The following is a 144,179-nucleotide window of genomic DNA, read 5'->3' as shown; positions in this document are numbered from 1 at the left end:
ATCCACATAATTTTTCATCCTCATGATGCCATCTATTTTGTGAAGTGCACCAGTCCCTCCTGCAGCAAAGCACCCCCACAACATGATGCTGCTACCCCCGTGCTTCACGGTTGGGATGGTGTTCTTTGGCTTGCAAGCCTCCCCCTTTTTCCTCCAAACATAACGATTGTTATTATGGTCAAACAGTTCTATTTTTGTTTCATCAGACCAGAGGACATTTCTCCAAAAAGTACGATCTTTGTCCCCATGTGCAGTTGCAAGCCATAGTCTGGCTTTTTTATGGCGGTTTTTGAGCAGTGGCTTCTTCCTTGCTGAGCGGTCTTTCAGGTTATGTTGATATGGGACTCATTTTACTGTGGATATAGATACTTTTGTACCTGTTTCCTCTAGCATCTTCACAAGGTCCTTTGCTGTTGTTCTGGGATTGATTTGCACTTTTCGCACCAAAGTACGTTCATCTCTAGGAGACAGAACGCGTCTCCTTCCTGAGCGGTATGATGGCTGTGTGGTCCCATGGTGTTTATACTTGCGTACTATTGTTTGTACAGATGAACGTGGTACCTTCAGGCATTTAGAAATTGCTCCCAAGGATGAACCAGACTTGTAGAGGTCTAAATTTTTTTGTGAGGTCTTGGCTGATTTTTTTTTTATTTTCCCATGATGTCAAGCAAAGAGGCATTGAGTTTGAAGTTTGGCCTTGAAATACATCCAGAGGTACACCTCCAATTGACTCAAATTATGTCAATTAGCCTATCAGAAGCTTCTAAAGCCATGACATCATTTTCTGGAATTTTCCAAGCTGTTTAATGGCACAGTCAACTTTATGTATGTTAACTTCTGACCCACTGGAATTGTGATACAGTAAATTATAAGTGAAATAATCTGTCTGTAAACACATGTTGGTAAAATGACTTGTCATGCTCAAAGAAGATGTCCTAACCGACTTGCCGAAACTATAATTTGTTAATTAACAATACATTTGTGGAGTGGTTGAAAAACAAGTTTTAATGACTCCAACCTAAGTGTTTGTAAACTTCCGACTTCAACTGTATATCTTTCAACTATGCTTTATGTCCAAACTTTTGACTGGTACTGTAAAAAGTAAACACCAGAAGTGGGTCAATTTCTGTCACAACTAAAAGCGTTGAAGCGCGAAGCTTAACTTCTCTGCAGTTTTGGTCTCTTCACTGCCATGTTTTAGCAGCATGAAGCGAACCGGTTTTACATGCGGAGATACTTTGTGTGACTGTGAAAGTGCAAAGTCTTGCATCACAATCATCGAAATATCTGCAGTGCTGCTCATGGCAACTTCATAACACTGAGTCGGCAAGTGATGTACTGTATCGTCTTTTGTCATAATGTTACCTAGGAGGGAGAATGGCAGAGCGGTAACTATGTTGGCCAAAAGAAGGAGGTATCAGAAGAAAACGGAGCAAGGTATTATGTGACCAGAACATGAAATATATACGTGTCCTGATTCTCTACCCTTCCCCCAGAAGTGTGCACATGTTCACTCCCCGTCATGCATTTGAAAAGTGTTGGATTGTCGCAAGAATATCTCAAGGAATTTTCCACCATTTTCCTTACACCACTCCATTCCTTTTAAATTCATAAGGTGGAGTATATGAGTGTACAGCTCAGGAGAAGGGTAGAGAATCGGAAAGCAACCTCTGTCTCAGTATTCAATACTGTGTCGTTGTAAATTAGTGGTGTGGTACCCTTGGTTGTGATTGCAAAGATTTTGAAGTTGTTATTGTGAGATGCTCTTGCTCCTCAGATCAAAATACATCCTCTTTCCAAAAGTTTTTAAATGTACTTGAGTCAACTACTCTGCAGTTATACACTGCAGTGCCAGCTAACTAGCTGTAGCTTATGCTTTTAGTACTAGATTTATTCTCTGATAATTTGATTGGGTGGAAAACATGTCAGTTCATGCTGCAAGAGCTCTGATAGGTTGGAGGACTTCCTCCGGAAGTTGTCATAATTACTGTGTAAGTCTATGGAAGGGGATGATACCCACGATCATCCTAGGTTTGGTATTGAAGTCAATGTACCCAGAGAAGGACGGAAACTAGCTGTCCTCCGGCTACACCAAGGTGCTACCCTACAGAATGCTGTTTAGGCTACTGTAGACATTCATTGCAAAACAGTGTGTTTTAATAAATTATTTGGTGATGTGAATATATTTAGTATAGTTTTATCTAAAAAGGATAACCTTTTTTAATGTTTCACTATTTTTACGAAAATCCCCTTCCTCACCTGAGCCTCCACTGTCATGTACATCAGCTTATATGTGGATAGTGCGTGATATTAATCTTCTAAATTCCATGTCAGTTTACAGCAAATAAGAGACTACAGCTAATACTATGATGAGACATATTAATCATTTGCTTTGATATTATGCCACTGATTGTAGCGTCTGTGGTGAGACAGGGGACTTACCAATTGAGGAATTTTCCAAAATCAGAGAGAGAAAGGTTAGCAGTTTAGGGGGGTAAATTGTTTTATATACAATGCAATATCCTTTGTTGTCCATTTACATGGAAATTGATTTAATGAAGTCAGCATACAAATACACAAACACAACACACTATAATATATGCAGTATGTATGTTCACTCCCAGTCATGCATCTGAAAAGTGTTGGATTGTCGCAAGAATATCTCAAGGAATTTTCCACCATTTTCCTTACACCACTCCATTCATTTTAAATCGCGTACAAATGGAAAGATAGTACACAAGTCACACATATTTAAAGTCTCTGCAGCCTACTGTCCGACCATGTATTTGTACATGGCTGTACTTTTAAAGAACTGCAAAGGAGTAAATGGATCTACAAAATTGTCCCTGACAAGGATTATTCTCATTACCTTTACATGGACAGTATTTAGTCAGTGATGTCAAAGTTGCAGGGCCATCAATGAGTTGCAGGCTCAATGCACTTATTTTCTGATTTGGTCAAAAACTGATGATCAATAATTACATTTTCAAATTGTACTTCTTACCCTCTGTCAAAGGGCCTCCAAGGGGGTACTAGGACATTGGACTAGCAAATTAACCTTCTTAGGAAACGTGGACATTTCTGAATGTCATATCCAATAACCTTTGCCCAATTGCAAAGTTTTCTTTTTTTTAAGTGGAAAGGTATTGCACCCAACATGGCGGCTACAGAGCAGCATCAAGTTTCCAGTTGAAAATGTGTGCTCTTTTGTCTGTTTCATGTATTGTTCTTGATTACAAAAGATAAACTTCAAATTGATGCTATAAATTATTCTGTAGTGACTGGAAAGTGTACATTGATGACAAATATCCATTGTTCTCACAAGTTACTACTTTGTACATCTGGACCATTGTCAATAGCTCACTACTGAAAAGCATATTCTACTGGTTAAGGCTGGTTTATACTTTGTCTATCGACATGTCTGTAGACAATTAGAATGCGACAAGTGTCGCTGGTCAAAATGCCATTTTCATTTATACTCCGGTGGATTTTCTGTAGACCGTCGCTGCCACTGTGGGTTTCCTTGTGGCAGACAGATGGAACATTTTTTAACTTTGACCCTGTCACTGCGTCCATTGTCATGATTACCTGACTGAGACAGCAATGAGACAGTGCACAAGTTCTAAAATTCTCCAGTAGAATGCCCTGCTTTTATTTTGTCACGATCACACCCGTAAGCAATGTTCTGTAATTATCTTGCCATTAACTTGTAAATGGGGCGGCAGGTGGTTAGTGGTTAGAGCGTTGGGCCAGTAAACAAAGGGTTGCTGGATCGAATCCCCGAGCTGACGAGGTAAAAATCTGTTGTTCTGCCCCTGAACAAGGCAGTTGATCCACTGTTTAGTTTATTAATTCGACAATTTAAAAAAACAAGCACACATAAAACTTTAAAAAGCCATACATGCACATGAATAAAATCATCGAGGATAACACACAAAGTCTGGGACTTATTTCCATTGTGGTCCTCTTGAGACAAGATGGCTAGACAAGATCGAACACAGTATGGCAGTGAAATAAAACGAAAACATGAAATAAAACAAAAACAGTATGACGGTAGGCTGTCATAGGCCGTCGTTGTAAATGCGAATTTGTTGTTAACTGACTTGCCTAGTTAAATAATCAAAGACCAACTAACTGTATTGTTTTGAATACAATGAAACTGACTTTTAAAATTGCTGTTGAAAAGTCATAATGAAGTAAGAGAGAAATGAGTTATTATCTGCCAAGCCTATACATGCCTGTAGTCTATAGCCTTGGAGACTGGCAGTCATGAACACAGACCAATGTTATTTAACCTTCTGGAAGCTACCAAAGGCTAGTTCACAGCCGATGCACACTGACACTGCGTCAGCATCAGCTTGACAGGGAGCTAATACCACTCTCCCTCTATTTCTGGTGGAGGTCCCATATCACAGAGCCTGCCTCTTCTTGTAAAGTCTGTCTTCCTGTCTGTCCGCTATCCACCATTACACTGTCTCAGCCAGCCTGCCTATGCTTCTGTCTGTGTCCTCTCCCCTGTGGCACTGGCGTAACAACATACTGACTCGTGACTTTTACATGCAAGCTCTGTTTTTTCCGACTGGCTCATTAGCCTATTCTGTCACACCCTGATCTGTTTCACATGTCTTTGTGATTGTCTCCACCCCCTCCATACAGTAAATTTATCTGAGTACATTTTACTCGAATAGAATACAATTATACTCTACAAAAGATAACATTTGGTCCCAGTCTAAATAGTGTAAAAATTACTCTTGCTGCAGAGATCAATTTTCAGAGTTATTTATACTCTATTCAGTGTTTATATTTAACTTTACAAACTGTAATTTACTCTATTTAGAGTAACATAGAAACAACTCTACTGCCAATTCACTCAATATAGAATTGAATATTATCAGTCAAGAGTTGCATTTGTACAACATCAATAAATCAGAAGTCAGTATTTAACAAATCACTTTATTCTTAAATGTAAGACATTTGCAATACATACATCAACATACTGATAAAATACAAATGTGGACTAAAATGAAATGTTGGCCTCTGTTCACTTTAATACATGTAGATAAAAAGGCTCAATATTGCAATTCAATCATTTAACAATGACATGGAGGATTTTATGAAACTGGCATCTCATATCAAAAACACTGATGATAAAATTGTGGCCTCTGTAAAATTACATTTTGATATCTGTCCCACCTTTATTAGAAGTAAATAAAAAAGCCAATATTGCAATACAATACATCTTGGTTTTAAAGAGCTTACTGTGCAGTTTTTAGAGTCACAGGAAACAGTATGGGACAATAAACAAACTTGAATCATAACTGTAAGACATCTGTATATCAAATGCTTTGAGACAGAAAAGCTCTTTAACATCAACTACATAAGATCCCTCTGTTGTACACCCAACTCTATATGCATTAAAATGCTCATCAATATATATTGTTTGTAGGGCAAAAGTAAACAGTAACAACATGGTGGATTTTCTGAAAAACTGGCATCTCACAATGACTTTAAGACAAACTAAACGATACATATTTCCATGGTGTTTGGCCCATTTAACATTTAAAACCATGGTGTCAATTGGTACCTGAAGAATCTCAGCCATCTTACAGCCCCAGTCCACCATATTTAAAGATAGCATTTTACCCGGACCGATCATTACTCTGTTGGTGTTAAATGTCTGCCATTGCATGAAGTGCTCGAGTTGGCATAACTATCTAGGGTGAATCTTCATCAAATTCAGTCTGAAAGTCCTCTTTCTCAGCAAGGCAAAAGAGGCAACAATATCTGGCACTGAATGATTCAACAAAAACAAATAAACAGTGAAGACCAAGGTTGTCACCTGTAACTTGGACAATAGTTCCATACACTGGTTGATCATACAAGGGGACCATAATTCCATCCCTCTCAAGTACTTTAATATCCTGCACAATTGGATCAAGTATTTTAGAAAAGCCATATGTTTAAACGTATTGGGCATGAAATAAAGCAACCAAATGAATATTAAGCAGAAATGACTTGAACTTTGGAGGAAAATTCCGTAAGGTGAAACTTATGTATTCCCTGTTTTGATCCAAGAGGATTTGCAGTTTCAAAATCATAGAAAAGCTGTATCTGAATTGCATGCTTCTGTTTTGAAAATAGAGCATGGCTCTTGAACAGATCTCCATCACATAAGTCAAAGTTTTCTTGAACTGGAATCAGGTCTGCATCATCTCCTTTTTATTAGGGTGTTTGAAAATAAACTGTAATGTTTTCAAAATTGGCATGTAAACAAATGTATTAGAAACAACAAAATGGATCATAGCCTCCAGTAGTCCGATTGCGTTGAGTATCAGATCTTGTACCAAGAACGTATTCACTGGGTCTACCCTTCCCCACTTTTCTATAAAATACTGCCTTCTCTTACTTTCAGAATTTAATACACCAAAAGGATTTTCAATTTTTTGAAAACACTGATCAATTTTACACTCAATGTCACTTTTAATAGGCTCCTGTATAGACACACTTCTTCACAGATTCTTTAGCTTGACTATGAATATCATCAATTATCTCTTGCATGGAAATTACCAAAGAGTTACTGGTTGTTTCACCTACACCTGGCACTTTAAATTCAGCTATGGTTGCAGCGCAAGACTCTTATTGACAAGGACTGAGTCAGAAGGGGAACTTGTTGATGGCAAGTCATCAAAATGACTGCTATATTCAGCTGTAGAGGGGCCTTCATGATCAGAACAAGGTTCATGTGCTTTATAAGATGCTTTCTGAACCCAGAAAAAGTGCCATAAACTTGTGAACAACCAGCCTAACCGCATTTAAGACGAAATGTCTTTCCTGGACAAAGTCTGTGGACAAAGTGTTTTGTCAAGGAATTAGCATTTGCCTGGGGGCTTTTGCAAGCAAAATACAACATTTTAGATGAATGATATGAAAAGGTTTGTGTGAAATGAAAAAGGTTATTTCCTATGCTGCGTTTTAACCCTTTGCAACTTCAAAACTTTTAGTAACTCAATGCAGCATCCGAGCCCTCAACTCTGCAACCATAGGATTAACCTTAGTGGTATCAACATCAATTTCATAAATTGTGGTTTGCAAGAAGTTGTACACATTAACCAGATCCTGGTTGTATGAGGTAACAAAGACAAAATTAGCTCATCAAAACAGGCAAGAGGGTCTGGTGACTTACAAGGTATTGCATGTTTGTCAATCACAATGAAGTACTTGTGAATCCCACTCCTCTGGGTCCCCACAGCAAGCTGATAGGGTTGAAGGCTTTCCATGACGCTTTCCAGATGCCCCTGGATGCTGGTCCCAGTCTGTGCCACAAGAACTTCATTAGTGTGCTATTAAAATGAATCAAGGTTCGCAAACAGTTTGTGAAAATGTAAATTACAGCTACACATGATCTTACCATGATTTGTCCATAATCTTAAAAGTAGTTATTAGGATTAGGAATGGGAACAGAACAGTCAACTGTAACCTCACCTTGATAAACTTCACAATGTGGTCACTGGCATGTCTGGCTGAGATTTTTCCTGGTGTCTTGCGGCCATGAGGTGACGGTGGCAGAAGGTGGACAAAGACCAAAGTGGGGGACATGTCACTGTCCCATCCTGAAAGTACACATTTTCACTGAAAGTTACATCATTCCCTTTTGCTTTCAGAAACAATGCTCCCTTCCATTAGTATAATCATTTTATTCCAGCATACCATTTTCCACTTCTGTTGTGGATTCAGCATTTTGAACCAGGTCTTGCAGGTCATCTGTCTATGTAAAGCCCCGGCTTTGGTCAATGACTTTCTGCTTGTAGAGAGTAGGCCACTTCTCCAGGAACTTTGCAGAGGTTGCATCACCAAACATCAGACTAAAATCTTGCTCAATCTGCAGACAAGATGGAATAAGTCAAGACAGAACAGTAAACATTATGGTATGGCACTATCGTCATGTAATATATCACAGCCCTAATCAGACTGTTGTAGAACAGAAAACAATTGTCCTGACAGTTTCAAGGCAAGGCAGTCGAAGATCCACATACCATTCCTGCTATGTCTTGGAACAGCTGTGAATATTTCAGAGGACTTCACCGGGTCATGAACCATCTTTTGGCGATAGGCGAACGTCTGCTTCATCTTCTCCTTTACAATTGCTTCACCAGCTGTATTCTTCAGTGCAATGGCCTCACAACACAGGCTTTCTGTTGTTGGACAGTTTTCCTCTCTGAAGGGGTCTCTATCAGCTTTTGGACCACCTGTAACACGGTGAAACTTTTACAGATTACTGGGTTTGTCTGCTCTATACAAGTATACAATATTGCGTCATAAGATATAAAAAACAAGGTTCGGAAACTCTGCAAGGATGACCATGCATGCAGTTATGTCACCAGATGAAAAGTAGGATTTATTTGACTCAGAAACATAATTAATACTAAGAAATACTGAAAGAGTAAAAGAGACTAAGAAACACTTGCTTATACAATTGTTCACGTACAATTATTCTCTGGTCATGTGTCATGAATGAGACTAACTACAATCAAATGGTCTTCTGTCGTCCCTCTGATTTCAGTCTCCATGCTAGATATCCACTCCCATCTTCTGCATTGTAATAATGCTCCTAAAGTAAAGTATAATTCAGTTTGAGTGAGCAGGTTAAAATATCTTCAAATTCATTTTTATCCTTAAAACTACAGATGCGCCCATAGATGAAGATTTGCTCATTCAACAGGTCTGACCCTCGCAGTGCAAAAGTTAACTGGGCTTTTATACCACCAGAGTTGAGCTTAGGATAGATGGCAGAGATGGTGGGCATACAGACATGTTAACAGATCTATAGTTTAAATAAAAACATCACCCAACAGTAAAACAACAATTTAAATATTGACATTCTGGAAAAATTGTCATTCTGGAAAAATTGTAAGGTGTAAGAGTCCCAGAGAGTTAAAAAGGTTAGACTTCGTTTTAATGTACTTACATAACCAAACTTGCTCCTAGGATCGGCCAGGTATGGGAACAAGGCAATGATGCCCTTTGCGTAGTCCTCTTTAACATGCCTTGAAGGACTTGTCCTAGACACACACACACACACTTTACTGTTTGAGATCCAAACAAAAGTATTGATGTGTAAATCACAACTTCTGCAAAAAAATTGTGTTAGGTGGTAAGGTATGTAATGAGTATATAACATATACCCATGTTCACTTGTCATTTGTGCAACCAATATCTTGACCATATCACGTCTTCTGCTATCTGTTAGGATTTTTGTCCGAGCATACTCATTCATGATCCTCTCTCCTCCAGGTTTGTTCTTCAGAATGTCTTCAATCATCTAAGTTGGAGTAATTTAAAAAAGGAACACACTAACACTTTTAAAACAGCAATGAAATAGCAAGTATAATAAAACACACCATGTTCACCCTTTCACAACTTTCATTGATGTCCTTTATCACTCAATCTTCAAGTGTGGCATTTGTTTAAACTGGAAATTTGCAGTACTTACATGAGATAGACAATTATCCTCAGCTGTCTTTCTTGTAGCAGGACTCGGCTGCAATATAATGGTGTCATTGGAGTCCCCCTCATTGTCTCTACTGTATTTTGATAAGGAGCTGATTGCAGAGGAGCTCAACGAATCTAGCAATCATGTTAACATTTAACTGGTGTGATTAACACTGTAATTATAACACAATTAAGTGGAAACATCCATTATCATGATTAGAGGACTTTTGTTAATGACAAGCGGAATGCAAAAATGTAACATTTTGAATTGATTGGGCCCACTACTGTCCTAAAAGGGGTGGGAGAGGTGAGCACAGAAACAAAGATCATTTTAAAATATTAAAATGAGAAAAGAAATCAGCAGATATATCTGCTTGTCTCACATATTCAGAACATGTGTTAGGCTAGCCTGGACTGTATGGGGGAAGTGAAGCTCTAAGCTAATAAGCAACTCACCATCAGGATTTGTGTCTTGGGGTAAACAAATCTCCCAGCACACCAAGGTCTTGTTTCTCAAACACCTCATCAACTTCAGTCTTCGATTCATCATAGACTTTTAAGTCCAAGGTTGGAATGTCAAATTTATTGGCAACTGTGAAGACAAAATAAGATTGCACAACCTTATTGATTAAATATGTTGTGTATTTTTTTGAGAAAAACCAGAACAGAAGACAGAAATCAAGAGGTCATCTTTACGTGAAAATCGTAACCCCAAAATGAACTTAGTGCTCCTTTCCACGTCAATTCCAATGATATGCAGTCTACAGCCTGTCAACTACTGCCACGTACTGAATTATTATAACAGCAGTCTGAGTATTACAGCATTACACCACAGATAGCTATCAACACTGAGATTGTAGCGGCATACAAATGTTAGTATCACTTATTCTTTAAAACCATTAATGACCGGCAAAGACAATGAGCGCAGCTACAGATGAGCATAATTAGGCAACTCCCAAAACATAAACCAATCTTTGACTGATCTGTGATTTGGGGAGGCGCAAGTTTGCTTTGTATTCATTATCAGCATGGAAATCAAAAATCAATTTGACAGTAAATATAAAGTAAGTATATTTAAAGTGTGTCAGTATAAGTATGTTGTTCCATAGGATATTGTATGAAATTGGAAACTTTTCACTCACCATAATCCAAAAAGGATTTGAAGGTCAGTTGCCCCTCATAACAAATGTACTTCTGACAATCCCTGTATTTCACGTGTACAGCCTGCATCCTTGATGACAAGAAAAAGTTAATTTAAATCACATTAACACAAATATTCACAAATTACAAGAGAGCAGTGCTCTGTTTAGAGTAAAACACGTGTTGTATCGATCTGCCTGCCACTAAATACTGTCTACTAACAGCTCTCTTTTCAGAGTAAAACGCATACGTCTTACCGACCAAACAGCACCTAAAAATTGTCTCGCTCTAAAGTTCAGAGTAAAACGCAGGTGTTGCACTGACCAAACTGCAGCTAAAAACTGTCTAATAGCTCAAAACTTGAGTGAAACACACATGTAGCACAGACCAACTGCCACTAACTGTCTGCTAACAGCTCTCTTTTCAGAGTAAAACGCATGCGTCTTACCGATCAAACAGCAGCTAAAAATTGTCAAGCTCTGAAGTTCAGAGTAAAACGCACGTGTTGCACCGACCAAACTGCGCTAAAACTGTCCATCAGCTCTGTTCAGAGTAAAATGCCCATGTCGCACCGACCAAACTGCAGCTAAAAACTGTCTAATAGCTCTAAACTTGAGTGAAACACACATGTAGCACAGACCAACTGCCGCTAACTGTCTGCTAACAGCTCGCTTTTCAGAGTAAAATATATGTTGCACTGACTAACCTGCTGGCAGTAGTCAGTAAAGTCCGTTAGCTACTGATAATAGCTAATACTGCTCGGTTGAAAATGTAAAACAGGCGATGCACCGATCTACCGGGCGTACATACTGTCCATAAACCACTAAAAGTGGTAAAACGTAATATTACTGTAGCTAGCTAGCTAATTAGCTCTAGCTAGGTGCTCACATTAGCATCTGACTAAGCAAATTGTGCAGTAACAGTACGCCAACACTGCAATGCTAGCTAGCTGTAATGTTGTGCAACAGTTCTAATTTGAACACAAAGTTAACCCATAACAGTGAACTTACCTTGAATTCTAATTAAGTCTATAAAATGTTCCGACAAGATAGAACTGCCAAAGGGGGTGGAGTTGCAATGTACTGCAGAGATAGCCTGCAGAGTTCTGTCATACTATCCAGGTCTGTGCCCAAACAATTCAAGCTTCTACTTTTAAAAATCCACCTTTCCAGAAACAAGTCTCTCACTGTTGCTGTTTGTTATAGACCCCCCGCAGCCCCCAGCTGTGCACTGGACACCATATGTGAATTGATTGCCCCCCCCATCCATCTTCAGAGTTCGTACTGTTAGGTGACCTAAACTGGGACATGCTTAACACCCCGGCCGTCCTACAATCTAAGCTAGATGCCCTCAATCTCACACAAATTATCAAGGAACCTACCAGGTACAACCCTAAATCCGTAACCATGGGCACACTCTTAGATATCATCCTGACCAACTTGCCCTCTAAATACACCTCTGCTGTCTTCAACCAGGATCTCAGCGATCACTGCCTTATTGCCTCCGTGCATAATGGATCCGCGGTCAAACGGCCACCCCTAATCACTGTCAAACGTTCCCGAAAACACTTCAGCGAGCAGGCCTTTCTAATCGACTTGGCCCCGGGTATCCTGGAAGGATATTGACCTCATCCCGTCAGTAGAGGATGCCTGGTTGCTCTTCAAAAGTGCTTTCCTCACCATCTTAAATAAGCATGCCCCGTTCCAAAAATGTAGAACTAATGTAATGAGGTGCGTACTGGCAGCACAGAAGTCAGGCGCAGGAGAGCGAAAACAGATTTACAAAGGTGTCGTTTAATAAACATAAACCACCGTCAACAGAACAATACATGAAATGGGTCAAACAAAACCCGGTAAACCAGCATACCGTGCACAAGCACTACAAGAAACAATTACGGACAAGGACATGGGGAGGGGGGGGGGGGGGGGGCAGAGGGTTAAATACACATGTAATTGATGGAATTGGAACCAGGTGTGATGGAAGACAAGACAAAACAAATGGAAAATGAAAAGTGGCGTCCTGCATTATCATTGAATAGCCCCCGCGCCATGCAACTTTTCAGGAAAGTCAGGAACCAATATCAGTTAGGAAAGCTAAGGCTTGCTTTTTCAAACAGAAATTTGCATCCTGTAGCACTAATTCCAAGAAGTTTTGGGACACTGTAAAGTCCATGGATAATAAGAGCACCTCCTCCCAGCTGCCCACTGCACTGAGGATAGGAAACACTGTCACCACCGACAAATATATGATAACCGATAGTTTCAATAAGCATTTTTCTACGGCTGGCCATGCTTTCCACCTGGCTACCTCTACCCCGGCCAACATCTCAGCACCCCCTGCAGCAATTTGCCCAAGCCCCCCCCCCCCCCCCCACTTCTCCTTCACCCAAATACAAACAGCTGATGTTCTGAAAGAGCTGCAAAATCTGGATCCCTACAAATCAGCTGGGCTAGACAATCTGGACCCTCTCTTTCTAAAATTATCCACCAAAATTGTTGCAACCACTATTACTAGCCTGTTCACCTCTCTTTCATATCGTCTGAGATCCCCAAATATTGGAAAGCTGCTGCGTTTATCCCCCTCTTCAAAGGGGGAGACACTCTAGACCCAAACTGTTATAGACCTATATCCATCCTGCCCTGCCTTTCTAAAATCTTTGAAAGCCAAGTTAACAAACAGATCACCGACCATTTTGAATCCCACCGTACCTTCTCCACTATGCAATCTGGTTTCTGAGCTGGTCATGGGTGCACCTCAGCCACGCTCAAGGTCCTAAACGATATCATAACCGCCATCGATAAAAGACAGTACTGTGCAGCCATCTTCATCGACCTGGCCAAGGCTTTCGACTCTGTCAATCACCGCATTCTTATCGGCAGACTCAATAGCCTTGGCTTCTCAAATGACTGCCTCGCCTGTTTCACCAACTACTTCTCAGACAGAGTTCAGTGTGTCAAATCGGAGGGCCTGTTGTCCGGACCTCTGGCAGTCTCTATGGGTGTGCCACAGGGTTCAATTCTCAGGCCGACTCTTTTCTCTGTATATATCAATGATGTCGCTCTTGCTGCTGGTGATTCTCTGATCCACCTCTACGCAGACAACACCATTCTGTATACATCTTGTCCTTCTTTGGACACTGTGCTAACAAACCTCCAAACGAGCTTCAATGCCATACAACCCTCTTTCCGTGGCCTCCAACTGCTTTTAAATGCTATTAAAACTAAGTGCATGCTCTTCAACTGATTGCTGCCCACACCCTCCCGTCTGACTAGCATCACTACTCTGGACGGTTCTGACTTAGAATATGTGGACGACTGTAAACTCTCCTTCCAGACTCACATTAAGCATCTCCAATCCAAAATTAAATCTAGAATCGGCTTCCTATGTCGCAACAAAGCCTCCTTCACTCATGCTGCCAAACATACCCTTGTAAAACTGACTATCCAACTGATCTTTGACTTTGGTGATATCATTTACAAAATAGCCTCCAACACTCTACTCAGCAAACTGGATGTAGTCTATCACATTGCCATCCGTTTTGTCACCAAAGCCTCATATACTACCCACCACTGCGACCTGTATGCTCTCGTTGGCTGGCCCTCAATACATATTCGTCGCCAAACCCACTGGCTCCAGGTCATCTATAAGTGTTTGCTAGGTAAAGCCCCGCCTTATCTTAGCTCACTGGTCACCATAGCAACACCCACCCGTAGCACGCGCTCCAGCAGGTATATTTCACTGGTCATCCCCAAATCCCAAACTTCCTCTCTGCTACCAATGACTGGAACGAATTGCAAAACAAACAAAAAAAATCACTGAAGCCTTATATCTCCTCGGAGCAGCTTACCGATCACTGTACACAGCCAATCTGTAAATAGCACACCCAACTACATCATCCCCATATTATTACTTACCCTATTGCTCTTTTCCACCCCAGTATCTCTACTTGCACATCATCATCTGCACATCTATCACTCCAGTATTAATGCTAAATTGTAATTATTTCACCTCTATGGCCTATTTATTGCCTTACCTCCCTACTCTTCTACATTTGCACACTATTGTGTTATTGACTGTGCGTTTGTTTATGTGTAACTCTGTGTTGTTTTTGTCGCACTGCTTTGCTTTATCTTGGCCAGGTCGCAGTTGTAAATGAGAACTTGTTCTCAACTGGCCTACCTGGTTAAATAACGGTTAAATAAATAATTTAATAAAAAATATGAAATTATCTTTATGATCTTTCTTACCACTATTACTTTGTGGTTCTAATCCCCCTCTTTCAAAATCCATACTGTGAACAAATCTTTAACATTCATGATCCTTCACTATATTTATCCCTAAACCTCCCACAATAACTATTGTCTATTGTTATTCTCAAATGACCTTACTGCCAATATGAAAGTTTTATACATAGCTATATACAATGTTGGAGACAATTTTCATGTCTTTGGTTTATTAGATTATATTTCGTATTAAAAATGTTTTAATTCTATATGGGTCATGCCTTGCTTTGGTCATGTGTTCTCTCAAGGGTCAATGATTTTAATTACAATATAGAAATTATGTTCTTGGCTCAATTACTTAGAAGTGCATGTGGTCCCACCCTTCCCATGTGTGCCCAGGTGCATATTTGGTAGCCCATATACATTCAGGATGTAAGCCTTACTAGTTATGGCAAATGTTAGGAAGACATGGTTGTTGTAACAAAAAAACAACAAGGAAAAAACAGTAAAGCTTTATTTTGACCACATCTTTTCACATACGTTTTATTTGGGTCTTTTTAATTTACCATGTTGATTGGCTCCAGCCATTGGAAGCTCGGTGCATGTACGAGCAAGGAGGCCTACAAACCTGACTCAGTTACACCAGCTCTGTGAGGAGGAATGGGCCAAAATTCACCCAACTTAGTGTAGGAAGCTTGTGGAAGGCTACCTGAAACATTTGACCCAAGTTAAACAATTTGAAGGCGATGCTACCAAATACTAATTGAGTGTATGTAATCTTCTGACCCACTGGGAATGTGATGAAAGAAATAAAAGCTGAAATAAATCATTCTCTCTACTATTATTCTGAAATTTCACATTCTTAAATTAAAGTGGTGATCCTAACTGACTTAAGGCAAGGAATTTTTACTAAGATTAAATGTCAGGAATTGTGAAAAACTGAGTTTAAATGTATTTGGCTAAGGTGTATGTAAACTTCTGACTTCAACTGTAGCTGGCCATAGTTTCTAATCATACTTTCCAATCATAGTTTCTAGTCGGAGAGGTTTTGATATAATAAGAGGCTCAAATAGAATCTAAGAGGGTAGAAGCTATTGTCTGCAAACAGTGTGAACAAAAACAATGGCTACTGCTCAATGGATAAATAGCCTTAATTTTTAATACATATCATTCTTAAATAATATCTATATACACACACACACACCATATAGAATTTTCAACTCACCTTCAAAATGTTCCATGAGGAAGAATGGATTCCTAGATTATCTTTAAGATGTTCTGTCTTCATGCTTTTCTGGGCTGATGGCTGTTGGAGAGGGGAGGGGCAGTTGAGTGAGCTGGGGCCTTTTTATGGCCCTGCCTCTGGGAGCCTGTCAGCTTGTGAGATGAGAGTGTGAAATAAGGCCTACCTGTAAGATATTTTGTGCTACAAACATACTTCTATTTGAAGAGGTTTTTGACCATTCAGGACCTAATCTCAAACACTCATGAAAAACATTATTGTCTACACTAAAGAATGTGAATTTGGTCCAAAAAATATGCATAAAAATAAAGATGCTTAAAATGTGACATTTTGTAAAGATTTTTGGACAGAATAGGGGCCTCCTAGGCCTTGTTCTGGATAAATGTCTATAAAGATAGTTTGGTATATCTGCTCCATTTTTGGGGCCCATGTTGACATGATTTTGGGGAATCACTGGAGGGGAATATTGACCAACTGAGCATCTTAGTGAACATCTCAATAAACACAATATGTGTTTTGTTACATTTCAGTCTTCTGTGAAGTATTTAAAGTGTCATATTGTGATGAAAACTCAAAAATGAATAATTTAAACTATATATGACATGTTACTGTTGTCTTCTTTTTTAAGCCCCTGAACATTTGTGTGAGGTGTATACTTTTGTTTCACAATATATTTGGTTTAGACCATCAAGAAACACTGTGTGCCCCTGATTTAACCCACTGCAGTAAAAGGTTATTCAGGGGATCTGTTTAGGTCAGCATTGAAATGGGCCCATCTTTAAAAATAATAATACAATAACCATTTCAAAGAGGAGGGTGTGATTGACAGAGACATACAAAGTACATTCCATTCTTGGACACCCCGGACATCCGCAACGGACATCCTCAGGGGAAAAAAACAAGTTATTTGGGGGTACCCTTATGTACATAACCTACTGTGTAAGGGCCAACCTGCTGTGGTGAGAGACAGAGATCTGGACGCCCCGGATGGTCACAACTGTTTGGGGGGCCGGAGGTCCGGACATCCTCGGAGGTCCCCTGGACAGTTGTTTTGAAAGACACACACATCCCTACGAACTACTTTCTCCTGTGTAGAGAGAAACAGATCGGGAAGACAGACAAAGATTTAATTCTATGAAGGTAAATACATTTTTAAACCCCTTAATTGAATTCTAAATATTTAGTACAGACCTTTAAACATATACATATTATTAAAAGTTTACTATACAATATTAAACTATACCTCTGTTTTTTTTTACAAAAAATGTATATAAATCATAGATATTATTATATGTATAGTCATTTTGTTGTAGGAAAGACTGGTATTATGTATTCATTGAAAATAAGGCTTTTGCTCCTTGATCAGGGTTCTCTCTCTCTCTGTGTCAACCCACAGCTCGTAACTTGACACCTACCATGCAGCCAGAGGGCCCGAGGACAAGAGACAGAAGGCCAGAGGAAGAGATATATAATTCCATGAATGTAAATACATGCTTCTTTTTAAAACCCTTTATTTTTTCCTTCAAAATATTACGACGAAAGTCCTTGAGTATTTTCCTCTGTGTGTAAACCCATAGCTTGTGACCTAACACCTTGCCTCACGCACGCACGCACGCACGCACGCACGCACGCACGCACACACACACAACCTTGGGGAGAGACAGAGAGAGCCTGATATTTCATTGAAGGTAAATACAATTTTCTTTTTAAAACCCTTTTATTTTCGTCTAAAATGTTAATACATAAATGCCTACATGTTACAATTATCAAAAAGTGTACTATGCATTATGAAACTATACCTTATCCTGTTAGGGCTAGGGGGCAGTATTGACACGGCCGGATAAAAAACGTACCCGATTTAATCTGGTTACTACTCCTGCCCAGAAACTAGAATATGCATATAATTATTGGCTTTGGATAGAAAACACCCTAAAGATTCTAAAACTGTTTGAATGGTGTCTGTGAGTATAACAGAACTCATATGGCAGGCCAAAACCTGAGAAGATTCCATGCAGGAAGTGGCCTGTCTGACAAATTGTCTTTCATCTTGGCTCTTTTTATTGAAGACTGAGGATCTTTGCAATAACGTGACACTTCCTACGGCTCCCATAGGCTCTCAGAGCCCGGGAAAAAGCTGAACGATATCGAGGCAGGCTCTGGCAGAAACACATTATCGCTTTTGGCAAGTGGCCGATCAGAGTACTATCAGCTTAGGCGCGTGCCTGAGTCGACCGAATGCTTTATTTTCTTTCGTCTGTTTACCTAAATGCAGATTCCCGGTCGGAATATTATCGCTTTTTTATGAGAAAAATGGCATAAAAATTGATTTTAAACAGCGGTTGACATGCTTCGAAGTACGGTAATGGAATATTTAGATTTTTTTTGTCACGAATTGCACCATGCTCGTCACCCTTATTTACCGTTTCGGATAGTGTCTTGAACGCACGAACAAAACGCCGCTGTTTGGATATAACTATGGATTATTTTGAACCAAACCAACATTTGTTATTGAAGTAGAAGTCCTGGGAGTGCATTCTGACGAAGACAGCAAAGGTAATAACATTTTTCTTATAGTAAATCTGACTTTGATGAGTGCTAAACTTGCTGGGTGTCTAAATAGCTAGCCCTGTGATGCCGGGCTATCTACTGAGAATATTGCAAAATGTGCTTTCACCGAAAAGCTATTTTAAAATCGGACATATCGAGTGCATAGAGGAGTTCTGTATCTATAATTCTTAAAATAATTGTTATGCTTTTTGTGAACGTTTATCGTGAGTAATTTAGTAAATTCACCGGCAGTGTTCGGTGGGAATGCTAGTCACATGCTAGTCACATGCTAATGTAAAAAGCTGGTTTTTGATATAAATATGAACTTGATTGAACAAAACATTAATGTATTGTATAACATAATGTCCTAGGGTTGTCATCTGATGAAGATCATCAAAGGTTAGTGCTACATTTAGCTGTGGTTTGGGTTTATGTGACATTATATGCTAGCTTGAAAAATGGGTGTCTGATTATTTCTGGCTGGGTACTCTGCTGACATAATCTAATGTTTTGCTTTCGTTGTAAAGCCTTTTTGAAATCGGACAGTGTGGTTAGATTAACGAGAGTCTTATCTTTAAAATGGTGTAAAAAATCATATGTTTGAAAAATTGAAGTTTTTGCATTTTTGAGGAATTTGAATAACGCGCCATGGGATTACACTGGCTGTTGAGTAGCGTCCCACCTAGCCCATAGAGGTTAAGTTTATTTTTTAAATTATTATTCTTTAATTCCTTTCTTAAAGAAAAAGGCCTTGGGAAGGATCTATTGTAAACCAACACCCCCATCAGTCTATAAATCCCCATCTACAAGCTGTCAGTGAGTCAGACAATGTCTCTTCCACGCTGGATCTCCAGGGCTTTCCAGGTTTCGCATGTTTTCTTTTCCTTCTTGCCTTTAAACCCAAGTTATGTCTTGAGGACAGAAGAGCCCATCGTTGTAAATGTTCACGATGGTGGAAAAACTGCTGTACTTGTTTCATCATATCAAGCACTTTAAAATAATCTACCCTCCTAAAGCTAAAGACAGGCACAAAATAGTTGACCTCAGTTCGTTTGTATTTTCCAAAGCATGCACAAACAGTTTTGGTTGCATTTGAGCTATTGAATTTGGCACAACCTAAAATTGTCACTTTGGAGTCTGGACTATATACCACTGAAGAAATTCTTATGGCTTTCAAATCATCTCGCCCACAGACTTCCTCTTCCAATGTGTACCCAGGCAGGGATGTTCCACTCAGGGCAAGTCTTATCTTAAGCCAAGCGAAACGCAGGAGAAAATGGCTTAAGATGGTTTTGTCATTGTGTCCCAGACATGAAGGACACCATACACCTAGAATTGGTCTAGGATACAGGTCTTCTGTAGTTTATCTGTGTTAGACATGGCACAGGACAGGTAAGATGAATTATACTCACGCAGATCTAACCCGGAAATTACATTTTCATATACAAGCTCCCTAAACAGCAGATCCATAAGTTCAGTACACCATTTCCCAACTGTTTCACATTTTATTTCAGTTCAACAAGGTCACTACACATAATCACCAGGACATTTTTATTGCAAACATTTGCTTTGCCCAAAAGCACTCACTCGATAGCGTGAGAACATCCAGACAGGATGTCCATAAAAGGGCATAAACATGTGACACAAAAAATAGATAATCAATCACTTTTGGACAAATGCCATATACTGTATTCTTTTGTTGATAGTATGACCATCTGTAGAGCATTTACTGATGGAAAATCGGGACTATCTAAATAAAGTGTGACCGAAGAGGAGAGCACAGCCAAGAAACACTGGCTGAGATCTGTCATGGAGTTGCCTTTGGACCAGCATAAAAGGCTTGGAGTGTGGCAAGCACTGCTCAAGCCTATTAACTTCTATGGGCTAGGTGGGACGCTTGCGTCCCACCCTAGTCAACAGCCAGTGGAATCGCGTGGCGCGAAATACAAATACCTCAAAAATGCTATAACTTCAATTTCTCAAACATATGACTATTTTACACCATTTTAAAGACAAGACTCTCGTTAATCTAACCACATTGTCTGATTTCAAAAAGGCTTTACAGCGAAAGCAAAACATTAGATTATGTCAGGAGAGTACCCTGCCAAAAATAATCACACAGCCATTTTCAAAGCAAGCATATATGTCACAAAAACCAAAACCACTGCTAAATGCAGCACTAACCTTTGATGATCTTCATCAGATGACACTCCTAGGACATTGTTATACAATACATGCATGTTTTGTTCAATCAAGTTCATATTTATATCAAAAAACAGCTTTTACATTAGCATGTGATGTTCAGAACTAGCATACCCAAGGCAAACTTCCGGTGAATTTACTAAATTACTCACGATAAACGTGACAATTATTTTAAGAATTATAGATACAGAACTCCTTTATGCAATTGCGGTGTCAGATTTTAAAATAGCTTTTCGGCGAAAGAAAGACATTTTGCTATATTCTGAGTAGATAGCTCGGCCATCACGGCTAGCTAATTTGACACCCACCAAGTTTGGTGCTCACTAAACTCAGAATTTATATTAGAAAAATTGGATTACCTTTGCTGTTCTTCGTCAGAATGCACTCCCAGGACTTCTACTTCAACAACAAATGTTGTTTTGGTTCCAAATAATCCATAGTTTATATTCAAATAGCTCCGTTTTGTTCGTGCGTTCAGGTCACTATCCGAAGGGTGACGCGCAAGCGCATTTCGTGACAAAAAATGTCGAAATATTCTATTACTGTACTTCGAAGCATGTCAAACGGTGTTTAAAATCTATTTTTATGCTATTTTTCTCATAAAATAGCGATAATATTCCAACCGGGTGACGTTGTATTCATTCAAAGGCTGAAAAAAAAAGAGAATTCTCATGAACGCGCATCTCCAGTGTCACTGTCCCCAGCCTGACCACTCAGAAGGTAGTGACTCCAGACATTCATGGATTACAAAGGGAAAACCAGCCACGTCGCGTACACTGAAGCTTGTCTGGGAGCAAGACGTAACACCTTCTTTGCCCGCTTTGAGGATAACACAGTGCAAAAGTCACTGGCCACTCCCAAGGACTGTGAGCTCTCGTTATCCATGGCCGACGTGAGTTAGACATTTAAGCGTGTTAACCCTCGCAAAGCTGCCATCCCAGACGGCATCCTTAGCCACGTCCTCAGAGCATGCGCAAACCAGCTGGCCGGAGTGTTTACAAACATATTCAATCTCTCCCTATCCCAGTCTGCTGTCCCCACTTGCTTCAAATGTCCACCATTGTTCCTGTACCCAAGAAAGCGAAGGTAACTGAACTAAATGACTATCGCCCCGTAGCACTCACTTCTGTCATCATTAAGTGCTTTGAGGATCGTTAAGGATCATATTTACACATGTATAAACTCCAGACTCCTACACTGCTCGTCCCAAAATGTATATATTTCTTAATTCCAGTCTTTTACTTTTAGATTTGTGTGTATTGTTGTGTATTGTTAGATATTACTGCACTGTTGGAGCTAGGAACACAAGCATTTAGCTACACCCACAATAACCTCTGCAAAATATGTGTATGCGACCAATAAACATGTATATGATTTGATTTTGGTCGTGTTCCCCTGGTAATGGTGCTTTCAAGACAACTGGGAACTTGGGGAAAAAACAAGTTCAAATCATGACGTTAGTGATCTTCAGGTTGGAAAATTTGAGCGCTAGAAAGATGCCAGAGTTTCCAACTTAGAATTTAGAGTTGGATGCCCATTCAAAATTTTCTCAGTCGGATCTCGTATTTTCTCGGAGTTCCCAGTTGTCTTGAGCGCATCAGACATTGCATGCATCAACCAATCGATGTGTGCCACGTCATTGACTGTGCCACCAACTGACAGATTGCTATAACATATGACGTGGCTAGCTGATAGGTAAAATACATACTCAGGCGTCAGCAACGCTTGGGCAGAGGAACGCGTCCAGTGTCTCGCCCCCATTTGCTGCAGATGAAATGTTAGTTGAAAAATAACATTGCCTACCTTCAGCAATCACTCACACTTCATCAACGAAATAATTGACACAGGATTATTGAATTGATTATTGCATTATGATCATTCTTTTATTATTCTGACCTCAAAATGACCCATAACATCATATTGAAAAAACTATATGCTGCAAATTTGGAAATCTTAGTATTATTATTATTAGGGGGAAAATAATAATCCTATGTAATAAGTAAACCTGACACGATTCACTCTAGACAAAAAATTTTCATATGAACGTTCTGTAACGTTGTCCCCTCCTGAACAGGTCCCGGTCCCAGGTCAGTCATTTACAGAACAATTATGTACATTTAATGTGACTGTCTGTTAGCAGCAGTAGATCCTGTTTTAATTTGTTTGTATTACAATTAGAGTAAACAAATGGCACTTGTGCATGTAACCAAAGCAACATTAAGACGGAGAACGTTCAACAGGCACTTTGAACAGACACCTCTGTGCTGTCTCAGTGTTTGGCATTTCGATTATGTCTTTAGCTGTGTTCGAATACTCATACTAACTGCACTATTTGTGACGTGAATTGAGTATATCGTATGCTTATTGGTCATAGTATGGATATAGTTAGTATGCCAAAGGTTCCCGGATGTCATTCTAAATTCACCAAAATATGAAGTATACAAGCAGTGGAAACTAATTCCGTTCTTTTTAGGTCCCATAATGCAATTCTTCAGAAAATGGGTGTGGCTTCAAAGTTCTCAGATTTGAAGAAAATGGCGGAAAATTTGCAGCCGAAGTCCGACGAGAGCGGATACAAATTCATTGCTTTAACTAATTATGACAAATGTTAAGAAAATGTTGAGCAATGTAATAAAATAATGACTTTTCAAATAAGTTACCTTACACGTTATGTTGGCTGACATTTTGTTGGCTACGCTATCCTTACGAACAGCATAGCATTACAGCATTATGTACCAGTATGTTAGCTAGTTACCTAACGTTAACTGACTACTAATACATCGAACTTGGTGCAACATTGTGCAGCCGCTTCAATTCACCGTTTCCCCCCCAATTAACAATTACCCCAAACAGATCAATTATCTTACAATAAGTTTTGGTGATTCAATAGTTAATCATTTTAAGTCAACACTATTTGTTTCGCTCAGAGTCTGACAGCAACTATATCAGGCAGAGGATCTACTCTTTCGGCTGCTGCTGATTAAATGTTTTCATATAATGACAATCTTGAAACTATACAGGTATTCTTTTGTTAATTATTAAATATGTTTATGCTATAACTAAGCAATAAGGCACGAGGGGGTGTGGTATATTGGCCATATACTACAAATCCCAAGTACCCTATTGCTCTTATAAACTGGTTACCAATATAATTATTATACCATTATTTTATTATAGTTCCGGAACTCCAATTTGAGCAGCAGCAGCTGAAAAATGAGCTCCTACAAATATTGAAATTTACATGGTTTTTAGAGTGAAGTACATCGGAAAAAAGCTAAAGAAAACTGCAAGACTGAATAGGAGAAAAAACAAGCAACAAACAAAGAAGATAGGCTTTTGAAAAATAACTATTTTTCATAAAATTGTAGTTATCTTAGCTAGCTGAATTGTTTACCAGTTGCTAAGCAGTTGCTAGGGACTCTTTTGGAAGAAGCTAGCTAGCTAACGAAGAACAACAAAGAATATCTAGTTAACAGAAGAAAAGAAAGAGAAAATCAGGACAGAAGAAAAAGGATATCAAAGTGAAACAGTTGTCTAAAGACACAGGAGACAATAATACAAGAAACAACACTTCTGTAGCTTGTCAACTATGTGTCTGTCTATCCCTGTTCTCTCCTCTCTGCACAGGCCACACAAACGCTTCACACCGCGTGGCCGCTGCCACTCCAACCTGGTGGTCCCAGCGCGCACGACCCACGTGGAGTTCCAGGTCTCCGGCAGCCTCTGGAACTGCCGGTCTGCAGCCAACAAGGCTGAGTTCATCTCAGCCTATGCTACCCTCCAGTCCCTAGACTTCCTGGCGCTGACGGAAACATAGATTACCACAGATAACACTGCTACTCCTACTGCTCTCTCTTCGTCTGCCCACGTGTTCTCGCATACCCCTAGAGCATCGAGCCAGCGGGGTGGTGGCACTGGAATCCTCATCTCTCCCAAGTGGACATTCTCTCTTTCTCCCCTGACCCATCTGTCTATCTCCTCATTTGAATTCCATGCTGTCACAGTTACCAGCCCTTTCAAGCTTAACATCCTTATCATTTATCGCCCTCCAGGTTCCCTTGGAGAGTTCATCAATGAGCTTGACGCCTTGATAAGTTCCTTTCCTGAGAATGGCTCACCTCTCACAGTTCTGGGTGACTTTAACCTCCCCACGTCTACCTTTGACTCATTCCTCTCTGCCTCCTTCTTTCCACTCCTCTCCTCTTTTGACCTCACCCTCTCACCTTCCCCCCCTACTCACAAGGCAGGCAAATCGTTTGACCTCATCTTTACTAGATGCTGTTCTTCCACTAATCTCATTGCAACTCCCCTCCAAATCTCCGACCACTACCTTGTATCCTTTTCCCTCTTGCTCTCATCCAACACTTCTCACTCTGCCCCTACTCGGATGGTATTGCGCCGTCCCAACCTTCGCTCTCTCTCTCCCGCTACTCTCTCCTCTTCCATCCTATCATCTCTTCCCTCTGCTCAAACCTTCTCCAACCTATCTCCTGATTCTGCCTCCTCAACCCTCCTCTCCTCCCTTTCTGCATCCTTTGATTTTCTCTGTCCCCTATCCTCCAGGCCGGCTCGGTCCTCCCCTCCTGCTCCTTGGCTCGACGACTCACTACGAGCTCACAGAACAGGGCTCCGGGCAGCCGAGCGGAAATGGAGGAAAACTCGCCTCCCTGCGGACCTGGCATCCTTTCACTCACTCCTCTCTACATTCTCCTCTTCTGTCTCTGCTGCTAAAGCCACTTTCTACCACTCTAAATTCCAAGCATCTGCCTCTAACCCTAGGAAGCTCTTTGCTACCTTCTCCTCCCTCCTGAATCCTCCTCCCCCCCCTCCCTCTCTGCGGATGACTTCGTCAACCATTTTGAAAAGAAGGTTGACGATATCCGATCCTCGTTTGCTAAGTCAAACGACACCGCTGGTCCTGCTCACACTGCCCTACCCTGTGCTTTGACCTCTTTCTCCCCTCTCTCTCCAGATGAAATCTCGCGTCTTGTGACGGCCGGCCACCCAACAACCTGCCCACTTGACCCTATCCCCTCCTCTCTTCTCCAGACCATTTCCGGAGACCTTCTCCCCTTCCTCACCTCGCTCATCAACTCATCCTTGACCGCTGGCTACGTCCCTTCTGTCTTCAAGAGAGCGAGAGTTGCACCCCTTCTGAAAAAACCTACACTCGATCCCTCCGATGTCAACAACTACAGACCAGTATCCCTTCTTTCTTTTCTCTCCAAAACTCTTGAACGTGCCGTCCTTGGCCAGCTCTCCTGCTATCGCTCTCAGAATGACCTTCTTGATCCTAATCAGTCAGGTTTCAAGACTGGGCATTCAACTGAGACTGCTCTTCTCTGTGTCACGGAGGCTCTCTGCACTGCTAAAGCTAACTCTCTCTCCTCTGCTCTCATACTTCTAGACCTATCTGCTGCCTTTGATACTGTGAACCATCAGATCCTCCTCTCCACCCTCTCCGAGTTGGGCATCTCCGGCGCGGCCCACGCTTGGATTGCGTCCTACCTGACAGGTCGCTCCTACCAGGTGGCGTGGCGAGAATCTGTCTCCGCACCATGCGCTCTCACCACTGGTGTCCCCCAGGGCTCTGTTCTAGGCCCTCTCCTATTCTCGCTATACACCAAGTCACTTGGCTCTGTCATATCCTCACATGGTCTCTCCTATCATTGCTATGCAGACGACACACAATTAATCTTCTCCTTTCCCCCTTCTGATAACCAGGCGGCGAATCGCATCTCTGCATGTCTGTCAGACATATCAGTGTGGATGACGGATCACCAGCTCAAGCTGAACCTCGGCAAGACGGAGCTGCTCTTCCTCCCAGGGAAGGACTGCCCGTTCCATGATCTCGCCATCACGGTTGACAACTCCCTTGTGTCCTCCTCCCAGAGTGCTAAGAACCTTGGCGTGATCCTGGACAACACCCTGTCGTTCTCCACTAACATCAAGGCGGTGACCCGATCCTGTAGGTTCATGCTCTACAACATTCGCAGAGTACGACCCTGCCTCACACAGGAAGCGGCGCAGGTCCTAATCCAGGCACTTGTCATCTCCCGTCTGGATTACTGCAACTCGCTGTTGGCTGGGCTCCCTGCCTGTGCCATTAAACCCCTACAACTCATCCAGAACGCCGCAGCCCGTCTGGTGTTCAACCTTCCCAAGTTCTCTCACGTCACCCCGCTCCTCCGCTCTCTCCACTGGCTTCCAGTTGAAGCTCGCATCCGCTACAAGACCATGGTGATTGCCTACGGAGCTGTGAAGGGAACGGCACCTCCATACCTTCAGGCTCTGATCAGGCCCTACACCCAAACAAGGGCACTGCGTTCATCCACCACTGGCCTGCTGGCCCCCCTACCTCTGAGGAAGCACAGTTCCCGCTCAGCCCAGTCAAAACTGTTCGCTGCTCTGGCACCCCAATGGTGGAACAAGCTCCCTCACGACACCAGGACAGCGGAGTCAATCACCACCTTCCGGAGACACCTGAAACCCCACCTCTTTAAGGAATACCTAGGATAGGATAAAGTAATCCTTCTAACCCCCCCCTTAAAATATTTAGATGCACTATTGTAAATTGGTTGTTCCACTGGATATCATAAGGTGAATGCACCATTTTGTAAGTCGCTCTGGATAAGAGCGTCTGCTAAATGACTTAAATGTAAATGTAAATAATTAGAACAGTAAAAATACATTTTTGTTCATACTCATGGCATATGGTCTGATATACCACGGCTTTCAGCCAATCAGCACTCAAGGCTTGAACCACCCGGTTTATAGTATGCTATAAATATTATTTTGTAGTAGTAGCAATAATTAATGAATGGCACCATATAGGGTTCGATATGGATCCAATTTTGGTTAATTGAAGAACACCTGGGGTTCTATATTTAGTTCAGTAAAAGTCTACACATTTTAATGGATTCATTCTGTCAATAAAATGTGGCAACGCAAATACATTACTTTGGTAAACACCATAGACAAATGCTTGTTGATTCATATCCATCACATTGATAATACTTTTTACTCTGGTACAGTGGGGGAAAAAAATATTTGATCCCCTGCTGATTTTGTATGTTTGCCCACTGATAAAGAAAGGATCAGTCTATAATTTTAATGGAAGGTTTATTTGAACAGTGAGAGACAGAATAACAACAAAAATATCCAGAAAAACTCATGTTAAAAATGTTATAAATTCATCTGCATTTTAATGAGGGAAATAAGTATTTGACCCCCTCTCAATCAGAAAGATTTCTGGCTCCCAGGTGTCTTTTATACAGGCAACGAGCTGCGATTAGGTACACACTCTTAAAGGGAGTGCTCCTAACCGCAGCTTGTTACCTGTAAAAAAGACACCTGTCCGCAGAAGCAATCAATCAATCAGATTCCAAACTCTCCACCATAGCCAAGACCAAAGAGCTCTCCAAGGATGTCAGGGACAAGATTGTAGACCTACACAAGGCTGGAATGGGCTACAAGACCATCGCCAAGCAGCTTGGTGAGAAGGTGACAACATTTGGTGCGATGATTCGCAAATGGAAGAAACACAAAAGAACTGTCAAAATCCCTCGGCCTGGGGCTCCATGCAAGATCTCACCTCATGGGGTTGCAATGATCATGAGAACGGTGAGGAATCAGCCCAGAACTACACAGGAGGATCTTGTCAATGATCTCAAGGCAGCTGGTACCATAGTCACCAAGAAAACAATTGGTCACACACTACGCCGTGAAGGACTGAAACCCTGCAGCACCCGCAAGGTCCCCCTGCTCAAGAATTCATATACATGCCCGTCTGAAGTTTGCCAATGAACATCTGAATGATTCAGAGGACAACTGGTGAAAGTGTTGTGGTCAGATGAGACCAAAATGGAGCTCTTTGGCATCAACTCAACTTGCCGTGTTTGGAGGAGGAGGAATGCTGCCTATGACCCCAAGAACACCATCTCCACCGTCAAACATGGAGGTGGAAACATTATGCTTTGGGGGTGTTTTTCTGCTAAGGGGACAGGACAACTTCACCGCATCATTTGACGGGGCCATGTACTGTCAAATCTTGGGTGAGAACCTCCTTTCCTCAGCCAGGGCATTGAAAATGGGTCGTGGATGGGTATTCCAGCATGACAATGACCCAAAACACACGGCCAAGGCAACAAAGGAGTGGCTCAGGAAGAAGCACATTAAGTTCCTGGAGTGGCCTAGCCAGTCTCCAGACCTGAATCCCATAGAAAATCTGTGGAGAGAGCTGAAGGTTCGAGTTGTCAAACGTCAGCCTCGAAACCTTAATGACTTGGAGAAGATCTGCAAAGAGGAGTGGGACAAAATCCCTCCTGAAATGTGTGCAAACCTGGTGGCCAACTACAAGAAACGTCTGACCTCTGTGATTGCCAACAAGGGTTTTTCCACCAAGTACTAAGTCATGTTTTGCAGAGGGGTCAAATACTTATTTCCCTCATTAAAATGCAGATAATTTTATAACATTTTTGACAGGCGGTTTTCTGGATTTTTTTGTTGTTATTCTATCTCTCACTGTTCAAATAAACATACCATTCAAATTATAGACTGATCATTTCTTTGTAAGTGGGCAAACGTACAAAATCAGCAGGGGATCAAATACTTTTTCCCCCCACTGTACATCCAAAGTGAAAAACATAACCAACCAGACACATTAGTTGTTGAGACATTGTCATGACCTGACTATCATTAATGTGATGACTGCTATTCATTGAATAAATATCTCCTACATTTAATTATTTTACATTTACATTTACGTCATTTAGAAGACGCTCTTATCCAGAGCGACTTACAAATTGGTGCATTCACCTTATGATATCCAGTGGAACAACCACTTTACAATAGTACATTTATATCTTTTTTGGGGGGGGAGGGTAGGGGGGGAGGGTTAGAAGGATTACTTTATCCTATCCCAGGTATTCCTTAAAGAGGTGGGGTTTCAGGTGTCTCCGGCAGGTGGTGATTGACTCCGCTGTCCTGACGTCGTGAGGGAGCTTGTTCCACCATTGGGGTGCCAGAGCAGCGAACAGTTTTGACTGGGCTGAGCGGGAACTGTGCTTCCGCAGAGGTAGGGAGGCGAGCAGGCCAGAGGTGGATGAACGCAGTGCTCTTCTTTGGGTGTTGGGACTGATAAGAGCCTGAAGATACGGAGGTGCCGTTCCCCTCACTGCTCCATAGGCAAGCACCATGGTCTTGTAGCAGATGCGAGCTTCAACTGGAAGCCAGTGGAGTGTGCGGAGGAGCGGGGTGACGTGAGAGAACTTGGGAAGGTTGAACACCAGACGGGCTGCGGCGTTCTGGATGAGTTGTAGGGGTTTAATGACACAGGCAGGGAGCCCCGCCAACAGCGAGTTGGCGGGGCTCCCAGATAGGAGAGCAAGAGGGAAAAGGATGCAAGGTAGTGGTCGGAGACTTGGAGGGGAGTTGCAGTGAGATTAGTAGAAGAACAGCATCTAGTAAAGATGAGGTCAAGCGTATTGCCTGCCTTGTGAGTAGGGGGGGACGGTGAGGGGGTGAGGTCAAAAGAGGAGAGGAGTGGAAAGAAGGAGGCAGAGAGAAATGAGTCAAAAGGTGGACGTAGGGAGGTTACAGTCACCCAGAATTGTGAGGGGTGAGCCATCCTCAGGAAAGGAACTTATCATGGTGTCAAGCTCATTGATGAACTCTCCAAGGGAACCTGGAGGGTGATAAATGATAAGGATGTTAAGCTTGAATTGGCTAGTGACTGTGACAGCATGGAATTCAAAGGAGGAGATAGACAGATGGGTCAGGGGAGAAAGAGAGAATGTCCACTTGGGAGAGATGAGGATTCCAGTGCCACCACCCCGCTGACTAGATGCTCTCGGGGTATGCGAGAACACGTGGTCAGATGAGGAGAGAGCAGTAGGAGTAGCAGTGTTTTCTGTGGTAATCCATGTTTCCGGCAGCGCCAAGAAGTCGAGGGACTGGAGGGTAGCATAGACTGAGATGAACTCTGCCTTGTTGGCCGCAGACCGGCAGTTCCAGAGGCTGCCGGAGACCTGGAACTCCACGTGGGTCGTGCGCGCTGGGACCACCAGGTTAGAGTGGCAGCGGCCATGCGGTGTGAAGCGTTTGTGTGGCCTGTGCAGAGAGGATTATTATTACTCAATGAAATTAATTATGTAACAATTAATTCATTAGTAATTTGGGGCATCACAGGAAAAGTTTATTAATGAGTTACCGTTTCCCGAATTAACGCAAGAATTTATCGATATCATACCAGTGATCAATCAATAATTTCCTCATACCGGTCTTATTCAGAAACGTCGCATAATCCTTGGATATCTGCACGAACCCTAGCCTAAGTGATGAATCAGCGATACACAAATTGGTTTAATTGTTTATTTACTAACTAAATAATCACACAGAATTACATAAACACACGGTATAGGTTATATTGATTACTAATATAATGCAATGAAAATCCCCTGGTGGACTAACCCGATATGACGGCTTGTTACACAATGGAAAGGGGGTGGGGAAAGATAAAGAGCGGGAGAGACAAAGAGAGTGGACTTATCGTACATACATGGAAAGCTATGCTCATGGGAATATGAATACTTTGCAGATGAACGACCACTCATTGGAAAATATTTGCAATGTATATATTTACGCGTGGATGTCTTTGTCTCTCTGTTGAACTCGATCCGTCTATGGGATCTGGTTCGATGTAGGTCTCTGGTTGTGTAAGTCTCTGGTTGTCCACCAGAGGTCATAATGTCCTTCTTAGTTGTAGGATTCTTTTGTTCTGGTGTGTTCATTAGAATGTATACATCAGGGGTGTACCACGCTGTGTCCTTAGGGATCTGTATTTCCCTATGTTCGTTAGAACAGGTACTTCAGAGGAATCTTTGATGGTGAGAGGAATGTTTCCTTCCCTCTCGTCTTGGTCAATTGTCCTAGACCACGTTACATGCAGAGCTGCAGGTGGTGCATGTTTTAGTCTAGTTTTCACCGTTATCACTCGTCGAGAGTTTCAGAGGGTCTTACCATTTTCTGGTCTTGTAGTTTTAACCATTTCCAGCCGTGTAGCCACCGCTCCACGCGGACTGGTCTGATGTACATTTCGTTATGAGTCCTTTTAAGCACATCATGTTGACACGAACTCTGAGCTCACTTGGGTGTGGCTACTGACTGGCACAAGTTTTGCAAGAAAACCAATTCTCATTTAAAAGGATAAAATCACATTGCTATCTTTTCACAAATAGTTTCATATTTAATCATACAAGTTTTACAAAATGTAGATGTAAATGGGTTAATTAGGACGTGTACACTTATCTTGTCATACAGTCTTTCTGATAATTTTAATAACATCACAAATAGACATACATTTTCCATATCTGTCATAATTCTCAACATTTGGATAGTGAAATATATTTTCCCAATGTTCATTGTTTGAAGTTTAGGCAAAGTCTCTCTCTGTTGTAACAAAGGGATTTTTAACTTCTCCATACTGCAGTGCAAGAGAGAGAAAGTTTATGACTGGTTGTTAAGTCATAAAACTGGCCCAACTCCCCCTCTCCTCTGGGAGAGAGGGGGTTTGGGCTATCTGTTGTCCTGTGATCCTCACCAAGGAGAGAGTGATAACATTCATTTGATAAATGTTATTTACAATTACAGTATAAAGACCTTGAAATCCAAACATTTTTCCATGACAAAGACAAGGAAGAACAGTCTGATCATTTAAATAAACATTAATGAGCAATGTGGTAAGGTCTACATTCAAGCTTTCTCATACCAAGAAAAGCTTGATTTTGTTTGAGGTTAAACAGAAACTCTCCCCACATTGGCTCCAGACAGCACCCTCCAGATTGATTGTCACCTTGAAAGTCAGCAGTTGAGGGAGATTGGAGAATGGTACTGCACGCCTCTTCAGGTTATTCAGTTTTATTGATGCCCTGATTTTGTTATTAAGTTTCAAGATATGCCTTGACAACCTTGTCGCCATTGCTTGACCCCTGAAATGAAAAACAAAACAGTGTTACAGTTAGTTACTCTTGCTAGAGCTGGCCACCCGGCCAAACAGAGCAATACGGGGAGAAGGGCCTTGGTCAGGGAGGTGAGGTGAGCAAGAACCCGATGGTCACTCTGACAGAGCTCCAGAGTTCCTCTGTTGAGATGGGAGAACCTTCCAGAACAGGCATGGGCAAAGGCTGGCCCGGAGGCAGTATGCAGCCCACGACCTGATTCAATATGGCCCGTGGAATCATGCTCAGATCACATAAAGAACTCATGATAAAACTTTGAAAAACGTGTTTGTTATTCAAGTTAAAAGCCCAATGAATACTTGCCTTTGTGTAATGACTTAACTCCCACTGCTTGAGCAACATTTATTTTGAAGGGACGTATAAATAACAACTGCACGAGGACAGACAATGACTGACAGGCTGACACACGTCACAGTCACAAATAGTAGCTAGCTAGAAATTGCGCAAAAATACATTTTTCAAAGAAAAGTAGACAACGAATATAGGGTGTTCCAGCAAGAGTGGACATCAAAATATTTCTTTATTGAGGTATCAGGGAAAGCTGTGTGCTTAGTGTGCAAAGGGAGCATCGCTGTCTTGAAAGACTAAAACTTGTCCAGACACTTCCAGACGAAGCATGCAGAAAAATATAGGAATATGTCTTCTGAGAAGAGGGCAAGTGCATCAAAAGAGTTTTTTCTCAGTTGCAAACGCAGCAAGGACTTTTCACAAAACTGCATTCAGCAAACTACGGAATTGTAAGAGCTAGCTATGTACTGTCCAACAAAATTGCTAAACTTAGCAAGCCATTCACTGAGGGCGAATTCATTAAAGAATGTTTAACTGATTCTTCAGCAATACTTTGCCCCGACAAGAAAGATCTGTTTGAAAATGTTTCCCTGTCAAGACGAACAGTGACACAGCGTGTTGAGGACATTGCAGAGAATATGGAACAACAGTTGAAAGACAAGGTAAAGGATTTCACCTATTTCTCCTTGGCCCTGGATGAGAGCAGTGATGCACATGACACGGCGCAGTTGTTGATATTCTTACAAGGCATACACCAGACTTTTAAATTACAGAGGAGCTTGCTTCAGTGCAGTCAATGATGAACACAACCACAGGGAAATATTTATTGGAGGAGGTTAATACATGTGTGGCAAAGCTGGGAGTGAGTTTTGAAGTTATCCAGTGTGACCACTGATGGGTTCCCAAAATTGACAGGAAAAAACATTGGCCTTTTGAAAAGGATACAAGATCAAGTAGCTGAGCTGAACCCAGATCAGAAAATGATTTTCCTGCATTGCATTATTCATCAAGAGGTGCTCTGTAAATGTGTTCTGAAAATGAGCCATGTTGTGGATACAGTCACTGAACTGGTAAACTTCATAAGAGCAAACTCTTTAAACCACAGGCAGTTTGTCTCACTGGTGGAAGAGGCAGTCGGATCATACAGATCTCCCCTACCACACAAATGTGAGATGGCTGAGTTTGGGGAAGGTGCTTAAAAGGGTGTGGGACCTGAAGTCAGAGATTGCTGAGTTTTTGCAAATGAAAGGAAAATGTGTGAATTTCCCTCAACTGCAAGATAAAGAATGGTTGGCTGATTTTGCCTTCACCATGGACATCATGGCCCTCATGAATGAACTGAATTGCACCAGAGAGCATCCTGGCATCACTGCCTGGTATGGCAACTGCTCAGCCTCCGACCGCAAGGCACTACAGAGGGTAGTGCGTACAGCCCAGTACATCACCGGGGCCAAGCTTCCTGCCATCCAGGACCTCTATACCAGGCGCCGTCAGAGGAAGGCTCTAAAAATTGTCAAAGACTCCAGCCCCCCTAGTCATAGACTGTTCTCTCTGCTACCGCACGGCAAATGGTACCGGAGTGCCAAGTCTAGGTCCAAGAGGCTTCTAAACAGCTTCTACCCCCAAGCCATAAGACTCCTGAACATCTATTCAAATTATTTGCATTTGCATTGCCCCCTCACCACCACCTCTTTTATGCTGCTGCTACTCTGTTATTATCTATGCATAGTCACTTTAATAACTCTACCTACATGTACATATTACCTCAACACATTAACTCTGTAGCGGTACCCCCAGTATATAACTTCGCTATTGTTATCTTACTGCTGCTCTTTAATTATTTGTTACTTTTATTTCTTATTTTATTTTTGTATTTTTCTTAATAACTGCATTGTTGGTTAAGGGCTTGTAAGTAAGCATTTCACTGTAAGGTTGTTGTATTCAGCACGAGACAAATAACATTTGATTTTATTAAATTTGCTGCGTGCCATGAACGGTTCGTTTTCTCGTCGTTTTGAGGATTTCCAAAGATTAGGAGACATGCTCAGAAGATGTTTGTACGGTTTGGGTCAACCTATGTATGTGAACAGACATTTTCAGTGATGAAATATAACATGAGACTTCAGTCCTCCATTGATTGAGTAGTTTAAATGTAATGTTGAGCTCTCTCTTTCTTGTGCATATCCGTTAACAAGAGTTCAGTCCATGGTGCTGAATGCACAGTGTACATTTCCCTTCGTGTAGTTCATTGCATGTTTAATAATGAAAATACCTACCAAAAGGAGAACATGGATGTGTTTTTTTCTGTGCATGTTAAAAAAGTTCAATAAGTAGCATATCGGAACGTGATTTACGGTAGATATATCTGTCAACAGATATGATGTATAATCCTGTAATATGATTCTGGCCAGCGATGGCAAAAATATATTCTAATGTGGCCCTCCATGGAAAATAATTGCCCAGGCCTGTTCGAGAAGGACAACCATCTCTGCAGCACTCCATCAATCAGGCCTTTATGGTAGAGTGACCAGGCGGAAGCCACGCCTCAGTAAAGGGCACGACAGTCCAATTGGAGTTTGCCAAAAGGCACCTCTCTCTCAGACCATGAAAAACAAGATTTTCTGGAATGATGAAAGATTTAACTGGCCTGGACACCAAGCATCACGTCTGGAGGAAACCATGCACCGCTCATCACACGGCCAATACCATCCCTTGGCTCCACATATAAGCAAAGCATTCTGAACAGAATAGGAATGGGCCCATAGAGATATACGGTTCACTGGATACAGTATAGAGATGTTATATACATTGCCTTCAGAAAGTATTCACACCCGTTGACTTTTTCCACATTTTGTTGTGTAACAGCCTGAATTTAACATTTATTATTGAGATTTTGTGTCACTGATCTACACACAGTACCCAATAATGTAAAAGTGGAATGATGTTTTTAGAAATGTTCACAAATGAATTTAAAATGAAACGCTGAAATGTCTTGACTCAATAAGTATTCAACCCTTTTGTTATGGCAAGCCTAAATCAGTTCAGGAGTGCTTAATAAGTCACAATTTTTACATTTACATTTTAGTCATTTAGCAGACGCTCTTATCCAGAGCGACTTACTGTGTGTGAATGCATACATTTCATTAAAAAAAAAATCCCCATACTGGTCCCCCGTGGGAATCAAACCCACAACCCTGGCGTTGCAAACACCATGCTCTACCAACTGAGCTACACGGGACCTAATAATAAGTTGCATGGACTCACTGCTTGCAATAATAGTTTTTACATCCCTTCAGAAAGTATTTATACTTTTGAAAACTTTAAATAGTATCAAAAAGTTGTATGCAAGAAATCTAATCCAGATCAGTTCACACATTTTAAAGTTTGAATGGCCTTTCTTGTTTAAACAGTGTAAGAGGAGTAGCATCTCTAGAGGGTTAATGGCTGTGATAAGAGAAAACTGAAGATGGATCAACAACATTGTAGTTACTCCACAATACAAACCTAATTGACAGAGTGAAAAGGAAGCCTGTAAATAAAAATATTCAAAAAAATACATTCCGTTTACGATAAGGCACTAAAGTAATACTGCAAAACATTTGCAAAGAAACACATTTTTGTCTTAAAACACAAGGCCTAATATACACTGGAGTTCCTTACCAAGACAACATTGAATGTTCATGAGTGGCCTGGCTACAGTTGACTTAAATTCGGCTTGAAAATATATGGCAAGACATGAAAATGGCTGTCTAGCAACGATCAACAACCAAATATTGAACATTCTAGGTGTTCAAAAGTTTGAAGAAACTTACACAGAAAGACCCACAGCTGTAATCGCTGCCAGAGTGATTCAAACATGTATTGACTCAGGGGGTTGAACACTTATCTAAATCAAGATAGTATTTTCCATTTTTAAATGTTTGAATTTTCTTGCACTTTGACAGAATATTTTCTGTAGATCGTTGACAAGAAAATTACATACTTTATAATCCCACTTTCTAACAACAAAATGTGAAAAAAAAATCAATGGGTGTGAATACTTTCTGAAGGCACTGTAGTACACCATTATACAGGTCTATACCCCACCCAGAACCTTCATTTTGTCCACCTTTCAGTCAAGTCAGCCACATTTTTCTTGGACATACTTTCTGAATCCCAAAATCGATCCCTTGACCCTCCTCCCTACCACGCTTATAGATCTGAGAGGATTGGATATGTGGAAGCAATATAGCGACATCTCAACCCAGCCTTTTATCATAATGCTTTAGCAATCCTCTCAAATCTACAAGTGCCTACTGTCAGCACTACTGTTTTTGATCATGGTTTCTTCTCATTGGTCCACAGGGACAACATTATCCAGGCAGGGAGTGAATGCTAAAGGGAAGCTGTGTGGAAATATATCAATATTCCATAAATTGTATTTTTGGTCAGCTACAATGACAATACAGAGTGAAGAAAGTGATGTAGATTAAAACACATTTTAAAGGTATTTATATTTATTGTAGTCTGACTTAGTCTCATCGCAGCATACAGTTAAGTCTAGTCTTATGAAAGAGTGGTTTTGAAAACGAGATGAGATAGTTATGATGAGTGATGCATTCAATCTCATACATACATGCGGCCAGTACCATATTACAGTTATTATTTATTAAGACTTAAGTGAAATAGATGCCATGCCTATGCACTACCTCTCCAGTTTAGATGGATGATAATAACTGTGCTTGATTTGATATTTATCCTCAATTAATAATCCTGAACTGGTGCTCACAACTTTAAAAAGTTAGGAGCACAACATAACATTTAAGAGCACCAGAAAAGTGGATATTGCCTATATGAATTCAAACTACTTCTGAAGCACATGTTGTGCCCTAGAAACTAATAGGTAACCCTGTAAACACATTTGTTTATTATAAAAAGTTAAAATTGATACAAATACCTGTCATTGAAATTACATGAGTAGAATATTAGGTTTCAACATAGTTTGGGCATTTCTTTTGCCTAATTCCGTTTTGTCCCAAATGAAACCACGTCATGAGGGCACTTTTGAGGTCAGGAAAAATCGAATAAATGTACATTTTGAGTGTAGCAACATGCACCTATAGCAATACATAGACTGTTGTTTGGTTAGCGGTGTTTCTGTAGTCTACGTGTGCAATCAGCAAAACAAAATAATTGCAGGTAGCCTGGCGTAGGAGCACTGGGCCAGTAACCAAAAGGTTGCTGGATCAAATACCTAAGCTGACAACATAAAAATCTGTCGTTCTGCCCCTGAGCAAGGCAGTTAACCCCCAACCGATGATGTGGATGTCGATTAAGGCAGCCCCCCGCACCTCTGATTCAGAGGGGTTGGGTTAAATGCAGAAGACACATTTCAGTTGAATGCATTCAGTACAACTGACTAGGTAGCCTCCTTTCCTTTTCTTAACGGATTGATGGAAATCATCATAATATGTTTCTGCCAGGTAGGCATAGGCTACTTTGTAGTCGTTAATATTAATTGAAAAAGTTTTTGGGAAAGCCTTTCCATCTACCAGAAGGCAGTTATCATTAGCATCGCTAATGGCTACACAAGGTGGAAGACATACGCGCAAACCACATACGAATCACTGATGCATTCTGTTCATGTCTTATGGTATACATAGGTAAATTAATTAATCTTTTGAACTGTTTGGGCTAGAAACTATCCGTTTTCGATTTAGCCTAGTAATGGTGCAAGTTGCAACCATAACGCTAACTAATATGTGCAGGCTTTTTTCTCTAAGGCACTAGGAAACAATGAAGTCTAATCATTACAACAATTATCTGCGTGATTCTTTTTCTCGGCACACTGGTGCTCTCAAATAAAACATCCAGGTCGCACAGCAAAATATTAAGGCGCATATGTGACCAAAATAGTTACAATTTAGAACCCTGCATGCCTTGTTGATTACAGTATCATTGAAAAAAAAAAAAAAAAACAGAGTGAGGTTCCCTATTAGACATTCAACTTAAATGCTTATTTAACCCATTCCCCCTCACATACTGTTGTTTTGGTACCGAACAGTTGATCAAATATGGTCATACAAAATAGTAAACTTTATGATAGAAGGGATAATCAGAATTTGTACATTTTCCACAGCGAAACCTTATACAGTAGGTGGATCAGTCCCTCTTTAGCACAAGTCCATCATCTCCTGCAGGGACTCCTGCAAGGACAGCTGCAGTTCCACAGACTGCAGAGAGGAGGCACCACCTTCCACCGCTATTGACTTCAGTAGCTCCAGAGCGGTTAACACCACCTGATAGAGAGAAAGCGTATGAGTTAAAAAAAAAAAAAACATGCAGAGAAAACAAAACAGAGTCTCACTTCTAAAGGAGTGTGTGCAGGGGCGGACTCACAGTACGGGACCGCCGAGTGCTGAAACGTGTAGCACGTTGATGGGTTTGGATTTCTGAGATTTAACTATTAATCATCATTAGTTATATTATTAATCATTAGTTATAATAGAGACATGACAGGTGCTGTACTTAAGCTTTGGAGGGGATGGGTGCAGGGAAAACGGTCACAGTTGGCAGTACTGATAAGGGGAGGAACCGTTTATTGCCCATATCACTCAGCTCCCTGCCTAGCAATAATGATGCAATGTTTAGCAATAAGGAGGAGACTCCACCCAAAGTGGGGTGCGTATACTACCACGGGTGGAATCATGTCTTTGTCGATTCAGCTCTTTTATCTCTGGGAAGAATAAGCTTGGTTTAAGCTTTCACAGTGTCCGTTGAGTTCTTACTACAATAACTAGAACCTAACAGCGTAAAAATAGTCTGTCCTCGGTTGCAACACTCACTACCGAGTTCCAAACTGCCTCTGGAAGCAACTTCATCACAATAACTGTTCGTCGGCAGAGCTTCATGAAATGGGTTTCCACGGCCGAGCAGCCGCACACAAGCCTAAGACCACCATGCGCAATGCCAAGCGTCGGCTGTAGTGGTGTAAAGCTCGCCGCCATTGGACTCCGGAGCAGTGGAAAAGCATTCTCTGGAGTGATGAATCACACTTCACCATCTGGCAGTCCGACTGATGAATCTGGGTTTGGTAGATGCCAGGAGAACACTACCTGCCCGAATGCATAGTGCCAACGGTAAAGTTTGATGGAGGAGGAATAATGGTCTGGGGCTGGGCCCCTTAGTTCCAGTGAAGGGAAATCTTAACGATACAGCATACAATAACATTGTAGACGATTCTGTGTTCCAAATTTGTGGCAACAGTTTGGGGAAGGCCCTTTTCTGTTCAGCATGACAATGCCCCCATGCACAAAGCGAGGCCCATACAGAAATGGTTTGTCGTGATTAGCGTGGAAGAACTTGACTGGCATGCACAGAGCACTGACCTCAACCCCACTGAATACTTTTGGGATGAATTGGAACGCCGGCCACGAGCCAGGCCTAATCGCCCAACATCAGTGCCCCGACCTCAGTAATGCTCTTTTGGCTGAATGGAAGCAAGTCCCTGCAGCAATGTTCCAACATCTAGTGGTTAGCCTTCCCAGAAGAGTAGAGGCTGTTATAGCAGCAAAGGGGGGACCAACACCGTATTAATGCCCATGATTTTGGAATGAGATGTCCGACGAGCAAGTGTCCACATAACTTTTGGTCATGTAGTGTATTTCAGTAAAACAATTTGCGATATCGACCAATACCGATATATTTTTTGCCTTTTTAACCTTTCTAGCACAGATACAAACAGCAACCAGGTTTCAATGTTTATATGGCTAATAAGAAAAGGCATCAAATGTCTTGAATATTTTAAAAGGTGTAAAAAAAACTAAAAAACATTGCATCAAAAAGTGAGTGAAATGCATCAGAAAGGTACTGGAAAGTTCGGGAAAACATCAGGGAAGATCATCAGGCAATAATTGTTTGGGCAAGGCATCAGGCAAGGGAATAAAACAAATATTGCTAGAACCTATTTCTTGAATTCTAAATATCGGACATTTGAAAGCTCTAATTTTGACCGTCAAAATACCTCTTATAGGCAGTAACTTTCACAAGGACTAATTATGGTCAATTTAGACTGAGAATAGTATTGAGTTATGGTAAGGGGTGAAATAAGTATAGCCAGTTATAATTGTAATGGTTTAGCAGATTATAAAAAAAAGAAGATCAGTCTTTACGTGGCTAAAGGAAAAGGAATATAACATATACTGTTTACAGGAAACTCACTCCACATCCTTAGATGAAGTTGTGTGGAGAAATAATTTTCTGTCATGGACAAAGGAACTCAAAAGGTGTGATGATATTACTTAACAAAAATGTCGATCTGAATGTACAAATAATTAGGAATGATTCGCAAGGAAGGTGGATCTTTTTGAATACGAAAGTGGACGAAAAATTGATTTAGCTCATTAATCTATATGGTCCAAATCAGGATGATCCATACTTCATACCAATTTATTGAACTTACAGGCAACAAATTATCAAATCATTACAGTGCTAAGTACTCAAAGGACAGTAAAGGAAATCACTAAAAACTATCATCACCGTGCCCTTAATGAAATCACAAATATTATGGACACATTAGAAATAGTGGATGTTTGGAGACTAAAAAACCCCAACCTAGTGAGATATACATGGAGGAGACTTAACCAAGGTAGTCGTCTTGACTATTTGTCTCCGTCTCTCTTGCATCAAAAGGTTAAAAAAAAGTTTTAATAGGAGACAGAATGCGATCGGATCATAATCTAACTGGTCTTCACATAACTCCTATAGAATTTCCAAGTGGACAGGGATACTGGAAATTTAAATCAAAGTTTACTGGAGGACAACTTATTTTTAACTAAGACAAAATCATTTAGAACTGAATTTTTCCAGTATAATATAGGTTCGGCAAATCCCCTTATTGTTTGGGATACCTTTAAAATGTACCTTCAGAGGTCATTCAATTCAATATTAATCAATAATAAAAAAAGCACTTTCTGGCTAAAGAGACAAGACTAACAAAGGAAATACATGAACTTATAGTACAGGTAGATAGCAAAATAAAAACGATACTACAGAGATACAAAATAAGTTAGAGGAAAAACAAAAAGAACTTGAACTTATTCAAGAACGATCTAATGTAATCTATTACAAAAATAAAGCAAACTAGATGGAATATGGCGAAAAATGCACAAAATTCTTCCTATATCGCCAACACAGGAACGCTAACATTTTTTTTTGGTCATCTATGATTCTCCGAATTATATTTTAAAAGAGGAAGCTAAATATTTTAAGCAGCTGTTCTCTTTTCCGTCTCATCCTCTCCCACTGAATGAAGACTACGGTAATAAATTAACAAATGTACAGAAAGATCAGTGCCAAGGCCAAATTAGAGGAATAACTTTTTGAGGCTATTAAATCCTTTCAGTCTGGAAAAACCCCAGGGTTTGATGGCATACCGGTAGAGGTATTTTCTTGAAACTGCATTGTTGGTTAAGGGCTTGTGAGTAAGCATTTCACTGTAAGGTCTACACCGGTTGTATTCAGAGCATGTGACAAATAAAATTTGATTCGATTTTTTATATCAAGCCTTTTTTTGGTAAACTAAAAGCTCCATTGTTAGACTGTTTTAACAACTCCTATAGAAATGGTAGTCTGTCAGGTACTCAGTAGGAAGGTCTGATTTCACTATTATTAAAATGGGAAATATAAAGATCCAGTCTATCTAAAAAACTGGAGGCCCCTTACACTTCAATGTTGTGATGCAAAAATACTAGCGAAATGCATAGTACTCCGAATAAAAAAGGTTTTACCAGGTATTGTTCATCCTGATCAGACAGGTTTTTTATATGGACGATACATTGGAGATAATATACGACAACTACCAGAAATAATAGAATATCATGAAACATCTAAGAAGCCAAGCCTGGTAAGACTGGATCTTATTTATAAATGCCTGGATTTTTTCAATTTAGGTGATTCTCTTATAAAATGGGTAAAAGTAATGTATAGCAACCCCAGATGTAAAATAGTGCATAGCGGCTACTTCTCAGAGGGTTCTGAATTCTCAAGAGGAGTTAAACAAGGGTGTCCGCTGTTACCATATCTACTCAGTTTGACCATCGAAATGCTAGCTATTAAAATCAGATTCAATAACAACATTAGGGGATTAGAAATCCATGGCTTAAAAACAAAGGTGTCCATGTATGCAAATTATATTAAGTCCGCAAGCTAGATCACTGCAATGTCTTATTGAAGATCTAGATAACTTTTCTGGACTCTCTGGACTAAAAACGAATTATGATAAGTGCACAATATTACATATTGGATCTTTAAAAAAACACAACTTTTACATTACCCTACAGTTTACCTCTAAAATGGTCTGACGGTGAAGTAGACATACTTGGTATTCATATCACAAAATAAACTCAGGAAAAAAAGAAAATGTCCTCGCATTGTCAACTGTGTTTATTTTCAGCAAACGTAACATGTGTAAGTATTTGTATGAACATAACAAGACTCAATAACTGAGACATAAACTGAACAAGTTCCACAGACATGTGACTAACAGAAATTTGAATAATGTGTCCCTGAACAAAGGGGGGGCCAAAATCAAAAGTGACAGTCAGTATCTGGTGTGGCCACCAGCTGCATTAAGTACAGCAGTGCATCTCCTCCTCATGGACTGCACCAGATTTGCCAGTTCTTGCTGTGAGATGTTACCCCACTCTTCCACCAAGGCACCTTTAAGTTCCCGGACATTTCTGGGGGGAATGGCCCTAGCCCTCACCCTCCAATCCAACAGGTCCCAGACGTGCTCAATGGTATTGAGATCCGGGCTCTTCACTGGCCATGGCAGAACACTGACATTCCTGTCTTGCAGGAAATCATGCACAGTATGGCTGGTGGCATTGCCATGCTGGAGGGTCATGTCAGGATAAGCCCACAGGAAGGGTACCACATGAGGGAGGAGGATGTCTTCCTTGTAACGTATAGTGATGAGATTGCAGGCAATGACAACAAGCTCAGTCCGATGATGCTGTGACACACCTCCCCAAACCATGACGGACCCACCTCCTCCAAATCGATCCCGCTCCAGAGTACAGGCCTCGGTGTAACCCTCATTCCTTGGACGATAAACGCAAATCCGATCACCCCTGGTGAGACAAAACCGCAACTTGTCACTGAAGAGCACTTTTTGACAGTCCTGTCTGGCCCAGCGACATTGGGTTTGTGCTCATAGGCACCGTTGTTGCCGGTGATGTCTGGTGAGGACCTGTCTTACAACAGGCCTACAAGCCCTCAGTCCAGCCTCTCTCAGCCTATTGCGGACAGTCTGAGGACTGATGGAGGGATTGTGCGTTCCTGGTGTAACTCGGGCAGTTGTTGTTGCCATCCTGCACCTGTTCAGCAGGTGTGATGTTCGGATGTACCGATCCTGTGCAGGTGTTACACGTGGTCTGCCACTGCGAGGACGATCAGCTGTCCATCCTGTCTCCCTGTAGCGCTGTCTTAGGCGTCTCACAGTACGGACATCGCAATTTATTGCCCTGGCCACATCTGCAGTCCTCATACATCCTTGCAGCATGCCTAAGGCACGTTCACGCAGATGAGCAGGGACCCCGGGCATCTTTCTTTTGGTGTTTTTCAGAGTCAGTAGACAACCTAAGTTTTCATAACTGTGACCTTAATTGCCTACCGTCTGTAAGCTGTTAGTGTCTTAACGATCGCTCCACAGGTGCATGTTCATTAATTGCTTATGGTTCATTGAACTAGCATGGGAAACAGTGTTTAAACCCTTTACAATGAAGATCTGTGAAGTTATTTGGATTTTTAAAAATATCTTTGAAAGACAGGGTCCTGAAAAAGGGACGTTTCTTTTTTTTGCTGAGTTTATATGAATGAGCTCGCCACAATGAATTTCAATAGAAAACGTGTAAAAATAGACAAGATCCTGCAACCATGGAGAGGCTGTTTATTTATGAAAAAAAATGCCCCGATTAACTCCTCATATCTCAGTTTACTCACTTACTTATGGCGCTGCCTACTCCCGAGGATTCGTTTTTCAAATCATATGAGCAAAACATATTTTGCTTTATCTGGGACGCTAAACCATACAAAATAAAGCGTGCCAATCTGTATAATGAATATAAATTGGGTGGGTTGAGAATATTAAATATAAAAGTACTAAGCCTCTCTAAAAGCTTCACTTAATCAAAATTTTGACTTGAACCCTAAATGGTTCTCAAGTAGATTACTAAGAAAAGCCCATCCAATGTTTAAAAATTGCATTTTTGCCTTTCTGCAGATTGCCATGTCTTATTTTCAATTAATTGAAAATTATACTTTTTCAAACAAGCATTGCAGAGCTGGCTTCAATTTCATCCCCCTGAAAAGATGGACAAATATTACAACAAATATTATGGCTGAACTCAAATGTGCTGGTTGATAAATTACCTGTATTTATGGGAAAAATGTTTGAAAAGGGTATTTTGTTCTTAAATTATATTGTACATTGGAATGGTAGAGTTATGTCTTTCATGGAGTTATCAGATATCTTCCTGCTTAATCCATGTGTACTACCAATTGATTACAGCATTACCCCAAAAATGGAGGAGGCAGGTGGCAGTGGGAGGAGGTAGGGAACTGGTCTTTTGCCAAATATAAAGGATCAAAACTGGCGGAAGAATACAAATAGCATAAATAGGAAAGTTTACCAGTTTCATTTGAGGACTAGGATGTTGACAACTGTGCCATACAGATTGCAAAATAGTTGGTCAGAGATTGTTGATGTACCGATTCCATGGTACAGGGTGTACGAATTGATATATAAAAACGACAACATTCGACACTTTATGCTTTTCAGCTAAAATTATTGTATAGAATTCTTGCCACCAACAAAATGTTGAATGTTTGGGGCATAAAATCATCAAAGCTCTGCAGATTATATTGTGAAGATACAGAATCAATAGACAATTTATTCTGGTATTGCCCTCAGGTAGCCTGTTTCTGGTCTCAAGTTCAAGAATGGCTGAAAATGCATAACATTGATCTAAAATTGACCCAATAATTAGTACTGATGGGAGATCTGGAGAGACTGGGTTCAGTCAATTACTAATACTCTCATTAAAAGTATTTATCTTCAACTCGCAATCTATGGATTGTATTCGATTAGATAGATAGAAATTGTACGTTAAACATCACAGCATAGTTGAAAGATATACAGTTGAAATCGGAAGTTTACATACGCTCAGGTTGGAGTCATTAAAACACTCTACAAATGTCTTCTAAACTATAGTTTTGGCAAGTCGGTTAGGACATCTGCTTTGTTCATGACACAAGTAAATGTTCCAACAATTATTTACAGGCAGATTATTTCACTTATAATTCACTGTATCACAATTCCAGTGGGTGAGGTTTATCCTGTTAGGGCTAGGGGGCAGTATTGACACGGCTGGATAAAAAACGTACCCGATTTAATCTGGTTACTACTCCTGCCCAGTAACTAGAATATGCATATAATTATTGGCTTTGGATAGAAAACACCCTAAAGTTTCTAAAACTGTTTGAATGGGGTCTGTGAGTATAACAGAACTCATATGGCAGGCAAAAACCTGAGAAGATTTCATGCAGGAAGTGGCCTGTCTGACAAGGTGTCGTTCTTCTTGCCTCTGTTTATTGAAGACTGAGGATCTCTGCTATAACGTGACACTTCCTACGGCTCCCATAGGTTCTCAGAGCCCGGGAAAAAGCTGAATCGTGGCTTTGCAGGCTCTGGCTGAAAAAAAGTAGCGCGTTTGGGTAGTGGCTGGTTACAGTACTGTGAGACTCAGGCGCGTGCCCGCGTCGACCGAATGCTTTGTTTTCTTTCCTCTGTTTACCTAAACGCAGATTCCCGGTCGGAATATTATCGCTTTTTTACGAGAAAAATGGCATAAAAATTGATTTTAAACAGCGGTTGACATGCTTCGAAGTACGGTAATGGAATATTTCGAATTTTTTTGTCACGAATTGCGCCATGCTCGTGACCCTTATTTACACTTCGGATAGTGTCTTGAACGCACGAACAAAACGCCGCTATTTGGATATAACGATGGATTATTTTGGACCAAACCAACATTTGTTATTGAAGTAGCAGTCCTGGGAGTGCATTCTGACGAAGAACATCAAAGGTAATCAAACGTTTGTAATAGTAAATCTGACTTTGGTCAGGGCTAAACTTGGTGGGTGTCTAAATGGCTAGCCGTGATGGCTGGGCTATCTACTCAGAATATTGCAAAATGTGCTTTCACCGAAAAGCTACTTTAAAATCGGAAACCTCGATTGCACAAAGGAGTTCTGTATCTACAATTCTTAAAATAATTGTTATGTTTTTTGTGAACGTTTATCGTGAGTAATTTAGTAAATTCACCGGAGGTTTGCGGGGGGTATGCTAGTTCTGAACGTCACATGCTAATGTAAAAAGCTGGTTTTTGATATAAATATGAACTTGATTGAACAAAACATGCATGTATTGTATAACATAATGTCCTAGGTGTGTCATCTGATGAAGATCATCAAAGGTTAGTGCTGCATTTAGCTGTCTTCTGGGTTTTTGTGACATTATATGCTAGCTTGAAAAATGGGTGTCTGATTATTTCTGGCTGGGTACTCAGCTGACATAATCTAATGTTTTGCTTTCGTTGTAAAGCCTTTTTGAAATCGGACAGTGTGGTTAGATTAACGAGAGTCTTGTCTTTAAAATGGTGTAAAATAGTCATATGTTTGAGAAATTGAAGTAATAGCATTTCTAAGGTATTTGAAAATCGCACCACGGGATTACACTGGCTGTAGCGTAGGTGGGACGATTTCGTCCCGCCTAGCCCAGAGAGGTTAAATACACTAAGTTGACTGTGCCTTTAAACAGCTTGAAGAATTCCAGAAAATTATGTCATGGCTTTAGAAGCTTCTGATAGGCTAGTTGACATCATTTGAGTCAATTGGAGGTGTACCTGTGGATGTATTTCAAGGCCTACCTTCAAACTCAGTGCCTCTTTGCTTGACATCATGGGAAAATCAAAAGAAATCATCCAAGACCTCAGAAAACATCTGTAGACCTCCACAAGTCTGGTTTATCCTTGGGAGCAATTTCCAAATGCCTGAAGGTACCACGTTCATATGTACAAACAATAGTACGCAAGTATAAACAACGTGGGACCACGCAGCCGGCATACCGCTCAGGAAGGAGATGCGTTCTGTCTCCTAGAGATGAACGTACTTTGGTGTGAATAGTGCAAATCAATCCCAGAACAACAGCAAAGGACCTTGTGAAGATGCTGGAGGAAACGGGTACAAAAGCATCTATATCCACAGTAAATTGAGTGCTATATCGACATAACCTGAAAGACCGCTCAGCAAGGAAGAAGCCACTGCTCCAAAACCGCCATAAAAAGCCAGACTACGGTTTGCAACTCCACATGGGGACTAAGATCGTTCTTTTTGGAGAAATGTCCTCTGGTCTGATGAAACAAAAATAGAACTGTTTGGCCATAATGACCATCGTTATGTTTGGAGGAAAAAGGGGGAGGCTTGCAAGCCAAAGAACACCATCCCAACCGTGAAGCACGGGGGTGGCAGCATCATGTTGTGGGGGTGCTTTGCTGCAGGAGGGACTGGTGCACTTCACAAAATAGATGGCATCATGAGGTTGGAAAATTGTGAGGATATATTGAAGCAACATCTCGAGACATCAGTCAGGAAGTTAAAGCTTGGACGCAAATGGGTCTTCCAAATGGACAATGACCCCAAGCATACTTCCAAAGTTGTGGCAAAATGGCTTAAGGACAACAAAGTCAAGGTATTGGAGCGGCCATCACAAAGCCCTGACCTCAATCCCATAGAACATTTTTGGGAAGAACTGAAAAAGCATGTGCGAGCAAGGAGCGATACAAACCCGACTGACTTTTTTTATGGCGGTTTTGGAGCAGTTACACCAGCTCTGCCAGTAGGAAAGGGCCAAAATTCTCCCAACTTATTGTGGGAAGCTTGTGGAAGTCTACCCAAAACGTTTGACCCAAGTTAAACAATTTAATGGCAATGCTACCGAATACTAATTGAGTGCATGTTATCTTCTGACCCACTTGGAATTTGATGAAAGAAATAAAAGCTGAAATAAATAATTCCCTCTAATATTATTCTGACATTTCACATTCTTAAAATAAAGTGGTGATCCTAATTAACCTGACAGGGAATTTTTACTAGGATTAAATGTCAGGAATTGTGAAAAAACTGAGTTTGAATATATTTGGCTAAGGTCGATGTAAACTTCCCGACTTCAAACTGTATGTCGCGTAGAAATCCGAAGAGGATGGCCAACAGAGATAGGTGGGATGGGCTGAGGGTTGGGATGTGGAATTGGAGACAAGTGGGAGTGGAGTTGCTGGGCAGGGGATAAAATGATGGTCAAAGATAAAATTATAAAAAATAATGTCAAAATAAAACATAATAAAAAGTAAGTTTGAATGACACTGAGGGGCAGTGTTTTTACAGCTAATGCCGGTTTGCCTGAGGCTGATGCCGTGCAGGTGTTTGTACACATGCATATACACACACTCTCATTCAAATGCACACATACACGGATACACACACATGTAAATAGTGCCAGACATGCACTCAAACATACACAATTGGCCTTGCTGTTATGATTTTAGTTGTCCTTGATCTCCTTTGTTTTTTGCATTGTTATTTTCTGTAGTCCTGTCTTTTTTCTCTTTAGTTCATTTTTCTTGGTTGTTGGTGCATTGGGAGGGTTCTTGGGGGGAGTGGAATTCTTTAAAAAAAATATATTAAAAACATTTTTTTTGGGGGGGGTCGAGACTGTGGGAGGGGTCTCAGATGGTTGAGGGACAGCTCTTGTGGAACTGTGGGGGGGATCTTGGAGGGTTCGGGTCCCCGTTTTTGGCCTTGTGGGAGATCTGTCGACGTGCACTTGTGCAGGGCGTTGACCCTGGATGCTTCTGTGTGTCGCTCTGAATGGGAGTCTGTTGGATGACTGGTGTGGTGTAGTTGTTGAGCGGCTTCACTGCAAGTATATTGTATGTTTTGGATATTCAATAAAATAAAACAATTATAATTGTGTAGAAAAAAAAGATGTGCATTGTTTTCAATTGCGGTTTTGTCAGTCCCTTCTAACGTGTCCTGCATGGCTTGGAAACGTCATATAGGGAAATAGCAGACATATATTTCCTGAGAGTTTCAACTTTCAGGAATGGGGTCATAATAGCTAAATAGCCCCAACCGTAGAGCCGATTTCGGAGGAAGAAAACAGAAACCGCTCCGCTTGTCACAACCGCTAATAGTGCACATCGTAGGTTACTAACAACCATAGGTGGACCTCGAGCGGAGGAGGAAGGCAAGATAACAGAAATGATGTATTATTAAACAAAATTATGCCAAGTTCACGAGGCCTGCTTATGGCTGTGCGTGTGTCTCACCTCGACCATGACCAGTTTCTTCTCCCAGGGTCTGTTGTCCGGGTCTGGCCACTTCTCTCCCAGACAGAAGAATAGAGAAAAGGGGGGACATTCTCCTCTATGACTGTCCATGAACTTCAACAGCCCTGGAGAAAGAAGGGAAGAGGGTGAAGGGATTCGAAGGTCAGTGCCAGAGAACTACACATCTACCTGAAAGACTGAATCACTCCCTCTCAAACCTATAAAAGGGGAAGTTCAGTATTTTACAACTTATTGTTAGATGTTCCTAACAGGGCTCCCGAGTGACGCAGCAGTCTAAGGCACTGCATCTCAGTGCTAGAGGCGTCACTACAGACCCTGGGTCGATTCCAGGCTGTATCACAACTGGCCGTGATTGGGAATCCCATTGGGCGGTGCACAATTGGCAGAGTCGTCCGGGTTAGGCCGTCATTGTAAATAAGAATGTGTTCTTAACTGACTTGCCTAGCTAATTAAAGGTTAAAAAAATTAAACAAATAAAAGTTAGCAAACCTGAAAGTTGTCTATGCGCCAGGAGAAACTGTAAAGCTAAAAATCACACAGGGGACGTCCGTCAATGGCGTGAATTTGCAAGTGAGAGAATAACAAGCATTAATTCACATACACAGCATTGTGTACACTTGCGTTGTCATGAAAAGTAATTCTAAAAAGTTGTACTCTCTCTTGAAACTCGGAGCAACCACATTCCTCAAGTTTTCCAGCCGTAGCCTGGGCTACATCCCCATGATCAAAATTAACATAGGAAGGCTGCTGCATTGTTTTCAAATCGGTAGCCTATTTGTCAGATAGGCCTAAACCATAGCCTACAGACCAAAATATTTTATAACCATAGAACTTTACTTAACGTTGAAGTCAGAAGTTTACATACACCTTAGCCAAATACATTGTAACTCAGTATTTCACAATTTAATCCTAGTAAAAATTCCCTGTCTCAGGTAAGTTAGGCCCACCACTTTATTTTAAGAATGTGAAATGTCAGAATAATAGTAGAGAATGATTTATTTCAGCTTTTATTTCTTTCATCACATTCCCAGTAGGTCAGAAGTTTACATACACTCAATTAGTATTCGGTAGCATTGACATTAAATAGTTTAACTTGGGTCAAACGTTTTGGATACATTTTACATTTTAGTCATTCAGCAGACACTCTTATCCAGAGCGACTTACAGTAGAGTACATACATTTTTATAACATTTTTTTACATACTGGCCCCCCGTGGGAAACGAACCCACAACCCTGGCATTGCAAGCGCCATGCTCTACCAACTGAGCTACAGTGGGAAGTCTACAGTGGGTAGACTTCCACAAACTTCCCACAATAAGTTGGGTGAATTTTGGCCCCTTCCTACTGACAGAGCTGGTGTAACTGAGTCAGGTGTGAAGGCCTCCTTGCTCGCACATGCTTTTTCAGTTCTTCCCAAAAATGTTCTAAAGGGATTGAGGTCAGGGCTTTGTGATGGCCACTCCAATACCTTGACTTTGTTGTCCATAAGCCATTTTGCCACAACTTTGGAAGTATGCTTGGGGTCAATGTCCATTTGGAAGACCCATTTGAGACAAAGCTTTAACTTCCTGACTGATGTCTTGAGATGTTGCTTCAATATATCCACATCATTTTCCATCCTCATGATGCCATCTATTTTGTGAAGTGCACCAGTCCCTCCTGCAGCAAAGCACCCCCACAACATGATGCTGCCACCCCCGTGCTTCACGGTTGGGATGGTGTTCTTTGGCTTGCAAGCCTCCCCCTTTTTCCTCCAAACATAACGATGGTCATTATTGCCAAACAGTTCTATTTTGGTTTCATCAGACCAAAGGACATTTCCCCAAAAAGTACGATCTTTGTCCCCATGTGCAGTTGCAAACCGTAGTCTGGCTTTTTTATAGCGGTTTTGGAGCAGTGACTTCTTCCTTGCTGAGCGGTCTTTCAGGTTATGTCGATATAAGACTCATTTTACTGTGGATATAGATGCTTTTGTACCCATTTCCTCCAGAATCTTCACAAGGTCCTTTGCTGTTGTTCTGGGATTGATTTGCACTTTTCGCACCAAAGTACATTCATCTCTAGGAGAGAGAACATGTCTCTTTCCTAAGTGGTATGATGGCTGCGTGGTCCCATGGTGTTTATACTTGCGTACTATTGTTTGTACAGGCATTTGGAAATTGCTCCCAAGGATGAACCAGACTTGTGGAGGTCTACAATTTTTTTTGTGAGGTCTTGGCTGATTTCTTTTGATTTTCCCATGATGTCAAGCAAAGAGGCACTGAGTTTGAAGGTAGGCCTTGAAATATATCCACAGGTACACCGCCAATTGACTCAAATGATGTCAATTAGCCTATCAGAACTTTATAAAGCCATGACATCATTTTCTGGAATTTTCCAAACTGTTTAAAAGGCACATTCAACTTAGTGTATGTAAACTTCTGACCCACTGGAATTGTGATACAGTGAATTATAAGTGAAATACTCTGTCTGTAAACAATTGTTGGAAAAATGACTTGTGTCATGAACAAAGTAGATGTCCTAACCGAATAGCCAAAACTATAGTTTGTTAACAAGAAATGTGTGGAGTGGTTGAAAAGTGAGTTTTAATGACTCCAACCTAAGTGTATGTAAACTTCTGACTTCAACTGTAGCTAAGTAAGAACAATTCCTTGAATTCCCTTTCTACAATTGAATTGACCCACACAAACTCTAGACCAGATTTGATTAATTTGAACCAAGGCACTCAATAACCATGCCGTTTGAAATGTATCAATCAAATTGTCTGTCAGCAACAGTGATACCGACAAGGAATGACATTGACAATGTGATATATAATTCCGAAACACAATTCAGCTCGTGACGCAGTTGATGCTCACGGCCATTCGTTTTCTCTTATTCACTCCCATCCATTCTATTTCCAGCGTAAACACACTCATTCATGCGCATAAAAAAATTAAATTAAACACTACCCGTGTGATTTGGACTTAATCCGTGGTTGGGTTTTCTTCACTAAAAACTTCTGCTATCTTAAGATCGATGTATAGCGGCAACCCAGAAAGGTTTCCCGCCCGGGGGGGGAATTTTCCAAAGCTAAACAACCGTATCCCATTCTGCTCCCCCTTCCATTTTCTCACTGTCAATCGTGAGCGATAATTATTTAAGTTTTACCGGTGAAATCTCCATGCAGCATCTGCATGGCAACCATATAATCTCATTCAGTTTCATGGGAATATGCATTTAGATCTTCTTGAATTACGCAGTGTTGTTTCGTGACCTATTTTTTTAGCAGATGGTGTTACACTGTTGCCTATCTGTGTTTTGTTTCAAACAAAGCACATATTTTGCCTAGTGGCGTGCGCTGTTGAGTTTTTACAACATGTCGTTTATAGTTACAGCAGACAAAAGAACTGGATGAGAACAGGAAGAGCGCCAGAAGGAGGGGAGCTACGTAGAAAAATTGTGTGTGAAGTAGCATATGCGCAGAAGGTACGGACGGCTGTTTAGCTATCGGGAAGAGGTGTCCAGATAATCTGGTCACGCAGCCAATCCGTTTAGAAAATTGCAAGGTCGCTCCTATCACTCCCATTGATCTTTAGCTAGCGGTGGCTAAAGTTAGCTGAAGTTTGTAGTGGGTGAACCCGAAACACGGACTACACTTTCTCCTGGCCCATAGACTACTTTAAGGTTGAGGAACCATCTTACATTTAGTAAATACTGAACTTCCCCTTTAATAAGTTTCTCTGAAATGATTATTTTACATTTTTATCATGACTCTTTCCTAAAAAAAATCTATCAGTCTCAGTATATTTTTTCCTCTTTCACCTCCATAGAAGTCCTTGGCCTGATATAGTGGTTCCGGGAATTTGGACACTGCCTGGGGCCTCCTGCTCTTGTCAAACTTGTCAAGGCTCCAGAAGGCCTTAATTCCACCCTTACGGAGTCCGTAGATGATGGGCCCGGAGGCACCCACCTCCAGGCCCTCTCCCAGGAGAGCCAGGATATCTTGGGTCAGTTTGGCCTGAGTTTCATCCCGAACAGGCGGTGGACTGGGCAGAGAGACCAGATTCAGGCCAGAGTCTGGGTCCAGAAGCGGTTGTGTAAGTTCAGGTCTAGTAGAGACAGAGCTACCTATTAGTCCAACAGGGCTAATTGTCCTGGGTTCATAACCAAACACACAATAGACAACAACAAAAATTACAAACGTGCTATATGCCATTTTACCTGTAGACTAATCTGAACCCTGCCTCGTTCTCAACCAGCTGCTCAAGCATCTTCAATCCCCGGTAGTACACAGAAACCCTGAAGTGAGTCTCTAGGGGAAGAAAGGAAAATAATAGATTGTTGTCAAGATGAGAGGAGGAACAACTAAACCTGGGGAAAGATAGTGTTCTGTGCATGACCATATACTGTCTAGATACAGCATTGAAACTATGGGTAAACCCACGGGAGTGGCACTCCCATAACAAAACAGGGTTGTTTCAGTAGCAAAAAAAACATTTTGAAATGGAGGGAAGGAGGTTCAACTTGTTCATGTAGAACACAGATTGTGTTCTACATGAACAATACCTGCTGAACAATCTTGAGCAGCCCTATAAGCATTGAAACTAATAACATTGGCACGCCCACATTACAATTTATAATTATATGTTTTTCTAAGATATAGACTGTATTGACACCAACTACTGTGTGAAGAGAAGCCAATTGGCATTAACTTCAATTCTAACACCCACAAGTAGTAATCCGATAATATTCATAACTTACTAAAATTTTCGCCCACCATGGTTCTGGACAATTCATTTGTGAACTGCTCCACCACCTGCTGTTCATGGGCACCACCTACGGGTCCATCCATTGGATACACCGGTTGCGGGGGCAACACGGCTCCTCCCACAGCATCCTCCATTACAACCGGATACTGCTGTTGCCCTTGCAAAACATGCCCTCCAATCGCACCCTCCATTGGATATTGCCGTTGCTCGACGGTGAGTTCATAACCCTGAATAGCCTCTGCAGAAGAGGTTGGAAGAGTGAAAAGAAAGACTTGGATAAAGCCTATATTATGATAATCATTATGGGCCAGTTTCCCGGACACAGATTAAGCCTAGTCCTAGGGCTTCCTAGTCCAGAAAAAGGCTTAAAAGATGCACTATGCTGAAATCACTCCGTTATTTCCTGGTTGATAAAATTCTAATAGTTCACCTAATTTCAGTTAAGGTGACAAAACAATCAAGTATAGTGTATAGAATCATTGTACCATCGCAACCACTGTGAAATACATTTTTTATAACTACTGGTAGCTCGCGATTGACCTGTTGGAGACCCCTGGTCTAGAGTGCCACATTGGAACGGTTGGTTCCCAGCTGTTTGTTCAATGTTCAACCCTTGCAGACATTTCTGAAGTATATCCTGGTTGAAAGTGGTTGAGATCCCCTCTGCTGGTGAGTAGTTGTGGGAAAGATGAGTGAAGACATAACATGAGATAACAAAAGAGACATAGGGTACATTTACATTTATGAAATGTACTACTTTTAGATTGCATTAAATATCATCCATTTCCTGAAAGCTTGTCGTTAAATTGTCACGTTAAACTTTTATCTGCATTACCTGTGTATACAGTTTCTTCTGCTGCATGGTAAAGGTCATTCAAACATGGTAGACCATCACTCTAAAAGAGCAGAGTTGGGGAAAAAGAAGTGGTGTTTAAAAATGATTTTACAGTACAGGTACTGCATTCCATTCACAAGTGACAATTCTTATAAGCACACTCACTTCTTGTAATGGACTGGGATCTTGATACAGATCATGTTCTGGGTGCTGAGATCCTTTAGAGATGTACAAGTTTGAAAACAAAATGATTGAGTGTCATTTTATGTTGTTTCAGAACTGAAGTTCTGCTACTAACTTATGTCTCCATTTAGATATGTAATATTGTTGCAACTTTCAGTAAATGTTTACCTTTTGGCTATTTACTGTATATTAAAGAGAACCTGTTCTATTTGACTCATATTTCACTCCTATGTCACACCCATATGTCATTGTTTTAATAATAAATCAAGCATTGATTTATCAAGCAAGCCTTACCTCCCGTGGGTGCCTCATCTGGCCACTGGAACAGTTTGTTGGGGTTGGCTGCATCATTTTTATTGTCAAGGAGCATTTTGAACCCCTTGGCTCGGAGGGCAGAACGGAAGTTTCTCTTCCAAATGGAGGGGTCACCTTGAACCCTACCATTGCTAACCTCAGCCCACGCCTAAGGAGAAGTGGGGGCTGCATCATACCTTCTGTATTTTTGAAAGTTATTTATCTTGAAAACTTGATTGCTGACATGCAACATATTTTGGGACTATAAACAATGGACTAACGAAACAAATACTGTACCAAAATATAGTTTTTGGGAGGAACTTTGCTTTAAGTTTTGGGAGCAGTAAATGGTGAGTAACACTGTTATTATTTATTTTTTAAGTGAGGAGCGAGATATTGACTTTACCTTGAAAATAAGTACATCATCGCTGCAGGAATCCTGCCTCAAAGCATGTTTCCAAGGGATGCAGAACTCTGTTCGCTCCTGATTGGTCCAGGTAACCCCTGGATACTGGCCACTATTTATCTGTTCGCGCAGCCAAGGGATTAGGAGCGGTTTGGATTGAGACATTTGTTAATCTAAAAGAGTTAAAGAAGAGCATTGTTAATTTGTGACAGCCTGTGTCCACTGGGAACAATATGTATAAAATAAATTGTGGTCAGTATTAGTCAGTATCTTTCTGTAAATCACAGATTAACAAAAGTTTTTTTTTTTTTAAAATATGAAAAAGCCAGACATGCGTTTACATTCACAAACTGCAAATGATAGAAGTGGTAGAATGAATAAAAGTTCAAGTAACAGTAATAGGGGGTCATCATATTACAAAAATGCACGCGTTTTAAAATCAGAGATAATCAAAATATAGCCTAGCATTCAGATTAGACGGTACATAAACATTGGAAATTATAAAACAGGGGTTGAGTATACTTTGTGTAAAAATAATTTGACAAATGCAACACAAATTACACATCTATGGATCTATCTATGTATTTTAAAACTGCTAGGATTCTGGTTTAGGCTGTGTATCATCATAGATTATGGATTTAAAAAAAAAAAAAAGCAACTCCACTGTATCTGTATCATAAATGTATTCATTGTGCATGTTATGGGCAATCCTAGCTACTCTTTGCTAGTTCAGGACCGCAATAAATCATTCCCAGAGATTGTAGAGAGGTGTAATAACAGACTTCGATTTGATTCATTTGTCACTTTACCACACACACACACGTAATTGACATTTGCATTAGATTGAGTAACGCAACAGTGCTAGCAAAGAATTGCACATTTAAAGGTCATTTTACCTCGTCTTCGAACAGTGTGCCGACGTTCACGAATCAGTTATTGTCTGGATTAAAGTAACGCTCAGTCTGGTAATTTTCCTTAGATATATTATGCAGAAAATGTGAAGTGTGTCGACCGTGACTACAGAAACTGCCATCAAATTCAAACCGAGGTATCTGTATGTCCTGTCAAGCGAATGCTTTCTTGGGAAATCCAGTGTCTTTAGTTTCGTTTTCCAGTTTACACGTCACAAACAGCTCTGAGGTAACTTCCTTTTTGTGATGTATCCAATACCACTAGGTGGCGTATGTACACTATTTCAAAATCAAATCACATTTTATTGGTCGCCTAAACATATTTTGCAGATGTTATCGTAGGTGCAGTAATACCGAACAATACACACAAATCCCCCAAAATAATTCAGAAATTAAGCAAATACCTGAACGAGCAATGATTCCGGAATATAAATATATATGATGGTGTGTGTATATAGAGTATATGGACAGTATAGGAATTTAAAAGGTGTGTACAGCAGTAGTTGTACAGGATGAGCCATGACTAGAATACAGTAATATACATGTGAAGTGGGTAAAACAACAGTTTGTAAACATTAAAGTAACCAGTGCTCAATGACTATGTGCAGTACATTGGTCAGGAGTCTCTAAAGGTGCAGGGTAGAGTACCAGGTTGTAACTGGCTAGTAACAGTGACGCAGTTCAGGGCAGGGTACTGGGCGTAGGCTGGCTATTGGTGACTATTTACCGTGGTGTAAAGTATTTTCAAGTAGTACTTTCAAGTATTTTTACTTAATTTTTTGGGGGGTATCTGTACTTTACTATTTATATTTTTGACAACTTTTACTTCACTACATTTCTAAAAGACAATCATGTACTTTTTACTCCATACATTTTCCCTGACACCCAAAAGTACTCGTTACATTTGGAATGCTTAGCAGGACAGGAAAAATGTCTAATTCACAGTTATCAAGAGAACATCCCTGGTCATCCCTACTGCCTCTGATCTGGTGGACTCACTCAACACATGCTTTGTTTGTAACTGATGTCTGAGTCTTAGAGCATAGAAGCTGTTTTTCAGTCTCTCGGTCCCAGCTTTGATGCACCTATACTATCTCTGCCTTCTAGATCAGGGCTTAATGTCTGCTGGTTTTTGCATTTTACTTTCAATTAAGACCTAGACAACCAGGTAAGGAGTTCCCTTACTAATCAGTGAACTTAATTAAATCAATCAAGTACAAGGGAGCAAAAACCTGCAGACACTCTGCCCTCCGTGGAATGAGTTTGACACCTGTGTTCTATCTAGATGGTAGTGGGTAGAACAGGCCTCCTGAGGTTGAAGAGGTGCTGTTGTTAAAACTTCTTCACCACACTGTGTGTGGATGGACTATTTCAGGTTGTCAGTGACGTGCATGCCGAGGAACTTAACCTTTTCACCTGCGGTCTCCTGAAGTCCACAATCAGCTCCTTCGTTTTGTTGACATTGATGGAGAGGTTACTTTCCTGGCACCACTCTGGCAGGGCCTTCACCTCCTCCCTGTAGGCTGTCTCATCGTTGTTGGTAAACAGGCCTACCACTGTTGTCGTCTGCAATCTTGATGATTGAATTGGAGACATGCGTGGACACGCAGCCATGGGCGAACAGGGAGTACAGGAGGGGGCTGAGCAGGCACCCTTGTTATGCTCCAGTGTTGAGGATCAGCGTAGCGGAGGAGTTGTTGCATTTCATATACATGGATTTCAACAACAAATTGTTCTTTGCCGGTTTTATTTGTTTTTCAAATACAGGGTTAATGTACAGAAGAAAACAATGTGTCAAGAACTGTACAATATTTACACAGACTTTCTTTCGAAGGAAAATTTGATAGACTTTTTTTTGGAAACATCAAACTGATAAAAATGAAATGACTATTTCCTTTTTAAATATTACTTATTTATAACCACTCGTGTGTAAGGGAACTGGATACGGTTATTAGTTTCTTTCATTTTTAACCTGCATGTTTCTGCTGAATGAACTAAAGCACTACAATGTCTACATTTCAAATATACTCTCCCATTTTCCCCTTTTACAGACATAGTTGATAACACGTTTTCGTCTCGTCCTCAAATCATTTGTATAGAAAAAAAAGGAAGACAGCTTGGATATGTGGGTGTACGATTTTATGTATAACCTGTGAAAAATGTTACTTAAAATGCTAAGGCGGCATCCCAGCGCTTGTGAGAGTTTATATTAAAAACCTCATAAATAATACAAATGTGTTTATATACTACCACATAGCGCACCGGTACTGCCGACTACTGTCGCATAGAGCGAGCGAGAATTAACACCTTTATGTTGCATCCGTTCCCATATAGTCACACTGCTCACTGCACTCCTCTAACAATGTTTTAAAAAGCATTCTCGCCCACGTCCACTCATTAAAAGCCGTTAGAGTCTTTAAAAGATAATTTATGTAAAAACGAAAGAGTAATAGATTCTCTCTGAACTGTTTGGGACTGACACAGTTTTACAATGTCAGTATGACAATCCTCTGTGACTTGGTGCAATACCTCATCCATCTGCCTTGTCTTTTCTCTGTGACCCTAACGTCGGTCTTTGTCTCCTGATTGGTGAGTCTCCTCTCTTGGCCCATCAGGAACGACTCCAGCACCTGTGGGGTCATCGTCCATTCTCAAGGTCAAGTAATTCTATATTTTAGTAATTGAGCAACTAAGGAGAGGTCACTCTCCAAGGTCACACCTACCAACCCTCTTGTTCCTAGAGTGGCCTTTCAAGTTGTCCCTCAGACCCACACGACTCCAGGTGGGATGGGGCCTCTATACAACTCTATTCCCTCGTTTCCACTCGTTCACCAACCTCTGTTTCTGGGGCCCTAGTTTCTGTGCCTTATGTTCTTTGGCTTTCCTTCTTTCTTTCTGTATTCTTTCCCCTTGGTCTGTCTCTCAGGCCTTGGTGCTGAGTGTGAGCAGCTCGATGAAGGAGTTGAAGAGGGTGTCCAGCCAGCCATGGTTGGCCATACACTGCTGCACCACCTCCTCCTGCCCAGGGTCCTCAGCTGCCTGTTCTATAGTGTTGGTCTGCCGGGGAAGACAGAATATAAAACACAATATATGATGTCTGCCAGGGAAACAAATATAAGCAAAATATATGGTTTTGACTATGGTAATAGTATGTCTTTTGAAAAATAGAAGTTCATGTCTAGGCTATGGTGTATCTACACAAGGTATAAACAATATTTGATGTATGCTGGGGAAACACAATATTAATATAAACAAAATATTTAGAATTCCTATCAACCACTGTTGATTGGACACAAAGTATGAATTTAATTTAGTTGACTATGTCAGCATGGGACATATAAAACACTAAATATTACGACTTGTGTGTTTATTTGAAATATATAAGCTTGTGTCTTTAAGCAATGGTACGGGAATTAAACATGGACTAATATTTCTGCTGGGTAAATAAAAAATAAATAAAAAAAGAACTGTTCTTGATACTATTTAAATATCGCAACATATTTAAATATCTATTACAATAGTATAAAATACAGGTCGGATGTCCTTACCTCTTTCTTACAATGTAAGAAAGTATGATATTTATAATGATGCAGGGAGTGATAGAGGCTGTAGATCCGACATGACTCTGTTGACAGTTTAAGGTCCTGGCGGAAGACAGAGAGGTTAAACTAATAGTATAAAAACAATATATGAAAAAAACAACAACACATCTAATCAAGGTTCAACAGCACAACATGGGAATACACACACAACACACACACACTTTATCAACTTATAAGAGATGGACAACCAAACCCCCCCCCAAACACACACAGAGAATTACCAACACACACACACACACACACACACACACACACACACACACACACACACACACACACACACACACACACACACACACACACACACACACACACACACACACACACACACACACACACACACACACACACACACACACACACCTGTGGTTTGGGTAGGCTCTTCTTGACTCTGTTGAGAGTCTTGCGGTTGTAGCCCTCCCCACTGAACCGCACCCTCACAGCTCCTGAGTCCAGGGGGTCTCCCGCCATCTGAGGGTACGTGTGCAGGGCCTCCTAAAAGGGGGGAGAGAGAGAGAAATAGGAAGGACAGAATGAAAGAAGGTAGACCTTGAATATTGAAAGGCTAAACTTTTAGGTGCCCAATCCTTGTATCACTTGTCTTTTGAGGTTAAATAGAAACATAAAACAAATATAAAATTAATATAAATTCATGAGAATCCTGCAAACAAATACATACAACAGATGGACAGAGACGCATACACAGAGTGAAGAATACATTAGGAACACATGCTCTTGCCATGACAGACTGACCAGGTGAAAGCTATGATCCCTTATTGGTGTCACTTAATGAATCTACTTTAAAATCAGTGTTGATGAAAGGGAGGAGACAGGTTAAAGAATAATAGTTAAGCATTGAGACATTGATTGTGTATGTGTGCCATTGAGGGTGAATGGGCAAGCGAAACGATTTAAGTGCCTTTGAACGGGGTATGGTAGTAGGTGCCAGGCACACCCGGTATAAAGGTGTGTCAAGAACTGCAACACTGCTGGGTTTTTCACACTCAAAAAAGACATCCAGCCAACTTGACAACTGTGGAAAGCATTGGAGTCAACATGGGCCAGCATCCCTGCGGAATGCTTTCGACACCTTGTAGTCCATGCCCTGACGAATTGAGGCTGTTCTGAGGGGAAATTGGGGTGCAACTCAATATTAGGAAGGTGTTCCTAATGTTTTGTACACTCAGTGTGCGTACGCATATATAAAAAGACACACACACACACACCTAATCTCATAGAAAAAGGTCTGAATACTTATGTAAATAACGTATCTGTTTTTGATTGTTAATACATTTGTAAACATTTCAAAAAACTGTTTTCGCTTTGTCTTTATGGGTTGTGTGTAGATTGACATTTTAATTTAACCATTTTACAAAAACACTATTCTAAAATGAATAAAATGTTTTTCCTCATCAATCTACACACAACACCCCATAAAGACAAAGCGAAAACAATGTTTTCAATTTACAAAAAAATCCCAAACTGAAATATCTTATTTTCATAAGTATTCAGCTATGAGACTCGAAATTGAGCTCAGGTGCATCCTGTTTCCATTGATCATCCTTGAGATGTTTCTACAACTTGATTTACCTGTGGTAAATTAAATTGATTGGACATGATTTGGAAAGGCACACACCTGTCTATATAAAGGTCCCATAGTTGAGAGTGCATGTCAGAGCAACAACCAAGCCATGAGGTTGAAGGGATTGTCCATAGAGCTCAGAGACAGGATTGTGTAGAGGCACAGATCTGGGGAAGGGTACCAAAACACTTCTGCAGCATTGAAGGTCTCAAGAACACAGTAGCCTCCATCATTCTAAAATGGAAGAGATTCGGAACCATCAAGACACTCCCTACAGCTGGCCGCCCGGCCAAACTGAGCAATCGGGGGAGAAGGGCCTTGGTCAGGGAGGTGACCAAGAACCCAATGGTCACTCTGACAGAGTTCCTATGTGGAGATGGGAGAACCTTCCAGAAGGACAACCATCTCTGCAGCACTCAACCAATCAGGCCTTGGTAGAGCGGCCAGACGGAAACCACTGCTCAGAAAAAGGCACGACAGCCCAATGTTTTTCAGTGGCAGGGACTGGGAGACTAATCAGGATAGAGGGAAAGATGAACGGAGCAAAGTACAGATAGATCCTTGACGAAAACCTGCTCCAGAGAGCTCAGGATCTCAGACTGGGGCGAAGGTTTAGCTTCCAACAGGACAACAACCTTAAGCACACACGCAGAAGTGTCTTCGGGAAAGTCCCTGCATGTACTTGAGTGGCCCAGCCAGAGTCAGGACTTGAACCCCATCAAACATCTCTGGAGAGACCTGAAAATAGGTGTGCAGGGACGCTCCCCATCCAACCTGACAGAGATTGCGAGGATCTGTAGAGAAGAATGGGAGAAACTACCCAAATACAGGTGTGCCAAGCTTGTACTGTCATACCCAAAAAGACTCAAGGCTGTAATCGCTGCCAAAGGTGCCTCAACAAAGTACTGACTAAAGGGTCTGAATACTTATGTAAATGTTATTTAAGTTTTATTTTTTTATAAATTAAAAAATATATAAAAAATAGAGTAACCTGTTCATGCTTTGTCATTATGAGGTATTGTGTGTAGATTGATTAGGGGGAAAATGATTAAATACATTTTAGAAGAAGGCTGTAACGTAAAAGTGGAAAAAGTCAAGGGGCCTGAATACTTTCCGAATGCACTGTATATACACAGTAGCAGTCAAAAGTTTGGAAACCAACTCATTCCAGGGTTTTTCTTTATTTTCACTATTTTCTACATTGTAGAATAATAGTGAAGACATCAAAACTATGAAATAACACATATGGAGTCATGTAACCAAAAAATTGTTAAACAAATAAAAATTTATTTTATATTTGGGATTCTTCAAAGTAGCCACCTTTTGCCTGGATGACAGCTTTGCACACTTGGCATTCTCTCAACCAGCTTCATAAGGTAACCTGGAATGCTTTTCAATTAACAGGTGTGCCTAGTTAAAAGTTAATTTGTGGAATTTCTTTCCTTCTAAATGCGTTTGAGCCAATAAGTTGTGTTGTGACAAGGTAGGGGTGGGTATACAGAATACAGGTCGACCGATTATGATTTTTCAACGCCGATACAGATTATTGGAGGACCCAAAAAAGCCGATACCGATTAAATCGGCCGACTTTTATACAGTTGAAATCGGAAGTTCACATGCACTTAGGTTAGAGTCACTAAAACTCATTTTTCAATCACTCCACAAATTTCCTGTTAACAAACTATAGTTTGTTTTGGGAAGTCGGTTAGGACATCTACTTTGTCCATGACACAAGTAATGTTTCCAACAATTGTTTAAAGACAGATTATTTCACTTATAATTCTCTGTATCACAATTCCAGTGGGTCAGAAGTTTACATACACAAAGTTGACTGTTCCTTTAAACAGCTTGGAAAATTCCAGAAAATGATGTCATGGCTTTAGAAGCTTCTGATAGGCAAATTGACATCATTTGAGTCAATTGGATGTGTACCTGTGGCTGTATTTCAAGGCCTACCTTCAAACTCAGTGCCTCTTTGCTTGACATCATGGGAAAATCAAAAGAAATCAGCCAAGACCTCACAAAAAAAATTGTAGACCTCCACAAGTCTGGTTTGTACTTGGGAGAAATTTCCAAATGCTTGAAGGTACCAGGTTCATCTGTACAAACAATAGTACGCAAGTAAAAACACCATGGGACCAAGCAGCTGTCATACCGCTCAGGAAGGAGACGAGTTCTGTCTCCTAGAGATGAACGCACTTTGGTGCGAAAAGTGCAAATCAATCCCAGAACAGCAGCAAAGGACCTTGTACCGGTTTCCTCCAGCATCTTCACAAAGTATCTATATCCACAGTAAAACGAGTCTTATATCGACATAACCTGAAAGGCCGCTCAGCAAGGAAGAAGCCACTGCTCCAAAACCACCATAAAAAGGCCAGACTACGGTTTGCAACTGCACATGGGGACAAAGATCGTACTTTTTGGAGAAATGTCCTCTGGTCTGATGAAACAAAAATAGAACTGTTTGGCCATAATGACCATCGTTATGTTTGGAGGAAAAAGGGGGAGGCTTGCAAGCCGTAGAACACCATCCCAACTGTGAAGCACGGGGGTGGCAGCATCATGTTGTGGGGGTACTTTGCTGCAGGAGGGACTGGTGCACTTCACAAAATAGATGGCATCATGAGGTAGGAAAGTTATGTGGATATATTGAAGCAACATCTCAAGAAGTTAGGAAGTTAAAGCTTGGTCACAAATGGGTTTTCCAAATGGACAATGACCCCAAGCATACTTCCAAAGATGTGGCAAAATGGCTTAAGGACAACAAAGTCAAGGTATTGGAGTGGCCATCACAAAGCCCTGACCTCAATCCTATAGAAAATGTGTGGGGAGAACTGAAAAAGCATGCGTGAGCAAGGACGCCTACAAACCTGACTCAGTTACACCAGCTGTCGGGAGGAATGGGCCAAAATTCACCCAATTTATTGTGGGAAGCTACCCGAAATGTTTTGACCCAAGTTAAACAATTTAAAAGCAATGCTACCAAATACTAATTGAGTGTATGTAAACTTCTGACCCACTGAGAATGTGATGAAATAAATAAAAGCTCAAATAAATCCTTCTCTCTACTATTATTCTGACATTTCACATTCTTAAAATAAAGTGGTGATCCTAACTGACCTAAGACAGGGAATTTTTTCTCTGATTAAATGTCAGGAATTTTGAAAAACTGAGTTTAAATGTATTTGGCGTATGTAAACTTCCGACTTCAACTGTATATATTTGTAATTTACAACAATACTGAATACACTTATTTTAACTTAATATAATAAATAAAATCTATTTAGTCTCAAATAATGAAACATGCTCAACTTGGTTTAAATAATGCAAAAACACAGTGTTGGAGAAGAAAGTAAAAGTGCAATATGTGCCATGTAAGGAAGCTAAAGTTTAAGTTCCTTGCTCAGAACATATGAAAGCTGTTGGTTCAATATTCCCAGTTAAGAAGTTTTAGGTTGTAGTTATTAAAGGAATCATGACGCGTCGACTATTTCTCTCTATACCATTTGTATTTCATATACCTTTGACTATTGGACGTTCTTATAGGCACTTTAGTATTGCGAGCCTAATCTCAGGAGTTGATAGGCTTGATGTCATTAACAGCGCTGTGCTTCAAGCATTGCTAAGTGCGGCTGGCAAACGCAGTAAATTTGAATGAATGCTTACGAGCCTGCAGCTGCCTACCACCGCTCAGGCAGACTGCTCTATCAAATCATAGACTTAATTATAATATAATAAACACAGAAATACGAGCCTTAGGTCATTAATATGGTCAAATCCGGAAACTATAATTTTGAAAACAAAACGTTTATTCTTTCAGTGAAATACGGAACCGTTCCGTATTTTATCGAACGGGTGGCAAGCCTAAGTCTAAATATTGCTGTTACATTGCACAACCTTCAATGTTAGGTCATAATTATGTAACATTCTGGCAAATTAGTTCGCAACGAGCCAGACGGCCCAAACTGTTGCATATACCCTGACTCTGCATGAAATGAACGCAAGAGAAGTAACATAATTTCTCTAGTTAATATTGCCTGCTAACATGAATTTATTTTAACTAAATATGCAGGTTAAATAAATATACTTGGGTATTGATTTTAAGAAAGGCATTGATGTTTATGGTTAGGTACATTCGTGCAACGATTGTGCTTTTGTTAAATCATCACCCGTTTGGCGAAGTAGGCTGTGATTCGATGATAAATAAACAGGCACCGCATTGATTATATGCAACGCAGGACAAACTTGTTAACCTAGTAATATCATCAACCATGTGTAGTTAACTAGTGATTATGTGAAGATTGATTGTTTTTTATAAGACAAGTTTAATGCTAGCTAGCAACTTACCTTGGCTCCTTGCTGCACTCGCGTAACAGGTGGTCAGCCTGCCACGCAGTTTCCTCGTGGAATGCAATGTAATCGTCGTCCAAAAATGCCGATTACCAATTGTTATGAAAACTTGAAATTGACCCTAATTAATCGGCCATGCTGATTAATCGGTCGACCTCTAATACAGAAGATGGTCTTTTACCAAATAGGTCTAAGTCCATACTATAGCAAGAACAGCTGAAATAAGCAAAGAGAAACGATAGTCCATTATTACTTTAAGACATGAAGGTCAGTCAATCTGGAAAATTTCAAGAACTTTTAAAGTTTCTTCAAGTGCAGTCGGAAAAACCAAGTGCTATGATGAAATTGGCTCCCATGAGGACCGCTACAGGAAAGGAAGACCCAGAGTTACCTCTGCTGCAGAGGAGAAGTTAATTGGAGTTAACTGCACCTCAGATTGCAGCCCAAATAAATGCTCCACAGAGTTCAGACACATCTCAACATCAACTGTTCAGAGGAGACTGCATGAATTAGGCCTTCATGGTGAAATTTCTGCAAAGAAGCCAATACTAAAGGACACCAATAATAAGAAGAGACTTGCTTGGGCCAAGAAACACGAGCAATGGACATAAGACTAGCGGAAATCTGTCTTTTGGTCTGATGAGTCCAAATTTGAATTTTTTGGTTCCAACCGACTTGTCTTTGAGATGCGGAGTAGGTGAACGGATGACCTCCACATGTGTCGTTCCCACCCTGAAGCATGGAGGTGGTGGTGTGATGGTGCTTAGTCTGATTTATTTAGAATTCAAGGCACACTTAACCAGCATGGCTACCACAGTATTCTGCAGCGACACGCCAACCCATCTGGTTTGTGCTGAGTGGAACTATAATTTGTTTTTCAACAGCACAATGACTTAACACACCTCCAGGTTGTGTTAGGGCAATTTGAACAATAAGGAGAGTGATGGAGTGCTACAACAGATGACCTGGCATCCACAATCACCCGACCTCACCCCAATTGAGATGGTTTGGAACGAGTTGGACCGCAGAGTGAAGGAAAAGCAGCCAGCAAGTGCTCAGCATATGTGGGAACTCCTTCAAGAATGTTGGAAAAACATTCCAGGTGAAGCTGGTTGAAAGAATGCCAAGAGTGTACAAAGCTGTCATCAAGGCAAAGGGTGGCTACTTTGAAGAATCCAAAATAACATATTTTGATATGTTGAACACTTTTTTGATTACATGATTCCATATGTGATATTTCATAGTTTTGATGTCTTCAATATTATTCTACAATGTAGAAAATAGTAAAAATAAAGAAAAACCTTGAAATGAGAAAGTGTCTCCACATTTTTGACTGGTACTGTATATACACACACAGAGTATATTCAGAGCAGGTTACCTGGTGCTGAGTACCCATGTTAACTCTCCTCATCAGCCTCCTCTTCTGTTCCACAATGATGCTGTCAATCTTCCTCATCCCGGGGAGGTACAGCTCATCTGAGGGAACCAATGGAGATGGAGAGCAAAACATTATTAAATGGATATGTTTCACAAGGCTGTCAATCATTCCAAACCTTGGGGAGGCTAACCAGGGGCATATTCAGTTGATGAAATATTTTAATACACTGCGCAACGGTTTGTACTGAACGACACACTTTCCTACAACAATGTACACTGCTCTTCAACATTCCTCAAGGTATGTTTGCTCTTGTTTGGTGTGTGTGGCGTGGTGAAGCCTGATCAATAGGGGTTTGACCATTTGAAATCTCAAAACACCAAACAACTGATCAGACATGCTTTTCTCAAATGACCACAAAGCAACTGCTGAATCAGACAGTTTCAAATAACCTTGTTCCAGCAATTAAGGTGAATGCGTAACCAGGCCAACCAAGTCCAACGCGGCCTGGACCGATTGTGTAAATCATACAACAGTATCCCTTTCTATCAAATACAGCTAACTCCTAATCAGAATGATTTAGGGCCAAGTCCTCCACTTGGGATACGCATGAGGCAACTTGTACTTTCTCACAAATCATTGGCATATTGCAAGACCTACAGTTGAAGTCGGAAGTTCCAATACACTTAAGTTGGAGTCCTTAAAACCCATTTTTCAACTACTCCACAAAGTTCTTGTTAACAAACTATAGTTTTGGCAAGTCGGTTAGGACATCTACTTTGTGCATGACACAAGTGGCAAATCGCATCTCTGCATGTCTGGCAGACATATCAGTGTGGATGACGGATCACCACCTCAAGCTGAACCTCGGCAAGACGGAGCTGCTCTTCCTCCCGGGGAAGGACTGCCCTTTCCATGATCTTGCCATCACGGTGGAGAACTCCATTGTGTCCTCCTCCCAGAGTGCTAAGAGCCTCGGCGTGACCCTGGACAACACCCTGTCGTTCTCAGCTAACATCAAGGCGGTGACCCGATCCTGTAGGTTCATGCTATACAACATTCGCAGAGTACGACCCTGCCTTACACAGGAAGCGGCACAGGTCCTAATCCAGGCACTTGTCATCTCCCGTCTGGATTACTGCAACTCCCTGTTGGCGAGGCTCCCTGCCTGTGCCATTAAACCCCTACAACTCATCCAGAACGCCGCAGCCCGTCTGGTGTTCAACCTTCCCAAGTTCTCTCACGTCACCCCGCTCCTCCGCACACTCCACTGGCTTCCAGTTGAAGCTCGCATCTGCTACAAGACCATGGTGCTTGCCTTTGGAGCTGTGAGGGGAACGGCACCTCCGTACCTTCAGGCTCTGATCAGGCCCTACACCCAAACAAGGGCACTGCGTTCATCCACCTCTGGCCTGCTGGCCCCCATACCTCTGCGGAAGCATGGGGACAAAGATCGTACTTTTTGGAGAAATGTTCTCTGGTCTGATGAAACAAAAATAGAACTGTTTGGCCATGACAATCGTTATGTTTGGAGGAAAAAGGGGGACACTTGCAAGCCGAAGAACACCATCCAAACTGTGAAGCACGGGGGTGGCAGCCTCATGTTGTGGGGGTGCTTTGATGTAGGAGGGACTGGTGAACTTCACAAAATAGATGGCATCATGAGGTAGGAAAATTATGTGGATATATTGAAGCAACATCTCAAGACATCAGTCAGGAAGTTAAAGCTTGGTCGCAAATGGGTCTTCCAAATGGACATTGACCCCAAGCATACTTCCAAAGTTGTGGCAAAATGGCTTAAGGACAACAAAGTCAAGGTACTGGAGCGGCCATCACAAAGCCCTGACCTCAGTCCTATAGAAAATCTGTGGGCAGAACTGAAAAAGCATGTGTGAGTAAGGAGGCCTACAAACCTGACTCAGTTACACCAGCTCTGTCAGCAGGAATGGGCCAGAATTCACCCAACTTATTGTGGGAAGCTTGTGGAAGGCTACCCGGAACATTTGACCCAAGTTAAACAATTTAAAGGCAACGCTACCAAATACTAATTGAGTGTATGTAAACTTCTGACCCACTGGGAATGTGATGAAAGAAATAAAAGCTGAAATAAATCATTCTCTCTACTATTATTCTGACGTTTCACATTATTAAAATAAAGTGGTGATCCTAACTGACCTAAGACAGGGAATATTTACTAGGAATAAATATCAGGAATTCTGGAAAAACTGAATTTAAATGTATTTGGCTAAGGTGTATGTAAACTTCCGACTTCAACTGCATGTCCATTCCTTCAGATTTGCAAACATTTCTCTGCCCCAAGGTGCATCGCAAAGTTAGGATTCGTCCCAAAGAATGACGGGTAAGTTAGGATTCGTCCCTAAGGGAGGCAGAAAGACTAACTCCAACTCCCTAGATGCTACTGGGGTATAATTCAGTGAGGTAAACATTCTGAATGTTATGAATAGATCAGACATGATTCCCAATTTTATCATGATAGATAATCATATCTGTTCTACACAATATATGTCTATCTGGACATTCTGTAACTTTTCACACTCCTGAACAGGGCCCTGTTCATTAGGACACATCATGGAAAAAGTTTAATGTTTTGTAACAGAAAACGCAAATCAGCATTTCCTGTTGAACAACTTACAAAGAGTCCCACCCTGTTTCAGTCCAATTTCTTCCATTTGCTGCCTAATGAATATGACCCAGGCCAAATGGTGTGCATTGTATGTTAGATACAGCTGTTCTTACAAAATATTGGTAGTGTATATGTTTGTGAATGAGTGTGTTCTGCACTCAACTTCTGTGTCCTCCAGGGTTTGGATCATGTCGGGGTCCAGGGCCGTGTGAGTGAGTGTGTTCTGCTCTCACTGTCAGTGTCCTCCAGGGCCGAGTACGTGTGTGTTGTGTCATGTCCGGTCCAGAGGGGTACACTACGACGCTAGTTAGATCTTTTCATGATTTTCTAAACCTAGCCAGCTTCAGTTAGCTTCAAAATTCCAGCTCCGCCTTCATCCATGTTACGAAGGTGGAAATGTATCATACAACCACCATTAACTAGAGCCAGCTTGTAACTGCGCATTCGTGTTGAACGTGGATAGTCGAACGCCAAAGTCTTCATTGAGATAACGCTGAAATAGTAATCCATGCCACATTTAAATTTTTGCCGAAATCAAAATTATAGGTTATCCTGCAAATACAGCTGGCTTTGGTGGGAACTAGGCTATTAGAAATGCCTTCTTTCTTTTATTAATCATATTAACGTCGTCTTTGGTGTGCTTATCAATGCACAAGCCATTTTCCCCCACTCCTATCCAAAAAATAAAAACGCATTAAGTCACAGAAACGTTTTACTGCTTGTGAAGTTTAAAATGCATCCTGTCATTACTAAATGTGTACTGTGATATGCGTTTGAATATTACTATTTAACACAAAATTACATTTGATTAAAGGAGCTATGTAATATTTTTGCATTGTAATTTCTACGGTAATAGTGGAATGATAGTACTGTGAAACACCGTTTCTCCAAAATGCTTATTGGGCCCACACAATTCTAATGGTGCAGCCTTATTATTGGTCAACAAAAGATGGGCCATCTCTTGCAATGACTACATATATACACACACACACACTGAACAAAAATATGTAAAATGTTGATCCCATGTTTCATGAGCTGAAATAGAAGATCCCAGAAATGTGCGTATGCAAAAAATGGTTATTTCTCTCAAATTTTGTGCACAAATTTGTTTACATCCCTTTTAGTGAGCATTTCTCCTTTGCCAAGATAATCCATCCACCTGACAGGTGTGGCATATTAAGAAGCAGAGTAAACAGCATGATCATTACACAGGTGCACCTTGTGCTGGGGACAATAAAAGGCCACTCTAAAATGTGTTGTGTGACAAAACTGCACAACGCCACAGATGTCTCAAGTTGAGGGAGCGTGCAATTGGCATGCTGACTGCAGGAATGTCCACCAGAGTTGTTGCCAGAGAATTGCATTACATCGTTTTAGACCATTTTTGCAGTACGTCCAAACGGCCTCACAAACACAGACCACGTCTAACCATGCCAGTCCAGGACCTCCACATCCGGGTTCTTCAACTGCAGGATCATTTAAGACCAGCCACCCGGAATACTGATGAAACGGTGGAGTATTTCTGTCTGTAATAAAGCCCAACTGGCTCCCCAGTTGGTGGGCCTGGCTCCCAAGTGGGTGGGTCTATGCCCTCCCAGGCTCACTCATGGCTGCGCCCCTGCCCAGTCATGTGAAATCCATAGATAAGTAACTCATTTATTTATTTCAATTAACTGATTTCCTTATATGAACTGTAACTCAGTAAAATTGTTGAAATTGTTGCATGTTGCATTTATATTTTTGTTCAGTATATGAATGGACAAAGCCATCGATCACGTGACACCATTCATTCCTATTTGAAGACTCAATAGCGCATTGAAGCCAAATGAAGTCGGTTAAGATGGCGTCTCATGGACACATAACATGCGCAGTTTGAGCTACTCCAGGAAGTGACGTTGCAGGCTAGCTCAGTGCTGCCCCTTCTCATTGAGTAACTCAAGTTGAAGGCTGACTGGGGTACTGAGGGCTTCCATTAGCAACTATTATTAACTTCTTCTGTGTGCCATTTTTTTATAAAATCGGTTCAAGGACACACATCTTGTGTACTAGAAGCAATTTTTGGTATAAAAATCATCTTCAAAACATTTTTTTTATTTACACGAAGATTGACCACGAAGGGGATCCTGTTTTCTGCAAACAATGCCTGTAGTACTGCGGTCGGCCTTGAACTTCAATGGCTTAAATGGGAAGGGGCAGTACTATGAAGGAAGCTAGATCTACTCAGGGTTTTCTAAAGCTAACCAGCTTCAGTTAGGTGTACATTACAGCTCAGGCTTCATCCGTACTACGAGGTGGATATTTCTTGTCCACCTGCCGCTAACTAGCAGAATTGTATCTGTACGTGCATGTCGCACAAGCTCGTCGAACGCTGAACTCTTCATCAATCAATGGGTGAGTCAGTGCCACATTTTAATTTATTCCGAAATCAAAATAAAATACAAAAGTTATATTCCTTGAAATTGACTGTGTTCTGCTCTCAATGTCTGGCCTCCAGGGTTTGGATCATGTCGAGGTCCAGAGTCATGTGTGTGTGTGTGTTCTGCTCTCACTGTCTGTCCTCCAAGGTTTAGATCATGTCGAGGTCCAGGGCCGTGTGTGTGTGTGTGTGTGTGTGTGTGTGTGTGTGTGTGTGTGTGTGTGTGTGTGTGTGTGTGTGTGTGTGTGTGTGTGTTCTGGGCTCTCACCGTCTGTATCCTCCAGGGCTTGGATCATGTCGGGGTCCAGTGCCGTGCTGACCAGCATCTCCACATAGCTCCTGAACATCTCGCGCATGGCCCGGTTGTTCACCCCGCCTCGCACTGGCACTGCACATAGGTTACAGAGACACATACAGGGTTTAGACAACACACACACACAAACATAGGGTTGGCACAACAACTGTATCAAAACACTCAGGCGTATTATGGTATGGAAACTGAGGAAGACGGGCATAATGTTATCTTATGTTGTAACAAAGTAAAAAAAAAAAAAATGGATTTCCAAGCTATAGCACACAATATGTAACATACAGTACAATTCATAAAGGACAAAATAGTGTAGTCTGCATTGTGTGTTCCTATCGTGACAACGCTACACACATACACAGCATCTATACCTAATTGCCAAATACATTCCTGACAGATTTTCTTTTTGTCTCCCCTCCTGAGTCATTCTATTCCATTCATTGAGGGCAGACACAGACACCTATTATTCCCCCGACCATCTCATAATCCCTCCACCCAGTTTGAATGCACAAACACATACTTATAGGCTAAACAGATATGGTCTACATTCCAACTGGCACCCTATTCCCTTTACAGTGCACTACTTTTTACCAGGGCCCACGGGGCTCTGGTCAAAAGTAGTGCACTATAAAGTATGTATGGTGTAGCTATCAATAAAGCGGTACAAAATGGGTTCACAAAGTATCAAAAACATTATGGGCTACTTTCACGGACACAGTTTATGCCTAGTCTTGGACTAAAAAGCGATTTCAAATGAGAATCTCCATTGAGAATGCTTTTTAGTCCTGGACTTGGCTTAATCCGTGTCTGGGAAACTGGCCCTGTAGGTACAAAATGGCTTCTTACTCTCATCCTCACTGGCTGCCTCCTCGGACGAGTCTGAATCAGATGACGAGGGGACCTTCAGCCACTTCTTCCTCTTTTTCAGAGGAGGCTCTGCCTTGACCTTGGCTGGCTTCGACTTGGGAGGGCACTCCATCTTCTCTTTCTCCACTCCTCCTTTCTTCTCCTCTTTCCCCTTCCCTCGTTCCATCGTTGCCACCGAGGCGGCCCGTTTCTCAGGCTTCTCCTGAGATGGCTGTACCCTCTTCTCTTTCTCCCTCTGCTTCTCTTTCAACCCCGCAGTCGCCTTTTCTCGCTGTTCGTTCTTTGCCCTTGTTCTCTCCCTCGGTTCATGCTGCACTGGCTCACGTGGCGGTGCCACTCGCTGCTCCCTCTCGGCTCGAGGCGGGGTCAGGGTGGTGGGAGGCGGGGACGCTATTTTGGGGAGGGCCTGTCGCCTGTTGAAGACGAGTGGAGATTTGAATAAAGAGAAGGAAACAGTATTTCAGATGGCCAGTTCCATAAACGCCCTCTGCCAGCAAAATAGCTGACAACTAACCCTCATTTTGTGCGGGGTTATGCTCTCGCACCCTCTAGCTGGCTACATTTTTCAGTATGCTGGCTACTTCAGATTTTATGGAACACACTGGATGGCTAGATCAAAGTGCAAACACCATGTTAGCTCTTTAGGCTAGTATTTTCCTCTTAAACATTGTCCATGGACATTCAACAGGACAGCACTCTCCGAAATGTATATTTGAGAGGTGCAAGTAATAAACCTTCCAAGCATATATTTCGAACAGTACTGTCTTATGGATTGTTCAATGACAAGGTGGAAGAAAAACTTTGAGAAGTGAAGGCATAAAAACCACTAATGGGTACCTCAGTCCAGATGGTCTGTGCCAGGGTCGTCGAGAGCACACTCTCACATAGTCCTTCTTGTTAACGTTCTCCAGGAACTTGACGTACAGGCGCTGGTACCGCCTCTTGGCATCTCCAAAATAGCCCAGATACTGAGGAAGAGAAAGAGTAGCCATTTTGTTTATATGGATACCTGATGAGTAGCTGTTCAATAAGTACCTATCTTGGGATCCACACAAATCAATGGGCCTGTTCCAGGTCATCTTTATTGCAGATGTGCTGCACAGTTTATCAGGTTCCGCAGTCATAAAGTGTCTCAGAGTAGGAGTGTTGATCTAGGACCAGGACCACACTGTCCATTTGTTAGAATCTAAAAAGGCAAAATAGTACGAGTGCTGATCTAGAAACAGTTTGGGCATTTTAGATCTCAGGAATCACATTAATATGATATAAGCACTCTTCTGAGAACTAAGACGACCTGTAACGCAACAAACAACCACACAGACAGACATCATCAGGGTCGTGTTCATTAGGCACTAAATGGAGGAAAAGGTACTGAATCAGGTAGAGAATTTGAATTTCATTTTAAATTTTACAAAATGTTTTAAAACATTTTCAGTTGCGTGCCCTGTTGATAGACAGAAACATGCATTCTGTGTTGACATTGAGCAGCGACAGTCATGTGTTTGGTGGACAGACAGACTGACTCACGTTGCTGGTGGCACAGAACTGCCTCTCTCCGTCCTTGATCTCAGGGCTGAACTTCTGCAGCAGGGCTTTCTGCACCCTCCAGATGGGGGGAGGCTCTCGACCGGTCTTCAGGGCCAGCTAGGGTTTGAGGGGTGAGGGAGTCAATACATCACATACTGAACACACAACTACCATATATGAACACACACATTCTCTCACACACTTAACAGAACAGATGGAATATTTTGACAAACCATCAAACCTAGCGACTGTTGAACTGTTGATTAGTGATGTATTTTTTACTCACACATACACGCAAACACACAAATACCTTCATAGTTGCAATGTCTTCCACACGCACCACAAACTCGTCCCTCTCTCGGAAAATGCCTTCACCTCCGCTCTCGCTCTCGTCCTCCTCGCTCTCTCCGGCGATGGCGGCATCCTCCTGCTTCTGAGCCACGTGCAGCGAGGTGACCTGAGAGCCAGGGGCTTCTTCCGGAGACGCGCGCGGGGCTCCGGTGAGTACTTAGGGAACTCTGTGGCCGGGGATGACTGAGGAAGCGGGGAGGAGAGAGGGAGGGTGGCAGAAGCAGGATGAAGAGGGGAGGGATAGAGAGGGAGGGTTGCGGGAGCAGGATGAAGAGGGGAGGGATTGAAAGGAGGGAGGGGGCTCAGAGGTTGGGACTTCTGCTGTTGTGCTGCTTCTTGTGGCGGCAAGGGTGATGAAGGGAGAGAGAGGGGAGGTAAGGGGGAAGGCGGGGGAGAGGGAGAGAAGGATTGAGCGGGGGAGGCGGAGGGAGGTGGGGGGGGCGACTGGTGCTTCCTGGGACTCCGGGAGGGAAGCTGGAATATGGAGAGAAGTGCTAATGTAATTTTCTTCAAGAATCAATAGGTATATAAGGTATCGTTTAAATTAACCAAACAGCTGTAAAGATCACAGTTGTGGGCCTTTAATATCATTCAGTTCAAACTTTTAGAACTATCATCATAACAATGGGACTATCGTTTCTTTTAATCAGTTCTTTACTTTGTGTGCAATATGAAATCGATTCAATGACAGAATTTTAGCAAGAGCACAGCCACAAGCTAAAATAATTATTTGTCATGAGCTAACTCGTGAAAATAAATTTGAAGAAAAAAATGGGGCATGAGCAGAAACAACAAGAATATGAAGAAAAGTCTTGTAAGATATGAGAAGGGGAATTTTTTTTCTGGTTCCAAAAATAGATATATTATCTACACTGAACAAAAACAAATGCAAGATGTAAAGTGTGCCCAAATTTGTTTACATCCCTGTTAGTGAGCATTTCTCCTTTGTCAAGATAATCCATTCAGCTGAAACGTGTGGCATTTCAAGAATCTGATTAAACAGCATGATAATTATACAGATGCACCTTGTGCTGGGGACAATAAAAGGCCACTCTAAAATGTGCAATTTTGTCACACAACACCACATGTCAAGTTTTGATGGAGAGTGCAATTGGCATGCTGACTGCAGGAATGTCCACCAGACCTGTTGCCAGAGTATTGAATGTTCATTTCTCTACCATAAGCCGTTTGGAATTTAGCAGTACGTCCAACCGGCCTCAAACTGCAGACCATGTGTATGGCGTCATGTGGGCAAGCGGTTTGCTGATGTCAACGTTGTGAACAGAGTGCCCATGGCGGTGGTGGGGTTATGGTATGGGCGGGCATAAGCTACGGACAACGAACACAATTGAAGTTTATCATTGGCAATTTCAACGCACAGAGATACCATGATGAGATCCTGCCATTCACCCGCCACCATCACCTCATTTTTCAGCATGATAATGCGCGGCCCCGTGTCACAAGGATCTGTACACAATTCCTGGAAGCTGAAAAATTCCCAGTTCTTCCATGAACTGCATACTCACCAGACATGTCACCCATTGAGCACGTTTGGGATGCTCTGGATCGACGTGTACGACAGCGTATTCCAGTTCCTGCCAATATCCAGCAACTTCGCACAGCAATTGAAGAGGAGTGGGACAACATTCCACAAGCCACAATCAACAGCCTGATTAACTCTATCCGAAGGAGATGTGTCGTGCTGCATGAGGCAAATGGTGGTCACACCAGATACTGACTGGTTTTCTGATCCACACACACGCCGACCTTTTTAAGGTATCTGTGACCAACAGATGCGTATCTGTACTTGCAGTCATGTGAAATCCATAGGTTAAGGACTAAGGAATTCATTTTGATTGACTGATGATGAATTGTAACTCAGTATAATCTTTGAAATAGTTGCATTTATATTTTTATTCACTATATACAGTGCATTCGAAAAATATTCCGACCCCTTGACATTTTCCTCATTTTGTTACGTTACAGCCTTATTCTGAAAAATATATATTTTTTATTATTCCTCAATCTACACACTACACCCTTAATGACACTGTGAAAACAGGTTCTTAGAAGTGTTTGCAAATCTATTAAATATTTTAAAAAACAAATACCTTATATACATACAGTTGAAGTCGGAAGTTTACATAGACTTAGGTTGGAATCATTAAAACTCGTTTTTCAACTACTCCACAAATGTCTTGTTAACAAACTATAGCTTTGGCAAGTCGGTTAGGACATCTACTTTGTCCATGACACAAGTCATTTTTCCAACAATTGTTTACAGACAGATTATTTCACTGTATCACAATTCCAGTGGGTCAGAAGTTTACATACACTAAGTTGACTGCCTTTAAACAGCTTGGAAAATTCCAGAAAATTATGTCATGGCTTTAGAAGCTTCTCATAGGCTAATTGACATCATTTGAGTCAATTGGAGGTGTACCTGTGGATGTATTTCAAGGCCTACCTTCAAACTCAGTGCCTCTTTGCTTGACATCATGGGAAAATCAAAAGAAATCAGCCAAGACCTCAGAAAAAAAATGTAGACCTTTGTAAAGATGCTGGAGGAAACCGGTACAAAAGTATCTATATCCACAGTAAAACGAGTCCTATATCGACATAACCTGAAATGCCGCTCAGCAAGGAAGAAGCCACTGCTTCAAAACCGCCATAAAAAAGCCTGACTATGGTTTGCAACTGCACATGGGGACAAAGATTGTTCTTTTGGAGAAATGTCCTCTGGTCTGATGAAACAAAAATAGAACTATTTGGCCATAATGAGCATCGTTATGTTTGGAGGAAAAAGGGGGACGCTTGCAAGCCGAAGAACACCATCCCAACTGTGAACTACGGGGGTGGCAGCATTATGTTGTGGGGGTGCTTTGCTGCAGGAGGGACTGGTGTACTTCACAAAATAGATGGCACATGAGGAAGGAAAATTATGTGGATATATTGAAGCAACATCTCAAGACATCAGTCAGGAAGTTAAAGCTTGGTCACAAATGGGTTTTCCAAATGGAAAATGACCCCAAGCATACTTCCAAAGTTGTGGCAAAATGGCTTAAGGACAACAAAGTCAAGGTATTGAGTGGCCATCACAAAGCCCTGACCTCAATCCCATAGAACATTTTTGGGAAGAACTGAAAAAGCATGTGCGAGCAAGGAGGCCTACAAACCTGACTCAGTTACACCAGCTCTGTCAGGAGGAATGGGCCAAAATTCACCCAAGTTATTGTGGGAAGCTTGTGGAAGGCTACCCGAAACATTTGACCCAAGTTAAACATTTTAAAGGCAATGCTACCAAATACTAATTGAGTGTATGTAAACTTCTGACCCACTGGGAATGTGATGTAAGTAATGAAAGCAGAAATAAATCATTCTCTCTAGTATTATTCTGACATTTCACATTATTAAAATAAAGTGGTGATCCAAACTGACCTAAGACAGGGAATTTTTACTTGGATTAAATGTCAGGAAATGTGGAAAAACTGAGTTTAAATGTATTTGGCTAAGGTGTATGTAAACTTCCGACTTCAACTGTAGGGTATTCAGACCCTTTACTATGAGACTGAAATTGAGCTCAAGTATGTCCTGTTCCATTTCTACAACTTGATTGGAGTCCACCTGTGGGAAATTCAATTGATTGGACATGATTTGGAAAGGCACACCCGTCTATATAAAGGTCAAACAGTTGACAGTGCATGTCAGAGCAAAAACCAAGCCACGAGGTCAAAGGAATTGTCTGTTGCACTCCGAGACTGGATTGTGTCGAGGCATAGATCTGGGGAAGGGCACCAAAAAAATTCTGCAGCATTGAAGGTCCCCAAGAACACAGTGGTCTCCATCATTCATAAATGGAAGAAGTTTGGAACAACCAACTCTTTCTAGAGCTGGCCGCCTGGCCAAACTAAGCAATCGGGAGAGAAGGGCCTTGGTCAGGGAGGTCACCAAGACCCAATTGTCCCACTATCAGAGCTCCAGATGTCCTCTGTGGAGATGGGAGAACCTTCCAGAAGGACAACCATCGCTGCAGAACACCAATCAGGCCGTTATGGTAGAGTGGCCAGACGGAAGCCACTCCTCAGTAAGAAGCACATGACAGCCTGATTGGAGTTTTCCAAAAGGCACCTAAAGGACTCTCAAACCATGAGAAACCACATTCTCTGGTCTGATGAAACCAAGATTGAACTCTTTGGCCTGAATGCCAGGCGTGACATCCCTACGGTGAAGCGTGGTGGTGGCAGCATCATGCTGTCGGGATGTTTTTCAGCAGCAGGGACTGGGAGACTAGTCAGGATTGAGGGAAAGATGAACGGAGGAAAGTACAGAAAGATCCTTGATGAAAACTTGCTCCAAATCACTCAGGACCTCAGACTGGGGGCGAAGGTTCACCTTCCAAAAGGACAACAACCCTAAGCACAGACAATGCAGGAGTAGCTACGGAACAAGTCACTGAATGTACTTGAGTGGCCCACCCAGAGCCCGGACTTAAACCCAATCGAACATCTCTGGAGAGACCTGAACATAGCTGTGCAGCGACGCTCCCCATCCAACCTGTCAGAGCTTGAGTGGATCTGCAGAGAACAATGGGAGAAACTCTCCAAATACAGGTGTGCCAAGCTTGTAGCATCATACCCAAGAAGACTCAAGGCTGTAATCGATGCCAAAGGTGTTTCAACAAAGTACCGTAATTTCCGGACTATTAAGCGCACCTGAATATAAGCCACTGAATAAAAAAAAGAAAAATTATTTTGAACATAAATAAGCCTCACATGTCTATAACATTACACAGGCTTTAACGAAACACGGCTTGTAACAAAAATAAATAGGCTTTAACGAAACACGGCTTGTAACAAAAATAAATAGGCTTTAACGAAACACGGCTTGTAACAAAAAATAAAAAATTAGCAGTAAGCTTTAGTAATCTTTTTGCACTGAGTCAATTCCTCACGCTGCTGTTTCCAACGTCTTATCATCGACTCATTAAGACCAAGCTCCCGTGCAGCAGCTCTATTTCCTTTTCCAACAGCCAGATCAATCGCCTTCAACTTGAAAGCTGCATCATATGCATTTCTCCGTGTCTTTGCCATGATGAGGGTGACAAAATGACTACCGTAATCAGAATGATGGGAAGTTTGAGAGCGCTCGATTTAATCTAAACAGTAAACAAAAAAGTTGTTTGACCGTAACCCGTTCTGCAATTTTATTGGTCTAATGAAAGCTTCATGCCGTCAAACTGAGCACGTCACAGAATGTGTTTTTTTGGAAAGCGGGAAAAATCCATATATTAGCCGCGTCATTGTTTAAGCTGCGAGGTTCAAAGCCTGGGAAAAAAGTTGCGGCTTATAGTCCGGAATTTACGGTACTGAGTAAAGGGTCTGAATAATTACGTAAATGTGATAGTTTTTTTATTTTCAATACATTTGCAAAAATGTCTGGGGTATTCTGGGGCTTTGTCATTATGGGGTATTGTGTATAGAACGCTGATAAAAACAACAACAATTTAATCCAATTTAGAACACAACAAAATATGGAAAAAGTCAAGGGGCTCCGATACTATGATACAATATTTTAAACTATTACATCTGAGCCAAAATAGTAAATATGTGGGAAACAACTACTAAGTGGTCGCTTGCCACATTTTATGCTGCACTGTGCAACTTTCATTAAAAACTTGTCATCCAAATATGACAAAGTTTTCGTTTGCAATCTCAGTTGATCCCCCTCACCTCGCAAGGACATAATGTTTTTTTCCCCCTCCTTTTGCCATACTGGTATTGGCAATCATCGACAACAAAATATCATCAATATGATCTGTATCGGCCCGGTATTTCCCTTACCTTCTAATTTGGGTGCACCAAGTGTTTCAAACTCTGGCGCCTCCTCTTCCATAACCTTCACTTCACTCTCATTACCCACTCCTCCCATCTTCCTCTCCTCCTCATCATCATCATCATTCTCCATCTCCCGGTCCTCTCGCTGTAGTACAGCCGGCTCGGCCGCCTGGAGCTGGGTGTGAGGGGTGTGTGAGGGGGTCTGGGGGCTGAGGGTGGGGGGCTGCAGCGGGGTCGATGTGAGCTGGGCCTGCCTAGGTTGGGGTTGGGACTGGGGTGGGGGAGGAGGTGGGGGCGGCTGGAAGGCCAGCTGCGGTGTATCGTAGAGAGCCGAGATGGCTGAGGAGATGCTCTTCTGCAGGTCCTGGTTCTTGCCCACCGAATCCTCCTCATCCGAGGAGAACGAGGGCAGCGTCTCCAGGTTCCTCTTCAGCTCGTCGTCCAGGGTGCGCTTGCAGGGGCTGGGGCAGCCAACCAGGGCCAGGCCGCCGTTGCCCTCACCCTCCCCGAATGGAGGCGGCACTGAGGACAAGGGACAGAGCCCTCCACATTTGAGCGGTGAAGCGTCACCATGTCCTGATTCCATTCCCACAGGCATTTCCAAGCCCTGAGGTCTCTTTCCCGACTTGAGGAAGTCCATGAAGGAGGCCATGAAGCCCGCCTTGGATTCCGAATCCTTCTCATCCACCTGAGAGAGAGACAGAGAGGGAGCGGGTCGGGAATAGAGAGAAAAAATAGACTCAGGTTCACTAGTGGGGAAATACTGGTTTCCACTCTTCATTTTACCAACTGAGAAGGGTAACATTGTAACATACAACACACAGGATAAAACATTTTAAACTGATTCATTGGACAAACAAATGTAATAGTCCTTTACCCTTCCATCCATCCCCTCTCCATCCACTCCATCACTCAGCATCTGGCTGTTCTGCTTGCTCTTGTTCTGGGTCCTGTTGGAGTCTGTCCCTCCGCACGGGGGTCCGGGACTCAGGCCAAGGGAGGGAGCCGAGCCCACCGAGCCGTCCGACAGAGCGGGGTCTGTACCAGACAGAGAGTCTATCCTCAGCAGGTCGTCGGAAGAGGACATGGAGCCGATGGGCAGTTTGATCTACGACAGGAAAAAAACGGGAAAGGTTTTGCTAAAATGCCAATAGAGTACAGAGTACAGTAAACTTTGCTATTCCTGCCACCTTAAAGGAACATTCCACTCCAAAATGAAAAGCTGTCCGATGTCATGATGCATTCGAATCCCATGTCATCAGTTGTATAGATCCAGATTTATGGGAAGTGGTTAAATCTTGACAGACTACTTTAGAGATCTGAAACCGTTTGACAAACTTTGATTTGAAAGTGTAACGTCCCTTTAAGTACAGGCCTGCTATGACATCTATATTTCCCCCTGGGGATTAATGAAGTTCAATTCAATCACTCACCTTGAGAGGTGGTATGGGCTCCTGATGCTGTGGAGCCTGGTGGTGGAGCTGATGCTGTTGTTGCTGAAGGTGGTGTTGCTGCGTCTGGTCCTTCCTAGTCATCTCCATAAACATGTCATTTCTCCTCACCCGGCATCCACTACCACGGTCCCTGCCCAGTTTACCATCCATTCCTCCTCCATTCCCCCCTCCTAATCCGGTTCCTCCTCCCATCTCACCGGTCAACATTCCACAGGGCGTGTGCTGCTCTGGCTGCGGGCGAATGCGAGGCCTACCCCTGGGCCTGGGAGGCCCCTCTCTCTTTTGCTTGGTGGGCTTACGTCCCCTTTTCTTGACCACGTCCTGCGACATGAGCTGGGGAGGGGGGCCGAGGGGGGGATAACCTGTCGAGTGGTAGAAGTTAAGGTCTCCCATGAGGGGGCTGAGCGTGCCTCCTCCTCCAGCCCCACCTCCTGTCTTACGGCAACTGGAGACCAGGTCGGGGAGGAGGTCGGGGAGCCGGCGGCTGTTCAGGCGGATGTCTGCCGGCTGGTTGTCCTTGTCCTCGTCATCCTCGAACTCGTACTCCTGCGCGTAGCTCTTCTTGGGCAGCGTGTTGGGGTCCCGGCGCTCCTTGAGCAGATGGAACGAGCTTGACTTGAGTAGCTTCTTGGGGCGCGATGAGCAGAAGATGGGTGAGGTGAGGCCTCCAGAACTGACACCAGTACCGCCAGCGCACCCGCCTGGACTCGAGGACAATTTCCCCGGGCCAGTGACGCCCATGCCTCCGGGGCCTTGCAACTGGATCAGGCCCAGCTGCTCCGTATTGACGGTGGAGGGCAGCTCATGGGTCTTGAGGGATTCCAGGTCCATGGTGCTGCTGCCTGACTCGGAGAGACCGTGGCAGTACTGCACGTAGCCCTGGTCGCCGCCGTGGTGGCCATGCATGTCATAGCTGGCTCTTCCGCTTCCCCCTCCACTTCCTCTACCTGAATTAGCCTTCATGGCCTCCTCATGGCCATCTCCTGGTCCCTCTTTGTTCATCTCCCCCTGCATTGGGCCTGCGCTTTCTCCGGCGCAGCTCGACTTGGAGTAGTCGTCCGAGCAGAACATGTCCTCCATGCCGGGGAAGAAGGAGCGGTCCTCGTCTTGCAGGAGCGAGTCCGGGAAGCAGATGGAGGTGAGCGGGACGAAGTGATTCTGGCTCTGGCCGCCGCTTTTCTCCACGGGGCTGACCGTGTCAAACGGGTGCTGCTCAGAGCGCTGTTGCTGGTCCAATTGGACCTGCTGGCCCAGGGTGAGCTGGGAAGGGTGGGACTGGGACTTCTGTTGCTGTGAGTGGGTGGAAGCTGAGGGAGGGGGCAAGTGGTTGGACAGGGGGTGAGCATGGCCTTGGGAGTGGTGCCCTGAGTGGCTTTGCTGGTGGTGTGAGTTGGGGTGTTGCTGTTGTTGATGGTGCTGGGGGAGGTGGTGCACTTGCGAGGAGGCGGATAAGCCCATGTCGGGCTCAGAGAGTAATGAGTGGACTTCTGAATGTTGAGGGTGGTGGGACGCGAGCCTTTGCTGCTCTTGTTGCATGCGGCACTCTCCGCTCCCTCCACCACCACCTCCTCTCCTCTCCTCCACTCCCCCTCCATCCGTACTGGAGGTCTGGGAGAGCGAGCACTCCAGCATGTCCAGGGAGGACACCACCGAGCTCTGCTGTTGTTGCTTGGACTGGCTCTGGTCCTGTTGAGGAGGTCCGTGGCTGTAGTGAGTGGCCGCCACTGCGGCCTCCAAAGCCTGGGACTGGAGTTGTAGCTGAAGCTGGGAAGCCTGCTGGGTCGGAGTCTGGTGTTTATTTGGGCCCATTCGCCCTCCGGCTCCATCCATCATAGCTTGTTGTTGGCTCACCGAATGCTGCTGCTGTTGATGGGGCTCCATTTTGTTGCGGGTGGTGTGGGACAGCACAGACTGGAGCAGGTGGGGCGTTTGGCGGGACTGGTGTGTGGGGGAATCCATGAGGGAGGCTGAGGCTTGAGACTGAGAGTGCTGTTGCTGCTGGACCTCGGGGGTCTTGCGTGGGTACACCAGCTCCGAGCGCTCTTGTGGCTTCTTTTGCGGGTCCATGTGAGCGAGGGATTGAAGGTGGGCATGGGAGGCGGTGTGCTGTTGCTGCGGGTGGGAGGAGTGTTGGGGGCCCAGGGAGTGCTGGGAGTATGGGTCGCCCCGGCCATAGTGCACCACTGATCCCAGAGAGTGGTGGAGGAGGGGGTGGCTTTGCTCAGCACTTCCTCTTCCTCCAATCCTGCCACCGCCTCGTCTGTCATTCCTCTGTTGTTGTTGCTGCTGTTTCTTGAGAGACATCTCCAGCTGTCTGTCTAGGCCAGTAACCCCCCCGCCTGATTCGGTGCTGGAGATGGCGCTGTGAGTGCGGATAACGCTCTGGAGGTGGCACCTCTCCTCAGAGCTCTTTCCCAGCTCATAGGACGACAGCCCTTTGCCGCCATCTGTGGTAGAGGAGACGGGCTGGGGAGGTGCCTGCTGTTGGGCCGTCTGTTGAGATTGTTGCTGCTGGGAGTGGTGGTGGGACGCCTGGGGCACTGGACTGGCCTGGGCTTGGAAAAGGTGCTGGATCAAGAAGTCGTCATCCACATCCTCTTGAGACCTCTGAGAGCCCACACCTAGCATGCTGCTGGGGTCAGATTTGGTCTTGTTGGAGTTGGGGTGGTAGGACTGGGGCCGAGGGCCTCTGGTGTCAGGGTAGCCCTGAGGGGAGGACATGAAGGTGGGGGAAAGGACAGAGGAGATATATTTGTTAGAGCCCGTTCCTCCTGGGGTCTTGGTGGGGCAGGCAGGGGCGGGGGAGTGCAACCCTGGACGGTTGATCCCAGAGTTGGCCGACGGGGAGGGGATCGACTCAGGGATATGGTAAGACCCTCCTCCGCCACCTCCTCTCTCATTTGCCATACTGCTCGTGGCTCCTCCTCCTCCTGAGCCAGAAGTCCCACCTCCTGAGCTGCTACTACCACCGCCTCCTGAGGTTCCACCCCCAGACGGCCCACCCGACCGTAAAAGGGCAGGGGAGTGGCCTGGGCCGTAACCTATTGACGGACTTCCCTCTCCGCCTAGAGAGGAGGGGAGGGACCCATAAGCAGAGTCAGTCCCGTATACCACATCCGCCGAATACGACTGGCTTTGCCCTCCCAGGCTCCCATAGCCTTTTCTTACCCCGGCTGAGCTCAGGTCTTGGGCCTGAGGGGAGCTGAAGCCGCCATAGGACTGGGGGAGGTGGGAGAGAGGGGGCTGACTGGGTGAGTATGACTGGGTCTGCGGTTGCGGCGGGGTTTGGCCTGCGAGGGCAGTGGTGGGGGTTTTCACAAGGGATGCGGGTGAGCTGTAGCTCGAGAGCCTGTGCTTGGGTAAGGGCTGCTGGGCAGACGTGGATGAGGTTGGAGGGGGCTGTTGCTGCTGGGGAGCTGGGGGAGCACTCTGGGTGGGAGGCTGCTGTCTAGGGGGGCCCGAGCTAGAGCTGGAGGGGGGGATGGAGTTGGAGGGGTGGGCTCCCGAGGCAGATGAGGAAGAAGAAGAGGAGGTCGAAGAAGTGGAGGACGCAGAAGGGGGCGTGTGAGGGGTGCGGGAGGAGGACACCGAGCTGGCCGAGGAGTAGCCGCTGCTAGAGTTGCTCTTGGCGCCCTTCCCCACTGCTGAAGAGGTGGAGGACGAGTAAGGGGGCTGGATGATGGGCCGATAAACCTGTTCTGTCCGGGAAGAGGCCTTGTGGTCCGAGGAGGGACTCTGGTCACCTAGGGGGCTGCAGGAGAGGCCGGCATGCCGGGGGTGGGCTATCTGCTGGTACCCGGCTCCTCCGCAGCTGAGGTACTGCTGCAGGGAGTGGGCTGCCGAGGAGGAGAGCTGTGACTGGGACGGCGTGGGACGCTGGTAGTGCTTGATTACGCTGTCCTGCCGGGGCACAGCCCTCTCCTGAACCGAGTTAGATTGGGCCTGAGCCTGAGCTTGGGCTGAGGAGAACACTGAGGCGTTGTACAACTGGGAGGACTGGTCCTGCAGCTGGGAGGACAGCAGGTTGAACTGGTGGGACTGGATGTGTAGTGCCGATGAGGCCTGGGCCGAGGAGGCGGCGCCTGTGGAGTCCTGGGCACCCCGGTAGGCTGCGGCGGCGCCCTGAGAGGACAGGAGGCGGTCGAAGCCCAGGCTGGACTGGGAGGGACCCTTGATGTGCAGCAGAGGGTCGTGGGGGGAGAGGAGTCCGTTGGAGGTAGGGCTGAACGTGGGAGTGTCCTGAAGGGTGGGGAAGGAGCGGCTGGAGAAGGAGGCCGGGTGCTGATAGGCCGAGAGGGCAGAGGAAGAGGGGAAGGAGCCCGAGCCGGAGATGAAGAGCTCGGCAGGGGCAGGGGTGTGCATCGCTGTCAGGGTCAGATAAAGAGACAAGAGGACGATTATTCAACACCCGTCAACTGAAAGAACTGACAAGCATGACTAAATAAATTGTAACCCACCCCCCCGTAAAATGTAAAAAGTCAATCCAATATCCAAATGACACCAACATAACCTCAATGCAAATCACTGACACTGACAGTAATCACCGTTCAGAATATGGCGAGGCGCAACAATGCCGACAAAAGAGAGGAATAACAATTCGACATTGTATGGCGTTGGAAATGTCATATTGACTTTTGCGACCCCGTTTTGAATGTCAACACATTAACAAGACAGGTCTGGTCACATGCCTACCTGTCTGCCAGGACGGCGTGCGGAACTGGGAAAGCAGGGAGGAGGCGGAGGGTTGAGGCTGGGGACCCCGCTGGGACTCAAGAGCAGAGATCAGATTCATGACTGAGGCGTCTGGCCCAGAGGGGCTGGCGTGGTGCAGACCTGTGTCAAATAGTCCAGAGAGACCTGATGAGACAAATACAACCATGGGTAAACCGTGACGACCATGTCCTTATTTGACAGCAAACTCAACAGGACCCGCTTTCTCAAAAGCATCTTAACCTCTATGGGCTAGGTGGGACGCCTACTCAACAGCCAGTGTAATCCCGTGGCGCGATATATACCTAAAGAATGCAAAAACTTCAATTTTTCAAACATATGACTATTTTACACCATTTTAAAGACAAGACTCTCGTTAATCTAACCACACTGTCCGATTTCAAAAAGGCTTTACAACGAAAGCAAAACATTAGATTATGTCAGCAGAGTACCCAGCCAGAAATAATCAGACACCCATTTTTCAAGCTAGCATATAATGTCACATAAACCCAAACCACAGCTAAATGCAGCACTAACCTTTGATGATCTTCATCAGATGACAACCCTAGGACATTATGTTATACAATACATGCATGTTTTGTTCAATCAAGTTCATATTTATATCAAAAACCAGCTTTTTACATTAGCATGTGACTAGCATTCCCACCGAACACTGCCGGTGAATATACTAAATTACTCACGATAAACGTTCACAAAAAGCATAACAATTATTTAAAGAATTATAGATACAGAACTCCTCTATGCACTCGATATGTCCGATTTTAAAATAGCTTTTCGGTGAAAGCACATTTTGCAATATTCTCAGTAGATAGCCCGGCATCACAGGGCTAGCTATTTAGACACCCAGCAAGTTTAGCACTCACCAAAGTCAGATTTACTATAAGAAAAATGTTATTACCTTTGCTGTCTTCGTCAGAATGCACTCCCAAGACTTCTACTTCAATAACAAATGTTGGTTTGGTTCAAAATAATCCATAGTTATATCCAAATAGCGGCGTTTTGTTCGTGCGTTCAAGACACTATCCGAAAGGGTAAATAAGGGTGACGAGCATGGCGCAATTCGTGACAAAAAAATTCTAAATATTCTATTACCGTACTTCGAAGCATGTCAACCGCTGTTTAAAATCAATTTTTAATGCAATTTTTCTCATAAAAAAGCGATAATATTCCGACCGGGAATCTGCGTTTAGGTAAACAGACGAAAGAAAATAAAGCATGGGGTCGACTCGGGCACGCGCCTAAGCCGATAGTACTCTGATCGGCCACTTGCCAAACGCGATAAAGTGTTTCAGCCAGAGGCTGCCTCGATATCGTTCAGCTTTGTCCCGGGCTCTGAGAGCCTATGGGAGCCGTAGGAAGTGTCACGTTATAGCAAAGATCCTCAGTCTTCAATAAAAAGAGCCAAGATGAAACACAACTTGTCAGACAGGCCACTTCCTGCATGGAATCTTCTCAGGTTTTGGCCTGCCATATGAGTTCTGTTATACTCACAGACACCATTCAAACAGTTTTAGAAACTTTAGGGTGTTTTCTATCCAAAGCCAATAATTATATGCATATTCTAGTTACTGGGCAGGAGTAGTAACCAGATTAAATCGGGTACGTTTTTTATCCGGCCGTGTCAACACTGCCCCCTAGCCCTAACAGGTTAATGTGAGTCTGGAAGGAGAGTTTACAGTCTAAACAGACACCTAGGTATTTGTAGTTGTCCACATATTCTAAGTCAGAACCATTCAGAGTAGTGATACTGGGCGGGCAGGGATCGGTTGCAGAGCATGCATTTAGTTTTACATGCATTTAAGAGCAGTTGGAGGCCACGGAAGGAGAGTTGTATGGCATTGAAGCTCGTCTGGAGGTTAGTTAACACAGTGTCCAAAGAAGGGACACAAGTATACAGAATGGTGTCGTCTGCGTTGAGGTGGATCAGAGAATCACCAGCAGTAAGAGCGACATCATTGATGTATACATAGAAAAGAGTTGGCCCGAGAATTGAACCCTGTGGCAGCCCCATTGAGACTGCCAGAGGTCCGGACAACAGGCCCTCCGATTTGACACACTGAACTCTGTCTGAGAAGTAGTTGGTGAACCAGGCGAGGCAGTCATTTGAGAAACCAAGGCTGTTGAGTCTACCAATAAGAAGGTGGTGATTGACAGAGTCGAAAGCCTTGGCCAGGTCGATGAAGACGGCTGCACAGTATTGTCTTTTATCGATGGCGGTTATGATATCGTTTAGGACCTTGAGCGTGGCTGAGGTGCACCCATGACCAGCTCGGAAACCAGATTACATAGCGGAGAAGGTATGGTGGGATTCGAAATGGTCGGTGATCTGTTTGTTAACTTTTCTTTCGAGGACCTTAGAAAGGCAGGGTAGGATAAATATAGGTCAGCAGCAGTTTGGGTCTAGAGCGTCTCCCCCTTTGAAGAGAGGGATAACCATGGCAGCTTTCCTATCTTTGGGGATCTCAGATGATACGAAAGAGGTTGAACAGGCTAGTAATAGGGCCTGCAACAATTTCGGCGGATAATTTTAGAAAGAGAGGGTCCAGATTATCTAGCCCGTCTGATTTGTTGGGGGTCCAGGTTTTACATCTCTTTCAGAACATCAGCTATCTAGATACGGGTGAAGGAAAAATGGGGGAGGCTTGGGCAAGTTGCTGTGGGGGGTGCAGGGCTGTTGACTGGGGTAGGGGTAGCCAGGTGGAAAGCATGGCCAGCCGTAGAAAAATGCCTATTGAAATTCTCAATTATTGCAGATTTATCCTTGGTGACAGTGTTTCCTAGCCTCAGTGCAGTGGGCAGCTGGGAGGAGGTGCTCTTATTCTCCATGGACTTTAGTGTCCCAGAACTTATAGGAGTTTGTGCTACAGGATACAAATGTCTGTTTGAAAAAGCTAGCCTTTACGATCCTAACTGCCTGTGTATATTGGTTCCTAACTTCCCTGAAAAGGTGTATATTGCGGGGGCTATTCGAAGCTAATGCAGTACGCCACAAGATGTTTTTGTGCTGGTCAAGGACAGTCAGGTCTGGAGTGAACCAGGGGCTATATCTGTTCCTGGTTCAACATTTTTTGAACGGGGCATGCTTATTTAAGATGGTGAGGAAAGTACTTTTAAAGAATAACCAGGCATCCTCTACTGACGGAATGAGGTCAATGTCCTTCCAGGATACCCGGGCCAGGTCGATTAGAAAGGCCTGCTCGCTGAAGTGATTTAGGGAGCGTTTGACAGTGATGAGCGGTGGTCATTTGACCTCAGACCCATTACGGATGCAGGCAATGAGACAGTGATCGCTGAGATCCAGGCTGAAGACAGCAGAGGTATTTGGAGGGCAGGTTGGTTAGGATGATATTTATGAGGGTGCCCGTGTTTACGGATTTGGGGGTTGTACCTGGTAGGTTCATTGATAATTTGAGTGAGATTGAGGGCATCAAGCTTAGATTGTAGGACGGCCAGGGTGTTAAGCATGTCCCAGTTTAGGTCCCCTAACAGCACGAGCTCTGAAGAAAGATGGGGGGCAATCAATTGACATATGGTGTCCAGGGCACAGCTAGGGGCAGAAGGTGGTCTATAGCAAGCGGTAATGGTGAATGAGAGACTTGTTTCTGGAAAGGTGAATTTTTGAAAGTAGGAGCTCAAATTGTTTGGGCACAGACCTGGATAGTATAACAGAACCTTGCAGGCTCTCTCTGCAGTAGATTGGAACTCCGCCCCCTTTGGCAGTTCTATCTTGTCGGAAAATGTTATAGTTAGGGATGGAAATTTCAGGGTTTTTGGTGGTCTTCCTAAACCAGGATTCAGACACGGCTAGGACATCCGGGTTGGCAGAGTGTGCTAAGGCAGTGAATAAAACAAACTTAGGGAGGAGGCTTCAAATGTTAACCTGTTGGGGATAGGGGGCAATATTTGCACGGCCGGATAAAAAACGTACCCGATTTAATCTGGTTACTACTCCTGCCCAGTAACTAGAATATGCATATAATTATTGGCTTTGGATAGAAAACACCCTAATGTTTCTAAAACTGTTTGAATGGTGTCTGTGAGTATAACAGAACTCATATAGCAGGCAAAAACCTGAGAAGATTCCTTACAGGAAGTGGCCTGTCTGACAAGTTCTTGTTCTTCTTGACTCTCTTTATTGAAAACTGAGGATCTTTGCTGTAACGTGACACTTCCTACGGCTCCCATAGGCTCTCAGAACCCGGGAAAAAGTTGAATGATGTAATTCCAGCCCCTGGCTGAAAAACATTAGCGCCTTTGGTAAGTGGTCTATTAGAGGACCATCAGACTGAGGCTCGTGCACGAGGGGATCCCATGTTTTTATTTTCTCTCTCTTTGAACGTAAACACGCTTTCACGGTCGGAATATTATCGCTTTTTTACGAGAAAAATGGCATAAAAATTGATTTTAACCTCTTACATCTAGACGTTCCGCTAGCGGAACACCTGCTCCAATGATAGGCGTGGCGCTAATTACAAATTCCTCAAAAATACAAAAACTTCCATTTTTCAAACATATGACTATTTCACAGCATTTTAAAGACAAGACTCTCCTTTATCTAACCACACTGTCCGATTTTAAAAAAAGGCTTTACAGCGAAAGCAAAACATTAGATTATGTCAGCAGAGTACGCAGCCAGAAATAATCAGACACACATTTTTCAAGCTAGCATATGTCACAAAAAACTAAACCACAGCTAAATGCAGCACTAACCTTTGATGATCTTCATCAGATTATGCAATTCATGCATGTTTTGTTCAATCAAGTTCATATTTATATCAAAAAACAGCTTTATACATTAGCATGTGACGTTCAGAACTAGCATACCTCTCGCAAACCTCCGGTGAATTTACTAAATTACTCACGATAAACGTTCACAAAAAACAATTATTTTAAGAATTATAGATACAGAACTCCTTTGTGCAATCGAGGTGTCCGATTTTAAAATAGCTTTTCGGTGAAAGCACATTTTGCAATATTCTGAGTAGATGGCCCAGCCATCACAGCTAGCTATTTAGACACCCACCAAGTTTAGCCCTGACCAAACTCCGATTTACTATTACAAAAGTTTGATTACCTTTGGTGTTCTTCGTCAGAATGCACTCCCAGGACTGCTACTTCAATAACAAATGTTGGTTTGGTTCAAAAAAATCCATCGTTATATCCAAATAGCGGCATTTTGTTTGTGCGTTCAAGACACTATCCGAAGTGTAAATAAGGGTCACGAGCATGACGCATTTTTATGCAATTTTTCTCGTAAAAAAGCGATAATATTCCAACCGGGAATCTGCGTTTAGGTAAACAGACGAAAGAAAACAAAGCATGGGGTCGACTCGGGCACGCGCCTGAGTCTCACAGTACTGTGACCAGCCACTATCCAAACGCGCTACTTTTTTTCAGCCAGAGCCTGCAAAGCCACGATTCAGCTTTTTGCCGCCTTCTGAGAGCCCATGGGAGCCGTAGGAAGTGTCACGTAACAGCAGAGATCACCTGTAATGGATAGAGATAATCAAGAAGGGCAAGAAATTGTCAGACAGGGCACTTCCTGCATGGAATCTTCTCAGGTTTTGGCCTGCCATTTGAGTTCTGTTATACTCACAGACACCATTCAAACAGTTTTAGAAACTTTGGAGTGTTTTCTATCCAAAGCTAATAATTATATGCATATTCTAGTTTCTGGGCAGGAGTAATAATAATCAGATTAAATCGGGTACGTTTTTTATCCGGCTGTGAAAATACTGCCCCCTAGCCATAACAGGTTAAACAGCGGTTGACATGCTTCGAAGTACGGTAATGGAATATTTAGAAATCTTTTGTCACGAAATGCGTCATGCTCGTGACCCTTATTTACACTTCGGATAGTGTCTTGAACGCACAAACAAAATGCCGCTATTTGGATATAACGATGGATTATTTTGAACCAAACCAACATTTGTTATTGAAGTAGAAGTCCTGGGAGTGCATTGTGACAAAGAACAGCAAAGGTAATAACATTTTTCTTATAGTAAATCTGACTTTGGTGAGGGCTAAACTTGGTGGGTGTCTAAATAGCTAGCCCTGTGATGCCGGGCTATCTACTTAGAATATTGCAAAATGTGCTTTCACCGAAAAGCTATTTTAAAATCGGACATATCGAGTGCATAGAGGAGTTCTGTATCTATAATTCTTAAAATAATTGTTATGTTTTTTGTGAACGTTTATCGTGAGTAATTTAGTAAATTCACCGGAAGTTTGCGGGGGGTATGCTAGTTCTGAACGTCACATGCTAATGTAAAAAGCTGTTTTTTGATATAAATATGAACTTGATTGAACAAAACATGCATGTATTGTATAACATAATGTCCTAGGTGTGTCATCTGATGAAGATCATCAAAGGTTAGTGCTGCATTTAGCTGTGGTTTGGGTTTATGTGACATTATATGCTAGCTTGAAAAATGGGTGTCTGATTATTTATGGCTGGGTACTCTGCTGACATAATCTAATGTTTTGCTTTCGTTGTAAAGCCTTTTGGAAATCGGACAGTGTGGTTAGATTAACGAGAGTCTTGTCTTTAAAATGGTGTAAAATAGTCATATGTTTGAGAAATAGAAGTAATAGCATTTCTAAGGTATTTGAATAACGCGCAACGGGATTCCACTGGCTGTTGAGCAGGTGGGACGATTTCGTCCCACCTAGCCCAGAGAGGTTAAAGAACCGCTCTCGTAGTGCCCCAATTCCTAATGAGTTAATTTTTACATGATTCACTTAAAAATCAGGTAACAATTTAACAGTTAGTTGATTAGATGAATAACAGTCATCAGATTAATGAAAGTAAAGTCACGACACAATTGAGATCTTCCCAATTAAATCATCAGTCCGACTGTGGGTGTGGGGACGGATACAAATTTGAGTAGATTTACATATACAGCCCTGCTTGGCTAATATAGTCTCAGATCCCACCCTCTTACCCCTTAACCTCTTATGGCTAGGGGGCAGTATTTTCACGGCTGGATAAAAAATGTACCCGATTTAATCTGGTTACTAATCCTACCCAGTAACTAGAATATGCATATACTTATTATATATGAATAGAAAACACCCTAAAGTTTCTAAAACTGTTTGAATGGTGTCTGTGAGTATAACAGAACTCAAATGGCAGGTCAAAACCTGAGAGATTCCTTTACAGGAAGTGGCCTGTCTGACCATTTCTGGAACTTCTTTTCCATCTCTATCTTTTACAAAGGATCTCTGCTCTAACGTGACACTTCCTACGTCGTCCATAGGCGCTCAGAGCCCGGGAAAAACCTGAATGTCGTCATCCCAGCCCCAGGCTGAAACACATTATCGCCTTTCTCAAGTGGCCGATCAAGGGACTCTGGGCTTAGGCGCGTGACCTGACCGCCCCCGTCTTTGTGATTTTTTCCTCTGTTTGCCGAAAAGGAGATTCCCGGTCGGAATATTATCGCTTTTCTACGAGAAAAATGGCATAAAAATTGATTTTAAACAGCGGTTGACATGCTTCGAAGTACGGTAATGGAATATTTAGAATTCTTTTGTCACGAATTGCGCCATGCGCACGACCCTTCTTTACCATTTCGGATAGTGTCTGGAACGCATGAACAAAACGCCGCTATTCGGATATAACGATGGATTATTTTGGACCAAACCAACATTTGTTATTGAAGTAGCAGTCCTGGGAGTGCATTCTGACGAAGACAACAAAAGGTAATCAAACTTTTGTAATAGTAAATCGGAGTTTGATCAGGGCTAAACTTGGTCGGTGTCTAAATGGCTAGCCGTGATTGCTGGGCTATCTACTGAGAATATTGCAAAATGTGCTTTCACCGAAAAGCTATTTTAAAATCGGACATATCGAGTGCATAGAGGAGTTCTGTATCTATAATTCTTTAAATAATTGTTATGTTTTTTGTGAACGTTTATCGTGAGTAATTTAGTAAATTCACCGGATGTTTGCGGGGGGTATGCTAGTTCTGAACGTCACATGCTAATGTAAAAAGCTGGTTTTTGATATAAATATGAACTTGATTGAACAAAACATGCATTGTATAACATAATGTCCTAGGGTTGTCATCTGATGAAGATCATCAAAGGTTAGTGCTGCATTTAGCTGTGGTTTTGTTTTTTGTGACATTATATGCTAGCTTGAAAAATGGGTGTCTGATTATTTCTGGCTTGGTACTCTGCTGACATAATCTAATGTTTTGCTTTCGCTGTAAAGCCTTTTTGAAATCGGACAGTGTGGTTAGATAAAGGAGAGTCTTGTCTTTAAAATGCTGTGAAATAGTCATATGTTTGAAAAATTGAAGTTTTTGTATTTTTGAGAAATTTGTAATTCGCGCCACGCCTATCATTGGATATTGGAGCAGGTGTTCCGCTAGCGGAACATCTAGATGTAAGAGGTTAAAGAAAAGGCACATGGTATTCAACCTGTCAGTTGGAGCTGAGTTGGACCCTGAAAGCAACAAACTTCCACAGGTGTGTGGGCTACTTTGTTTTGTCATGAAAATACATCATGCATCTTAATTTGCTATATCATTGTTGTACTGTTTTCAATAGATCACCAGAAGATGCAGACAGGTCCCAGAACAGCCTGTTTGCATGGTGGACCATCCTGGCCTACACCCCATCTGCCGTCTATTCATTGCAGAACATCATGAATGTCTACATGACAGACTAAAGGGCTCTGGTTCTCAGAGTCCAAACACAGTAGCATAAGAGAAACTTACTGTTTTAGGCCTATGAGATGCAGCAGCCCATGGTATAATTTTCAGTATAATCACAAAGTCTTATTCATAATTTTGCTAAATAAACTGATGATATGTTAAGTTATTGTTTTACATGTGCTCAAGTTATGGAAAGTGTTCCTGTGAGAGGAAAACAGATCACGGTGAAAGAAAGAGGGTGTTCGCTAAACATAATCAGATAGGAGTTATATTGCAGCAACAGCGTAAATCATCGATGGTATGAAGTAAAAAAAACGATATATATTTTTTTTTACATTGTCAGCACAAGCTTTCTCGGAGACTAACATACTATACACAACTAGAGAACTACAATCTCATACCAACAAGAAAGTTGGAAGAGTTGTATTATTGCACACACACACACACACACACACACACCTACACTTAGCTTCTCATCAAGAACGTGTTTGGCGGAAGCTGATGTGATATTTGATGGTTGGAGTAAAAAACTACCAGAGATTAGAACTCCAGGAGGATGGTTGGTGTCCACTGCCCCCCCCCAACTACAAATGTGTCTTCAAATAGTAATAGTCACAGAGAGACATAGTCCCAACAAGTGATGTGTGTGTGGTGGTGGGGGAATCGATACGGTTACATATGACTTTTGAAGATACAGTTGAAGTCAGAAGTTTACATTCACTTAGGTCGGAGTCATTTTTCCAACAATTGTTTACAGACAGATTATTTCACTTATAAATTCACTGTATCACAATTCCAGTGGGTCAGAAGTTTACATACACTAAGTTGACTGTGCCTTTAAACAGCTTAAAAATTCCAGAAAATGATGTCATGGCTTTAGAAGCTTATGATAGGCTAATTTACATCATTTGAGTCAATTGGAGGTGTACCTGTGGATGTATTTCAAGGCCTACCTTCAAACTCAGTGCCTCTTTGCTTGGCCTCATGGGAAAATCAAAAGAAATCAGCCAAGACGTCAGAAAAAAAATTGCAAGAGGCGTTCTGCCTCCTAGAGATTAACGTACTTTGGTGCGAAAAGTGCAAATCAATCCCAGAACAACAGCAAAAGGACCTTGTGAAGATGCTGGAGGAAACAGGTACAAAAGTATCTATATCCACAGTAAAACGAGTCCTATATCGACATAACCTGAAAGGCCTAAAAAGTTGTGCTTCCAAAGTTGTGGCAAAATGCCTTAAGGACAACAAAGTCAAGGTATTGAAAATGTGTGGGCATTACTGAAAAAGCGTGTGTGAGCAATGGGCCAAAATTCACCCAATTTATTGGGTGGAGGCAATGCTACCAAATACTAATTGAGTGTAAGAGTTGACCCAATGGGAATGTGTTGAAAGAAATAAAAGCTGAAATAAATCATTCTTTCTATTATTATTCTGACATTTCACATTCTTAAAATAACTAACTGACCTAAGACAGGGAATTTCTACTAGGATTAAACATCAGGAATTGTGAAAAACTGAGTTTAAATGTATTTTGCTAAGGTGTATGTAAACTTCCGACTTCAACTGTATATCATATTGACAATATCGCAATATTAATTTTGCACTAGTCAGCTGTACCTGCAACAACTCCAGTATTTCCCTCATAGCTTGTTCTTCATCTTCTTTTTAAATAGAGAGCCAACTTGTTTTCAGCACTTTTATTTCCATGACTGATCAAAACTAGTTTTCTCATGGCTCCTGTATCTGCAGCAGATATTTAGTGAACAATACGTTCGGAACATTGAATCGCAATAAAACCACAGTATCGAATCGCAATACATATCGTATCGGCACCTACTGTGGCAAAGAAGGGGGTCGAGTGATCAATGGCAGATATGTGAGGTCAGAACTAATAAACGGGCTCTGCCCAATCACTAAAATGGCCACCCTGAACAGAACTACAGATCACAAAATGGCCGACTGCCAAAACTACAATTCCCAGAAGCAAGGGGGACCTCAGAAGGTGGAGCCGACCCACAGATAAAGGGTCAAGAAAAACCAGGAAGAGGGAGAGAGAGGGCGGGAAGGATCTATGAACCATAGAGAAAGATACAATCTACATTGGCTGGATTTACCGTGTACGAGCTGGACTGTTTTGGACTTACCTGTTGGCGTTTAGACCTGGACCTACCGAGAACCAGATTTGTGTAACAAACCCTGCTATCCTTGACCTTGCCTGCGGCCTGGGTGGACCAGGACAGAGAAAGAAAAACACAGGTACTGTCATGTTCGAAAGAACTTTCATTCTGGGCTGATTTTGGTGACAGTTTCCCACTTAATTTGTGACAAACGCTCCTAACTTTGAAGAGGATTGCCACACTACGTATCATGATAATATCGTGAGGTCCCTGGCAATTCCCACCCCTAGCACCTACCCATTGACAATTCCTAGTAATTGGTTATAGGGCATGATTAAAAACCACTCATCTCTGAAAAAAAGGACAGGGGTGATGTGCCGCTATGACTTGGTGTGGGTGAGAAGTCGGGCTGCAGAGTTTAACTATTTGGGACCTTGTGTTGATGCCAGAGAGTAGTGAGTTACAGTAGTCTAGTCGGGGGGAGATGAATGCATGAATACGTTTTTTTAGCAGCAGGACTGGAGAGAAAGACCTGACTCTGGAGATTTTGCGGAGGAGGAATAATTAGGTTTTGACAGGTGTGGTGGTCGAAGCAGAATGTGGAATCCAGGATGACGCCAAGGTTGGATGCGTGGGGGGAGGGAGAGACAATGGTGTCATCATATGGTGAAGTTGCCAACTTTTAGTGTGAATTTGGTGCATTGACTGCAGAAAGAAATGGACAAAGAACGAGATGCAATACATCCAAATCCCTTTTATATCCATAAAAGGTTATAATCCACAACCTTTTACATATTCACTGCCCTCTTAGACAACACCTATTGACTTATAGAATGTGGTGAAATAAGAAATTGTTATTTAGTCAATTGTAGAATAATAGTAAAGACATCAAAACTGAAAAAGCACATATGGAATCATGTAGTAACCCCCCCAAAAAAGTATCCACCCTTTGTCTTGACAGCTTTGCACACTCTTGGCATTCTCTCAACCAGCTTCACTTGGAACACTTTTTCAAGTCTTGAAGGAGCTCCCACATATGTTAAGCAGCTTGTTGGCTGCTTTTCCTTCACTCTGCGGTCCAACTCATCCCAAACCATCTCAACTGGGGTGAGGTCGGGTGATTGTGGAGGGCAGGTCATCTGATGCAGCACTCCATCACTCTCCTTCTTTGTCAAATAGCCCTTACACAGCCTGGATGTGTGTTGGGTCAATGTCTTGTTGAAAAACAATTTATAGTCCCACTAAGCGCAAACCAGATGGGATGCCATATCACTACAGAATGATGTGGTAGCAATGCTGGTTAAGTGTGCCTTGAATTCTAAATAAAACACTGACAGTGTCACCAGCAAAGCACCTCCACCATGCTTCACGGTGGGAACGACACGAGCGGAGACCATCTGTTCACCTTTTCACAAAAACAGCTGTTGGAACCAAAAATCGCAAATTTGGACTCATCAGACCAGAGGACAGATTTCCACAGGTCTAATGTCCATTGCTCGTGTTTCTTGGCAAAAGCAAGTCTCTTCTTATTATTGGTGTCCTTTAGTAGTGGTTTCTTTGCAGCAAATCGACCATGAAGGCCTGATTCATGCAGTCTCCACAGAACAGTTGATGTTGGGATGTGTCTGTTACTTGAACTATGTGAAGCATTTATTTGGGCTGCAATTTCTGAGGTTGGTAAGTCTAATGAACTTATCCTCTGCAGCAGAGGTAACTCTGGGTATTCCTTTCCTGTAGCGGTCCCCATGAGAGCCAGCTTCATCATAGCGCTTGATGTTTTTTGCGTCTGCACTTGAAGAAACATTCAAAGTTATTGAAATGTTCCGTATTGAGTGACCTTTGTATTAAAGTAATGATGGAGTATCGTTTCTCATTGATTATAGTTGAAGTCGAAACTTTAAATAAACCTACATACACATTTAAACTCAGTGTTTCACAATTCCTGACATTTAATCCTTGTAAAAATTCTGTCTTATTTTAAGTGAAATGTTAAAATAACAGAGAATTGTTTATTTCAGCTTTTATTTCTTTCATCACATTCCCAGTCGGTCAGAAGTTTTCATACACTCAATTAGTATTTGGTAGCATTGCCTTTAAATTGTTTAACTTGGGTCAAACGTTTCAGGTAGCCTTCCACAAGCTTCCCACAATAAGTTGGGTGAATTTTGTCCCATTCCTCCTGACAGAGCTGGTGTAACCGAGTCAGGTTTGTAGGCCTCCTTGCTCACACACGCTTTTTCAGTTCTGCCCACAAATTTTCTATAGGACTGAGGTCAGGGCTTTGTGATGGCCACTCCAATACCTTGACTTTGTTGTCCTTAAGCCATTTTGCCACAACTTTGGAAGTATGCTTGGGGCCATTGTCCATTTGGAAGACCCATTTGCGACCAAGCTTTAACTTCCTGACTGATGTCTTGAGATGTTGCTTCAATATATCCACATAATTTCCTACCTCATGATGCCATCTATTTTGTGAAGTGCACCAGTCCCTCCTTCAGCAAAGCACCCCCACAACATGATGCTGCCGCCCCCGTGCTTCGCGGTTGGGATGGTGTTCTTCGGCTTGCAAGCCTCCACCTTTTTCCTCCAAACATAACGATGGTCATTATGGCCAAACAGTTCTATTTTTGTTTCATCAGACATTTCTCCAAAAAGTAAGATCTTTCTCCCCATGTGCAGTTGCAAACCGTAGTCTGGCTTTTTTTATGGCGGTTTTGGAGCAGTGAACCGAGTACAGTACAGCATCCTTACCGAGTGGCCTTTCAAGTTATGTTGATATAGGACACGTTTTACTGTGGATATAGATACTTTTGTACAGGTTTCCTCCAGCATCTTGACAAGGTCCTTTGCTGTTGTTCTGGGATTGATTTGCACTTTTCGCACCAAAGTACGCTCATCTCGAGGAGACAGAACACGTCTCCTTCCTGAGCGGTATGACGGGTGCGTGGTCCAATGGCGTTTATACTTGCGTACTATTGTTTGTACAGATGAACGTGGTACCTTCAGGCGTTTGAAAATTGCTCCCAAGGATGAACCAGACTTGTGAAGGTCTAAAATTATTTTTCTGAGGTCTTGGCTGATTTCTTTTGATTTTCCCATGATGTCAAGCAAGGTCAAGGTAGGCCTTCAAATACATTAAGTTACACCTCCAATTGACTCTAATGATGTTAATTAGCCTATCAGAAGCTTCTAAAGCCATGACACCCTTTTCTGGAATTTTCCCAGCTGTTTAGGCACAGTCAACTTAGTGTATGTAAACTTCTGACCCACTGGAAATGTGATACAGTGAATTATAAGTGAAATAATCTGTCTGTAAACAGTTGTTGGAACAATTACTTGTGTCGTGCAAAGTAGATGTCCTAACCGACTTGCCAAAACTATAGTTTGTTAACCTCTCTAGGGTAGGTGGCACCAAATCGTCCCACCTACGTAACAGCCAGTGGAATCCAGTGGCGCGTTATTCAAATACCTTAGAAATGCTATTACTTCAATTTCTCAAACATATGACTATTTTACAGCATTTTAAAGACAAGTGTCTCGTTAATCTAACCACACTGTCCGATTTTCAAAAAGGCTTTACAACCAAAGCAAAACAGATTATGTCAGCAGAGTACCCAGCCAGAAATAATCAGACACCCATTTTTCAAGCTAGCATATAATGTCAAAAACCCAGAAGACAGCTAAATGCAGCACTAACCTTTGATCTTCATCAGATGACACACCTAGGACATTATGTTATACAATACATGCATGTTTTGTTCAATCAAGTTCATATTTATATTAAAAAAAACAGCTTTTTACATTAGCATGTGATGTTCAGAACTAGCATACGGGGGGCAAACTTCCGGTGAATTTACTAAATTACTCACGATAAACGTTCACAAAAAGCATAACAATTATTTTAAGAATTATAGATACAGAACTCCTCTATGCACTCGATATGTCCGATTTTAAAATAGCTTTTCGGTGAAAGCACATTTTGCAATATTCTCAGTAGATAGCCCGGCATCACAGGGCTAGCTATTTAGACACCCAGCAAGTTTAGCACTCACCAAAGTCAGATTTACTATAAGAAAAATGTTATTACCTTTGCTGTCTTCGTCAGAATGCACTCCCAAGACTTCTACTTCAATAACAAATGTTGGTTTGGTTCAAAATAATCCATAGTTATATCCAACTAGCGGCGTTTTGTTCGTGCGTTCAAGACACTATCTGAAAGGGTAAATAAGGGTTACGAGCATGGCGCATTTCGTGACAAAAAAATTGTAAATATTCCATTTCCGTACTTCGAAGCATGTCAACCGCTGTTTAAAATCCATTTTTATGCCATTTTTCTCGTAAAAAAGCGATAATATTCCGACCGGGAATCTCCTTTTAGGTAAACAGAGGAAAGAAAACAAAGCTTTCGGTCGACGTGGGCACGAGCCTGAGTCTCACAGTACTGTAACCAGCCACTATCCAAACGCGCTACTTTGTTTCAGCCAGAGCCTGCAAAGCCACGATTCAGCTTTTTGCCGCCTTCTGAGAGCCTATGGCAGCCGTAGGAAGTGTCACGTAACAGCAGAGATCCTTTGTAATGGATAGAGATAATCAAGAAGGGGAAGAAATGGTCAGACAGGGTACTTCCTGTACAGAATCTTCTCAGGTTTTTGCCTGCCATATGAGTTCTGTTATACTCACAGACACCATTCAAACAGTTTTAGAAACTTTGGAGTGTTTTCTATCCAAAGCCAATAATTATATGCATATTCTAGTTACTGGGCAGGAGTAGTAACCAGATTAAATCGGGTACGTTTTTTATCCAGCCGTGTCAATACTGCCCCCTAGCCCTAACAGGTTAACACTTACCTGGTTACTACATGATTCAATGTGTTACTTCATAGTTTTGATGTCTTCACTATTATTCTACAATGTAGAAAACAGTAAAAAAATATATATAAGAGAACCCCCAGAATGAGTAGGTATGTCAAACTTCTGACTGGTACTGTAAGTAGTAAACAAGTTATAACTAAGTTACAGCAACTGTAAATGAACTTTTCATCAAGTTATCAATTTAGCATTGATAATGCTGCTGCTAAAACATAGCTAGCTAACTAGCCAGTTTTGCTGCTGCTAGCTAATGACTGCTTCATCTAAATTACACTATAGTGACCTGGAAACAGGATGAGATTGCTAAAGTAGTCATAATTAGTAGGAAACAACTATGCCACCATTATGTCATCAAATTTACTTGAGAGATGACAATGTTACCATTAGCTAGCCAAGTTTGTCAGAAAAAGCTGAGGTTAGCGATGCTAAAGTTAGCTTTCAGTCTTCAAAAGAACATTCAAAACGAAACGTGCAATCCATGAATAGCATGTCCTTTTAATAATAGTTAGTCTTCTATCTAGACACTTCTTGAATGGTTGCTGCCGCTGCCAGGTGCAAGATGCATGGGAGTGGAGGAACAAGCTGCTGGCAAATCCACGTGTGTAGAGTGCAATCGAAAAGTATTCAGACCCCTTGACCTTTCCCACATTGTTATAGCATTATTGTAAAATGTATTAAATTAATTGTTCACCTCAATCAACACTCAATACCCCATAATGACAAAGCGAAAACAGGTTTTTAGACATTTTTGCAGACAGAAATACATTATTTACACAAGTATTCAGACCCTTTGCTATGAGACTCGAAATTGAGCTCAGGTGCATCCTGTTTCCATTGATCATCCTTGAGCTGTTTCTACAACTTGATTGGAGTCCACCTGTGGTAAATTCAATTGATTGGACACGATTTGGAGTGGCCAGACGGAAGCCACTCCTCAGTAAAAGACGCATGACAGCCCGCTTGGAGTTTGCCAAAAGGCACCTAAAGGATTCTGACCATGAGAAACAAGCTTCTCTGGTGTGATGAAACCAAGATAGAACTCTTTGGCCTGAATGCCAAGTGTTGCATCTGGAGGAAACCTGGCATCATCCCTATGGTGAAGCATGGTGGCAGCAGCATCATGCTGTGTGGATTGTTTTCATCGGCAGGGACTCAGAGACTAGGCAGGATCGAGGCAAAGATGAACGGAGCAAAGTACAGAGATCCTTCATGAAAACCTGGTCCAGAGCACTCAGGAACTAAGACTGGGGTGAACGTTCACCTTCCAACAGGACAACGACCCTAAGCACACAGCCAAAACAACACAGGAGTGTTCTTGAGTGGCCCAGCCAAAGCCCGGAGTTGAATCCAATTGAACATCTCTGGAGAGGCCTAAAATTAGCTGTGCAGCGACACTCCCCATCCAACCTGACAGCTTGAAAGGATCTGCAGAGAATGGGAGAAACTCCCTAAATACAGGTGTGCCAAAGAAAACTTGAGGGTCTAATCACTGGTCAAATTGCTTCAACCAAGTAGAGTAAAAGGTCTTTATTTACAATGATGGCCTACACCGGCCAAACTCGGACGACGCTGGGCCAATTGTGCGGCGCCCTATGGAATTACCAATCACGGCCGGTTGTGATACAGCCTGGATTCGAACCAGGTTGTCTGTAGTGATGCCTCTAGCACTGAGATGCAATATCTTAGACCACTGCGCCACTCTGGAGCCCCAAGTCTGAATACTTATGTAAATGAAATTGTATTTATTTTCTAAAAACCTGTATTTGTTTTGTCATTATGGGGTTTTGTGAGGAGATTGAGGGATTTTTTTTAATTCATTTAAGGAATACGGCTGTAACGTAACAAAATGTGGAAAAAGTCATGGGGTCTGAATACTTTCCCAATGCACTGTACATAGCCTGATTTGCAATGCAGTCCAATGTAAAGTGTGCTCATAACAATGGACTGAACTTCTCTGGCCAAATCAGACAAAGTGACTTTTCAGGTGGAAGACAGTACAAAGAAACATTTGCTGCCTTGCAGCCAGATACTACACAATTTCTCTTCCTTTTGCTCATTGCTTTGAAGTAGGAATTATCACTGCACGCTGCCAACATTGAGGAATGGAATGTCAATATGACCGGGCGTGGCCAACAGCAGTGTAGGAGGATATGCAAATAACAAATGAATTGGTCTATTAGAATCAGATCGCTGTGTAATATGCGGCGGCCCAAAAACTACATCCCACCTGAACAGACGGAAATTCCAAGCCATTTTTGCAAACAGCTCTTACACAAAAAGGGTATTATCATAATTTTCACAATTTCAGTGTTTTTGACCTCAGTGTGGAAATACCATTAAAAAAAAACAGGAAAATCTCATTAAACACACTGCCACTTTAAGGTAAGATTTGAATGGAGAAAGCTGATCCGAGAGCAGCGCTGCCTTCTTTCGATCCTATCAGTATCGACACATGCTCCAGCAACGTACTTAGCGAACATTCTCTCTGCGGGGTGTTTTGGGAAATGCATGTTACATCTTCAGACATTGTAGGAACAATGCATCGTTAAAAACACTTGTAAGCCTAAGTTCCACCTCTTTCAGGAAACCGGGCACAGGGCATTAACAAAAGACAGCTATACCTGTTATAGAATTGTATAACTGTACTGAATAGGTCAAGGAGTGTCCATTACACCATAATACGTGGGCCTAACAGACGTTATAAATAAAATGTGGCCCTATATGTTATTCGGTAAAAACAAATAGTTTTAACCCCCCACACAAGTGGCTTCCATAGAAACTGCCTTCAATATAATTCTGTGAAATGCATTTGTCAGTGGCTGCAACCTTACTACTAAAAGCATGGCCCGTCATATATCAGTCCGAAAGCCCTGTACTGTGGCAAGTGGGGACAAAGTAATAAGGTGTGTGACATGTCTCTCACCCAAACTCCGTCCTGCTCCCCAAGCACCTCCTTGGCCAGAGCTGCCCGGGTGGTGATTGGTGGCATAGCCCTGCAGAGGGTGAGGAGTGCCGTAGGCTTGTCGATGGAGAAGCTCTGACTCAGGGTGTGATGATCTGGAGCTCCCATAGACGAGACTGGGGAGGAGGAGAAGAGGTAATTAATTTAACTGTTCAAGTCCATTTTCATATAAAAAATGTCCAATGGGTGACCTTTGGGAGAGGCTGTGAAATTGAAATGTATTCAACGACTATGTAAATACTAAGTGGATTGTTTGTCATGACAAAGTACAACACTCTGTTCAGAAAACTGCAATCGTATTAAAAGTTATTCAGATACAGTCAACTTAGAGTGCATCTCCATCCTAATAAAAAGGAACATGGCATAATTACTGTAGGTCACCATTCTTGACATTGTAAAAAACGTGGCTATGGATTACACAAAATCAGTAACAAGATAATCAATTAGCATTATCAACAACAACAAAAAGATCTTAAAGCCTGTTGTAGACTTCTTTATCCAGAATTCTTATCTGTGATATTTTACCAACACTACTTTATGCCTGTACCCCCTCCTAGGGATGTTATTATTATTATTATTATTATTATGATGCATAATACCTCATTAAGTGTGGGCTAAACAAGCAAATTTCAAGAATTAAAGTAGATTGATAGAATGGCGCATTCTTGTTAAAACATCCAGCCTATAAGCTAGAACAAACATAAAAACGCAACATGCCACAATTTCAAAATGTTTACTGTGTTACTATTCATAGAAGAAAATCAGTCAGTTGAAATAAATTCATTAGGCCATAATCTATGGATTTCACAAGACTGGGAATACAGATATGCATCTGTTGGTCAAAGATGCCTTAAAAAAAAAAAAAGGTAGGCACGTGGATCATTAAACCAGTCAGTATCTGGTGTTACCACCATTTGCCTCATGCAGAGTGACACATCTCCTTCGCATAGAGTTGATCAGGCTGTTGATTTGTATTTGTTATGGATCCCCATTAGCTGTTGCCAAGGCAACAGCTACTCTTCCTGGGATCCGGCAGAATTAAGCCAGTTATACAATTTCAAAAACATTACAATACATTCATTACAGAATTCATAACACAAGTGTGTGACTTAGGCCCATAGTACTCTACAACACAAAATCCATGTGTACGTGTGTGTATAGTACGCATGTTATGTGTGTGTATGCATGTGTCTGTTTGTGTTACTTCCCAGACCCCGCTGTTCCATAAGGTGTGTTTTTACCTGCTTTTTAAATCTGATTCTACTGCTTGCATCAGTTACCTGATGTGGAATAGAGTTCCATGTAGTAGAGGTCGACCGATTATGATTTTTCAACGCCGATACCGATTATTGGAGGACCAAAACAAGCCGCTGCCGATTAATCGGCCGTTTTTTGGTGGGTTTTTCTTTTAACATTTTCTTTTCTTTTTTTCTCGCTATTTTTTTAATTTGTAAAAATGACAATTACAACAATACTGAATGAACACTTATTTTAACTTAATATAATACATCAATAAAATCAATTTAGCCTCAAATAAATAATGAAACATGTTCAATTTGGTTTAAATAATGCAAAAACAAAGTGTTGGAGAAGAAAGTAAAAGTGCAATATGTGCCATGTAAAAAAGCTAACGTTTAAGTTCCTTGCTCAGAACATGAGAACATATGAAAGCTGGTGGTTCCTTTTAACATGAGTCTTCAATATTCCCAGGTAAGAAGTTTTAGGTTGTAGTTATTATAGGACTATTTCTCTCTATACCATTTGTATTTCATACATCTTTGACTATTGGATGTTCTTATAGGCACTTTAGTATTGCCAGTGTAACAGTATAGCTTCCGTCCCTCTCCTCGCCCCTACCTGGGCTCGAACCAGGAACACATCGACAACAGCCACCCTCGAAGCATCGTTACCCATCGCTCCACAAAAGCCGCGGCCCTTGCAGAGCAATTGGAACAACAACTCCAAGTCTCAGAGCGAGTGACGTCACTGATTGAAACGCTATTAGCGCGCACCCCGCTAACTAGCTAGCCATTTCACATCGGTTACACCAGCCTAATCTCGGGAGTTGATAGACTTGAAGTCATAAACAGCTCAATGCTTGAAGCATTACGAAGAGCTGCTGGCAAACGCACGAAAGTGCTGTTTGAATGAATGCTTACGAGCCTGCTGCTGCCTACCATCTCTCAGTCAGACTGCTCTATCAAATATCAAATCATAGACTTAATTATAACATAACACACAAATACGAGGCTTTGGTCATTAATATGGTCGAATCCGGAAACTATAATTTCGAAAACAAAACGTTTATTCTTTCAGTGAAATACGGAATTGTTCCGTATTTTATCTAATGGGTGGCATCCCTAAGTCTAAATATTGCTGTTACATTGTACAACCTTCAATGTTATGTCATAATTATGTACAATTCTGGCAAATTAATTACGGTCTTTGTTAGGAATAAATGGACTTCACACAGTTCATAACAAGCCAGGCGGCCCAAACTGCTGCATATACCCTGACTGCTTGCACGGAACGCAAGAGAAGTGACACAATTTCCCTAATTATAAGAAATTCACGTTAGCAGGCAATATTAACTAAATATGCAGGTTTAAAAATATATACTTGTGTATTGATTTTAAAGAAAGGCATTGATGTTTATGGTTAGGTTTGGTGCCACGACAGTGCTAAATCACCACCCGTTTGGCGAAGTAGGCTGTGATTCGATGATAAATTAACAGGCACCGCATCGATTATATGCAACACAGGACACGCTAGATAAACTAGTAATATCATCAACCATGTTTAGTTAAGTGATTATGTGAAGATTGATTGTTTTTTATAAGTTTAATGCTAGCTAGCAACTTACCTTGGCTTCTTGCTGCCCTCGCGTAACAGGTAGTCAGCCTGCCACGCAGGCTCCTCGTGGAGTGCAATGTAAGGCAGGTGGTTAGAGCGTTGGACTAGTAACCGGAGGTTGCAAAAACAAATCCCCGAGCTGACAAGGTAAAAATCTGTCGTTCTGCCCCTGGCAGTTAACCCACCGTTCTTAGGCCGTCATTGAAAATAAATGTGTTCTTAACTGACTTGCCTAGTTAAATAAAGGTGTAATTATTATTATTTTTTTTTTTAAGAAATAAAAATCGGCCAAATCGGTGTCCAAAAATACCGATTTCCGATTGTTAGGAAAACTTGAAATCGGCCCTAATTAATCGGTCATTCCAATTAATCGGTCGACCTCTATGTAGTACTGTGTGCCTCCCATAGTCTGTTCTGGACTTGGGGGCTGTGGCATGTGGAATGTTGGCCCACTCCTCTTCAATGGCTGTGCGAAGTCGATGGATATTGGCAGGAACACGCCATCGTACACGTCGATCCAGAGCATCCCAAACATGCTCAATGGGTGACATGTCTGGTGAGTATGCAAGCCATGGAAGAATTGGACATTTTCAGCTTACAGGAATTGTATACAGATCCTTGCGACATGGGGCTGAGCATTGTCATGCTGAAACATTAGGTAATGAATGGCACGTCACGGTATCTCTGTGCATTCAAATCAAATTTTATTGGACCCATACACATATTTAGCAGATGTTATTGCGGGTGTGGTGAAACACTTGTTCCAAGCTCCAACAGTGCAGTAATATCTAATATACACAAATCTAAAAGTAAAAGAATGGAATTAAGAAATATTAGAACAAGCAATATTGGAGTCTGGTGTATAAAATGTACACTATATATTAACACAAACGTATGTGGACACCCCTTCAAATTAGTGGATTTGGCTATTTCAGCACACCTGTTGCTGTCAGGTGTATAGAATCGAGCACACTGCCATGCAATCTCCAGGGCTTTACTGAAGAGAACAGTGACTTTCAACATGGAACCATCATAGGATGACACCTTTCCAACAAGTCAGTTGGTCAAATTTCCGCCCTGCTAGAGCTGCCCCGGTCAACTGTAAGTGCTGTTATTGTGAAGTGGAAATATCTAGGAGCAACAACTGCTCAGCCGCGAAGTGGTAGGCACACACAAGCTCACAGAATGGGACCACAGAGTGCTGATGCGTGTAGCACCTAAAAATCGTCTCTCCTTGATTGCAACACTCACTACCGAGTTCAAAACTGCCTCTGGAAGCAAAGTCAACACAACGGTTTGTTGGGAGCTTCATGAAATGGGTTTCCATGGCTGAGCAGCTGCACACAAGCTTAAGATCACCATGCGCAACGCTAATCATCGGCTGGAGTGGTGTAAAGCTCGCCGCCATTGAACTCTGGAGCAGTGGAAACGCCTTCTCTGGAGTGATGAATCATGCTTCACCAACTGGCAGTCTGACTGACGAATCTGGGTTTGGCAGATGCCAGGAGAACGTTACATTCGCCAATGCATAGTGCCAACTGTAAAGTTTGGAGGAGGAATAATGGTCTGGCGCTGTTTTTCATGGTTCGGCTAGGCCCCTTAGTTCCAGTGAAGGGAAATATTAACACTACATCATACAATGACGATTCTGTGCTTCCAACTTTGTGGCAAGAGTTGGGAGAAGGCCCTTTCCTGTTTCAGCACGATAATGCCCCTGTGCACAAATCGAGGTCTATACATAAATGGTTGGTAGGGATCGGTGTGGAAGATCTTGACTGGCCTGCACAGAGCCCTGACATCTACACCATCAAACACCTTAGGGATGAATTGTTACACCGACTGCGAGCCAGGCCTAAGTCGCTTAACATCAGAAGCAAGTCCCTTCAGCAATCTTCCAACATCTAGTGGAAAGTCTTCCAAGAATAGTGGAGGCTGTTATAGGAGCAAGGGGGGGACCAACTCCATATTAATTAGGGATACACCATATCTGTGAACATTTCGGAATCGGCCCGATGTCTAGTTTAATGCCTATGTGCAAAATCACTGTCAAAACTGACGTGCATACCGATATAAAACACAGGTACATGACATAATGACATCCACTACCATTAAAAGGTTTGGGGTCACTTAAATGTCCTTGTTTTCCATGAAACCATACATGAAATTAGTTGCAAAATCAATAGGAAATATAGTCAAGACGTTGACAAGGTTATAAATAATGATTTTTAACTGAAATAAGTGTCCTTCAAACTTTTCATCAAAGAATCCTCCATTTGCAGCAATTACAGCCTTGCAGACCTTTGGCATTCTCGTTGTCCATTTGTTGAGGTAATCTGAAGAGATTTCACCCGATGCTTCCTGAAGCACCTCCCACAAGTTGGATTGATGGGCACTTCTTATGTACCATAGGGTCAAGCTGCTCCCACAACAGCTCAATAGGGTTGAGATCCGGTGACTGTGCTGGCCACTCCATTATAAACAGAATACCAGCTGACTGCTTCTTCCCTAAAGAGTTGTTGCATAGTTTGGAGTTGTGATTTGGGTCATTGTCCTGTTGTAAGAGGAAATTGGCTGCAATTAAGCGCCGTCCACAGGGTATGGCATGGTGTTGCAAAATGGAGTGATTGACTCCCTTCTTCAAGATCCCTTTTACCCTGTACAAATCTCCCACTTTACCACCACCAAAGCACCCCCAGACCATTACATTGCCTCCACCAAGCATGACAGATGGCATCAAGCACTCCTCCAGCATCTTTTAATTTGTTCTGCGTCTCACGAATGTTCTTCTTTATGATCCGAACACCTCAAAACTTAGATTTGTCTGTCCATAACACTTTTTTTCCAATATTCCTCTGTCCAGTGCCTGTGTTCTTTTGCCCATCTTAATCTTTTCTTTTTATTGGCCAGTCTGAGATATAGCTTTTTCTTTGCAACTCTGCCTAGAAGGCCAGCATCCCAGAGTCGCCTCTTCACTGCTGACGTTGAGACTGATGTTTTGCAGGTACTATTTAATGAAGCTGCCTGTTGAGGACTTGTGAGGAGTCTCTCTCAAACTACACACTCTAATGTACTTGTCCTCTTGCTCAGTTGTGCACCGGGGCCTCCCACTCCTCTTTCTATTCTGTTTAGAGCCAGTTTGTGCTGTTCTGTGAAGGGAGTAGTACACAGCGTTGTACGAGATCTTCAGTTTCTTGGCAATTTCTCGCCTGGAATAGCCTTCATTTCTCAGCACAAGAATAAACTGACGAGTTTCAGAAAAAAGGTCTTTGTTTCCAGCCATTTTGAGCCTGTAATCGAAACCACAAATGCTGATGCTCCAGATACTCAACTAGTTGAAAGAAGGCCAGGTTTATTGCTTCTATAATCAGAACAACAGTTTTCAGCTGTGCTAACATAATTGCAAAAAGGGTTTCTAATGATCAATTAGCCTTTTAAAATTATAAACTTGGATTAGCTAACACAACGTGCCATTGGAACACAGGGGTGATGGTTGCTGATAATGGGCCTCTGTACGACTGTATATATTCCATCATTTTTAATTTTTTTAATCTGCTGTTTCCAGCTTCAACAGTCATTTACAACATTAACAATGTCTACACTGTATTTCTGATCAATTTGATGTTATTTCAAAATGGACAAAACAAGGAAATTTCAAATTGACCCAAAACTTTTGAACGGTAGCATAGGTACATGACGTAATGACGCCATTTAAAATTGAGCTGCACGTGCAACACAGCATTCCTAACCTATCCCACAATGTCTGCCGTGTGGATCGAGCAGTCAACAAGTCGAGCAGTCATTTGAAAGCGTAAGAGCCTTTCAGCGAGAACTCAAAAGGCGAAATACATTAACGCCAAGATAATGGAATTCATTGCCCTTGACAATCAACCGTTCTCTGTCATGGGTGATGTTGGCTTTCGCCGACTGGTCGAGCACCGGTACACACTACCAAGTGCGCTATTTTTCAGATGTTGCCCTACCGGAGTTACAGTTATAGCATCACCGCTATTAGCTTCACAACATACTATGGAACACCGTTTTGGTCTTTGCGTGTCAAAAAAGATACAAGTTAAATAACACTATTTGATGCGTTAAATAAGCTTTTAATTTGACACATCAAATAACAGTTATATTATAGAATGCTGTGTGTTCTGAATTTGAACCTGCAAGCCAAGCGCCACCACTACTAATCAGTAGCACTGTCAAAGCTGTACAGAAAAAGTCTGCAAACAAGCAAACACTGGCCACGAACGATGTGTTTACATTATTGCGTTGGTAATACAGCACTATTTGTTCTACCGCAACTTCTGGGGTAGCTAGCTTTAGCTTAGTACCTAGCTAGCACCAATACAACGAGCCTGAAAATAATGACCAGTAGAAACTGCTGTCATTCTCATTCTTAGCAATCCTTGTGAATAAGTATTAGCTAGGTAGTCACTTGTTGTTCGCCTATTGAAATTGAACTTCAGTTTATGCAAAATAATTAGCTAGCCAGCTACTTAACGATGTTGCCCAAAGCTAACATTATAAGCAGCCAGCTAGCTTCATCTGGCTAGTGACGCTCGACCGGACCGGGTTGTGTGTTGTGAAGCTAGCCACAATAAGGATTAGGCACAATAGTGGAATTTGCGGTTTGCCTTCAAAATAAAAGTACCTCTTTAAAAGTGATGCAGAAAGTTACAATTGGTGAAATCATGCCATATTTAGACTAGATCATGTTAAAAAAGGTTGGAATGTGAAGCAATGAAATGGGGTATCAGTCTACTCGGTGATACACACAGAAAACAACTGATGAAATGTACACAAATATTAGCGTTGTTGCTCTTATCGCGGGACTGTGACAGTGTGAAATCACCTCCCCAGTCAGCCTATTGTGTATTGACATTCATATTGCACTGTACAGCTTTACCTAAGGATTGGGGATCAATGAAATGTGGTATCGGTCTAATCAATAACCAAGATATCTTTTCCCAAAGTCCTCCTCAGAGTTATCAGACTCCAAAACATCCACACAGTATTGTTTTTCCTCAGGAATAGTGTTCAATACATATAGGTTGACAAATGTGGCTCAATTCACAGTTGTTTCAGAGTCCTCGCAATAAGAGCTATGACGCTAATGTTCTCTGGGTGTCACTGAGTAGACTGATACCCCATGTAATTGATCCACAATCCGTAGGTAAGGCTGTACAGCGAAATAAGTATGCCCCCAACGCAATTCTAAAGTATAATACATCCAGTGTGATTTCAACAGATTGTCAAAAACGAATTATAGTATTTTGTTGATTTTATATAAAACATTCCAACCTTGTTTAGCATGCTCTATTCAATTATGGCATAATTATACTATTTGTTGCATCACTGTCAATGACATACTTTTATTTTGAAGGCTAACCGCAAAGTCCACTATTGTGGCTCATCCTTAGTGTGGCTAGCTTCACAGATGGCTCCAACCACAATTAATCAAATAATAAGTGTCTTATAAATTAGGGTTATTTTTGATGACACATTAGCTAGCTAACTATATAGCTCGTGAAACAGATGTCATTTTGCTGGTTTTGGGGAAGAACATTGTTTGCATCCATGAGCTAGCTAGCTTTTTTTATGACCAGCACTGTAGGTGCACGAGACAACCTTACCAGCATCATAGCATATGTATCGATGAATCGTTGTGACATATGAAATACGAGAGACGGTGTAATCAATGTGTAATAACTATGTAAAAAATTTATGAACGTGTTCAATTATGTGACGTGCAGTCATATTCAGGTCCTGATTGGTCAACAAGCTTATTTGAGTGTCAAAAAAGATACTCGGCAAATAACACTATTTGACTGTGTGTCAAAAGAAATACACAAAGACCCAAACGGCGTTCCATAGTATGAGAAATCCTGGATGAGAATGAAACGACTGAACAAATGAACAACGAAACAGCACAGCAAGTAATCAAAACCTATTTCTTTCACTTATGTTTTACTGGTAATGGGGACATGCGTAAATGCCAACAAAATAACTTTTTGCTCAGTGTGTGTTTGTAACCTTTAACTAGCCAAGTCAGTTAAGAACAAATTCTTCTTATTTACAATGACGGCCTACCCCGGACGACGCTGGGCCAATTGTGCGCTGCCCTATGGGACTCCCAATCACGACCGGATGTGATACAACCTGGATTCGAACCAGGGACTGTAGTGACGCCTCTTGCACTGAGATGCAGTGCCTTAGTCCGCTGCGTCCATGTGTGTGTGTTAACTATTTAACTGTACTAGAACGGTTAAAAGGCCCGAAAATGTTAAATATCGGGGGGGTTTTGGCAAGGAAAATAGTATCAGCCAAAAATGCATATCGGTGCATCACAAATATTCATGCCAATGATTTTGCAATGAGATGTTTGACGAGCAGGTGTCCACATACTTTTGGTCATGTAGTGTACTGAACAACGAGCTAACTGTCAATGAAATATATATATTTTTTATAATTAAGTCAATGCAAACTAAAAAGTAACCTGGACCTGACGGCTTCCAATCTGACTTTAATAACAACAACAAAAAGTGATGTCCAACTTGCTCCTACTTTGCATGCAGTTTACTATGAATCTTTTGAAAACAAATTACTTCCTCCATCAATGAACCAAGCATGCATCTCATTACTGTTAAAACCAAATAAAAAGACTCATGTGAATGTAGTTCCTATCGCCCCATATCCTTAAATAATATGGACGCAAAGACTTTATGTAAAGTCCTAACCCAACGTTTCGAGACAATTATTCAACAGATAACATCATTGGACCAAACAGGTTTTATACAAAATCACCTATCCACCTGAAATCTTAACACCTACAGTGCATTGGGAAAAAACTCAGACCCCTTGACTTCCCCCCCTCTCATCAGTCTCCACACAAAATCACCAAGCAAAAAAAAGTTTAACCATTTTTGTTAATATATTAAAATGAAAACTGAAATATCACATTTGCATAAGTATTCAGACCCTTTAGTCAGTACTTTGTTTAAAAACCTTTGACAGCGTTTACAATCTTGAGTCTTCTTGGGTATGACACTACAAGCTTTGCACACCTGTATTTGGGGAGTTTCTCCCATTCTTCTCAGCAGATCCTCAAGCTCCGTCAGGTTGGATGGGGAGTGTCACTGCACAGTTATTTTGAGGTCTCACAAGAGATGTTCAAATCGGGTTCAATTCCAGGCTATAGCTGGGGCACTCAAGGACATTCAGAGACTTGTCCCGAAGCCACTCCTGTGTTGTCTTGGCTGTGTGCTTAGGGTCGTTGTCCTGTTGGAAGGTGAACCTTCGCCCCAGTCTGAGGTCCTGAGCAGATGTTTATCAAGTATCTCTCTATAATTTTCTCCGTTAATCTTTCCCTCAATCCTGACTGGTCTCCCAGTTCCTGCCACTGAAAAACATCCCAACAGCATGATGCTGCCACCACCATGCTCATGTCGTGGCCTCTTCCTCGGTGCACACTGTCGCTGTGTCCAGTTATGCATGTAACATTTCACATAAAACCTCGTTGGGAAAAGGGGCCAGCTTCACTCCATAGAAACTAGTCAGCACTAACGTCGCTAGTGAGAGGAACCAATTAAGTCCCTGACTAACAACAAAGATGTATTGGCTGTCTAGATGTGTAAGGAGTTGACTGTACCTAGTAGGAGGGTATAAATATATGTGCTTGTGTAAAACTGTCTTTCTAGCTGTATGACCAAGTGGGTGAATAAACTTGGTTTGAGCTTTTTCTAGTTGTCCCTGAGTTTTTACTATTTTTGTTCAGAACTGCTCTAATATGCATACATATGGGTGTTTTGAATTAACCATCACCGTAGAAAGTGCTGTCCATTTCGTGTGTTAGGCTTTGAAACAACATCCATAACGACCATGTTTTCCACTCAGTTGCAACCTGTTGTATAACTTCTTTCTTTAAAATTGATCAATCACAGTGAGGTGAGTTTTAAAAACACATACTGTTTTGATGATAAGTGTTTGATGTGATTTTTGATTGCATTGATGTCAGACTGGTTAGAAAGACAATAGAGGCCTGAGTACCAGGCGAGTTGGGTACTACTAATGTATGTCCAGAGTGCATAAGAGGAGACTACCATGACTCAGCAGTCATGTAGAATTTTACTGCAGTCATGACTGCCAGTAATATGGGCAACGCAACAGCCCTCGTGATGACAATCATCTTTTCTAATCAATTTGATGTCCTTTTAAATGAACAAAAATGTTTTTTCTTTAAAAAACAAGGACATTTCTAAGTGACCCCAAACTTTTGAACGGTAGTGTATATGGATGATTTATGAAGTCAGGCACATTTAACAGTTAGGTCTATAATCAATAGCCTAACTAAATTGTGGTTTCCTCTCTTCTCACTTTTCTTAGAAATTAAGCAAAGGGCTGTTTTCTCGTTGCCTAACTCTGCTGCTGCCGCCTCCACCACATTGTTCTCAACACCAACATGCTGGTTAACTTTGCTACTATGCACATAGCAACATGGTCTAGAAAAAGGCACCAATTCAACAGCGCATTGATGTTTCAGAACTGCGACCACTATCCAACGCTGGAGAAAGCGCATTTGTTATAAAATAATATTTGTATTTGTGTTGCTCCATTGTTCTTACATAATATAACAATATACAATTTCAGTAGCACATGTCTTAAACTGATGGACTGTGCCATCCCCAAGGTCTCCACAATGGATCAGTCCACTTAGACAGGCGTAAATCAGACAGATGTCTTGTACAGGTGTCTTTTATGCTACTGCTCGACTAAAGAAATCTGTTGACCAACAACCTATCGACCAAACAATTGACCAGTCCACTAAATGGGGTCAGCCCTAGTCATTAGGTAGCCTAGCTAGCAATCCAAATCATAGTAGATCCCTATGGATTATTGTAATTTTCTGGTAATTTCTATTAGGATCCACATTAGATAACGCTGTAACTCTAGCTAATCTTCCTGGGGTCCAACACCAATTAACATGACATTACAAACAACCACAAATCAAGTCTTCACAAACATTCAACAAGTAGACAATACAGACAATTAAAATACCTGAGAGGAAACACATTTAACATTCAGTTGATGCTTTTTCCTGTCCAGTCATATGGTCTATTGGATTGATGGCAATATGTTGAAAACACTGATAAGAGAAATTGAAATAAATACTTAACTAAAGTATTTTGGTCACTAGCAAGACTGGGTGTAATGCATTGTAATTTACTTAACCACAATAACCTAATGTTGTGATGTTATTTAAGGAGTCAATGTGTTGACTATCATTATCATTCTTCATAGCATAAGAGTTGCCAACATTTGACCACTGGCACCTCGTGCTGTGACTCCCTAAAGGCAAGCTACGACCAGAAGTGACTTTTCATAGCAGATTAGAAGAGCATTTTCGCTAACCTTAACCTTTCCTAATTCTCCTGACCTGCAACGAAAAAGTCACTTCCGGTCATAACTGTGTCGAAGTGGTGTGTTTTTAGGTAATCGACCTAATGGTAATCACTTGCCACTTAAAAATGTTACATTGTAAACTTTTGATACTTCACAGGCTGAGGGATCTCTCTTACTATGTGAAACAAATGTATCATGCAATGTCACATGAGAAAACTGGTCAGATACAAATTGGGCATCAAGCTATTCTAAATAAACGTCCCACACAAGTTATATTTTTTTTGTACACATGGCGCACATACAGGACTTATTTTGACATGAGGTAATCAGATAGGAAGTGACCCTACAACAGACCCACGTTTGGAAATACTATTTAATAATACGATCAAAGATATTTTTCTCAGATTTCCCCGTCATAATGAAGAAATGTCCTGCCCACCGGCACAGTAAATTGAAATGGAATTGTATTACATTTCTGCCTTCCCGCGGACTGTTTTGTGCAACCCAATATAATTGAAAGCAACACTAGTGTATGTAAATACACCTGCGTTGCTAAGAGCAGCTAGCTCCAACCCATCCCCTTTCGCTCCCTTCCTGTCTGTATACCTAAAACCACGCATCTTGTCTGTCAATCGCATTGTCAAGAGTTCTGCTTGCTAGTAGTCCTTCCACACCGCTTGTTCCATTCCCTGCTGTTTATAATAGTAACAACATCGCGATGCTGCCAATAAGCAGCATACAGATCGACGTCAATGTACCAAATTAACGCCCAATCGATTACAAAAAAAGCTAAGAGAATGTAATATATTAGCTAGTGTGTAAACATTATATGGACTGAATCAGTTGCTTACCTTGCTTTCGCGGATCTTTCGTAACTCCATCCTGCGCCCAAATCACCGAACCCTGTTCCCGGGTAATTTCTATCCATTTTGAATTTACGAGGTGTGTGACAAGGACGAACGCAATTATGACAGAAGTGGGGTAACCGTCTTCCCCGTGATCGATTTTAGACTATTCCCCCCTTGTCATAAACAAGTCCTTGGCCATGGAAAACAGCATATTGAAAGAGAAATGAAGGGGAGAAGAAATCTGGATGAAAAAAAGGGGGGTCTGGGGGTGTACTCTAACCACCTCAAATCAGTCTGTCCTTTCCTACACTTTCTCCAAATATCATTTCCACAATTGCCAATTTGCAACGAAGTTATGCATGATCATGATAACACTTTTGTATTTGTCAATCATCGATAAGTTGCACAGAAACATTTGATCAAACGCGTCCTTTCCTGCCGTATCTCATCCCCTTTATTTTATCTACTGAACAAATTCCGAGATTTATAAAACTACCATCGATATCTCACGATTGTTGCAAAATGTATCAAACGATAAGATATCATATTATCGTGATTTTCTTTAGCATGCAAAATACCTTCCCACCCTAAAATTGTTGTGGGCTACATTAGCAGATGCTAGCTAGCCCTGTCGACGCATCAAAATAAAACGGATTTACTATTTATAAAGCCTACTACGCTTCCTTCTCTTTTTACATTAGAAAATAGTGATAACGACGATATCGCGAGGTCTGGAAACCATAATCTAAATTCCGAAAATCAATGAAGACGGTAGAAGTAGGCCTCTTTTTTATGTTTTTTGTTATTTTCCTATGAAGACGCCATGTTTGAAGGCGGCTGGCTCGCTCTCTTTTCTCCCTCCCTCCCCTCACTCACATCGCTCAAGCACACGCGCAATCTGTTTTTTTTTCTGTCCTCCATTCACCGGTTGTTTAGGTCTCGCAAACAATATTGTTTTTGTTTTGTTTGTTACAAATGAACATATAACAAACAAAAAACAAAGCTCATAGATTTAAGATGGATATTTGCCATTCAAACTCTACAATTTAATATTTGTATAGTCTAAAAATCCAGATACCTATTCATCCAGACTGTTGGGCAGATATTGTTCAAAACCTTTGTTTTGTAGGTAAACAATAATATTATTACTCAAACTTAAAATGTATTAAGTCATTTTTTACCAGGCCTCATCAGTGTTGTACATTCAATTTGTATTTTATTTATTTTACCTTTATTTAACTAGCCAAGCCAGTTAAGAATTAAGAACAACTTCTTATTTTCAATGACAGCCTAGGAACAGTGGGTTAACTGCCTTGTTCAGGGGCAGAATGACAGATTTTTACCTTGTCAGCAAAATGTTATGTCCAATTCCTCTACTACCCCTGTGAAAATAGATACGTATTTAATTAATTGAATAGCCTACATGTCAGATAGCCCTGGAAATCAAATTTAAATATATACTTTTTTTACCATTTTAATATTGTACAATAGCTTCCCTGCATTTTGACATGAGACCAGCAGATGGTACTCTAAATTTGTTGGAACCCTATAGTTGGAACAATGGGACACATAGGATGCGTTCATAAATTCACTCTAGCTATCTACTCCGATTTCAGAGCACTCTCGCCTGAGTGTGCCAGACCGCAGAATAACTGCTGAATTTACGAATGCTCAACACCAGTTGAATATGGCCGGTGTCAGTAAACATTGGCAAAAAACGTAATTATATTGTTGCCAACAGCACAGTTACAGTCACCAACGCTCTGGATAACATGAAAACAGCCTAATCAGCTCTACTAGGCAGGGTGGGTAAAATGTTCAGAGTGAGGTGGACTCTCATTTGTATCTGGAAGTAGCTAGCCAATTAACTTGGGTGCTTGACTGTCGTTGTGAGGTCAGAACGCTCGAATCAACTCTACTCTCTGCAAGAGCGTCGCGTGTGCGCGCTGAACGCGAAACGCTCTGAATTTATGAAACGACAATCTGACAACACTGAATTTACGAACGCCCAGAGCGCACTCTGGCACTCCAGATTGAATTTACAAACACACTCAGAAATGCCATGCGACATAGGACAACTGATTAAATGATACGAAAGACCGTGTCCTAACAATGGTAGTAGTTGTCCACAAAGCGGCACGGCGGGCTGTGCCTATCATTTCTCTGGATTAGTAATACATCTAATTATTGTAATATATATATTTTTTTATATCGATAAGGGTTGTTGACATCAACTGCCGGTATTCAATGGAGAGTGACGCTATGCTACTTACTTCATTACATGAATATGCCATCTCGAGACAATGTTGATATAAAGTGTCAATGTCACGTGGCCTACTTATATCAGCATACTCGTAACAACTGTAGCATTACTAAACTTCTATTCGATCAAATAAACCTCACTCAGAAAATTAGCCATATGTTTTTGTTGACTAAATTCAACACTCATTGACCTCCATACAAAAACGCCTTGCTTGGTGGGCAAAACAAAGAAAAACCGCCACCTGTTGGAGGGAGACATATTTCCCATCGAGTTGGGCCCCTCTTCCACTCTGATAATACAAAATGGCAAAAAAATGTTATAGGTAGGAAATAAATAGCTACATTTCATTTTTGAATGTCTGTCCCACCCAACATGTTCAAATATACAAGACTACAACAGTAATGACACAATCACCTCATTCTTCTCTCTGTGAATTCTCAAAACGAAATACAAAAGACATGTCTACAAAAATCCCCTGCAAAAAAGCTACTATTGACAAGAATGATCTGTCAAAGTCAATGGGTTGGGAGAGGTTTACAGACAGTACTTTGAGATGAGGAAGAGGGTTTTGGTAGTGCAGGGTTGTGCTTAGACAGTACATGTATTGTGTATCAGACCGATTGAAAGTGCCATTTCTTAAATCTCCCATTCACAGCAATTCATACTGTGTAAGACTTTTCACAACTTTTTGAGCCCCCCCCCAGCCCAGCCTATTCACTTTGTTGACTGATCTTTTCTCTCAAAAGCAGCTCCCAAAGTCCCAAAACAATACCCTAGCCTGTCCCATTCGGTTAACACCTTTACCAACAAAGGCGTGCTACCCTACATCCCTTCCACAAAAAGTATAAAACGCTAACACCACAGCCATGTCTTTCCAGGAGACATGCAGTACCAGCAAATCTTCTGCAAGAGAACCAAACAGTTGGTGGTTATGAAGCCCTACACCACTTTCAGCAGAGTCTTATCCAGCTGGCTGTTCATCACAGACAGGACAAGACCATTCGCCATAAGCACAAAGAATCTCAGCTTCCCCAGCTCGCCATGCCAAACACCATTTCCAGTGTACCAAAGCCAGATAAAGGACTATGGCTGTGTTTACACAGACAGCCCAATTCTGAATTTTTTTTTCTCACTAATTGGTCTTTTGACCAATCAGATCAGTTCTGAATAAGATCTGATGTGAAGAAATCTTGTGATTAAGACCAGTTAGTGGAAAAAATATCAGAATGGGGCTGGCTGTCTGTGTAAACACAGCCAGTGTAGCTCAGCATAAGACCATGTAGAACAAGGGTTTTGTAAATAAACTGAACCAGGTTATCAACCAGCTAATTATTAGAATCAGATGTGCTAGATTAGGGCTGGAGTGAAAACCTACAGGACTGTAGCTCTACAGGAACAGGGTTGGAGAGCCCTGATGTAGAACCTACATAAAATACATTATAAAAAATAAAAATAATAATAATATATATATATATATATATATATATATATATATTATATATATACACACACACACACTACCGTTCAAAAGTTTGGGGTCACTTGGGCATACAGAGGCCCATTATCAGCAACTATCATTCCTGTGTTCCAATGGCACGTTGTGTTAGCTAATCCAAGTTTATAATTTTAGTTAGCACTGCTGGAAATTTGTGCTTATTAAAGAAGCAATAAAACTTGCCTTCTTTAGACTAGTTGAGTGTATGGAGCATAAGCATTTGTGGGTTCAATTACAGGCTCAAAATGGCCAGAAACAAAGCACTTTCAGAATCCCGGAGTCGCCTCTTCACTGCTGACGTTGAGACTGGTGTTTAGCGGGTACTATTTTATGAAGCTGCCAGTTGAGGACTTGTGAGGCATCTGTTTCTCAAACTAGACACTCTAATGTACTTGTCCTCTTGCTCAGTTGTGCACCGGGCCTCCCACTCCCCTTTCTATTCTGGTTAGCGCCAGTTTGCGCTGTTCTGTGAAAGGAGTAGTACACAGCGTTGAACAAGTTCAGTTTCTTGGCAATTTCTCACATGGAATAGCCTTCATTTTTCAGAACAAGAATAAACAGACGAGTTTCAAAATAAAGTTCTTTGTTTCTGGCCATTTTAAGCCAGTAATTGAACCTACAAATGCTGATGCTCCAGATACTCAACTATTCTAAAGAAGGCCAGTTTTATTGCTTCTTTAATCAGAACAGTTTCCAGCTGTGCTAACATAATTGCAAAAGTGTTTTCTAATGATCAATTAGCCTTTTAAAATGATAAACTTGGATTAGCTAACACAATGTGCCATTGGAACACAGGAGTGATGGTTGCTGATAATGGGCATTTGTACCTTTTGTACACCTATGTAGATATTCCCTTTTTTTTTTTTTTTATCTGTCCGGGGCAGACCGTCATTGTAAAATAAGAATTAGTTCTTAACTGACTTGCCTAGTTAAATAAAGGTTAACTAAAAAAAAGATCTGGGGAAGGTTGCCAAACAAATTCTGCAGCATTGAAGGTCCCCAACTACACACTGGCCATCATTCTTCAATGGAAGAAGTTTGGAACCACCAAGACTCTTCCTAGAGCTGGCCGCCCAGCCAAACTGAGCAATCGGGGGAGAAGGGCCTTGGTCAGGGAGGTGACCAAGAACCAGATGGTCACTCTGACTGAGCTCAAGAGTTCCTCTGTGGAGATGGGAGAACCTTCCAGAAGGACAACCATCCCTGCAGCACTCCACCAATCAGGCCTTTATTGTAGTGGCCTGATGGAATCCACTCCTCAGTGAAAGGCACATGACAGCCCGCTTGTAGTTAGACAAAAGGCACCTAAAGACTCTCAGACCATGAGAAAAAAGATCCTCTCGTCTGATGAAACCAAGACTGAAGTCAGCGTCACGCCTAGAAGAAACCTGGCACCATCCCTACGGTGAAGCATGGTGGTGGCAGCATCTTGCTGTGGGGATGTTTTTCAGCGGCAGGAACTGGGAGACTAGTCAGGATCAAGGGAAAGATGAACGGAGCAAAGTACAGAGAGATCCTTGATGAAAACTTGGTCCAAAGTGCTCAGGACCTCAGACTGGGGCGAAGGTTCACCTTCCAACAGGACAACGAACCTAAGCACACAGCCATGACAACGCAGGAGTGGCTTTGGGACAAGTCTCTGAATGTTCTTGAGTGGCCCAGCCAGAGCCCAGACTTGAACCCGATCTAAAATCTCTGGAGAGACTTATAAATAGCTGTGTAGCGACGCTCCCCATCCAACCTGTCAGAGCTTGAAAGGATCTGCAGAGAAGAATGGGAAACTCCCCAAATACAGGTGTGGCAAGCTTGTAGCGTCATACCCAAGAAGACTCAAGACTGTAATCACTGCCAGAGGTGCTTCAACAAAGTACTGAGTAAAGGGTCTGAATACTTATGTAAATGTAATATTTCCAGTTTTTATTATGAATACATTTGCTAAAATTTCCTAAACCTGTTTTTGCTTTGTCTTTATTGGGTAGTGTGTAGATTGGAGGGGGGGATTTAATCAATTTTAGAATAAGGCTGTAATGAAAGTGGAAAAAGTCAAGGGGTATGAATACTTTCTGAATGCACTGTATATCAATCTTAAATTAAATGTGTCTGCCTTGAGGGATTCACAGAATATATTTATATATGCTGTAGAGGGCTCTGTAGCATCAAACAGATGCTAGACATTCAGATATCCAATTTGTCAATCTAAAATACAGGGGTGTTTACACTATTTAATGCTAGTTCAAGACAACTGGGTGTTCAACAAAAATGTTATGGTAAAAGTAACATACAAAAATAATATAGCATGAACAGTGTAGTAAAGTTCAGTGTGTCTGAGGTGTACACCCAAGTGTAGAGTACTGTAGCCCCAGATTGTTACACCAGATGTGATTTACCCAAAGATTTTAACTGACATCTTGTCTATTTCAAGTCTTCTCTCATTGATCAAGACAGGTGGGTTTCCACCCCAAAGTGCTGCACGTCATGATGATAGAGAACTGTCTCGATCAATGAGAGAACTTGAAATAGACAACATGGCGGCATACATATTGTTGAATTACTTCATGAAGCAAAAACTGTTTTTATTTTAATAACGGAGCATTTTCTAAATTTAAACTGACCCTTGCAACTGGACACAGATATTTTGAGACTCCTCTTTCCTCGCTAAGGTTGGTCAAATTCTCTGCACTACACCAAACATTATCTATTGTGTAACTCCCAATAATGGATGGCAAAAATCTTTGGTTAAATCACATTATCTGGGGTTACAATATGCACTGTAGTTAAGAGAACTGGTGGTCATGATTTAAAATGCCACTCACAAAGAAACATGCAGTATGGTCAGTATAGTAATGTTCAGGGAATACTTGTAAAGCTGTGGGAGGAGTGTTGGCATGATTAAACTGCCATTCAGCTCATGAGTCTAATTCCACGACTGGGATACAGTTCTGCTACAATGACATATGCAGGCAAAGGAATTCTGTTTCTGTATCTGGAATCCTCTCCAGAAAGGTACCACACAGTATTTATTATCTGTAAGACAAAAAAGTCATAAATTACTCTATTGGTACAGTTTGAACGACAGTTGAACTGTTCCAGCATAACATCAACATTAGGGTAGACCGGTTCACATGCATACATGTGCACAGGCACAGATATTACATTTACAAGCTAACTAGCTAGCAAAATCCAGTCATACATTACTCATGTGTAACGTTTCCTGGTAAACCTATCTTAGGTGGCTGGTTATAGTAGCCATATCTATGACTAAAAAGAGAATGGGGTTTACAATCGAGATACAGAAGATCTCAAATTATAAAAACGATTATATTTTTAGTCATAGATATGGCTACCGGGCGGTAGTTGTTTAGCCAACTTGGTTCGGTAGATAAATTAGCAAACAGAACAATTATTCGATTTCCCTCCACGCTGTAACACATTCGTATGTTAGCGATATACGTTTCAGTAGATATACTAAAGTCAGCTAGCTAGGTGGCTTGCAGGAAATATAGCTTACTTAGCCAAGCACCGTATTTGTCATCTGCCCTCTTAGTAGGCTGGACACATCACATTCTTAACAACGCTTTTTTCAAATAAAAACGAGTTCATTGCATCCGCCATGTAGCCCAGTTTCATAACGTTACCATATGTCCCAGCTGCTTGCCGTAGTTTTTAAGTAATAGCGGAATTTTTTTTCCTTATTTTCAGACCCAGTGCCTCATCAAGTATGTACAAACAAGCACAATGTTTTTATGTACTAATAGCACAAACGTATGGCGAATCATTCTCAATAACGCCAGATATCTGATGACACGCCCCTTCTGAATCTCTTTAAACTCGATGCGCCCTGAGTTTGTGCTATTAGTACAAATATACACAACTGCTTATTTAGTTGAAGCTAGCTTGCTATTTTACAGTGAGAATGAGGTACGTTATTGGACAAGAAATTACACATAATCTAGTATTTTCTGTATTTCGGCCAGGATAATTATAAAGTATTTTATTTTAGTCAGTTACGTATATTGGTTCATCTTGTAGACAGGAAGTGATTTTTCGCTCTGGCCAACAGTATTATCACAGATAGAACAATGAGACAGATATTTAACTGGATGTATAAATATGAAGCATCCTCTTTGTGTTTCCTCTCACTACCAAATATGGTAGTAAGAGGAAGCCCACTGGCGGGCAGTGGGAGAAGATGGAACGAGATGGATGATTCTGCAAATGTTCTCATCAATGAAACATTTGATCTCAATACAGTTGTTTTCTGTTCCCAAAACTAGAATCTGTTATGAACAGAGTGGACTAAGTTTTGTAGACTTTAGGCTTTGCCAAAGTTTAAAAAAAAATTGCGTTGTTTAGAAGGAGTGCAAAGTCAAATTGAGTTATTGCAGGCTCGCATTTCACAGAGAAGGCGTTCCCTTATGGAAATATGAAGATGTATGCATGAATGAACCAATAGGATCTCGTTAGCTCGTGCTTGGCTCTACCCACCCAACTTGCTTGTTCTGCCCACTATGACTCATCTGTTCCCATTGGAAACGACAGGCTGTGGTCTAATAGGCTGCTCACACCGCTCGAGTCGTGTGCAAAATATATTTAGAAATCTATGTTATTAAATTTTTGCACCCACAGTGCTTGTGCGCACCAACGAGCGTCTGCGTTGCCAAGGGCTAAAATAGAAGTCATTCCTATTTCTGACGCCAGACGTGCCGACACACGCAGCTGACTGTGCGCGTGTGCCATCGTGCATAAATGTATTTTGTCCCCCCACACCAATCGCGATCACGACACGCAGGTTAAAATATCAAAACAAACTCTGAACCAATTATATTAACTTGGGGACAGGTCGAAAAGCATTAAACATGTATGGCAATTTACCTAGCTAGCTTGCACTTGCTAGCTAATTTGTCCTATTTAGCTAGCTTGCTGTTGCTACCTAATTTGTCCTGGGATATAAATATTGAGTTGTTATTTTACCTGAAATGCACAAGGTCCTCTACTCCGCCAATTAATCCTCACATAAAACGGTCAACCGAATTGTTTCTAGTCATCTCTCCTCCTTCCAGGCTTTGCGATTGGCAACTTTCATAAATTAGGTGCATTACCGCCACTGACCTCGTTCCTCTTTCAGTCACCCATGTGGGTATAACCAATGAGGAGATGACACATTGGTACCTACTTCTATAAACCAATGAGGAGATGGAGGCAGGACTTGCAGCGCGATCTGCGTCACAAATAGAACTGACTTCTATTATAGCCCTTGGCAACGCAGATGCTCGTTGGCGCGCACGAGCAGTGTAGATGCAATAATTGAATAATATAGATTTCTACATTTATTTTGCAACACTCGTGCACGCGACGCGAGCGGTCTAGTCAGCCTGTAACTTGGTTTAGTTATATTAATCTTTGGTAGTATCTTGCATGCTAATGTTAGCTTTTTGGTTCTCGCCGGTTGCAACCCCAGTGAACATTGGGCCTTTTTAGCTAGCTTGTCGCCGTTATTAATTATGTAAAAAAATCCATTATATCAATCGTGTAAGCACATGGAAATACTTTTTAGTGAATTATTGAGGTATTTATTTCATGATTTAAAAGTGTCTGGCAGTGAGTGACGGACTGTCAATGAAAAAGTGAAAGCGTATCAAGCCCATTTAGCGAGACGTGGTGGTTGGAAGAGCGCACTTGTTTGAAATGGAAAAGCGTCGCGGTAGCCTTTGATAAAGAAGAACATCAAGACGAAGCAGCTGCTTTATAAGTTCGATGCACTGTTGAGCGCTATCCCGAGGGGTTCGTGCTTATTGTACGGATATTGTGACAGGACAGCCGGTTAAATGGCGGAAGTTGGAAGTTTACATACACCTTAGCCAAATACATTTAAACTCATTTTTTTTTTGTTGAATTCCTGACATTTAATCCAAGTAAAAATTCCCTGTTTTAGGTCAGTTAGGATCACCACCTTATTTTAAGAATGTGAAATGTCAGAATAACAGTAGAGAGAATGATTTATTCAGATTTTATTTATTTCATCACATTCCCAGTGGGTCAGAAGTTTACATACACAAAATTAGTATTTGGTAGCATTGCCTTTAAATTGTTTAACTTGGGTCAAATGTTTTGGGTAGCCTTCCACAAGCTTCCCACAATAAGTTGGGTGAATATTTTGGCCAATATGTAAACATCTGACCCACTGGGAATGTGATGAAAGAAATAAAAGCTGAAATAAATCATTCTTTCTACTATTATTCTGACATTTCACATTCTTAAAATAAAGTGGTGATCCTAACTGACCTAAAACAGGGAATTTTTACTAGGATTAAATGTCAGGAATTGTGGAAAAACTGAGTTTAAATGTATTTGGCTAAGGTGTATGTAAACTTCCGACTTATACTGTATGTTATTATATTAGATATATATATCATAATTTTATGACATATACCGGTCAGAGTGGATTTTCATCTATTCGCCCAAAAAACACAGGTATAATAAGTTATTCTTAAGTTGCGTTGATGAAGAAATATAACACAATTTTTACGTAATAGTTTCCAGTACCAGTACCCATCCTCCTGCAGTACCCATGTTCCTGCACCTATCCCCACAAGATACAGCTACAGTATGCTAAATGTCAAACAAATACCATGCCAACCTTAAAAAATGTTCATACAGCTATTCTTTTCATGAGTTCTGTCATGTTTTTTTTATATATTTTTTTTTTATCGCCACACGATAAAAGGTCCTGATGCAGGACCTAAAGGAGCTGATGGGGAGTTTCACAGGGCCAGATTGTCATGTAACCCCAAAGGTGACTTAGGCAGAGAGGCAGACCTTGTGTGCACAAAAGTGGGATTGAAAAGAGCATGCTCTCTGCTGAAGGTACTGTGTTGGTCAGTGTCAGTATTGCAACAGTGAGGATATTGTTGTGCAGCACAGAGAGATTGCCTGCCCAGGCATCTTCTCTGTGCCGAATGTGACTTGGTGCCGCATGTGACCAAGGTTTTGCACAACAGGGAGTCTCGGTTTGAAGGGTTTTATCACCCCTTGTCCCCAACCACCGTTACTCATCAAGATGATAAGGGGTCCCTTGCCTTTCAGGAGCACAGTGTGTTTATTGTTTTGGTGTTTCAAATTAAATCTGATAGTACATCCTGCAATACCAACTTTTTAGTCATGCTGCACAATTTTCAATGCATCAGTATTGATTGAACCATATTTAACTAGGCAAGTCAGTTAAGAACAAATTCATATTTACAATGACAGCCTACCCCAGAACAGTGGGTTAATTGCCTTGTTCAGGGGCAGAACAACAGATTTCTCCCTTGTCAGCTCGAGGATTCGATCCAGCAACCTTTTGGTTTGTGGGCCAACTCTTTAACCACTAGGCTACCTGCCGCCACAAGTATTTACAGTCCAAATATATAGAACCATTTATTTGTGATTCTTTGGTGTCACATTTTGGTTTCCACTTTGTCTTTTGCCCATGGCTGTGCCACAGTTGTGTGGTTGCGCCCGCAGCGCCCTGACAGTGACGAGTGGCAAGCAGGTCATCCTGATTGGAATAAATGATAAGTGTGTGGTTTTTAACCTCTTCACTATAGGGGGCAGTATTTTCACGGCCGGATGAAAAACGTACCCAAATTAAACTGCCTCCTACTCAGACTCAGAAGGTAGGATATGCATATTACACTGCTCAAAAAAATAAAGGGAACACTAAAATAACACATCCTAGATCTGAATGAATGAAATAATGTTATTAAATACTTTTTTCTTTACATAGTTGAATGTGCTGACAACAAAATCACACAAAAATAATCAATGGAAATCCAATTTATCAACCCATGGAGGTCTGGATTTGGAGTCACACTCAAAATAAAAGTGGAAAACCACACTACAGGCTGATCCAACTTTGATGTAATGTCCTTAAAACAAGTCAAAATGAGGTTCAGTAGTGTGTGTGGCCTCCACGTGCCTGTATGACCTCCCTACAACGCCTGGGCATGCTCCTGATGAGGTGGCGGATGGTCTCCTGAGGGATCTCCTCCTAGACCTGGACTAAAGCATCCGCCAACTCCTGGACAGTCTGTGGTGCAACGTGGCGTTGGTGGATGGAGCGAGACATGATGTCCCAGATGTGCTCAATTGGATTCAGGTCTGGGGAACGGGCGAGCAAGTCCATAGCATCAATGCCTTCCTCTTGCAGGAACTGCTGACACACTCCAGCCACATGAGGTCTAGCATTGTCTTGCATTAGGAGGAACCCAGGGCCAACCGCACCAGCATATGGTCTCACAAGGGGTCTGAGGATCTCATCTCGGTACCTAATGGCAGTCAGGCTACCTCTGGCGAGCACATGGAGGGCTGTGCGGCCCCCCAAAGAAATGCCACCCCACACCATGACTGACCCACCACCAAACCGGTCATGCTGGAGGATGTTGCAGGCAGCAGAACGTTCTCCACGGCGTCTCCAGACTCTGTCACGTCTGTCACATGTGCTCAGTGTGAACCTGCCTTCATCTGTGAAGAGCACAGGGCGCCAGTGGCGAATTTGCCAATCTTGGTGTACTCTGGCAAATGCCAAACGTCCTGCACGGTGTTGGGCTGTAAGCACAACCCCCACCTGTGGACGTCGGGCCCTCATACCACCCTCATGGAGTCTGTTTCTGACCGTTTGAGCAGACACATGCACATTTGTGGCCTGCTGGAGGTCATTTTGCAGGGCTCTGGCAGTGCTCCTCCTGCTCCTCCTTGCACAAAGGCGGAGGTAGCTGTCCTGCTGCTGGGTTGTTGCCCTCCTACGGCCTCCTCCACGTCTCCTGATGTACTGGCCTGTCTCCTGGTAGCGCCTCCATGCTCTGGACACTACGCTGACAGACACAGCAAACCTTCTTGCCACAGCTCGCATTGATGTGCCATCCTGGATGAGCTGCACTACCTGAGCCACTTGTGTGGGTTGGAGACTTCGTCTCATGCTACCACTAGAGTGAAAGCACCGCCAGCATTCAAAAGTGACCAAAACATCAGCCAGGAAGCATAGGAACTGAGAAGTGGTCTGTGGTCACCACCTGCAGAACCACTCCCTTATTGGGGGTGTCTTGCTAATTGCCTATAATTTCCACCTGTTGTCTATTCCATTTGCACAACAGCATGTGACATTTATTGTCAATCAGTGTCCTAAGTCGACAGTTTGATTTCACAGAAGTGTGATTGACTTGGAGTTACATTGTGTTGTTTAAGTGTTCCCTTTATTTTTTTGAGCAGTGTATTAGTGGATGTGAATAGAAAACCCTCTGAAGTTTCTAAAACTGTTTGAATGATGTCTGTGAGTATAACAGAACTCATATGGCAGGCAAAAACCTGAGAAAAATCCAACCAGGAAGTTTGACCTCAGATGGCTGTAGTCATTTCAAATGATGTTTTGTCTAAACTACAGTGTCTGTGATGTCATATTGCACTTCCTAAGGCTTCCACTAGATGTCAACAGTCATTAGAACCTCGTCTGAGGCTTCTAGAATACAATTTGATTGAATAAGACCCGGAACAGTATGTGGTCGACCTGGTGTCGTTGCCTTACGAAGGATTAGCCATTTTTCTTTTTCTTTTTTAATGAATCTGCTATTGTCCGGTTGGAATATTATCGGAATTCTACGATAATAACACCCTAAAGATTGATTGTGAACATGGTTTGACATGTATCTACAAACGCTGAGGGAACTTTATAACTTTTCGTCGACGGTGGATAGATGCATTTTGGAATGGTGATCTGGACGCGCCATCAAAACGGATTTATTTTGACATAAATGATGGACTTTATCGAACAAATGAACATTTCTTGTGGAAGTGGGAGACCTTCTGAGTGCAATCAGCCAAAGATCAGCAAAGGTAAGATAATATTTTTTACATATTTCAGCGTTTTGTGGATGCCGTGGCTGGACGGCTAACTGAATAGCTTGGGGCTCAGTACTCAGAATATTGGACAATGTGCTTTCTACGTAGAGATATTTTGAAATCTGACACAGCGGGTGCATAAAAGAGTACTGTATCTATAATTCTTAAAATAATTTATGTATTTTGTCAACGTTTAGGATGAGTATTTTTGTAAATTCACCGGAAGTTTTTGGTGGGAATACATTTTCTGAACGTCACGCGCCAATGTAAAATGGGTTTTTTGGATATAAATATGAACTTGATGGAACAAAAAATGCATGTATTGTCTAACATAATGTCCTAGGAGTGTCATCTGATGAAGATCGTCAAAGGTTATATTATAGCTTATTATATTGCCGACTGATCTTCAAATAGGCTACGCAATATAGGGATATTTGCGATAATAAGCTTATCTTCATAGAGGAGTTTATAGGCTAGGTGTAGCCATAGATTAAAATACATATAGGCCTACGTGTATGTCATCATAGTTTATGTGCTGTACATATAGCCTAGCATGCTATTATGTTTATTACCTTACCTGCATTTTTTTCCTGTTTTGTGACAGGTGCGTTTATCTGCTTGGGTTCTGTGGGCTACTTAACAGAGGGATGTATTTTCTGAAGGTGAAAGCCAAATCATGGCACAGCTGCTCGATTTAGATAGGTAGTGAGAATTCAGTGCATAATTGTCATCAGAAATATGCTGTTCCGAAGACCATGGTAATAGAGGCGAGGTTATGTCCATTATGCGAATAATGGGTATAGGGGTTGAACGGCCATATAAAAGGTGTAGAATGTTTAAATAGTATATTTATGATGTTCTCCAATATCAGTATAAAACATTTTTTTTAAACATTTACATACATACACTTGTTTTCTGCAATGAAGCTCTATACACCCCTAGAAAACCTATTTTAATAAGCCATGTCTGGTCATGGAATGTTTTTGGTAGCTCACACTTGTGGCTTGGCCGAAAATATATTTGGGGTGTATGGTGGAGAAATTACAAGATTATGTTATAATGCTGTTATTGAATCAAATGGTTGTTTTATGCAACATAATAAAGGGTTGTTAGAACACTCATCTGTGTGTGTTCTACCAAGGATGGGCCTCTTGAAGATTTACAATGTCTTTGGATGATATCGCATTCCAGATCATGAGTTAATATTTCTGTTCTATAAGGTACCAGGGAGAGATGACTCCAGGGCCAGACCTTGGTCTCTCATACAAATCTTAACCTTGTGACCCATTCCATATGTCTGTTGTTTGTCATGTAGCCTGAAGGGGGTGTATCTTGGCCATAAAAGACCTTTGTACTTTTGTCTCGGGACTCACAACGAATCATCTGAGAGTGATTTGTCGACCAGCCATCATTATCGTAGAGCACTCAATCGATTCACTTTATGTGTGTGTTGTATTGTATCCAAACTTGAATGATTTGTAAGTCAAAAACAGATTAACATATCCAAACATTATTTGACATGGACTACTAAGGGACCCTAATTAAATCATGAGGCTCCCACATTTGAAGCTTAAATATGAAGAACTGAAAAACACATTTTAAACATTGAGTTGGAATGTGCTGATGCAGCACAGCGTTATGTAGGTTTTAATGAAGGTACATATTCATTTACAGGCATAATTTTGTATTTTTGTGGTATTTTATTAGGATCCCCATTAGCTGTTGCAAAAGCAGCAGCTACTCTTCCTGGGGTCCACACAAAACATGAAACATAATACAGAATGACGTAATGCAGAACATCATTAGACAAGAACACCTCAAGGACAGAACTACATAATTTAAAAAAAGGCACACGTAGCCTACATATCAATGCGTACACACCAATTATCTAGGTCAAATAGGGTTGTGCCATGAGGTGTTGCTTTATCTGTTTTTTGAAACCAGGTTTGCTGTTTATTTGATCAATATGAGATGGAAGGAAGTTCCATACAATTAGGGCTCTATATAATACTGTACATTTTCTTGAATTGGTTCTGGATTTGGGGACTATGAAAATACCCCTGGTGGCATGTCTGGTGGGATAAGTGTGTGTGTCAGAGCTGTGTGTAAGTTGACTATGCAAACAATTTGGGATTTTCAACTCAATGTTTCTTATAAAAAGAAGTGTTGCAGTCAGTCTCTCCTCAACTCTTAGCCAAGAAAGACTGGCATGCATAGTATTTATATCAGCCCTCTGATTACAATTAAGAGCAACACGTGCCGCTCTGTTCTGGGCCAGCTGCAGCTTAACTAGGTCTTTCCTTGCAACACTGGACCACATGACTGGACAATAATCAAGATTAGACTAAACTAGAGCCTGCAGAACTTGCTTTTTGGAGTGTGGTGTCAAAAAAGCGGAGCATCTCTTTGTTACGGCTAGACCTCTCCCCATCTTTGCAACCATTGAATCTATATGTTTTGACCATGACAGTTTACAATCTAAGGTAACGCCAAATAATTTAGTCTCCTCAACTTGTTGAACAGCCATACCATTCATTATCAGATTTAGTTTATTTTGATTTGTACCAAATACAATGCTCTTAGTTTTAGAGATGTTCAGGACCAGTTTATTACTGGCCACCCATTCCAAAACTGACTGCAACTCTTTGGTAAGGGTTTCAGTGACTTCATTAGCTGTGGTTGCTGATGCGTATATGGTTGAATCATCAGCATACATGGACACACATGCTTTGTTTAATGCCAGTGGCAGATCATTGGTAAAAATAGAAAAGAGTAGAGGGCCTAGAGAGTTGCCCTGCGGTACACCACACTTTACATGTTTGACATTAGAGATGCTTCCATTAAAGAAAACCCTTTGAGTTCTATTTGACAGATAGCTCTGAATCCACAATATGGTAGAGGTTGAAAAGCCATAGCACTTAAGTTTTTTCAACAACAGGTTATGGTCAATAATATCAAAGGCTGCACTGAAATCTAACAGTACAGCTCCCACAATCTTCTTATTATCAATTTCTTTCAACCAATCATGAGTCATTTGTGTCCGTGCAGTACATGTTGAGTGCCCTTCTCTATAAGCATGCTGAAAGTCTGCTGTTAATATGTTTACAGAGAAATAGCATTCTATTTGGTCAAACACAATTTTTTCCAACAGTTTGCTAAGAGATGGCAGCAAGCTTATAGGTCTGATGTTAGAACCAGTAAAGTCCGCTTTACTACAGAATTACTTTGGCTTCCCTCCAGGCCTGAGGACAAAGACTTTATTCTAGGCTCAGTTTAAAAATATGACAGATAGGAGTGGCTATAGAGTCAGCCACCATCCTCAGTAGCTTTCCATCTAAGTTGTCAATGCCAGGAGGTTTTCTTTTATTGATTGTTAACAATACTTTTTCCACCTCTCCCACACTAACTTTACAAAATTCAAACTTGCACTTCTTTTCTTTCATTATTAGTTTTTTTATGCATGAATACAATTGCTCACTGTTTGTCGTGGGCATTTCCTGCCTAAGTTTGCCCACTTTGCCAATGAAATAATCATTAAAACAATTGGCAACATTAAATGGTTTTGTGATGAATAAGCCATCTGATTTGATGAAAGATGGAGTTTAATTTGTCTTTCTACATATACTTTCATTTACTCCAAAGTTTTTTTCCCATCATTCTTTATATCATTGATCTTGGCTTCATAATAAAGTTTATTCTTCTTTTTGTTTATTTTAGTCACATAATTTCTCAGTTTGCAGTAAGTAAGCCAGTCAGATGTACAGTCAGACTTATTAGCCACCCCTTTTTCCCCATCTCTTTCAACCATAGTTTTTCAACTCCTCATCAATCCATGGAGCCTTAACAATCAGTTTCTTAACAGGTGCATGTTTATCAATAATTGGAAGAAGCAATTTCATAAATTCATCAAGTGCATCATCTGGATGCTCCTCATTTGTCACGATTGTCTGAAGAATGGGACCAAAGCGCAGCGTGTGTATCGTCCCACATTTTATTATAACTGTGAAACTATGCAAGACATACAAATAAACTAATGAACAAAACAACAAACCTTGATGAAGCGGTGCAACATACACTTACTCAAAATACAATCTCCCACAAACCCAGGTGGGAAAAACAACTACTTAAGTATGATCTCCAATTAGAGACAACGATGACCAGCTGCCTCTAATTGGAGATCATCCCCCCCCAAAAAAACAGAAATACAGAAACAAGAATATGACAACATAGAAAATCTAAACTAGACACAACCCCGTCACGCCCTGACCTACTCTACCATAGAAAATAAAAGCTTCTATGGTCAGGACGTAACATCATTGATCACATCAGACCAACAGATATTTTTAACATCATCCAGATAAAAGTCAAAGCAAAATCTTTTGTATGATCTCTTATATACTATTTTAGACCCAGCTGTTGGAACTTTGGCTTTCCTGGATATAGCCACTATATTGTGATCACTGCATCCAATGGGTATGGATAGCTTTAGAACAAAGTTCTACAGCATTAGGAAAATGTGATCGATACAAGTGGATGATCTTGTTCCTGTAATGTTTGTAAACACCCTTGTAGGTTGAGGATGATACTGATGAATATAGTGATACTGTCACAGTATCCACAGAAGGTTGCGCCCCTCCTCGGTCGGGCGGAGCTCGGTGTTTGTCGTCGCCGGCCTACTAGCTGCCACCGATCTATGTTTCTGTGTTCTTTGGTTTTTGTCTGTCTAGGTACGCACCTGTTCCTTGTCTGTCATTAGTGGGGGGGTATTTAGTTTGTCCTTTGTGTTCTGTATTCGTGCGGGACTGTTTGTATGTCTACGGGCAGATGGTAGTTAGCACTGCCTTAGATTTCAGCGTGGAACTTATTCTTATTGTACTGCCGGGCTGCGCCCGGTGCGTTATAGTTTTGGGAACTATTCTCCTTTTTGGGTGTTGTGCGCACCCTGTGCCTTTTTCGACTACCTTGTTTACGGTGGCAATAAACTTCGGCACTACCGGACCTCAGTCTCCTGCCTCTTGACTCTGCCCCTTCTTCCTGCCCTGAAGAAAACGTGACAGAATCCCGCACCACTACGATGGAGTCAGCAGGAGCAGAAGCGCCGTCCATGGCTGAGCAGGTGTCACAACACGCCAGCCTCCTCCACCGCCTGGGCTCGGCTATGGACCAGATGCTAGCCCGGTTGGAGAGCTGGGAGAGAGGTGCTCTCCCCGCCAGACCAGCTCCGGTTCCTCAACCTGCGCCCCTACCGACACCCACTGAAGCGGGCTCAAGCGGAATCCGGATTACGCCTCCGAGGGAATTCGATGGGACGGCCGCGGGTTGTAAGGGGTTTTTGCTCCAGATAGAACTATATCTGGCGACCGTCCGCCCCTCTCCCTCTGACGAAGAGAAAGTGAGCATCCTCGTCTCGTGTCTCATGGGTAGAGCACTGGAATGGGCCAACGCGGTCTGGGATGGCCCAGACTCGGCTCGGGACGACGACCCGGAGTTCACCCGCCGCTTCCGGGCGGTATTCGATTATCCCCCAGAGGGCAAAGCGGTGGGTGAGCGGTTATTTCACTTGAGACAGGAGACGAGGAGCGCTCAGGACTTCGCCTTGGAATTCCGGACTCTCGCCGCTGGATCGGGGTGGAATGAGCGGGCCCTGATAGATCACTATCGATGCAGTCTCTGAGAGGACGTCCGCCGGGAGCTGGCTTGTAGGGACAACACCATCACCCTAGACCAGCTGGTGGATTTGTCCATCAGGCTGGACAACCTGCTGGCTGCCCGGGGTCGTTCCAGTCGGGGCCTGTTCGTTCCACCTCCCAGCCCTCCTGCTCCACTGCCCATGGAGATAGGAGGAGCTACTTCAAGGAGGACCGGAGAAGTGGGGGGGCTCTCCTGCACCCACTGTGGGCGCAGAGGACACACTGCGGACCGGTGCTGGAGAGGTCCACCCGGCAGTTCGGATGGCAGGCAGAGCACTACATCGACCCCCCCCCAGGTGAGTCAGCACCAGCCACACCCAGAGCCCCCTGTCGACCACATGTACACCTCAGTTTGTTTTCCCGATTTTTTTTTTTTTTTCTTTCCCCCCTCACTTCCAGTATAAGGCGCTAGTCGATTCAGGTGCAGCTGGGAGTTTTATGGACCGTGGGGTAGCCAAGAGGTTAGGAATTCCCCTGGTTCAGCTGGACCACCCCTTCCCTGTGCACGCCCTAGATAGTCGACCGCTAGGGTCCGGCCAAGTGGGGGAGGTCACTGTACCACTGGTTATGGTGACGTGGGGGGGCCATGAGGAACGTATCAGCCTATTCCTCATTGACTCCCCGGCGTTTCCGGTGGTACTGGGAATCCCCTGGCTAGCCACTCACAACCCTCAGATTTCGTGGAGGCAGAGGGCTCTTAAGGGGTGGTCGAGGGAGTGCTCAGGTAGGTGTATAGGAGTTTCCATCGGTGCGACCACGGTGGAAAGTCCAGACCAAGTCTCCACCGTGCACATTCCCTCAGAATATGCCGATTTGGCTATCGCCTTCAGTAAAACGAAGGCGACTCAATTACCCCCTCATCGACGAGGGGATTGTGCGATAAACCTCCAGGCTGACGCGGCCCTTCCTAGGAGTCACGTGTATCCTCTGTCTCAGGAGGAGACAGCGGCTATGGAGACATACATCACTGAGTCTTTGAGACAGGGATACATTCGCCATCCAAGTCACCCGTCTCCTCGAGCTTCTTTTTTGTGAAGAAGAAGGAGGGAGTTCTGCGTCCGTGCATTGACTATAGAGGTCTAAATTCTATCACGGTGGGTTTCAGTTACCCGCTACCTCTCATTGCTACGGCAGTGGAGTCATTTCACGGGGCGCGCTTCTTCACAAAACTAGATCTCAGGAGCGTGTATAGCCTGGTGCGTATCCGAGATGGCGACGAGTGGAAAACCGCATTTAGTACCACATCTGGCCATTATGAGTACCTCGTCATGCTGTATGGGTTAAAAAATGCTCCCGCTGTCTTCCAATCCTTTGTGGACGAGGTTCTCAGAGACATGCTCGGACAGGGTGTGGTGGTGTACATCGATGACATCTTGATCTACTCCGCCACACGCGCCGCGCATGTGGCTCTGGTGCGTAAAGTGCTTGGGCGGCTGCTGGAGCATAACCTATACGTCAAGGCTGAGAAATGTGAGTTCTCCAAGCGAGCCGTCTCTTTTCTGGGATATCGCATTTCCACCATGGGGGTGGTGATGGAATGTGACCGCGTTACGGCTGTGCGTAATTGGCCGACCCCAACCACGGTGAAGGAAGTGCAGCGGTTCTTGGGGTTTGCCAATTATTACCAGAGGTTTATCCGGCGTTTTGGTCAGGTGGCGGCTCCCATTACCTCACTGATGAAGGGGGGTCCGGTGCGGCTGTGGTGGTCGGCAGAGGTGGACAGAGCCTTCCGTCGTCTGAAGGCTCTGTTTACCGACGCTCCGGTGCTGGCGCATCCGGACCCCTCTTTGCCATTCATAGTGGAGGTGGACGTGTCCGAGGCTGGGGTAGGAGCAGTGCTGTCGCAGCGTTCGGGCACTCCTCCGAAGCTCCGCCCCTGCACATTCTTTTCTAAAAAGCTGAGCCCGGCGGAGCGCAACTATGATGTGGGGGACAGGGAGTTGTTAGCCGTGGTCAAGGCTTTGACGGTGTGGAGACATTGGCTTGAGGGGGCACGTCACCCTTTTCTCATCTGGACCGACCACCGTAACCTGGAGTACATCCGGGCAGCGAGGAGACTTAATCCTCGTCAAGCCAGGTGGGCCATGTTCTTTACGAGGTTTCAATTTACCCTCTCATACATTCCAGGTTCCCGGAACCGGAAGGCCGACGCACTGTCGCGTCTCTACGACACCGAGGAGCGGACCATCGATCCTACTCCCATACTCCCCGCCTCCTGTCTGGTGGCACCGGTGGTATGGGAGGTGGATGCGGACATCGAGCGGGCGGGTCAGTCAGAACCCACTCCACCTCAATGTCCCGCGGGTCTGAAGTTCATTCCGCTTGGTGTTCGCGATTGCCTGATCCGATGGTCCCACACTCTTCCCCCTCGGGTCATCCTGGGGTGGAACGGACAGTGCGGGGCCTGAAGGGAAAGTACTGGTGGCCCACCTTGGTTGAGGATGTGAGACACTATGTCTCTTCCTGTTCGGTGTGCGCCCAGTGCAAGGCTCCTAGGCACCTGCCCCGAGGGAAACTACAGCCCCTCCCCGTTCCACAGCGACCTTGGTCTCAACTCTCGGTGGATTTCCTCACGGATCTCCCACCATCTCAGGGGAACACCACGATCCTGGTTGTTGTGGATTGGTTCTCGAAGTCCTGCCGTCTGCTCCCTTTGCCCGGTCTTCCTACGGCCCTACAGACCGCGGAGGCCCTATTCACCCATGTCTTCCGGCACTACGGGGTGCCCGAGGACATCGTATCTGATCGGGGTCCCCAGTTCACATCCAGGGTGTGGAGGTCGTTTATGGAGAGGCTGGGGGTCTCGGTCAGCCTGACCTCGGGTTTTCACCCCGAGAGTAATGGGCAGGTAGAACGCATTAACCAGGATGTGGGCAGGTTTCTGCGGTCGTATTGCCAGGACTGGCCAGGGGAGTGGGCGAGGTTCGTGCCATGGGCCGAGATGGCCCAGAACTCTCAGTGCCACTCCTCTACTAACCTGTCACCTTTCCAGGTTATATTAGGGTATCCGCCGGTCCTGGTACCATGGCAGCAGAGCCAGACGGAGGCTCCTGCGGTGGAGGAATGGGTACAGCGCTCTAAGGAGACCTGGAGTGCTGTCCAGGAGTGTTTGAAGTGGGCGATAGGACGACATAAGGAGAGCGCTGACCGCCGCCACAGTGAGGCCCCCGTGTTTAACCCGGGGGACAGAGTCTGGCTCTCGACCCGGAACCTGCCCCTCCGCCTGCCCTGCCGGAAGCTGGGCCCGCGATTTGTGGGGCCATTCAAAGTCCTGAGGAGAATAAACGAGGTGTGTTATAGGTTACAACTTCCTTCATATTACCGTATTTACCCCTCGTTTCATGTGTCTCTCCTCAGGCTGGTGGTAGCTGGTCCGCTGCAGGACGCTGAGGTGCGGGAGGTCCCTCTGCCCCCCCTGGACATCGGGGGGGCCCCGGCGTACACAGTCCGGGCCATCGTGGACTCCCGACATCGGGTAAGGGGCCTGCAGTACCTCGTGGACTGGGAGGGGTACGGCCCGGAGGAGAGGTGCTGGGTACCGGTGGGGGACATTTTGGATCAAGCTATGCTGCAGGAATTCCACCGTCTCCGTCCAGATCGGCTGGCGCCTCGCCCTCCGGGTCGTCCCCGAGGCTGGAGTCGGCGCGCTGCTGGAGCCGCAGTATCCACAGAAGGTGGCGCCCCTCCTCGGTCGGGCGGAGCTCAGCGGTCGTCGTCGCCGGCCTACTTGCTGCCACAGATCTATGTGTCTGTGTTCTTTGGTTTTTGTCTGTCTAGGTCCGCACCTGTTCCTTGTCTGTCATTAGTGGGGGGGGGGGTATTTAGTTTGTCCTTTGTGTTCTGTATTCGTGCGGGACTGTTTGTATGTCTACGGGCAGATGGTAGTTAGCGCTGCCTTAGATTTCAGCGTGGAACTTATTCTTATTGTATTGCCGGGCTGCGCCCGGTGCATTATAGTTTTGGGAACTATTCTCCTTTTTGGGTGTTGTGTGCACCCTGTGCCTTTTTCGACTACCTTGTTTACGGTGGCAATAAACTTCGGCACTACCGGACCTCAGTCTCCTGCCTCTTGACTCTGCCCCTTCTTCCTGCCCTTAATTAAGAAAACATGACAGATACGAATCCAGTTAGGGT

General features: G+C 42.4%; 2 protein-coding genes and 2 long non-coding RNA genes across 8 annotated transcripts; all 4 read right to left on the bottom strand.

The window, feature by feature from the left end:
• Positions 1-5,010: 5,010 nt before the first annotated feature.
• On the bottom strand, positions 5,011-11,293 carry LOC123729022 (uncharacterized). The gene is made up of 8 exons (XR_006760773.1): positions 10,632-11,293; positions 9,491-10,081; positions 9,183-9,319; positions 8,966-9,059; positions 8,034-8,608; positions 7,708-7,879; positions 7,483-7,610; positions 5,011-7,313 (listed from the first exon to the last, which is right to left on the bottom strand). It is a non-coding gene; the product is annotated as an uncharacterized lncRNA (long non-coding RNA).
• Positions 11,294-31,201: 19,908 nt separating this feature from the next.
• irf3 (interferon regulatory factor 3) lies at positions 31,202-58,197 on the bottom strand. 5 transcript variants are annotated; one of them, XR_001322642.2, is made up of 13 exons: positions 57,962-58,197; positions 57,066-57,238; positions 56,660-56,828; positions 56,348-56,400; positions 56,183-56,243; positions 55,888-56,013; positions 55,340-55,585; positions 54,800-54,890; positions 54,401-54,687; positions 50,576-50,700; positions 39,266-39,427; positions 39,172-39,185; positions 31,202-32,831 (listed from the first exon to the last, which is right to left on the bottom strand). XR_001322642.2 is itself a non-coding variant. In XM_045701889.1 (12 exons), the coding sequence occupies exons 2-11, from the start codon at positions 57,228-57,230 to the stop codon at positions 39,302-39,304; spliced, it is 1,446 nt and encodes a 481-aa protein (XP_045557845.1). In that variant the 5' UTR covers positions 57,231-57,238; positions 57,962-58,197; the 3' UTR covers positions 37,628-39,185; positions 39,266-39,301.
• A 1,509-nt stretch (positions 58,198-59,706) lies between these two features.
• LOC106579416 (proline-rich protein 12) lies at positions 59,707-121,596 on the bottom strand. The gene is given in 16 exon segments (XM_045702614.1): positions 59,707-61,033; positions 61,525-61,620; positions 61,942-62,073; positions 68,889-68,986; positions 74,214-74,333; positions 75,099-75,532; positions 75,957-76,087; positions 76,647-76,763; positions 76,957-77,139; positions 77,142-77,471; positions 82,989-83,519; positions 83,709-83,939; positions 84,265-88,649; positions 88,978-89,142; positions 107,583-107,737; positions 120,728-121,596. Coding segments are annotated over 16 exon segments (7,320 nt in total). The 5' UTR covers positions 120,805-121,596; the 3' UTR covers positions 59,707-60,898.
• Positions 121,597-126,587: 4,991 nt separating this feature from the next.
• LOC123728953 (uncharacterized) lies at positions 126,588-128,284 on the bottom strand. The gene is made up of 2 exons (XR_006760638.1): positions 127,991-128,284; positions 126,588-127,506 (listed from the first exon to the last, which is right to left on the bottom strand). It is a non-coding gene; the product is annotated as an uncharacterized lncRNA (long non-coding RNA).
• Between the last annotated feature and the right edge of the window lie 15,895 nt (positions 128,285-144,179).

The sequence above is a fragment of the Salmo salar genome, chromosome ssa19 (genome assembly GCF_905237065.1).
Source record: "Salmo salar chromosome ssa19, Ssal_v3.1, whole genome shotgun sequence".
Lineage (NCBI taxonomy): Eukaryota > Metazoa > Chordata > Actinopteri > Salmoniformes > Salmonidae > Salmo > Salmo salar.
The sequence above is the reverse complement of the archived record's forward strand: the minus strand, read 5'-3'. Positions and strand labels throughout refer to the sequence as shown.

Excerpts from the sequence above, each read along its gene's own strand:
- irf3 (XM_045701889.1), bottom strand. The coding sequence starts at position 57,230 with ATGTCTCAATCCAAACCGCTCCTAATCCCTTGGCTGCGCGAACAGATA. Across the intron at positions 55,586-55,887 it reads AGACCAGGGGTCTCCAACAG|AGGCTATTCAGGGTTATGAA; the intron begins GTCAATCGCGAG and ends CCTCTTCTGCAG. Across the intron at positions 54,688-54,799 it reads GGGTTCAGATTAGTCTACAG|ACCTGAACTTACACAACCGC; the intron begins GTAAAATGGCAT and ends TGTCTCTACTAG.